Source organism: Phasianus colchicus, chromosome 13, assembly GCF_987193195.1.
Source record: "Phasianus colchicus chromosome 13, bPhaCol1.hap1.1, whole genome shotgun sequence".
Taxonomy (NCBI): domain Eukaryota; kingdom Metazoa; phylum Chordata; class Aves; order Galliformes; family Phasianidae; genus Phasianus; species Phasianus colchicus.
Window position 1 is genome coordinate 18,146,353 of NC_143448.1, and position 141,521 is coordinate 18,287,873.

General features: G+C 48.6%; 4 protein-coding genes, 1 long non-coding RNA gene and 1 other non-coding gene across 8 annotated transcripts in view; 2 read left to right on the forward strand and 4 right to left on the reverse strand.

Moving 5' to 3' along the window:
- Positions 1-1,544: 1,544 nt before the first annotated feature.
- On the reverse strand, positions 1,545-23,412 carry FBXO31 (F-box protein 31). Of its 2 annotated transcripts, XM_031615573.2 has the most exons (10): positions 23,013-23,412; positions 17,816-17,887; positions 15,742-15,828; positions 12,731-12,807; positions 11,314-11,481; positions 10,708-10,782; positions 9,005-9,114; positions 8,138-8,291; positions 7,199-7,563; positions 1,545-6,050 (listed from the first exon to the last, which is right to left on the reverse strand). In XM_031615573.2, exons 1-10 carry the CDS (start codon positions 23,398-23,400, stop codon positions 5,828-5,830), a joined length of 1,719 nt encoding a protein of 572 aa, XP_031471433.1. In that variant the 5' UTR covers positions 23,401-23,412; the 3' UTR covers positions 1,545-5,827. The 2 variants fall into 2 exon arrangements, with proteins under 2 accessions (XP_031471433.1, XP_031471434.1); XM_031615574.2 differs by lacking the exon at positions 15,742-15,828.
- Positions 23,413-23,770: 358 nt separating this feature from the next.
- On the reverse strand, positions 23,771-23,843 carry TRNAM-CAU (transfer RNA methionine (anticodon CAU)). Its single transcript has one exon. It is a non-coding gene; the product is annotated as a tRNA-Met (tRNA).
- Positions 23,844-30,709: 6,866 nt separating this feature from the next.
- On the forward strand, positions 30,710-39,633 carry MAP1LC3B (microtubule associated protein 1 light chain 3 beta). Its single transcript, XM_031615388.2, has 4 exons — positions 30,710-30,865; positions 32,720-32,775; positions 35,419-35,525; positions 37,869-39,633. Exons 1-4 carry the CDS (start codon positions 30,826-30,828, stop codon positions 38,041-38,043), a joined length of 378 nt encoding a protein of 125 aa, XP_031471248.1. The 5' UTR covers positions 30,710-30,825; the 3' UTR covers positions 38,044-39,633.
- A 208-nt stretch (positions 39,634-39,841) lies between these two features.
- ZCCHC14 (zinc finger CCHC-type containing 14) lies at positions 39,842-85,698 on the reverse strand. Its single transcript, XM_031615387.2, has 13 exons — positions 83,878-85,698; positions 72,377-72,500; positions 55,441-55,514; positions 52,554-52,625; positions 52,259-52,368; positions 51,222-51,316; positions 51,070-51,124; positions 49,742-50,012; positions 48,275-48,366; positions 46,792-46,919; positions 46,316-46,456; positions 44,757-46,229; positions 39,842-43,682 (listed from the first exon to the last, which is right to left on the reverse strand). The coding sequence occupies exons 1-13, from the start codon at positions 84,439-84,441 to the stop codon at positions 43,627-43,629; spliced, it is 3,255 nt and encodes a 1,084-aa protein (XP_031471247.2). The 5' UTR covers positions 84,442-85,698; the 3' UTR covers positions 39,842-43,626.
- A 15,251-nt stretch (positions 85,699-100,949) lies between these two features.
- Positions 100,950-141,521, forward strand: part of JPH3 (junctophilin 3) — a 44,103-nt gene continuing 3,531 nt past the window's right edge. The window contains exons 1-4 of the mRNA XM_031615425.2: positions 100,950-101,668; positions 113,585-114,362; positions 130,655-130,779; positions 134,341-135,251. Coding sequence (XP_031471285.1) covers positions 101,287-101,668; positions 113,585-114,362; positions 130,655-130,779; positions 134,341-135,251 — 2,196 coding nt within the window. The 5' untranslated portion in view covers positions 100,950-101,286. The remainder of the gene's footprint in view (positions 101,669-113,584; positions 114,363-130,654; positions 130,780-134,340; positions 135,252-141,521) is intronic.
- Positions 110,143-113,436, reverse strand: LOC116243963 (uncharacterized). Of its 2 annotated transcripts, none has more exons than XR_004170085.2 (3): positions 113,086-113,436; positions 112,454-112,602; positions 110,143-110,717 (listed from the first exon to the last, which is right to left on the reverse strand). It is a non-coding gene; the product is annotated as an uncharacterized LOC116243963 (long non-coding RNA). The 2 variants fall into 2 exon arrangements; XR_016470688.1 differs by having other exon boundaries at positions 110,143-110,811.

The following is a 141,521-nucleotide window of genomic DNA, read 5'->3' on the forward strand; positions in this document are numbered from 1 at the left end:
GCACGAATGTGTCAGCGGGGACGGCTGTGTGCGAGCAAAAGGCTGACAACTGCAAAGAGCCGAAGAGAGATGGCACGTGTCTTTAATTAGCCGTGTAGAGCTTGCTGCTAATTAACCTTTTGCATTAAGGATGAGGAGGGAAAAAAAAGAAAAAAGAAAAAAAAAAAAGCAAAGCCCTGCTGGGAAGCTGGGTGAGCAAACACGCAGTGAACTGCTCATCATCCTCCCAGCAGCAGGGAGTGACGCAGAGGAGAGGACAGATGAGTAATTCCCCATTCAGGTGACTCCAAACATGGGGAACCTGGACACAGCAGCCATTGGGATGAGGAGCAACGTGGGCACTGGTCCTCCCTTCTTCCCCAGCCCCCAAGGCAGCACACATCTCCCAGCAACCAGAAGAAAACAGGTCAGAAGCGTTGCATGGAAGAGGAATGGTGAGACCCAGTGTGTCCTTTGTGTCACAACCAACACATCTGACTCCTCAGCAAGGTAATAAAGCCTTAATGGTTTTTGAATCAAGCCAAGGAGGAAGAACAAGCATTGTCACAAAGGCAGAGCAAACAGCCCCAAGAGGAGAATGACAAAGACCAGCTGCAAACAGTGCCCACACCATTGTGGGCTGAGTGTCACAGCCCATTGCCAGCTCCCCCAGGGGCAGAGGACAGGAGCAGGGCTGGCCCTGCCTGCCCCAGCTGGGTGGAAGCTGCAAAGAGCTGGATTCTGCAGCACGAGGTGCTGAGCTGCCCAGCATCAAGCAATCCCTTCTTTGAGTTTCTTTGGAAGGATTGAAGTCAGCATTTGGGAGCTGCACGTGGCTGGCGTTCAGAAATCTTCCACTTAAGAAATCACATTTGTGATCCAAACATATGCTGGGAGTTACTGTGTGCTTGCTTAGAGTGTTTTACTACTTTTCTCTGCAAAGGGCTTAAAGGACTACAGGACCGTATACAGAACACTTCACATAAAGGATGGGGTCAGCTGTGCCTTTGGAGCATTAACAGATGGCATCAGAAGGGGTCACATTCACAGCTGATTGCACACAGGGACCCAGAACAACGCACCCCAGCCTGGACTGAACCAGTGGCACTAAGGATGCGGAGCCAACTCCAGATTAAAAGCTCATGTGTGAACTTTGAGAGCTGATAATTCAGTGCTCCGCTTCCAAGATTCGCGTTAAGGAACATCTGCCAAGAAAGTTCCTGGCAGAACGGAGTCGTGGAGCTGGAAGCACAACATCCACTCCAAAAAGCAGCTGACAGCAGCACTTGGGCCACTGACAGCAAGCTGGGGCTCCTCCCTTCAGCTGCACAGCCCTAAAGACCCGAGGTCCAAATCTTCAACATCATCGCTTTTTTTGGTAAAGCAGGAGCTGCGTGTGGCAGATGGAGGGGGAAAGAACAGAAAATGGGCTGCAAAGAGCTGGATTCTGCAGCACGAGGTGCACAATGCTCACCAAACACACAGCAGGGCGCTGCGCAGCTGAAAGGTGAGGCCCATCTCATGCTTTTCCCTGGAACAAAAAACAGAAGAAACGAACAGAAGTAAGTTGACAAAACCTCCTTTTTTTATTAGTTGAAATTGGAAAAGGCTCCTTGGGTAACAACAATCAGGTGTAAAAGTACCACGTGGATTCTGCTCAGCTTTCACATCGCTGGGATGAAGGAGGCAAAGAGTCGCAAAGTCACACCTGGGTTCTGCACAGCTCCTTCCTCTCCAACCCACAAAGCAAAGGACAGCAGAACCCCAACCCACAGCTGGGGATGCAGGCAGAGCAGCTGAGTCATTCAGACCTCAGTTATCACATTCACATGGCACGACAAGAGGTGCTGGATGTGCAGTGGCACTGTGGAAGAAAAGCTCACCTCGCCCCTCTGCACAGAGCTGGGTTCTGCTGCTTCACCTTCACTAAGAACAACTTCAGAGAGACATTCTGAGGCTCAGAGCCTGCTGAACGAAGCGGTGAGTGCAAAACACACAGGGTACTCCTGCTTGGGGGAAGTAGGAACACTAGGCAATGAAAGAAAGGGCAGGTTGCTTTAATTAAGCTAATGAGCTCAGCTGATCCGAGTGCTTCTTCTGTGAAAATCCAAAAGACTGCAATCCAAGTGAAAAGCTACGATCACACGTGTAAATTCAGCACAAAGTCAGCAGCACTCGCATGCTGGTAAGCTGTCTCTCACATCTCCAAAGTGTCACTGCCCAACTGCAAGCAATGCTGCCTGCCTGACCTGCAGTCCTTTGGCAGCTGAGCACAACAGCTTATCAGCCACACGAGCACCCAGCTACGAGACAGAGTTAATACATCATCATTCCCTAAACTAGCTAGCTGAGATAACACACCCCATGTCCACACGACACCCAACACTCCCATTAAGTTTCACTAGTTTTTTTTTTAATTAATAAAAAGCAATTAAAAGCCATCTTTTGAAAGCAAACACTGAGCCAGCTGCAGCCTCTTCCTGCTGTTTACACCTCCAAGCAAGCTTACACATCAATTTGCCCTCTCCCCAATACAACTTCCCTGTTTATTTGCCATCCATCCCACTGCACGGCTCAGTGTCGCCATGGAGGAAAACTGGCAGCCCAAGTTACAATTGGTTCCATCCTTTCTGCTCCTCCTGCTGCAAAAACAAACACCTGACGAGGCAGCACGGACTGAAATAGCACAACCACAGTGCTGTCACAGTGCATTTATAGCAGTGGTATCGGGCCCAACACAAACAAATGGGCTGGAGGAGGATCTCTGATGCTTCTGTTTTCCAGCTGGCCAAAGCCGTGTGTTTTGACAACACAAAGCACAACCCAGGAGCACAACACAGTCTGAGCACGTAAGTCATTTGCTTCAAGTTCCTAAATTAGAGTTAATTAGACGCTGTGGCTATTGGGGCAGTGCTGCTCTGCAATCTAATTGCAGGCGCCGTGTTTACTGCAGAACATTTCCTATCCAGGCAGGTTGTTTTCCATCTTTCTCAGCTTCTGGAGCCAAGAGGCAAAGGCATCCCTCCCTAAGTTCTTCTTGCACAGAGTGAATAGAACCAGGGTACAGCAGCCAGCAGTTTGTTACCACCCTGCCAAACACTGCCTCATCCCAACAGCCTGCCAAGCCTTGAGGATCAGAAGGTGAACAGAGAAGGGAAGGGAGGAGCATGGATACAGAACTCGCTGTTTTCACTGCCTCTGCTCTAGATAGAATAAAGCCCCAGCAGGTTTGCCTTTCATCAGGACCAGCACGCTCTGACACTTTGAGGCCAGGCAGGTACACCACAAACCCACAGAGGCAGAGCTGAGACGTGGAAGGCTCCTGCAGCACTTCCCAACACACAGCTCTCACCTCCAAAGGGGATGCACAAGCCATGCTGAGTGTCCTTGTGCAAGCAGCAAAACCTGCACCGAGCAAAGCTCTCCTGCCACCTGCTGCCCAAGGCAGGCTCTGGCAGCAAGGAGAAGTTGAGCTGCAGGTTACAACTTCTAAAAGCACTCTATGACACAGCAGTGAATCATATCTATGCTGCCTTTACGTATTCAGCTGAGCCAACACAGCAGGTTACAGGAGCAGACCTGCTGAAGTCAGTGTCTGTACTCACGAGATGGTGCTTCAGGTCCCAGGCCAAGCTTGCAGCACAACACAGGCTCATTTTCAATCTCAGAAAAGCAAAAGCTGTTAAGGCAGCTATGCAAAACTGCAGGGTTGTCTTATTTCTTTTCTTTGCCAGGTGAGTGGGGATGTTGTGGGAAGGAGGAATGCAGAAATCAGAACCACAGACACAGTGTGGATTGAAGCAGAGGTGGTTTTAGGGACAAGTGATTTTAAACCAGCTGCCCAAGGGGATTTGTCTCAGCCCTCCAGCTCAGCACTGCCTCCCTGCCTCTCTCCCAGCCCTGCACAGCACAGGGGTGAGACCACAGTCAGCCCTTCCTTCTGCCCCACACCAGCAGGCACACCTCAACCAGGCTGCTCAGAAACTCCTGTTCCAGTCTTATTCACCAGGATGGTAACAGCATTTCAGAGCCTCACCTCTAACACACAGCCAGCTTTTCCATTACTGATGAGGCAGTAGGAAGCAAAGAAAAAAAGCACCCCAAATCACCTTCACGTTCCCAGAGGGTTGTGAAACTCCACCCAAAGAGACAGGAGTTAATCCTGTGATGGATGTGACCTTCTGCTCTAAATCTCTGCTGGAGACTCAGTTCTCACACAGCCTGAGGGAACACTCCAGAGCCAGAAATGGCAAAAAGCCCTTCTGACAGGGAGGATGAAAAGCTGCTCAAAGTGCTCCCTAAGAGAGGGCTCAAATCCTTCCTGCACAACACATGCACAGACACATTTACAGACCAAAACCTGCAGAGTTTTGTTAGACAAACCAACCTCACCCCTGGGGAGGAACTGCAACAAAGGACGTGTTTCACTTACAACCAAGGCCTTCCTCACCAACTGCTCTCTTCTTTACACAAAGTTCCCAATTACCTCCTCCTACAGAGAGAGGATTAATAATGAAATGTGCTGGGATGGTTTGCAGCACAACTCACAATTTGTAGATTAGCTGGGCAGGATTTTCCTACGGTGCATTGCTGAGCAGAATTATGGCCTATGGGGAACCTGGCTCTCCCAACAGCATCCCACAGAGGCATCACGGAAAGAAATTGAGCCCAGGAGATTTCTGTGCAAGCAGCAATCATCTGGGATGAAACAAGTGTGCCTAGAAAGGGAACAGAAAGGCCTTGTGAGCAGAGCAGCAGCAACAACCTGTCAGAACCAACCATAAAGCAAGCCACAGAGACACCAGAACTCCTCACTGCTCCTTCAGCCTGCACAGGGCAACCTGATAACTGGAGTCACAGCAGTACTAATGACAGCATTCCTACTGCCCAGCACAGACAGGACTCAAAAGGCTGCACTGGGGCTTATTTCACCCTTGGTTTTTTTCCCCCTCTGTTAGATTTCAGGCCCAGCTTTCAGATACAAAAGCAGTTCTGAATGCACCAGCTTCTGCTATTCACGCCTGCTTGCAGTTCTGCACCCAGCTCCTGTGAGAAACAAGAACCCCCCCCCGTGCTGAGGGAAGCAGCCCTGAGCCCCAGGGGCAGCACAGCCATCGACCTTCAGAAGCCATTCACAGGGGAGCCCTCCCCTCCCTGCCCAACAGGGGATTTCTCACAAGGAAACGACCCACTCTAATTACTCAGCCAGAGATGCAGGTACATGACACACCAGCCCCTCTTGATGATGCAGCATCCAGAGAAAGGTTTCTGGAGAGGAGGACGTGCTTGCTCGGCGCCGATGCAATTAACATTAAGCAGCCAGCCAGTCTGCAGCAGGGGATTGAGCAGTTTGCAGGAGGGTAAAGCAGTTCTCCCAAGAGGACAGACAGGCCCGGAGCACAGCAAAGGCTTAAATGAATCCTCTCCCTGAAGGAGAGCTTGCTCCATGGGAAACTCCTAATGGCCACTGCAGAGGGTTCGTGTCCATCCAGATGTTCTGTGATCCAACTCTGAGCTTCAGTTATTTTTGTTCCAGTGCATTTTTTTTTTTTTTTTTTTTTGCAATAAGAAAGCTTTGTGTCCTCCTCTGCAGGATCCCTTCAGCTATTCAAAGCTATGCTACAGACCAGGTACCAAGGACTGCTAGGGGAGCAGTGAGGGGCAGCGGGGAGGAAAGGGCACTCATGGATATTTTAACAGGGGTGTGTACATCGGGGGATAAAAAGGCTTTATTAAAAGTGCATGCTTTCCTTCAGAGGTACGAAGAGCAAGGAATCCCCAGCATAATTCTGGTTGGGGAGTGCAACAGCCTTTGCAGCCCCTAGCCCTGTCCATCACAAATCACCCATCAAGTAGCCAACGACTGAATATTCTTCAGCATTTCATCAAAAGCCTCACGGGAAGGCGCTTCGGCGTTCTGGAAGGAGACTTTGATCCGACTGTACAGACTGAAGGACTTCAGCTCCAGCCAGATGAATCCAAAGCGATCGTCGTCAAAGAGAACAAAAACACCGGGCGTTCGCTCGGGGCTGGTGAAACCATGGCCAGCAATGAGCCCCGTCCCATAGAAACTGCAGGGAGAGAAGAGCAAAGAAAGGTTTGGGAACAGCCAAAATTACCCAGTAATTAACAGTAATGATAATAATAATACAAACAACCCAGTGCCAAACACGCTGCTTAGTGCTACAGAGCAGGGAGGAACCAATTCACTCGGTTCTCATCACAAAACACTGCTGATATCATTTGAAAAACAGACAACTATTCATTGCTATGTAATTTCTCTGAGCCCTCCTGGAAGCTTCTGGCTTCTAATTAACACCTGCAAAGCGAGAATGAGTTCTTCCGTAGCTCAGCCCAGTGATAAAACTGAGATTTATTTATTTCTGCAACTCAGAGATCAACCTAGGTGCAGACACAGCCCTCAAAGGAAAGAAAACACACGGGGAGAGGGCGACCAGAGAGGGAAACCTTGTGACAAACCCAGGGGAAAGGCAAGAAAGGAAAATCTTAATAGGAGCTGGGGAGGAGTAAAGGTCAGTTTAACCTCCAAGCAAGCAGCAGGTGGAGCAGGGTTTGATTCAAACACAGCTTGCGTGTGACAGCAGGGGCCTTCTGGGATTAACCAGCTATTGGTAAGCTTTTCCATGAGCACAGATGTTTGGCTGAAGGTCACCTACCTAAGCCTCAGCTTCTGGGCTCTGTTTCCACACCTCATTTAGCATGCTGCTTCACTGAGCCCAGGCCCCGCTCCACGAGGCTCTCTGTGTACCTGCACCTCCTGCTTATGGTGCTCAGCACCTTGCAGATTTGGTGCCAAGGCAGCAGATGCCAGGGAGAGGTGGGAGAGAGCACTGTGTTCCCACAGCCAAGGAACACAAATGACACACAGGAACAGGAAGCAGCTCAGATCTCCAAATACAGGAGCTGAGCAGCTCTTGGAGGGAATAAAAAGGCAAAATACAGAAAGGTGCTAGCTCAAGGAGCAACAGGATAAAAGAAAAATCTACAAAGGAAGCAGGATGGCAGCATGGGTAAGAAAGAAAAGGATCAAAAGAGAATAAGAATAGGGCAGCAGAGAAAGAAAGCCTGAGCACAAGGGGCTGGGAGATCCGTGTGCAGGTAAAGGGCAAACAAGCACAGCACGTGCTTCAAAGATTACTCTTTCAGTTCCAAGAAGCAAACAGCACAAGCAGGCTACAAAACAACTCATCCCCGTTACCAAATGCGGCAGGTCCGGGGGTAGTCCTCGTTCCTCGATATCACCCCCATGGGCAGCACGAAGGGCTGGGATGCTGTAGCCTTGTCCTGGGCTGTCTGCTCTGCCCCAGCTGAACTCTCTTCCTTTTCAGCACCTTCTCCTCCTCGGGGCTGTGCAGCAGGTGAGGAGGCAGCCTGCTGGAAGCGATCCTCATCCTCTCTGCACTGCTCCTCCTCCTGCTCCTCCCGCCGCACCTGCTCCTGCACCTCCAGGACGATGCGGGAGAGCTCACTGAAATCACGAAGGTTCTCGATGTCAGGTAGCTGCAGGGGACGAGCCAGGTCTATCTCCACAGTCTGCTGCCCAGCTGGGATGTTGGGATCTCCCTGGAGATGGGAAGAAAGAAAGCGGCTGCAGGGCAGGGTGCTGCATCTGGCTTCATCCTATTCTACACACATCAACAAAAGACATCAGGCTTTGTTCGTCGAATTCTCTGTGCCTGCCACAAATGAGAATGTTAGACCAAATGCTACAAGCTAGGTTGTACTTGCAAGGATGACAGAAAGCATCAGCACATCAACATTGTGTCAGAATCACTCCCTGCAGAGAGGAAGGAACTCACCAGCTTGGCACCAGCAAAGAGCTGCTGCTATTTGGTACCTGCTCCCCTGATGCACGATGATCTCCAATGATCTCCAATCATCTGCTACCAGTTGCTCACAGAAAGTAGCTCATAAAGACAGAAGAGGGAGGGAGAGCCAGGTAGCACCACGAAAAGCTTTGCAGAGCAAGTTCTAGCTACACTGGCACAGATTCAGACCCATTAATGCCACCAATACCCACAAGGAAATAAACATTGGGGTCGCAGCACCTGACTACCTTCTCCTTCCTCCTGTGGATCTATGGCATTAATGAAAGATTAATTTAACAAACAGGTGAGAGAAGGGAAAGCACACTCACAGTAATTTTAGTCCCCTTGGCTTTCCTTCCATGAAAGCTCAACATGACAATCTCCAGCCCATGGCTCCCATACGTCCCCTTAAAGAGACCTGGCTTAATGAGGTCATCAGGGCTGCTCGGAGGGAGGTAGATGCGTCGATATGTCAAGCAGTTGCTGTGCAAAAGGAAAGGACAGAGAAGCTAAGAGAGGACTCCCAGACATGAAGAACGTGTTTGCAGTCAGCTCCTTGAGATAGCTCTGGGTTGTCATCATGTCAGAGGCAGGACGTGTGCTCTCAGTGTTACAACAAGCTCCAGATTTTGTCTCATGCATGTGCAAACAAACCTCCCTCCACTTCCCTCTACCAGTCCCTGCTGGCACACCACGATGCTCCTGTTGCAAGGCCACAGAAGGCCTCAGAAACGCTCCCTGGCAGTGCTGGAGGACCAAAGGAGCAAAGTGTATCTCAATGTCTGCTATTAGAACTGTGGAGTGATAGTCAAGAAAAGTTCTTGAGGACTGTGTCACTTCTGCCTAGTGCACCACAAAGCATATTGTTTAGTAACAAGGCTACCAAGCAGAGTACCTCAGGATCACAGATATTCACTCTGTCTTCAAAATGAAGACTGTCAGATGGCTCAAATACCATACCTAGCTATTTTAGCAAATGTGTAATTGAAGCAGTAATAATAAACCTCCACCTCTCCCAGCAAACAGAAGGGACCACGCTGCCCCGGATCTTTGCACTGAGCCTGCAGAACCTAAACAAAATGACATTCCTCTGGCTGTGAGAAGTCATCACAAGCATCCCATTTTCAGAAGAAATGATCTAATGTGGTCTGGTAGTTGCAGCAGCCTTAATACCTAAAAAGAGCTGGTGCCCTTACTCATATTGGCTGGTGTAGATGAACTTCATCAAGATGAGCTCTTGCATGTGCTCATGGAAGATGTCCTCCAGTGTGCGACCCCACTCTTCCCGCAGCCATGTCCGGAATTCCTGGAGGAAGACAGAGATGTTTCATGTGCAACTGTGCCACATGGGTACAGTTCTCCATCTGAGCACAGAGAGGGCACACACTGACAGCTGTGTACAGGGGGGAGTTGGGAAAAAGCAAACATAGCTGCAGAGTACGCTTGGAAAATCGTTTAGCAGTCATCATGGTGACTGCACTACCAGCAAGGCTCTGCACCATAAAGACAGGCTTCCCTTCACATAAATCCTATGTGAACCAATGTGACTCCTCAGAACAAAAGCACAAGCGTGACCTGTTACTGCAAAACAGCTGATCTGCTGCTATGCCCTGATTTATCCTTCAGGAACCCATCAATGTACCCATAACAGCCCGCTCCTGTGCCCTACCCTAAACACAAAAGGGGAAGCTTCTGAAAAGCACCGAAGATTTAGGGGGGTTAAATCCTGCTCATATAATAGCGATGCATCTAAATCTGAAAAAAAATCTCTTGAAGTCCCTCCATACCAGCTCTGACAAGTTAATACCCTCAGATGAGTTAGCGTGCTAACAGCTTACATTGAGATAGCAGCCTACCCAGCAACATTCCCAACCTGCTTTATCTTCTAAAGCCAGATCCCCCAATTACCATAATGCCATGCATCCTTAACACGGTGCTTTGAAAGTATTAAAGCATTTCTCATCTGCTGCAGAAGCAGAAAACACTTAATGAAACCTCTCACCCAGCTGTTTCCCATTAGCAGGCAGACATCTTAAAGCACACGTCAGAAGCAAGAAAAGGATCAGGTCTGTCATGCTAAGTGAGCTGGGCTCCTGGCTGCAATGCCTGGAGCAGCTACGAGCTGAAGGCTTCCATCCTGACAGTTACATCTACAGCTTGGAGCAGGCTGAGGTAGGGATCTGCCTTGCTGGGTATGCCTTACACAGTCACGGGGTAAACAAATAAATGGAGCTTTAATCCCTCAACAAAGAAGACAAGCAGTAGAAAGGTGCCCCGCTGACAAGCCCATATTCAAATGCAGCTGGTGCTCAACATTAGGAAAGATCTTCATTATACAGACAGCAGTACTGCAGAGATCAATGACTGGAGAGCATAGCAGTGCATACTGCTGCCTTTCTTCAGACAGCTCTGCTAACAAAACAGGACCAGCACCACAGCACAGGTGCTCAGGATCCAACAGTAGTGGGGAAAACAGCACCTTGCTGGGAAACCATAACTCTAAACCTCTGCTATGTTCAGCTGGACGGACAGAGCAGCCTGCTCTCACACTGCTACACATTGAGGCAGGGCCAGGTGTCCACCCAGGTTCACTGTAAGCATAATGCTGAGCTGATCCCATCCACTGAATCCTTACATCAAACCTCAGTGCTTGCAGGAGCTCCCCAAGACCCTGCAGGTCTTTATGCGTGCCCACTTCAAGCTTTGATTCAAATGAGAATCAATTCCACACACTCAAGAAAAGATGAGAGCAAATCAGCCTCAGGCTACCAAGCTTGTGCTTTCAAGTATGTTCAGATACATGGATCTCAGTATTAGCTACAAGCTTAGATAAGACAGCAGTGCTTTATCTTCAGAGAAGGGACACAAACCAGCCTTAAACCTGGTACAGCACTCTTACCTCCTGCCTTCCCCCTGACATGCGGTGGTGATCTGTCTGGTTGCATTTGGTGGAGAACTCATCCTTCTTCACAATCTGTAGTTAGCATGGAGGAGAAACGAACAGGTTACAGACCTGATGAGAGATGCCTGGGATGACTTAACTATGACTGCTTAGAGGAAATGCTTTGCACAACAAATGTTTCTGAATTAGGCATGGGAGAGATCTCATTAAGAGATACTCAATGCATCAGCTATAGGATAGAGAACTAACAGCCGTAACAAACCCAATGCATTCTAATGAAAGATCTTACGTTGCTTCTCTGAGTTGTTTTTTATTTTAAGGACAAGGAAGCAGCCCCTCAAGAAGCTTTACAAAGCATTCAGCTGAATGGATGATGCTAAGTCGCCTTCCTACAGTCTCATTTAGCACTGGAAAACCAAGCAGGTCCACGTGGATGCACCCAGCAGCTGAACAAGGCCATTCTGTGCGTCCTTTATTTCAACATGTTACATCCCAGGACCATATCCTGCCTTTTGTTCAATCTGCTCCTACAGCCAAGGTGCATACATGCATACAGACACTGCCCCCAGGACTCATGTTGTTGCAAACGCTGGAGGAGCTCACCTGGATGTGGCCATTATGAGGTCCCTTATGGCCATACATACACTCAACTGTTGCAGATTTCCTCTCCATGAGATGGATTCTGAAGAGAGGTTTGAATCTCATCGGGTCGTCGACGTGAGGGTCGTGAGGTGGCAAGTACATCCATCCAATGATGAACAGACCATCCACCTGCAGAGGGATGGGAAACAACACACACAGCATCAGCCTTGCTCACGTCCTTTGGAGTTCAGAGCAAACAGCTCTGGCGCCTATTCTATAACAGGGCAAGAGCTGCAGAACAGCTTGCTGCATTTCCAAACTGCTTTCCAGCAATTAAACCAGACCATATGCACTCACAGCACACCCCTGGTGAAGAGGGAGAGGGTTTCTTTATGAGGTTTTTCTGCACCAATGGAAAAATCATCAGGCTTTTATTGTTGCAAAGGACTTTGTGACGGATGCTCGGTGCACAGGATCCGGAGGGAGAGACCACACAGCAAGTCAAGCTCTAATTAGTTTGAGAGCTCCTGCTGGCAGATTCTCAGAGTTCTGCTTCTCGTGATTATTTGCTCCTCTTGGATGAGAAATTTTTTGGCTCTATTATTCACGGGCAGCACAGGAAGCAACAATCCTCTCAGCAGAGAAGCACAAGCGCCAGCTCTCCTCCTGCAGGCCTAACAGAATCCTTCCCTTCCAGCCCCACAATTCCACAGAAAGGATATTTTCTGAGCAGAGATTTGAGAGGAAAGCAGAGCAGTGCCACGAGGGCACATCTGTTTTTGTAAGGTCACGACATCATGTAAGCACTTGGATGTATTCTTCTATCAGTTTATGAACATTGCAAAATCCTAAGGACAGAGCAGCAGTGGCCCTTTGTGGTTATTTGTTATGAGTCAGTCTGCCACCTACTGCACCCTTGTGCAAAGAGTAAGGGCTTCTGGCAATTTTCTTGCCCAGTCTCAGTAATACAGCATCAAGGTTGTTCATTAACTGCTCTCCCCAGCAGAGCTGGCAGGCTCCACCAGTCTTACATCAGTAAAGGATGGCAAAGTACAGAAAGGCGAGGTGCACAAACACAAGGCCAAAACCTTTTGCAAAATGTTCAGATGCAGGCAAAGGTTAAGCACGAAATAACAGGCCAGCACTGTTACAGCACAGAAGGCTATCAAAGCACTGGGCCAGACACCAGAATAACAGCATTAGACTCTAAAAGAAGCCTTGCCCTAAAATATTCCTCACATCTTCCTGTGTGTTCCTGCAGCTGAAAAACAAAAGGACCGCCTGGAAAAGGAGGTGATGGTGCAAAGATGCAAGGAGCAATCTGGGCACCAACCACGTGCTTGAGTGCCAGAGTTTAGAGTTCTCAACACCATGCAGATGGTGAAGGGGCATTCAAAAGGTTCAGCCCTCCACCACAGCCCCAGGATGAGGTACTCACCACCACGTTCAGCAGTCCCCCATAGGGCCCAATGTCCGGCTGCCACAACCCCAGGATGTGTCGGTATCGGTGCAGCACTGGGGGACAGGGAGACACTGATGTGAGCATTAATGAGCTAAGGGATGAGAATTTGGGGGGAAAAGAAATAAAGAGAGACTTAGCACCAAACTGCACACCACGCTGACCAATGCCACCCACAACAGCATTATAAGGAAGTGAATGCTGGTTGCACCCAACCGCAGCGAGGCAGTTCTGAACTGAGGCCACCCATGAGTTCACGAGGATTTCCTGTCCTCTAAGCCTTGCTGCACTGCAGGGGCAGGAGTTTGTTCCCAGGACCTTACACAAGCAGTGGGAGACCTCTGCAACACGGTCCTGTTGGTGCAAATCACATGACATATCCAGAGCTAAATACAAATCAAGTATCCACCACCTCCGGCTACCAAAAAATGCACCTGATGCCTCACACTGCAAAGCAACAGAAAATAAAGACACAGAGGCGGTAAGGAATAGGGAAACATGACTATTCTGAGTAGTTCCCCTCCTTGCAGGGTCAAACTTGCCTGCAGAGTTAAGCATCCTTCTTCAAAACAGCCAATAAACAGCGGGGCAAAGCGCGCACACCATGCCAGCTCAGGAGCTGCAGAACTCAAAGCAAGCTGCTATATGTCAGCAGTGCCCAGAAGCTGCTGCCCAGCCCCTCACACAGCCTGCTGCAGCACAGGAGGCTTCTGCTCCTCATCTCTGAGTTGGGTTCACTTTCAATCACGCCAAAATTAAAGGGCAAACAGGAAAACTTGTTTGATGTTTGATGATGCCTGCACAGAACCATCTTAAGGGAAGCTCGGAGATGCTCCTTGCCTCCTCTCCCAGCCTCACAGCAGTGCTTTTTGTTCATACAGTTTTATAACCTTCATGTGCAGGTGGCACACACAGTCTAGCACCTTGTGTGGGAACAACAGGACATAGGTTACCTCTAAGACCTCTGTCTCACAGGGATGCTCCTGGCCAACTCGGAAAGCCACAACTTACAAAAAAACAGCATGAATGAATAATGGTTTTTATTTTATGTCAATTCACAAAGGAAGAACTGAGTTTCAGTGCAGCTTTGTTCCTTTAAGTACCTGGAAGAGGGAAGACTGTAGGGGTGTTTTTATTACAGCAAAGCAGAGAACTTCCACGGTAGATGAGAACAGCAGGGAGGGTTATCCAGAGCTGAGCCAGCTGGCCCCAACAAGACTCAAAACCCTAACTCCCTTTTTCAGGCCTGAGGGAGATTGTTTTTCCCTTCTACAAAGTCTCAGGATTCCAGCCCTGGCTTCCCCATGGCAGGAGATAGATGGATCCAACAGCTGCTTCCCTCCCCGCTCCTCAGAACACAGCAGCACTTGGGCTGCTCTCCAAGGCCTGCTTTCCTCTGCTATGCACAAGACCTCCAAATTCTTCTCAGTCCTGAAGAAGTCTGTTGCCTATCCAAACTTTTGAGCCCATGTGCTACCAAGCAGAACAAGAAATACACGCCTGGGAAGCTTTAGCAGCACTCCCACCCAGGCAGGCTATTGCCCACATTGCCACACACAGCCCTGCTGCAAGCCCTTCAGATGGAAAAGCAGTTTGGGAAGGGCTGGGGTGAGCAGTGAATGCCTCAGCTCCCATCACAGGAGCTGCCTGGGCAAGGTTTGATGCCTGTGCTCTTCACCAGAGCCACAGGACAAGGAGTGAGACCGAGCAAATGCACAGCAATCCAAGCAGATACAGTGGAGCTGGCACATCAACAAACACCATCCATGTGGGAAGGCACTCACAACCCCAGAATGGGTTATTAAATCAGGAGCAGAGCAGATGCTTTCATACACCTCTGTTTTAGCTAAATCCCATTACGCTGCCTGTGTCTGCTTTGAGGACAAGGCAGAAATAAATGCAAAAACCCAACGAGGGATCAAAGCAAGATGTCTATAACCAAACTGAGCTGGAAGAATATAAGCAGCTCTCAGCCAGCAATAACTGCTCAGAGTGGAGTGAGCAAAGCATCACCAAGGAGTGCTGAAAACTTGGAGAAAGCAATCTGAGCTGAGCTGGCTCATGCTGTATTGTGGCCACAATCAACCTTGCTAAGGAAGGCTTAACAGCTGGGGGGTAAGGGGGGAAGGGGAAACAGGCAATGACATTCTAAACCACACTGGCTGTTCTCCAAGAGATATGAAATGCCTCTAAGAAAAGCACCTTGAGATGTTTGGGGCTGCAGCTGAGGGAACAGCACAAGATGCCATTCCAGAGCCACCACAACCAGCTTGTTCAGGGCAAGCACCCAGGCAGCAACCTATAAAAGCTAAAACTTTGCACTGATTCCTGCAGCAGAGCTGTGACTGCTTCTCTCCTGTGACCTGCATTAAAGACAACGTCAGCACGGCCTGCTGTACATCTTCTCTGAATGACCCACGCTCAGCTGTCTTCTTCAGCACAGGTAAGTGTGCAGCATTCATTCCTCCCATTAGCACGTGTGGAAGAACTCCATTCCCAAGCACTTGTGAATTAGTAGCCTGAGTTTGCAAAGTGATCTTATTCCCCTTCCCCTAAGGAGTTCAATACTCCTTCCAGACACCAAGCAGCACAGGCTTCCCTTGTTGATTTAATGAGATCAGCACTCCCCTCAACACCTGCAGAAGGCTGAGCAGCAGACTGAAGGGTCAGACTGCTCCACAAGAACTGGAACAGGTTGCCCAAGGAGGCTGTGGATGCCCCATCCCTGCAGGCATTCAAGGCCAGGCTGGATGTGGCTCTGGGCAGCCTGGTCTGCTGGTTGGCGACCTGCACACAGCAGGGGGTTGGAACTGGATGATCACTGTGGTCCTTTTCAATCCAGGCCATTCTATGATTCTCTGAACTGCTCATGAAACCCTCCACGCTATCCCAAGATCCACCCCAAAACAATTTGCTCAAAGCAACGTCACACTCCATGCAGCATGTCGTGTGTGCTCAGTGCAGGAAGCATCAACCAGCAGGGTACGTACGGCAGGTGTAAACATCTCTGTACTCCATGTGCTCGTAGTCGGGAAGGATTTTCATAAAACGCCCCGACTTCACCCGTGGGTTTATACCTGAACAGACACAGCAGGGTAAGTGCCAGAGAACTCAGCTCCACCATCACCTTATGATGAACCTGGACCAGCTCCCTTCTCGTTTCACTTCCAGCTGCGGTGCATCAATTAGTGGTTTCCAATTTGCTTCCTCGGGCACAGCCAGTTAGCAGGGTTACTGACATAGAATTTGGCATGTTTTACCCAAGGTAACATTTACAAATGACATCCAGGGAAGTAAAAGTGGTCCCCCCCAAAGCTCTGTGGTGTGACAGCAGTGAGCATCGCTGTCTGAGAAGTAACTGCACAGAGGGCAGCCCAGCTCTTGGGTTAGTGCTGCTCTCTAACACCGGGTCTCAGTTCCCTGTTTCCCACACTGTTTCCTGCAGAAGCACATTTAGTGCACAGAAAAGCTTAGGTGACATCCCCCAGTAGTTCCAAATTAACTCTTCTGCAATTAAGGAGGTTTACAGGACAGCAGAGAAAATGGGAGGGGGGGGTCACCACCAGGGAACTGTTCCAAACCCACTAACTGTTGGTTAAATCTGAGCAGGAGGGCTAGGACAGCACACCTTCTGAAGCCAGAGAAGGCTGCCAAGCACCCTGACCAGTTCTTGGCTAACCCTGGTTAGCAACCATACTGGTTAGGATTGCTGAACGGATAAGGGCACAGCACAGTCCTTCCCCAGGAACGCAGTACAGACTATTGCAGTCCTCATACATCCTGTGATGCTGTGGATGCAGAAACTACAGCAGTGGAAGGGAAGACTGGCAAAACAGTTGTCTGTTGAGGGCTATGAAACCAGCCTGTCCTACAAGTCTTATCAGACTCTGGAAATCTGCAGAATAGCAATAGGGCCTCCAGTGCTGACCATGTCTACACGGGCTGGCTCAGCATCACCCTCCCTCCCTCCCAGACAAGCTGAGCACTTTCATTTCATGTGCACAAACAGAGGCAGTGGGTGATAAAGTAGTTTTGCCTGAGGATGCTCAGCAAGTCTAATAGAGAAGATTAAAACCCAGAAGTTGTTCCTTTCCAGCATGAAGACCAGTGCTTGAAGTAGTCACTGCTTCAAGGCTCAGCAAATAAAACAGATGTAGAAGTTGAGCTGGTTTTTGGCTCTGCAAAGCCTATAGAGATCTCTCATGATTGCAACTTGGGACAGTTCCTGCTTTTGCTATATAAAACAGGGTCCTATCCGAACAGCCAGAAATCACAGGTTAAATCTTGTTCTTTATACTGAGGACTACAAACCCTTACAAAATATGTGGTGGTGGAACCAAGATAACACAGCCTGATAGTGCTGATATAGGATCTCCTGGAGGCTGAGCAAAGCTCTCAGAGCAACCCTGCAGCTTCTGACTGCAAAGGGCAAGATTTGGTGACAAGGAGACAGCCTCCAAGCCTATCCTGCTTTCTTCTCTCTGACAGCCCCCAGACCACAAGACAGCAGATGTGCCTTCTGCAAGGTAGGTGCACGCTGAATCTGAGGTCCCACTGCCACAGCCATCCCTAAAACAGTGGCACCTGAGCAGAGACCAGCCCTGCCATGTCCTCCCCCTCCAGGCACAGCCCAAAGGACTCCACCAACAGCTCTTTCCCACTGTCAGCATAGAATGGCATCCTTTCATTGGGACCAGCCTTAACTTAAGTCACACTGGGATACTGGCAGCCTCTAAATAGAGAAAATAGCAGTTAATTCCTCAGCAAGATCTGAACAAGGTAAAACAAATGGGAAACGATGAAAAACCTTCATTATGCTCCACAAGAAACTTAAATTCTGTGCCTTTTTCTACCAGAGGATTGGAGGACAGATGTCCCAGCTCTCACTATCTGCTTAGTATTAAATAAAATCCCAAACGTGTCAGCTTCACAGATGCCTTTGCCATTAGAAAGCAAGTCTGAATAACTCCCACTGTCAAAGCCTAATAAATATTCAACATGTATACGCTTTGCAAGTCGGTACTGAGCAAAGACATCCAGATCTGTAGCAGCTTCATCACTTACGTTTGGCATAAACATCCCTGCAGGACACGCCTGTGATCTCCAACTTGCGCAGGTTTTCACACACACCATACTCTGCAACGACACAGACAACAACGTCAGCTCTGGCATCAAGGCCTTTGCTGTGCAGGATTGGCAATGAGATGTGAGGTGCACTCTTGCAAGCTGGGCCATCAATCCGGGAATCTCATTGCTGTTCTGCGGGGAAAATGAAAAACTGGAGGTGATTGCATTGCAGTTTGGGAATCCAGCACTTTCCAAGAGATGCCTGCAACAAACACACAACACAGCAGAGTTACAGAGGCTGACATCTACACTGCAAGGGGTGTGAAATGTGAGAGACGTACTCATTACAGCTCCGAATGCGTGCCCATTTAGATCAAATCATGAAAGTGAGTAGTAATTATTTACTCCCACTGAGCCGCCCGAGAGAGAAAGCTGTTTATTAGGATCCAAAGAAAAGGTCACGGACTTAAAAAAGAATGAAATTGAGACATAAAACAGACATCAGCATGTACAAATATGGTTACACATGAAAGCGGATCAGATGGAGATGGGGCTGCCCAAATGCCTTTGATTGCTCACAGAACGCCCTGAAAACAAAGCAAGCCACAGACCTTAAAGGCTGCTTTGAAGCACAAAATGAGATCATCTCGTTTTGTTTGCTGGAAGTCAACACCAAACTTCTAAGAAATTCTAAGAAATAAAAGCAAGGACTGATATCTCACTGCAAGGAATCCTGAAGAAAGGAAGAGGGAGGAAATGAGAGGAGGGAGATCCCAAAAACCCATCAGCAGCAACAAGCACGCTGCTGCAGCACTCTGTTAGATCTCAGCGTGCAAAGCTATCTTCTCAGCATCAAAGACCTCCATGCTGCAGATCAAACACAGCTTCCCCCAGCAATGCCAAACACCAGGGCTGCCAAGCACTGCTGCAAACTCAGAATCCATTTTTCATACAGCAGGAAAGCAGAAGCGTCCCTGAATGAATCCAGCATCATTCAGTCTATAAATACAGCACTTGTGGCACACATGCATGATGATAAAGCAACCACAAAGCTTACTGTCAGCACGCCTATGGGGAATACACACTCTGCATTACATTGCTTTGGGTAAACAGCGAGTTCAGTCGAGGTAAGAGTGGGCAGGAGGTACAAAGGCATTGCCCTTCATTAAAAGATGCAGAAGCCCGTGGCAAAGCTCCTGCTGATTTCCACGGCAGAAGTCAGAGGAAGCTCAATGCATCAAACACAAGGCAGGCTGAGGAAGCACAATTAGGCAGAGAGCAGACAGACGATCTCGCAGGAAAGCTCACCCAGCCCAGCATAAACAAGCCACTTAGTGCTGGGCTGCAGCCAGCCAACCCTGCACAGCTCTCCTGCAGCTCTGTGAAAGCAGAGCTGAGCTGGAAGCTGCACACCCTGCACTCATCCCATGGTTGTCCCCCCCTGCCAGGCTCAGGGAGGCTCTCAGCTGCTGTCCACAAGTGGGTACGTGTGCCTAATAACTGCACCAAAGGGGCAGAGGGAACGGTATGTTTCCTCAGCTGATCAGAAAGTCACAGACCTTGTAAGCTGAGGGAAGCAGGGTGGTTACAGCCTGCTGTTTGTACACAGCCCATTCCTTCCACCTGGCCATGGAGCAGGACAGCTGCAGGACGCAGGCTTTGTGCAGCAGGCATTGCAGCTAGGTTACGTTCAGCCTCGTGGAAGATATTCATACTGCATCAGAAAGGGAGGAGACACACAGAGGATCCTGCCCAAATGGCACCTCTCCACACTGCCAACAGCAATGCCCACATAGAGCCTTCCTCCAGAAGCCCTCATTTCTCCCCATTTTGCCTCCTGCATCCGTAAACCACTCCAAGTGCAGCCCCAGAACAGGTAACTGCCAGCACATACCTGAACAACAGAGCGTGGTGGGACGAGGTTTGAGGTCAGAGCTCTATCCCAGTTTCATGCAAGTGTCCTTGACAACCTGCAGGGTAATTCTATGAAAGCAGAAACACTCCAAAAGCTGCAAAGCCCACTTCTCTGCAGGCAGGTTCCTTAAAACGGACTTATCTCAGTGCTGCAGCACACTGGGTCGAGTACCTCAAGGAGTTAACAGCCACAGAAATGGACACGGTTAGAAATAATCCTGCTTCAAAAGTAAGGATGGAAATTGATTTTGAAGCTCTTCCTTGACCAGCTGCAAAGTCTGTTTTATTAGGTTTCTAATGAGTGCTTGGAAAAAGTGCCAAACACGGTGACACGGTGCTGTTCCCATGGCCACATGCACTGGAATCAAAAAGACTTGGAAAGGTATAATGAATCCCACTAATACCTTCCTAAGTGTAACCTACTCTCTGCCCATGGCAAAAGGAGCCCTCCTTGCAGCTGTGACATAATCTTCTGGAAGCAGGGAGTGTTTCCACTGTATTACAAATAACAGAAAGATCACACCACTGCTTTTCTCTGTGCCTCTCTCAGCAGCTCCAAGCTCTGTATGTGGACACCTGAAGCTCAGAGGGAATTAGGATGCCTGGTAGAGCTTGACATCCTTACCACTGCTAAGGTTCAACAGTGCCTTGGCTAATCATGTCTTCTAATTAGTGCTGAATAAAGGCATGTTTGCAATGCCATGCACAGAACAGAAGGCATCGAAACTTATTGGATTATTTCAGACACCACAAACATGGGAGATTCTCAGGTCAGCACTTCTGAAGGACAAATTTGGAATTGCCTTCTTGTTTCCAAAGGTTTTCAAACACTCCTCCCAGTGGAAGGCTTGTAGTGACCAAAAGGAGGAGCTGTGATCTGCACTGAGTGAAGGCATTTGTGGAAACCCTGAAGCAAGAAGATGAGTGGCTTTAGACCTGCAAGCTACAAACACACCTGAGGAAGAACCTCTGAAGAATGGCCACTGCTGTGCACCTGCCACCAGCAGCGAGGAACAGCAAGCTATTGGCTTTCAGACAGCACCTGGACCTAGAACAAGGTGAGATATGAAAAGCACACCGCAGTTCACTAAAGACACACACTATGCAATTCTGTAACCTCACAAGTTAGGGCCTTGTGATATATTAAAACCACATTCTCACTTACTAAGGTGATGCACTACAGGAAATAGATCCCACTGTGGGAGCATGGATTCTCCAGAGCCCTGGAAGAGCTGAATTCCATCCAACAGCCCTCACTGAGCACACAGAGCAGACTTCCATGCTGCTCCCCAGGAACTCTGCAAGCCTTGCTCAAGCTAAGCATCTTTAATACATTGGCTGACACTTCTGCATGTCCAAAACTAATGAAGATTGTTGTTAAAACCCAAAGCCTTTTCAGGCATGTTCTAGAAGAGGTTACTCTAAACCACTGCTTTGTTTCTAAGCACTTTGCTGCTCCTATGCTGCTTTAAGGTAAAAGTTGTGGCCTACCAGGTGCTAATCAAGGTAGGTCAAGCCACGAGCAACGGTGCTTTAATTCAGCTGCCACTGCAGAGATCAGCAATCTCCTATTTATAGACAACACGAAAGCAACTGCAATCCTCTTCTTGCCAAAGAAGCAATTCAGAGACATTGTTTACCCCAAACAGTTGCAATGATAAAAGGACGACAGTCCTAAAAAGCCACAGCAGCAGGGTTACACAACAGCTTCTGGTTAATCCCTGCAGTCTCCCCATGGACAACCAGGAGAAGCCTCCCCTGCACTTTCAGGACAAGCCCTCTGGATGTATGGACCATTCACAACATGTTTTCAAGACTATTCTAAAAGTGAGCTTGCCCACAGCAGTACAAGAGGAAAACATCAGTTCTGAATGGGCAAAGCCAGGTGTTTCCCATGCCCAGCACTGCTGCTGCCCACCATGAAGGTACAAACTGGTTCACACAAAGCACTGCAACAACTCTCTGAGATTAACTGTTGCATTTCATTTCAGGATTGTTTTTCTTAGCTCAAATAGTTTTACACACAGGACTACCACAAAGTCAAAGTTGACCACTTAATTCCTTAAGAGTACAGCTCTGGGGGATCACCAGTAAGCTCCAGACTGAACAAGCCATCAATATAAGGGGTTTGATTGGAGGGGCACACATATTCTCACCCTATTCCTGGCACCTGCAGTTTTCACAGCAGGACACAAAGGCATGCATTCAATGCTGCAGTACCACCACGATGGCAATCACTTCATGCTTATGTGCAGAACTGTGCAAGTGAAAGTCCAAACTGAGAGCAGCTCAGATTGTGACTGATTAAAAGGCTGCACGAAGTCTCATAAATGCCCAGCTTTCAGCTAGGAAGCTGATGTTTATTTGGGCCTCACAGCTTGCACATCATGCCTTTGGTACAAGAATTACCTCCATCAAACCTGCAGACCACCAATATGGGCTCTGGCCACAGCTGGAGCTGATAAGAAACACAGTGTTGGGAAAGAACAGAAATTTGGTTTGAAGCACCTCTTACCTCGTAGCTAGAGCATAAGGAAAGAATGGATGTTATTTGATTAGCCTGTCACCAAGAAAGTGTTAAAGTTATTGGGATTGCTCCCTGCTGAGCAGAGAAATAAGAATGCCTTGGTGTATGTTTTTACAAGTGCAGCCTTTGTACTGTCCAAGGGTTCTCGGGTAGTGCTGATAAAGCACGAACTCATTCCTGTAAGTTTAATGCATCCTGCTGCCTATAGCAGACAGCCTTTCTGACACACCTACAGTTCTCATCCCTGCTACCAAAACCAGAAAAACAACAGTGAATGTAAAGGCCTTCACGAGCTGAAAGCACCTGGCAGGCCGGCATCATAGATGAGCACAGCAGGACAGCGCGTGGAGGGTGAACCAGCCGCTGCGTTAACAAACAGGGGACAGACAGACAGACACACGGACATCAGGCAAAGGCGAGGAGTGAAACTGCAGCACTGGGCCACAGCAACACAGCCCGAGGCGGTGCAGAACACGGCCCATTGTCTGCACTGCTGCGATGCACACGCCAACGCGGTGCTCGGTTTCCTCCAGACCCCCAGCGCTCCCAAATGAACACCCAAGGGCTCCTTCCTCCCCCAGCGCACTGACTGACCATCCCCCCTTCCCACCGCCCGAAATTCCCCTCCGCACGCCTTCCCAAGGAACCCCCTCCTCCCAAGGTTGCTCCCAGGTCCTCTCCCCGCACCCACCGGCCCCATCTCCCCCCCAGTCACCCCAATGCTCCCCATAACCCCCCCCCAACAGGCGGTACCTTCCCGGCAGCGCCGCCTCCAGATGGTGTCGGTGCGAAGGATGCGACGGAAGGTGGTGCAGACCCGGGCCAGGCTGGGCAGGTCGGTGCCGGGCAGCGAGCCGAAGATCTGCACCAGCAGCTCGGGGGGCAGCTCCAGGAGGGACATCGGTGCCCGCCCGTTCGGACCCACCTCGGCGGGGTGCGGCGCGGGCCTGGCGCACTCGATGCGCTCCGTCAATTCGTCGTCCTCCACGGAAGCGCCTCCGCCGCCTCCAGCCTCCTCGGGGTCCGTGTCGGTGTCGGGTTCGCTGTCCCCTCCGCCTCCCCGCCGCTGTTCCCGCGCCGCCCCGCGCCGCCGGCAGCCCCGCGCCGGGCCGACCCCGCACAGCCGTGCGCACACCGCCATGGCCGCCGCCGGTCTGCGCCGTGGGGCGTGGCGCGGCGCGGCGCGGCGCCGCAGGACCCGCCCACCGCCAGACGCGGCCAATCGGAGCCGCTCTCTCTGCTTGGCCACGCCCCCTCGCCGAGTAACGGACGCTCCGCCGCCGCTAGGCCCTCGGGCAGGGCTCGCCCGCCCCCTTGCGCGTGGGAGGAACGAGCCGCCCAGTCCCGCGCGGTGCCCTCCTGGGCACCACCACCCCACGGCACCGACGGTGTCTGTCACGGAGCTCCGTCGTTCCGCTCTGCTGCAGCGAGGAAATATTTCCTTCCCTCACAACGGGAAAGAAGAAGAAAAAAGAAAAAGAAAAAAAAAAAAAAAAGGAGGAAACCCAACTTGCCCCGTGTGAGGCTCGAACTCACGACCTTCAGATTATGAGACTGACGCGCTACCTACTGCGCTAACGAGGCTCCTCGAGAAAACCTTCTCTGCGAGAGTCTCTTGTACTGCTGCTTCCCGAGACCATTCCTAAGAGCTGCTCCTTTCTTGTAGGGGGAAGCTGGACATTTTTGTAAATGGTTCTGCTTTGCCAAGCTGTTCTGCAAGACAGCTGCATCCCGAACCCTTGGGTGTGCCTGAACATCCTGATGTGAGCAGTAATGGCTGTGAGGGCTGCACCAACAGACCTGCAAGGAACTTAAGCTGTTTCCAGATAATAACAAAAATTAAAGCAAAGCTTGCTTGCCTCTCTGCTCTGAAGAGTCTCTGTTCAGCTGGGATTTCTGCAATAAAGTGAGCTCCGCATTCAATGAAGCATTTGGCAGAAGAGGTCTCTGCAATGCCAGCAGAAGCGCTGCCCTGAATCCTAATAGCAGGGCCTCACCCCCTGTGAGAGGCTCAGAGCAGCTGTCACCATGACAGCCTGACTGCAGGTACTTCAGCTGAACAGAGATGGGAAAGCAGATATTTAATTGATGCCAAAAGTCTTCAAACGCTGCCCACGAGCACTGCTGCAGGGAGGCTGTCTGCCCGCAGTGTGGCACAAAAGAGGGAGGAACACTGGACATGAGGTGCTCTGAACAGATGAGATGAGATATGTGATTGCATTGGACAGCCAAAGGGTTCTGCTAAGGAGTCACTTGTCACTGGGACAATACCCTGATTTCCAAGAATCATGCATTCGGGTGCATCCATCAGATGACAGATAACAAGTGCAGGCTGCAAGGCTACGTGTGAACCAATTGCTACAGCACAGGATGAGTAAATGCACAGCTTCTCACAGCCCGAACCGCTGCATTCCTTCTTCCACTGCAGCTCACGTGCAGAATGAGGCTGTCATCTTTAAAAACGTGCCTTTGGGGCTTTGGTGATGGACAAGTTTGGTACCCACAGCTCTGATCGAATGAAGAAAAGCTGCATCAGGAGTCTACAATGAGGCACGTGGACAGTGAGTCACCTCAAAGAACAGACTGTTTGGAAACATGTCTGGAGCTGTTTTCCACCTGTATTGAATCACATGGATTTTCCCCCTTACTCAAACTTTCTGACGGGGCTCCAGAAGGCCCTGTCACATCTGTTTGCCAGGGAACTGAGGGATTCATGGCGAGGACAGCAGAAGTCCTGATGGTGAGCATTTAGGTGCAAACAAAACAAAAGGTGTCCCTAATGACATTGCCTGAAGCACAGACCCAGCAGCCTGCAGCAGAAGCAGCTTTCCTCCCTGCTTCTTTTCCTCTTTTGGATTTTCTATTTTTATCCGGAATGTATTCTCTCTCCTTTTCATCTCAATGTCCCCTCTGTGCCTCATTGCCTCCCCTCCCTTCCCCACACCTACACTGTACACCCATCCCACATCTCCATGGGTGCCTTCACCTCCATCCATCATAGATCACTTTCCCACTGGCCTGCTGACCTCTTTCCCATGGCAAATCCATGCTAGCTCCCATGGCACTCCATTGCCCACACCTATTCCCTCTGGATTTGGAGGGAGAAGCAGAGGTCTTCAAGGCAGAGAGATGCTGCAGAGTGGTTCTAACCAAACACAACTTAAAACTTCAGTATTTATCTCTGGTGCTTCTATGCCACCATTATCTGAACCCACCAGCTTTATTTGTTCCCGCAGAGAATATAGCAAAAGTGAGTTATCATCATCACACATCCGCTGGCACAACCAAACATCTGAGCACCCTTCTTTGTAAACAACACCAGAGTAAGAGCCCAGAGCTTTCCAGCACTGCTGCTTCAGGCAGGCAGCTTGCAGACCTCACCACTGGGCTCTCCAACAGGATGTACTGGGAGCGAAAACTCATTGTTCCATTTCTCTCCAGCAATTAAGGAGCTGATGCAGCTCTCTCTGCAGTCAATTAGAGCCTTCACGCTGGCTCTGAAGGGCTTTGGATTGGTCCCAGAGTCAGCATCCTCATTTTCTGTAATCCTGAAGCATTTGTGCCTTCCCAGCCTCCGAGCAGGATGTGCCAGCTGATGCCATACCCAGCCAATTATAACCTGATCAGCTAGGAGAGAATTATTTCTTTTCCATTTGGCAAGAAGGACAGAAAACTGTGGCAAGACAGGCCGAGACAGATGAACAAATCCTGTTTGCAACACAGAATAATTGCAGCATGTTTATTTGGCATAAGCCTGTAGTGGGATTTCTGCTTTGCAATAAGCATCCTTGGAGGCAGGACACCTGGAAGAGGACATATCTCAATGGAAAGACCAAAGAATTTTGCTTTATTTTTTTGTGATGTAAATATTTTTTTCATCCCAGACATTATTTCCTTGGTGTTTTAAGCTGGAAAATAGTTTTTCTTGTCCCGATTTCAGAATTTTCCAACTTCTCCCTTTCTGTCTGGGCTTTGATCTCACCAGATATGGCAGGACAAGCTGAACTACGGACAGACAGGGCTCATCTGGGAAGCCCCACGCACTGCAGAAAATGCTGATAGCAGTGACTCAGGGACTGCTTTGCATCCATCTGCTTTAGAGCTGAGAGCTGTGCCCTCTCTTCATGAAAGAAGGCATGGTATTTCTTCAGCAAGCTGTCCTTGTAACGAAGTATTATTCGATCTAATGCCCAGCTGTGGCCACGTGTGCCTGGGAACACCAAAAAATGCTGTGGCACTTTTACAAGGAGCAGTTGTTCTCTCTGCTTTGGCCACGGTCCAGCCTGAACAATATCGCTGTGCCCAACACCTCTGGCAGCTCCATTCTCAGAAGCATTATCTTAAGGACAGGTCACGGGACAGGCAGTCAGGTGTTCAAGATGCTATTACTAGGTCAGCTGCTGAGCAATGATTGTGCAATTGTTGGCAGCTGAACCTCTGCATGCTTCAGTTTCCCATGAGGTAAATAAGGAGGATGTTTACTGAAGCCATGGGCTATGTAGCACTCAATTGAAAATGCGTGAGATCCTTTAATCCTAGGTGTACTAAACAGCAGTGGAAGGTTTTGCTGCATGCTCTATCATTCTACAGTTCCCCAGCTATTCTTCCTGCCCTCACACTGCCATTTCTGCTTATCAGGTTATGGATATCTTTGAGTGAAAGGCAGTGCACAAACATAAGTTACTGTTGCTTCCACCAACTGATTTACTGTGTTCCCCTGTGAAACCAACAGCTTCCATTGAACAGTTGAGGCCAAGAAATATTTGCTGGAGCAGCAGCAGCAGCAGTACCTGATGTCAGGGTTATGGCATACAGCAATGACATCGTGGGCAATACTTACAGGGGAAATGCAATGAGTTTTCAGCCCTGCATTCCAAGAAAATGTTTTTGTAATGGCAATCCATATGTCTGTATATTTGTTTGGATTTACCTTCGAAAAGAAAAGCATCTGGTTAATAATCTCAGAAGTGCTGTATTCCAAAAGCCTTGTGAAATATGTGGCCAGATAGAAGAGAGAAACAACGTCAGTGCTCCCACTAAGGAATAGGCACATCTGCTTTTAAACCTCAAAGAAAAAACACACCGAAAAAATGGTCTGTGAGTGGTTTCTTCAGTTTCACATTTCTAAATTACATGCTTATGGCCCCACAAAGCAGAAATATTTTGTCATTCTCGTCGCTTCTTGCTTGAGTTCTTCTAAATTAGAAGCGGACTTTCATAGAGAAACTTGAAGGTTAGGGTTTTCTTCTTCATAGGATGGGCACCATCTTAGGAAAAAAATAAGATTCATACTTCTCAGAAGAGTTGTTTTAAGTCACTGCAAACAATTCACTTCAATCCGGGTCTGTCTGACAGCCTCCCATGGCAGCTGGGTAACGGTTGCACACTGTATTAAACAAAGTCCCGCACTAATCTTTAGCTCAGCTAGATCAATAAACACAATTAATGAGAAAATAACCAAGGGAAGGTATTTGGAGTCAGGTGAGAATTCAAGTTACTCTGATCATGGCATCTTTCCTTTTATTTTATGACTTATTTCTATCCATATGCTCAGTGAATTTAATACTTCTGACAGCTGCTGAGCTAATAGCCCTGGACATTCAAGTGCTGCCTTCCAGAAGGGTAAAGCACCGCAGGGAAATAGGTTCATCCACGCACTGTAACAAACCTTTTCAGTACAGATTTAGTAGACAAACAAGGGGACGTTTCCCAATTCTGATCGTCAATTCACAATTCACTTCGTCGTGAAGCACTAAAATGGAAACTCCATTTTCTCTGGGGCAAAGGGGATGTGGGAGTTTTTCCCCAGGGAAGCACTGTAAATATCAGCTGGGGTTCAGAGAGTGACTCACAGCTCATACAGGCTTTTCAGCAACAGGAAAAAAAAAGAAAAAAAGAAAAACAAACAAATAAGCAAATAGAAAAAGCCAACAGCCTGCTGGAGGAGATAACAGTTGGGAAACACTGACATCTTTAATTCAGACTGAAAATCTAGTGTAGCTTGCTGGATAGGGCACAGATAGGAGGATGAGAGCTAGAACTCATCCCACCTTGTGTTCTGACCTGCTTTGTAAGCAGGCAAATCACACCTCTGTCTTCATGAGAAAACAGCACTGACAGGTATTGTAAGAGATCATTTACTCCCTCCTTCTCCCCAGGATGAGATCAATTCTCCCTAAGCTCTTCAATACATGTTTTACTAATTTCTTTTTTCTTTTTCTTTTTCTTTTTTTTTTTTTTAATGTCTGATGCTGACTATCCCACTGCTTTCCTAGGCCATTCATTCTGATGCTCCACTATCCTTACCCCTGACCCCTTGTACAACTTGTATCGCCTTTTCCAAGACATAAGCTCATTATTTCTTGTCCCAGACTCACTGCATGCAGAGAACAGCTAATTCCCTTCTGCTTTGCAGCAACCTTTTGCATATCTGAAGACTAAATAATGTCTGCTTTCAGTTACATCTTCTCCTCTTCAGACTAAGTGCTTTGTCAAATGTTCTAAGACGATCATAAAAATGCTCTGCGAGCTACATTTTTCAAAGGGCTCTGTTCCAGTGCAGTCACCATATCTGAGGCAACTGCGGCTCAAAAGCAACATTTTCTCATTGTAAAATTGTGTTTCGGCAGCACCAGTCCCAAAGGCTACGTCCATGCTGTCACTCCAACTGCGCCTAACACCTTTCTCAAATCCAGACTTGCCAACTGTCTGTGCTGTTGAAATGCAGACATAGGCGAAGGCTGAGATGAAGAGGGAAAGGTCAAGCGAGTCACAGCGCGGATCTAAGTTTTCCTTCTCACAGTCTCTGCAGATTATTCATGAGCTGAACATGTGATAGCCCAGCCTGTCAGCGGATACTCTGATTGTGGCCCTCCCTAAGCACCATATGGATGCTTTCAGACTGAGCTGCAGCCCTACTAACAGTTGGTAGCACAGAGGAAAATTGCAGGACGTGTAGTGCTCAGTATTGTTCAAACTCACCTGGGCACTCAGCAAAAACAATGAGTGCTCTCATCGGTGCTTGTCTGCCTGTCTGCAGTCACAGAGTGCAGCATCCTGTGAGATGGGACAGCCCAGAGCATGGTGGGATGTCCTGAGCAAGAGAGTGGCTTTTTTTAAAGGCAGTGAGGAAGAATAAAATCAAGTTGAAAGAGAAGCTTGGGATGGTTAGCTTTAGCTGCATCAGATTTTTGATGATCACCCATCACCCATCACCTGCTGCGCTCTGGACACCAGTGTGAGCACTCATACACCTCAGGGCTGTTTTTTTCCCCCCTAATTAGTCACGTCCTTAATGATCCCATCCTATAATTAGCTTGACACCGGAAACGTTTGACCCTGAATCATAACATTAAGTAACAAACCCTCATTCCAGACTGAGAGCACAGCATCACTGTAACTTCAGTGTATTGTCACCCCTTGACAGCTGTAGAAAGCCTGACCAGCTCTAAGCAGGTGGGAAACCAGTTCTCCTCCCTGAAGGCTCATTTTGATAAGGGCACCGCTGGCTGCAACACCCTTCAGCAGCAGAAGCTGGGTTGTGCAGTGAGACCATGCAGTCCTATTGCTGCAAAATCACTCCTATATTTCGAAACACAGCGCCTCGAACATATGTGAGAGAAGGGGAAAGGGAGGCAGCTGAAAGTCTACAGCCAACAGCTTGTGTCAGAAAGCTGCTAAGGGAGGGAACAGTTGGGCATTTCTAATCGAGACAGAATGTCTGCAGGATGGATGCGAGTAAACTTGGCTGGAGACGAGCACTGTTTGCAATCCAATCGATGCCTGACAAACAGCACGTGACGGGGCAGCGGGACTGAAAGCCAAGCAAAGTCAAACACCTGCCTCTAAAATTTTGCTCTGAGGTTTTTACACCGAGTTTGCAATGCCTTCCTCACCCTGTTTAGCAGCTGTAACTGTGTGCAGGGCCCAGCAGAAGGGAGGTCGTGTTGGGGTGACAGAAAGACAGCGAGGATGGGGAGAGAGCAAAGCACTGAATGTCTGAATGTTTCAACTCTTTGAACGGGTAGATAACGGCAGGACAAGGGGAAACGGCTTTAAGTTGAGAGAGGGAAGATTGAGGTTGGATGTCAGGGGGAAGTCGTTTGCTGTGAGAGCGGTGAGGTGTTGGAACAGCTGCCCAGAGAGGCTGTGGATGCCCCGTGCATCCCTGGAGGTGTTCAGGGCCAGGTTGGATGGGGCCCTGGGCAGCCTGGGCTGCTGTGAAATGTGGAGGTTGGTGGCCCTGCGTGTGGCAGGGGGTTGGAGCTTTGTGATCCTTGAGGTCCCTTCCAACAATATAGCGGGAATCGTGGCTGCGTGTCGCCGTGGAGGACCATAGCGAGGCACCGGGAGCAGCGACGGCTCCTCCGCCTCACAGAGCAACACCGCGGGCGGCTCTGCGCGCCACACTCAAGATGGCGGCGGCGCAGCGCCCGCCCCGCCGTGACGCGCGCGTCAGCTGATGGCGCCGCGGCTGGGGGTGGCTGCGGGGGGGCGGACGCCGCCACTCGGGGTTGGGCGCAGCGCCGCGCACAGCGTCCGCCGGGCCTGAGGCCGAGCCGCCGCCATGCCCTCGGAAAAGAGCTTCAAGCAGCGCCGCACCTTCGGTGAGCTTCATGTGTGTGCGGGGAGGGGGGGGCACAGCGGCCGCCGGGCGTCGGCGCTGCGGCGGGGTGCGGAGGTTTGGGGGGGGGCTGGAAGGACGTCGGGCCTTCCCGAGCGCTCAGGCCGCCCCAACGCCGGCGGCTGCGGGGGGAGACGCGGCTCTGCCCGCCCCGTTGGGCCCTTGGCGCAAGGCCTTTCCGTACGCGCCGTTCGCCTCTCCGCCCGTCGGCGGGGGTTGAGTTCGGCCGGGGCGGCAGCCGAGCAGCTGCGGTCAGAGCGCGGCGCTGAGCGCGGTTCGTGTTTCCCACACGGCGGGGGGCTGCGCTGGGTGCCGTCGCCGCCGTCCAACCCGCTCGGCTTGAGGAATTGAGCCGGCTCCTCTGCGCCTCCGGCCGCTCCCCGCGCATCTGGGGCGGCTGGTTGTTGAGATCTTAAGGGAGCGTTTTAGCTAGGTGCTGTCACCGCTCTTTGAAGTACGAACGCTGCGCTGTGGAGAATCACAGAATGGTTGGGTTGGAAGGGACCTCAAGGATCACGAAGCTCCAACCCTCTGCATGCAGGGCTGCCAACCTCCGCATTTCACAGCAGCCCAGGCTGCCCAGGGCCCCATCCAACCTGGCCCTGAACACCTCCAGGGACGGACGGGGCATCCACAGCCTCTCTGGGCAGCTGTTCCAGCACCTCACCGCTCTCATAGCAAAGAACTTGAGAGAATGTGGCTTAGGCCTCGCAGGTTCCCAGCCCAGCAACCTGCTGAAGGCTTTGTATATTGAGCTGCCTTAGTTCTCTGCTTGATTCACATCCAGCCGTGATTCACGTGAGCTGCATTTCCTCGTTGGGCCCACAAAAGGCACACGGATGTGTTTGATGCACGTGGGCTTAATGTGGGTTAATGGAGAGCTGAGTGATGTTGCTCAGCAATGGACAGGTAATGCATGCTGTGCATTAGCATGCCAGCAAGGAGCTGACAGTGCTGATCTAAGCTCTTCTCCCCAGCTCAGTGCCTACTGAAGCTGTGGTCAGGCTGTGATGCAACACTCAGTCTTCACCCTCAGAAGTGTTTACAAGATGACGGCGGCCCGGAAAGCCCCAGCACACTGAGAAGAACCTTAGAGGTTAAAATTGAGTCCACTGAGTCTGCCAGTAGGCAGGGAAGGAGCAGATACAAGCACATCTAAAAGCAGCCGCGGCTGTTTACTTTGGCTCCAGGTTGCACTTTAGCCTGGCTCATAACATCTGTACTATTAATATTTATGTCTGAGGAGAGGTGAACTTTATCCTAAAAACTGGCACAGATAGCAGTGAAATATCTAAGTACCAGAATCTCTCAACTGCTTCTGCAACAATGCGTGCAGCAGAATCAAAATAGAAAACTGTAACTGGGTAATACAAGAATGTACAGTGTAAGCTGATGCTGCTGGGCCTCAGCTGGGCTTAGGTCTCACATTTTAATTGTTGGCAGCTTCCTCTTCAGGGGCCTCGCAGAAATAACATAGGGTGTTTAGCCTTGGTCTTTAGCTTGGGTGTTGTAATTTGGTGCTATACGTTTATGAGATGTCTGTTACAGTGGGCAGAAAATGAGGTGACTGTGGGGTCCATCTCCCTTTACATTTCCTACGAGTCCCAGCCAGTGTGTGTGAGTGCAGTAGTTGTCATCTGGGGCTAAAGAGCCAAGTACCACCTGTCAAAGGAGACTTCTTGCTTTTCATGGTGCTGTCCATTTAAAAACAGCTTTGTCTGAATTTACTTTTGTGGCTTTCACCAACCTGAAGGTCCTCCCTTCAGCGCAGGGGAAATGAAGTTACCACAGTGTTGAAGGCAGATCTTTGAACAGCAGTTCTTTTAATCTCTTGCAGAGCAAAGAGTTGAAGATGTACGACTGATCCGAGATCAGCATCCAACTAAAATACCGGTGAGTCTTATTCCTGTCACCCCAATTTCTGCTCATATTTGTTATTAAAAACCTGTAAGAGAGCTGTCCTCATGTGTCCATGTTACACTTTGGCTGTTCAGGGTCACTAAGCTTGGATTGCAGAAGCATTCTGCTAGTTGCCAGCAGGCAGCTGCCACAGCAAGGTGCTGGCTGGGGGCAGGGGAAGCAGAGCTTCCTGTGCTGCCTGTTGCAGCTTCAAAGCCACACCCAGGCTGAGCTTTGAGAGTCCCCAGAGCGTTCAGCTCTTCTTGTCTCAGAAGTGGACTTATTTTTCTTCCCTGAAAGAAGAATCCACAGAGGCTAATCAAGAAGAAAGCACAGTAATTTGGAGACAGACGTGGCTTTCATCACAAATCTGTACTGAGAAAGACAGAAAACCCTTGTCTGCAGAGAAATGGGTTGTGGCTCTGAGATCTCCAGGAACGTTACTTGTTGTCAAATCCTTCCATCTAGTGTTGGGTCACCTCAAAGAGGAGATCAGCCCTCCTTTTTCCACTTGCCTTTATCAAGTCAGCTCCAAATGCTGCTTAAACTTTTTTTTTTTTTTTAATGGCATCCTCAATGCAAATAAAGCATTCTAGGAAGCAAAAGGTGGGGAATGCAGAATCCCAGAATGGTTGAGGTTGGATGGGACCTCTGGAGGCTGTCAAGCCCAGGCCCTGCTCCAGCAGGGACACACAGAGTATGGTGCCCAGCACCATATCCAGGTGGCTATAGAAGATCTCCATGGGGAGTGTTGCAGTGTGTGCCTGTGCTCAGTCATCTGCACAGCACAGTGCTTCCTGGTGGTCAGAGGGGACATCCTGTGCTCTGATTTGTGCCCATTGCCTCTTGTCCCAGCACTGAGAAGAGCTGGCTCCGTCCTCTGCCTCCTCCCTTCAGACATTTATAGACATGGATGAGTTGAACTGGGAAGTTTTGCAGTGATGAGAAGTTAATCAGATGCCATAACTTTGGTTCTCAGCGATGAGTGCTGATGGCCACAGAAGAATTTGCTCTCAGGGAGAACAGGCTGCCTGCAAGCAGCAGTTGTGGTGCAAGCTTTTTAGCAGAAACAGTTGCTGTCTCTATGTGAAATAAACTGAAAGGTTTCCAGCTTCACTTTAGCATTAAGCTACTTCTTGAAGCCACTGCTGCTGTTTTAGCATGCTGCTTGGCGTGGGAACAAGTAATACTTTATAGCTGCAATTTTTGGACTTATCTGGAATCTGCACTTTTCCCAGAAGGCCCTTTCATAACAAATCTTTTCCCTCACAGAAGATTGCTTTTTCATCCACCTTTCACAGATCACTTAGCAGTAGTCCCCAAGCTCAGTGACCACAGATTGAAAACCACTGATTTACAGCAAAGCTCTCATTTTAAGTCGACCGTGGGGATATTACTGGGGAAAATTCAGAGGTACCTGAGCAACTCGTTAAAGATGCAGTGATACAGACTGGCAATGACAGCACAGGCATGCATGGGCTCCCTGGGGGCTTGCTCTGCTTGCCAGACCACGTTCTAGCTTGAGTCATTGCCTCATTATCATCATTAGCAGTTCTGGATGAGTTGAGATGGCAATGTCATGCTGATGGTGCATCGCTCCTGTATGGTTATCATCCTCTATTTCGCTGTTGGCAACATTATCCATTGCTTACAGTCTACCTCACTAAAAACAGTGCATTTTTTTCCCCCCTCCAGAATTACCCAGCATGTATTTTAACTGATGTAAGAAAGTTTCTCTCTGATGTCATTGAATTGGCTTAATATCCCTTCACCTGTGCAGCTTCTGAATATCAACACAGCCAGGCCCCGTGAGCATGGACACAATCCAAGTCCCTTCCAAGTGAATGGTGTCACGTAGCTACCGTTGATATTAAAAACAACAAAGCCTGTGTGGCTGTGGAAACGGGTACACGAATTCTGAGATCATTCCTTAAAAGCAGGAACTACATACAGTTGCTGGGCAGAGTGCTGCTTAAATTGGCAAACCTACAGTTTCCTCATGAGTTAAGTAGTTACTACATAACAACCTTGATGGAATTACTGGTTCCTAGGCATGCTGTCTTGAGATTAAGGAGGAAATTCTCTGCTTCAAGGCTTTAGATCCTTCAAAAGTCACTTTTTCTTATGCATGAGAGAAACCACAGCAGGAGAGCAGACTGGCATGCTAATCCAGAGCTGTAGTTCTTAGAGACAGCCTGTTAGTCAGGAGAAGCTGGAGAAATTGTGGTGAGAGCTGTGTGAGGCTGCAGACTTCCATAGCAGCCAATGCAGTGTGTTAGAGAGAAGCCTGCTGTACCTTTCCCTGGCTTCCTTGTTGCTGGGTAGTTCAGAGCTAGGTTAAAGGAGCCCAGTGAGTAAACCATTTTAAAACTGCACTGAAATTGCAGTTTTGTGTGTGCTGCTGAATGTGTTTGTTCCACCATCTTACAGGGACTCTTGTAAACAGAAGAGGCAGGTGAGAGTGACTGTAATGCAGATGTGACATTTACAAACCAGACTTCCACCTACAAATGAAGTGAAATGGAGTTTAGGCTGAATCCTCCTACCTTGCTGTGTTCAAAATGGAGGGGGGATGAGGGCTCTAGGCACTGTTTCTGCCTTTCACATCTTCTGCTGCTTTCTTTTGTTTCTCTTTAGGTGATCATTGAAAGGTACAAGGGGGAGAAGCAGCTTCCTGTTTTGGATAAGACCAAGTTCCTGGTGCCAGATCACGTCAACATGAGCGAGCTAATCAAAATTATCAGGTAGTATGCTGTGATTCCACACAGTGCACTGCGTCAACAGTGTACAGCCCACCCTGTGTATAGCTTTGAGAACCCTGTAAATGGAAAAGGCATCTAACAAATACTTCTGTCATCACTAGGATGGATTCACAAGAAGGCACATTTCCTTTGGCTCTGCTGGGAAAGACCTTTGAGAAGGGTTGAGCTCTCAATTTGCTTTTGAGAGAAGCAGATATGAAGAAGGGAGTCAGGCTGAGAATCCCTATCTGACATGGGTGCTTCTGGCCCAGGGCCCCAGTGCTTCCTGCCTGGTTATTTTGGGATGCCTTCTCAGTGTTCTGCCTGGGAGTCCCTCTCTGGAGTGCCTGCCTCCTCCCATTGCTGGAGGGGGAGCTGGGGTTCCTAGTCAGAGCTCCAAGCTGCTGCTTGGGGTTGACACTGGCATCCTTTGATCATGAAATGAGGTTACCCTCACTGACAGCACTGAGGCCTGAAAAACATACATTCAGATGAGTGCTGTCTTCACACAGCTATCTGCACAGGCTGTGGTTTGAGTGTTGCTCCTTGTTAGTGCTTGAGCTTTGCTTATTAGAAAAAGCCAAGGGAAAATAACCATGAAATGGGAATTGTGTGGCTTTAAACTGTGGTCAGAGCTCCTGCTCAAAGCACAGTTCTCTTGGCACAGTGTCAAGCAGGAATATTTGATTAGTAAGAGCTCTCAAGCAGTAAACTTGGAGGCTAGCAGCAAACCAGAATTTGTTTTTCATTGTCACTGTCATTTTCACTGGTCACTGTATGGCAGCAGAAGGCTGTGACAGTGCCCTCTAACGGGATACAGGCAGTACAGAACAATAGCAGGTAAAAAAAAAGAAGGAAAATTGACTCACCCCCTCCAATGACCAATGGTAGCTCAAGAAGAATGCAGTCTCTGTACAGAGAAATGCTGCTTCCTTGGCTGCTAGCCCTTAAATGAGGGTAAAGAGGGGTGGATCCCTTTCTGGTCACTCAGTTGCATGCCTTGCAGCTGAGCTCCCTGAGTTAGCCACACTTCCTCACCTGGTGCTCAGCTAAGGTTCAGGCTGTGACCCAGCAATTCTGCTGCAGTCATAGTGTAACACAGAGCTGGTTCTTGGAGGACACGAGCTGTAAAAGCTGGGTTTTGTCCCATGTGTCCAAACAACTCCGTGCCCTGGAGGCTTTGATAAAAGCCTTGAGCAAGTCCCAGCTCTGGCATGACTAAGAAAGTGAGATAGGGTTTCTGGAAGTAAGAACCTGATTCCCCAAGTGATCTAGGATTTCTAATGAAGGCCTCAGCAAGAAGTTTAACAGCAAGATGCAGGATTTTCCCCACCTCTTTTGTTTGGCTTTGCTAGTAGATAACTTAATACTGGCTGGACTTGGTCCTCAGCCAGCTCCTCTTGTGCACAGCAGAACCAGTGTGCAGTGCAGGCTGCCCCTGCCCAGCCTCAGAGATCTGCTGCCTTCTCTGCTGGCTCACTCTGGAGCCGTTAGTGCTCATTGTGGGAGGGCCCTTCCCAGGCTGTGACTGAGACTGAGGAAATGCTTGTTACCAGCTCAGCAGTGAGCAGAAGTGGCAGGGAAGCCTTTCTAATCCGTTGTTCTTTTCTCCTCGTTTGAACCTCCTCTTATCTGTGTTCCTCATGCTCACTTGGTTAGTTAGCCCTTCTTTGCAGACCTGCTTTCAGGAGGGAGTTTAGCAGCACTTTGTATTTTCCTGGCTCAGAAAAAAAGGTGATGCAGGGAACACACCCAGGGGAGGTGTTTGTTGTGCTACGCAGTCTGGAAATTCTGTTGCTCTCTGTCTTCCTGCGGTGCTTCTCATGGGAGAAAGATGAAAGGGAAAGGTTCAACACGGGCTGTGACAGTGCTGGTGTTAAAGTGAGTTTAATAGGAACGGAGCCCTCAGGTGGAAGCTGTGCCAGTCCTTCTTCCCCAGGTTTATATTTCCAGTGAAATGCTGTGGAGCTCAGCAGCAAGCCAAAGGTTCTGTGGGTCTTGAGTGTTTGCAGGTTGTGTGGGATGATCTGCTGCCCCAATGTCATCCTGGCAGGGAACATCTCTTCCTGTTCACTTCAGTTTAATGCTCTTTGGGAGTGCAGCCTGTGCTGTTCCTTTGAGATGGGGTTTTCTGCCAGTGGATGTGTCTGAGAGCACTTGGCAGATGATGAATTTCAGACAGCTATAGCGTGAGAACCAAATGCCTTCTGTAATGCAGGGCTGCTTTAGGTGGAGACATCCCACTGCTGTCACTGGTGGAGGACTTTGTTTTATCCCCCATCCTAAAGCCTTTGTTTGCACTGTCATCCCTGTGAACCTCCTTTCCTGCTTCCTGACTTCTCACAGGCGACGCCTGCAGCTGAACTCCAACCAGGCCTTCTTCCTCCTGGTGAACGGACACAGCATGGTGAGCGTCTCCACGCCCATCTCCGAGGTGTACGAGAGCGAGAAGGACGAGGACGGCTTCCTGTACATGGTGTATGCCTCTCAGGAGACTTTCGGAGTGCAATCTTCTGTCTAGGACACGCAGGTGGCTTCTAGCCTAGGATTTCGGTTTACCCTTGGCCATCACCCCCACTCTTCCCCACACGCACCCCAGGGAAAGAAACGGATGTCACCTACGCTCTCAGTACCTTAGCATAGTCTTGCTTTAGCAGGTGTTTTATCTTACCTTGCCTTGTTTGTGACTATTAAACAGTACAGACGAGCGCCTCCAGCTTTGAAACCTGCTGTAATATTCCACACAGGCACATTTACATGTCTGGACTTGACGAATGGAACCCAATTGTGCATGTGACGATTGCAAATAAAGGGACACTCGATTGACTTTAACGAGCAAACAGACACCAGTGAGGAGCTAAAGTGTTTCATGTGACAGTTTTCTGGAGAATTTCCCTATGATTCCTTAAAGCTTTTCTTTTTCTTTTTTTTTTTTTTTTTAACGGGAGGGCTTCTAATTGAGAGCAAATGTGTTTTAATGTTCCAAAGCAGAGCTTTGCCTTCTGCAGCTCGCTGAGATCTGTGTCAGTGCTGCAGCCGTTCAGGTGAGCGTTTGGGGTGAGCTGGGGGAGTGCAACTGCAGCTCTTCATCTCTTCTTTTGGCACTGCTGACATAGGGACAGTGCCATTTTCTGAAATAACTCATACCAAACACCACAGCTTTATTATAGTTTTAGGAAGCATTAACTGTAAGCACCTAGACAGGTAACACTGAAATAAACTCCAGTCTGTCGTGAATTTCCAATGCCTGCGTATTCAGTGAAACACTGTTGTTTATAGGGGTTTGCTTCCAAAAGATCTTCCCTCCAAGCTGCAGCCCTGGGAGGAGGTGAAGGGCATTGCTGCCAGCAGGGTTGGCTGTTGGAAAGCGAGCCGGTGTGTGTAAGCCCTGTGACATGAGCAGGTGAACAGCTTTGTTAATGCGCCTCCATCCTGACCATCGGGCTCAGACATGCTGCTGGCATTAAGACCCCATTCTGTCACTTGTTTTGCATGTTACTGCTGGTGGGGTCAGGCAGAACCGCTTTCTAACAGCTCCTCACGTCCAGGAGCTGCTGTTGGGATGTGATGAACAAAGTGTTTTTCCATCGCTGAAGCCTCCTGCATGGACCTGGAGCCTTGGTGTGACTGCTGGCCCGAGCAGGGAGCAGCCTGTGCAGGGGAAGGCTGTCTGCTAAGCCCCGTGTTTTTCCTCTAGACTCGTTGTCAAGTGAAGTGTAGCAGGATGAGATTCCTCTTGTATATTACGTGTCTGTGAACTAACTCCATCTGTTACTGGAAGCTAACTTACTATAATGGGGGGAGAAGAAGCAATACTACTGCGTCTTGGCTCAGTAAGGTGTACAGTTTGTACCTACCTACACCTCTTTGCATGCATCTCGTTCACAATGCTTACTTCATGATTTTTTAATGTTCTTTGTGTTTTTACTCCAGCGTAAACTTTTCGAAGCAGCTCGTTCTCCGTTTAGTTCCGTTTGTGTAAGGAATTGTTTAACTCATGACTGACAAACCAGACTTGTAATTACAACGTGATCGACTGATATTCCTGTACAAATGTTGCTTTTTTAAAATTAATACAGTGCTGGTAGGGGTGGATTTCATCCCAACTGAACGATGGCTCCTGTGGTTATTTGTGGGCAGCTTCCTCCCATGTCTGCCTGCAGGGAAGGGCTGATGGTGGGACATGTGCTGTGCTCTGATAGTTGTGATTCACATCCTGCATGGGGGGACGACAGCCAAATTAATAACAGGGATACAACCAGACCCTGGAAACCACCCCCAGAGAGGGGAAGTCCTTGAAAAAGCAAAAAAAAAAAAAAAAAAAAAAAGGGAGGGATTCTGTTTAACTCTTTATTTTCCATACATTAAATTTACTCAGATAAAAACATTCTAAAAATGTACAATTTTTTACTTTTTAACAAAGTATAATAAAACATAAAAATCCCAATACCAGAATACTTGACATTTACAGTTCAAAATCAAATTAGCTGAATATTAAATATTTACAAAACTATTTAAAATATTTATAAAGTTACATGCACAATTTGTAATACTAGAATTGACCGAAGTAAAAGAAATGGCTCAAATGGGAGCAGGAGTTTCCTTCATTCCTCATGGAAAGTTATGTCCAAGAGAAGCTGTTAATCTGCACTTGAAAACACGCAGGATTTGCTTTCTGCATCAGTACCAACACGTTCCTCATTTGTTTGAGAGCATCCAGGCATTTCCAAGGGGTTCTTACAACAGATGGAGGGCGGTGGGGGTGCTCAGGGTTCCCAGACTCTTTTGCTGGCGCTGTTACATCGGTTTCAGCCCAGATTTGCCTGCACACAGGCATTCCAGACTGCTCCAAATCCACAGCTCTGTGCATCCGTGACCTCCAACAAACCTTCCTGGATGTGATGATGCTACAGACAGACAGCTAACCCATACGCAGGGCTTTTGGGTGATGGCACGTTGTGGGGAGGAGTGCTGCTATGCCAAATACAGCACCAAGCAGCTCTGGGTCCCTTCCCCTCAAAGCCTGCCTGCCAGAAGCAGCGTGAAACCCAGTGTGGGGTAATGGTGAGAGCCTAGTGTTAAACCATCATTACTGGAAGTCTGTTGCTTAATGTGCTAAGATTTAAGGACCATGGTGTGCACGCTACTGAAAAGGCTTGACAAAAAGTAAAGCGTGACGTCATTTGAAGGAAAAAGATGAAGGAAACCTGTGATCAATACCTTGCTTGCTAAAATGGAGCCTTACTTGCTTGCTCTCCTACTGCTCAGCACCAAGCAAGGCATCTATTCATGCTTACCTCAGAGCCTGCAGGGTGAGGAGCTGGCTGGAAATCCCACCCTGCTTCTGGTATTCCCATCAAAAGGAAAACAGTCCTGGAAATGCATAATCAACCACACATCCAGCCTCCCTGCACCCCACAGGGCACAGCTTGGGGCTCCCCTCTGCCTCACACATCCAACTCATTTCTATTCCACAGTGAAATCCATGTTGAGAACTAATTCTTATTATACTTTCAGGACAAAGATAGGAATAAATAGCGTACTTTGAAATCTCTCAATGTACAAAAATAGGTTTGAAGAACTGGTTCTTTCAGCCAGTGAAGCTGGAACTACTATTCTAAAATGAGCTGCCTTACTTCTCAGGGGGTGGGGAGATGGGTTTGGGCCTTTGAAAAACAGACAAAGGGTTATTTTATGGAACTGAAGTGCTCTGCTCAGACTTACCAGCGTTGGCTGTTCTTGGTCCAAAGCGGACAGCGCTGATGAGCAGATCTGAAGCCACAGCTGGCTCTGGTGTAGGGAAGGCTCTATCACTGGTGCCGGTCCATCAGACACTTCTCTATCATGCTCACGTTGCTTTAAGGTACTCGAGACTTCTGAAATTGAACTTACTCTAAGATCAGACTTCACCATTTCAAAACGTTACCTAAAAGTACACGGAAGCCACTCGAAGAAACATCAGCCTTAACTTCACACAAAGGAAACAACCCCAACGAAAGCTCTGAAGGTAGGAATGAAACAGTTTGCGGGACAGGAGTTCAGTCCTACAGTCCTTTTGTTATGGTTTCGAGTTGGTGATGAGATCAGACAAGACTACATTCCCAGCCTTGGGCGTTAAAACAAAACACAACCAGTACAGAAAACAGATATTCTTCTCCTGTCGATTTTTGCTATTTTGAGAAGGTGTTTAACACTTGTATGGGTGTGGAGACAGTTTATTTAAACACGATTCCGGTTTAAAATACTGTTTAAAAAAAAAAAAGTGAAAAATAGGTTAAGGTTTGGCTTTCAGCACATGTTCCAGGCCACTGGAGAGACCCCCAAAGCTGTGAATAGTAAACATCGTCAGCAAAAACCGTTTCCTTCGGCGTAACGCGGTGCGGCAGATTGTTCCTACCATTGTCTCAAGCTCATTAAGGCAAAGTAAATTGCATTGTCAGTTTTCATCACTTTTAGTGTTGTAGGTCTGAAGGTTGTTAATTGAACGCAGGTGAGCTCAGAATGCAGGCAGAGCCAACAGGAGCGTTTCAGCGGCGAGAGCCGGGCTGAGAGCAACCCCTCTCATTAGTTGTCATTGCATAGGAAGAAGACATCACCTTTTCTTTTCTTTTGCAACCAAACGTTGATTGTGACCCCAGCCAAAGTCAGCTGCACCGCTACAACACGTCCTGGTGGGGTTGAAACGGGTGTGAGAAACGCCTCCAAGTGTAAACAAGGCTTTAAGATCTTCCAAATTACAGTGTGCAAACATCTCTGTCAGAAGCATCACCCACTGAACAGTGCCGAATTCCTGGGGTGAGCCACGAGGTTTGTACCTCCCTTCAGTGAGACAGGACCAAACTGTTTCAAATGAGCAGTTCAGGATTTGTTCGGCTTCCTCTCAAGCCCTAATTTAGATTTATCACCCACAAATTATGTACGCTAAGTAGTTAACACCAAAGCTAGTCATCTACAATCTATTGCAACGAAGGAGGCTGACAGTAAATCCTTCCAAGTCTTGAGAATAATGAAGTTTACTACCTCTTACATGTTTTGACTTCTACCACTTCTGAATCCTGTAGCAAAAGCCATGGGGTAGGAGTCAGAGGGTTGGGTGGTTGGGGTTTGTTTGTTTGTTTTTTAATATAAAGTAAAGCAAAAGCTTACAAACTCTGCTGCCAGAGTTCTTCTTTAGGATGGTTTAAAATTCATTTACAAAAGCAGAATAATAAGGTTTCTGTGAAAGAGACCTATGTACAGTAACAGGACGTAAAGGTTGTTTTGTGTACTACAGGAACATATCCTCGAAGCCTTTATGACTCTGCAGTCTCTGGGACTTGGACCCTTGGAAACTAAGCATATTCCATCGCTGGGAAACCAGCGCTAACAGGTAAGACAATGAAGCACAAGTTTGTTTCCAGAAGGAACTGAAACTGCTGCATGTGTTCTTTTGGAAGGGAAAGGAGAGACTGACTTAAGATTGTTATTGTGTCGTTAAGTCACGTAGCCTGCTGGTGCCAATTGGTAAAGGTCGCAACTTCTTTGCCTCTTGCACTGGTCTCAGAGTGACACCGTCTGCTAGAAGTGCAGAAAGCTCGAAGAGTTTTACATTCTTCTGTAGTGCAATCCTTAAAAATCCCAGAGATTAGTGCCTGATCACTTTTGAAAAAAAGTAGACATTTTACCTAGCCCAGGGGTGCCAAAGTCCTTCTGGCAAACGGCCGCTCCCACCTCCGCCTCCAGCTTCCACCTCACCGTGTAGCTGCCCTGGAGTCAGACCTTTACCTTCAAAAGTCCACGTATGGCAACATTCTCCAGCAAAAATAGTACGTAGGGTGTTGTACTTGCAACAGAAAATGCAGCTGGCCAGCTCCACCATCCATCCAGCACGCATCGTCCTATGACACGGGGTCAGAAGTTCCAACAGCAAGATCCAAGCTTGAATTTGGCAATCAAAAATGGGTTCGATGCACCCCTAAGCTAGATTTCCTACCTAGTCTAATAAAGTAAAGCACCTTTGGATTAAAAAATACATTAAGCTTAACAGCAACTGGACGTCTCAGTTTTGTAGTTCAGTCTCCTTCTATCTCCATGGCTTACAGTATTTTTCTTGCCAGGTAAAAGATCAGTCTGTGGAGTCAAGGCTTTCGGAGGGAGGAGCGTATTTCAGCCTAAAAGTACCTGGGGGAAAGGAAACAGAATTAGACAACACAAAGCTTTTCACAGTGCTTACACCTCAGAACTTTCCCAAACCACTTCTCCTGGGCCATCTAACACTGCACTGCAGCCTAACACAGCCCACTGCACTGCACTCCAGCTGCAGAAAAGCCTAACAAGCACGTGCCTATGGCTGACAGAGACCCAAACCAAAGCACGGCTTCACACAGTCTGACTCACTGCCTCAGATGTAGCTTTAGGGCTGGCAGATTAGATTGGGAGAGTTTCAGTGCATATCTGGTTAACGAAATTCAGCTTTGAAAGGCAGCAGACCACACTTCTGAATGAGCACTGCTGGAGCCAGCGCCACTTCTGTCCCATCAGCCACTACCAAAAGATGAAATGCAGGAACCCCACTCATTTACATCTCAGCGCTGCTGAAAATTGCTGCCTCAAAATCAGTCACTTGTTAATTAGCAAATATTCGAGGTCTCACTTGCGCTGTATGAAAACAAATGCAGGCACATGCTATAGGCAAGACAGGATATAAAACACAGCACTTCAGTGCTGCTTGCTCCAGTCACAAATCCTTATCAAATTTTTAAGCTCATGTCACATGCAGATGATTTCAAAACAACAAGCTGATCAAAAAAGAAAAACAAAGCAAAATGGGACTGCAGATTGTTCTTGGTTAAGTGACATTTCTCTTAGTTGTTTCCTGCCCAGAATTAAGGATTTCAGCCCTCTCCCAGAGCTGTACCATGTAAGCAATGTGTCCTACAGAATGAGCAAAGCAGCAAACTCCAACGTGGGACCTTCAAGAGGATTTGAACAGTAATCCTCCATTTATGTAACTGGTTTGGGAAGAAGGGAAGGAGGCAGCAGATTTAGAACTCAGACTTCCAGGGGAACCTATAGCCAGGATTACAGGGATAAGCAGCCACGTTCCTGCTGCAATCTGCCAACAGAACCTCCCTCCCCATTCGTGTGTTTCACCACTTCACACAGAGCTCAAAACCAACACCTTCCCTCTTTGTGGGACTCCTCTTAGCCCAGCCCAGAGCTCTGTGCTGAGCTGGGCCCCGCGCCCGCCGTTACCTTGTCGATTGAAATCCATTGGAGGCTGTTTGCAGTCCTGAGCTCTGTGCCCACTGGCCCCACAGTTGTAACAGGAGAGATTCCCATTTTTTTTGTGACTCGAACCATTGCCGTTTCCCATCATTCCCTGTGCCTGATAAACCCCTGCTGTCCCTGCCATAAAGTTCTGCATCGGCGGTACCGCAAACGTCGACTGCCCCGTCATCACAGAGTCCGGAGCGATGCCGCTGTTGTAGGCCGTGTGGACCACGGGGAAAGTGGTGCTGCTGTTGTACTGCTGCGTGTTGATGTAGCCGTTACTGCACAGGGGGTTGAAGGGCAGAAATGGGAAAGTAAACATTGAAGGTCCTGAAAACGGGTGCTGGAAATAGTTGGCGTAGCTGACGGTCATCCCGCTGGAGCCGCAGTTCCCGCTGCACCCGCAGGAGCTGCACACCATGCAGCCGGGAGGCTGCGGCTGCTGCTGCTGGTGGTGGTGGTGATGGTGGTTCTGATTGGGCACAGGGATGCTCCCCGCAGACCCGCTGCTGCTGCTACTGCTGCTACTGCTGCTGCTGCTGCTGTTGCTGTAGAAGTTGTTCTCGGCGACGGATGAGAGCGTGGGGCTGGAGCTGGGCGCGGGACAGCTGGGCAGGTTGGCCATGGTTGCAAAGGACGTGGAAGGGTGGCTGCTGGATGAGGCCGCGTTGCTGTTTGCGCAGAAGCTGCCTTGCATGGGTGCCACGGGCACGCTGCTCATTGCAGAAAAGGCAACTTTGGTGTTGGCTGTATACAGAGCAGTCCGGGGATTTATTATTGCAGGGGATACCGTTATTTGCATATTACTGGAGCAGGAAGTCTGTACAGCAATGGCAGGATCAGTAGGAACAGAGGATGATACCAGGAGCTTGATGGGTGGGCGAGCCACGTGGAAGACCGTGCTGGATGTGACAGTGGCAGCAGTACTCGTCTCTACTATCAGTCCTGGCTGCTGAGCTGTTTTCATCACTCTGTCCAGAGTTGAAGCGTGGACGACTTTGGTTCGAGGCCCAAAGTTAATAGTAGATGTGGGCGAGCTGTTCTCAGCAGCCCCCGAAAGCACTTGCAAGGGCTGATGGGGAGAAGGTGCAGACATGACATCCACTACTGTATTCCCAAAACTCTTTTCCATTTTTATGCTGCCTCTAGGTCCAGGAGAGACTTTATTTCTTTCTTCTAAAGATAAAAGTGAATGCATAGACGACGAAAGTAGCTTCATGTCTGCATTGCCACGCTCTGATTTATGCACTGAATTTAGCATCCGAATGGGGGTGATATGAGTAGAGGCCGCTGACATCATTTGCATTGGCAAAGTATGGTGGCCGGACGGATTGGAGCCTGCATCATTTTGCACTGGCAACACCTGAGCAGTGGGTCTGGCAGAGCTCGAAGTGAAATGGTTCAGTAACATCACCGGCTTCTCCTTTTCAGAACCGTCTAAGTGAATCTCCAAACCTAGGGACAGAAATATCCATAAGCACAACAGCTTCGTAAGACAGAGCAGCTCCACACCCGTCCCCTCCCTGGCTGTGTCTGCTTACGTCTCTCATTCTCCTCGGCGCTGTCTGAGCTCTCCTCCCTCGTCTGGATCCCCATGGGGCTGGAAGAAGAGCTGGAGTACTCGGAGGAGCTGCCCTCCCGGGGCAGAGGGTGGGCTGGCTGATCTACGTCCACCCGCAGCTCTGCAGATGACAGCAATGGTAGCACCTCATTGACACCAGCTCTTACAGCTGCCAAAAGCAGTTGACTTACAGCAATGCAATACAGAGCTTTACAGAGACAGGCACTGACTAAGCAGCAGCACTCTGGGGGCACAGCAGTTACTGACTAGAGCAGTTAGCCACGGAAGCTACAAAGAGGCAAACATTTTCTACTACACTCCATATACACAGGAATCAGACTGATTGCTTCCTGTTAAGCTGATGGCATTTTGGAAGATGAAGTTCATGACAGATTGGTGGAAAAGCAGTGAAAGAATGGACAGAGCACAGCACTGGCCTCTGCTCCTCTTTCTTACCTGCAGCATGGTTGCCACGAATACTCTGGAGAGGCCCCACATGTGTAGTAGGGGGAACCCTTGCCACACCACTGCTGGTAACTGAAGAAGGTGTTGTGGGGTTGAGGCACCGTTTTTCTGATTTTTCTCTATGGGATGATGGAGAAACATGTGAAGACACAAAAACTGGCTAAAGCACATCAACAGATAAATCAATTTCTGAATGAAACTGAAGCAGACAAAACTCGCTATAATCTGAGAAAGTTAGCCTCTTGCAAAGGGAAACATTTGGCAATGAATCAGCCCTGACCTCAGCTTCTCACCAGCACTTACTTCGTCCCTTCTGTCATCAGGATTGCATTTATTTGAGGAAAAAACAGGATAAAATGGTGACTACATTCTGTCACACCCTCTGTAGGCACAGCCCAAACACAGCCATGCACACCAACATCAAAGCAAAGCCAAATGAAATCTAAGGTGCTAAGTCCAAAAACTAAATGAGGACACTTCATGATGTCAGAAGCTACTTATTAAGAACAAACCCAAAAAGCATTGAAGGAAGGTTTATGTACCCAGTAAGCTTGTCTGTTTTCCTCACTAATATCAGCAGCCCAATAGAAGTGCCTCTCTCCCACACACAGCCTTTGTATGTACCATCATGGCTGCAGCACTAAGAATTATTTACACACAAATTACTTAATCTGACAAAACAAGAGCAAGTTTCATGGGCACAAAGGCTGGTTAATTACTCAGACAGCAAGATACGGCAGAGAAAGCAAACAATCAGGCAGAGAAACAGAAGGGAAGGGAAAGAAGCAGAACAGAAATACCACTGCTCTACGATTCTATGATATCCCTGCAGGTGAGAGGGTGTCTGCTTGATCAGTAATGCTGAGTTCAGCTGAGGCTATGCACAATCCTCCACCTTCCACTGAAATGGTTCTAAGATTGTCTAAGGCACAGTTCAAATGGAACTCGCCTAAATATAAAATGTACTTTGTACACCTGCTTTGCTGTATCTGTTATACAAATTAAAAAAAATCCCATGCATTAGTATGTGTCTTTTGTAAATTACTCCAGAAGTGTCCTCCTCCTCAGAAGAGCTGTCATGGCGCATTTATGCTGGGACTGGGTTGCTCACAGACCCTTTGCATGTGGTTATCCTCATACAACCCTGAGCAGGCAGCAGTAAAGCAGTATGCACAGAATGCTCTGCATCTTCAGAAGCTTTCCCAAGCAACTGACATTGCTGGAGAATGAGAGAGGTGAGTGTTATCCTTATCTACAGGTGGGAATCTGGTAGGCTTACTGTCTGAAAGAACAAACAAGGCCAGGCTGGATGTGGCTCTGGGCAGCCTGGTCTGGTGGTTGGCAACCCTACGCATAGCAGGGGGGTTGAAACTAGATGATCACTGTGGTCCTTTTCAACTCAGGCCATTCTACGATTCTATGAGCTTGCATTAAGTTCCTTAAAACCTTAATAAGAGCCTTCCCCTCCACTTACTTCTCCAGTTCCAGTTGGGTCTTGAGTTTCTTCTTTGCTCCCATGGTGAGGGATTCAAACTTATTCAGATCTTCCTCCGTTAGACTCAGGAACTTGTAAAGAGAAAACACAGGGGGAGTTTTACAGCTTTCAATGCTCTCATTTACATTTTCAGTTAAGATGCGTTCTCAAAGGTAACTTTAAAGTTGTTTTTTAACATATGTTAATTCAGAGAAATTCAAATCTGATCTTATTATAGAATCAGTGTCAAACAGAAGTGTGGGGGCCTTGAATGAAAGAACTGCTGTAGATTAAATTTAACTAGGTGTGTGCTTGTATTAACTATTCACAATAAAGACAAAGTGATCTCTGTAGTTATGAAAATAGAACTCTGTGCTATAAATGAGTTTCAGGATCGGGTTCTTGTAAAGAAAACCACTCCAGTTTTCCTGGTTATGTCATTTAATGCAGAAATCAACAAGCAGTCATCCCAGCAGTTGGCTTGAAAACACACTCTGCCATTAAATTGTCTAGTGAAATATATAGAATATAAACACAATAGTAAAATATTTATATCGTTTCTTAAATATTATTATAGTTTACATAGTTAAAATTAAAGCCCATAAAGCACGTATAGTTTCACATGCCTATTTTTAAAATGGGAAAATACCAACACATCAGAATATGCACAGTTTTGTTTCTTTATTAAAGGAAAAATCCATTCTATTTTCCTCTCCTGACAACGAACATCAAACCAGAAGACTGCTAACAGCTAAACATGTGTCCCATGTGTAACTATCACAAAACTCTCCTGCTTTAGACCTGACTCAACCAAAGCCCTTCGTCCACCAGAGGGCGTTCGAAGCTAAAATACAGCAACAGGACATGGATTTCATTTAACAGCTCTACAGATGGAGCTGGAGAAATGCTGTGGAAGTGCTGACATCTATTCAGTTAAAACGCCGCATGCGTCAGTATTATTTGTCTGCACACGGATTGGAAAAAGTCTCTGTGAATCTACTCTGACAAAAAGGGATAACCAAATATTTTGGGGAGAAAAATCAATCACAAAGCAGAAACAAAAAAATATATATATCCCACAGATGTGAGTTACTGAGCATGAAAGGGATGAGCAGGGGCCCAAAGCACAGCTCTCAAGTCAGCATGCAATCGGATCTCCAAGAATTCAGTAAGGAATCTGAAGCAGCAGCTGCCTCAAAGCCCTGGCCTGGGCACAAGGCAATTGAAAATAAGAAGGCTGGATGGGGCTGTAAGCAACCTGGCCTAGTGGGCAGTGTCCCTGCCTGCAGCAGGGGGGTTGGAACCAAAGGATCTTAAAGGTCCCTACCAACCCAAACCATTCTATGATTCTAAGGAGGATTTCATCAAAATATGACTGCTGAACCAGTGACTGCCACAATTCTAAACGCAGATGCGTGCAACTCCTCCCTCTGCAGACTCCATTCCCAACTCAGCACGCTGCCCTACCTTCTCCATGGTGAGTTGCTTGAAGACAGGATAGTATTTGTGCAACCGCAGTTTCCTGAGCCAGTCTAAGATCCCATTTTGCTCCTGTGTTTGAGGGGTCTGTGGGCTGGAAGACATCAACATGGGTGATGCAGCATCCATCTGGTTGCGGTAGGCCAGGGATGAACCGGTGCCTCCTGCATGGGAGCAGTGGGGCAGCGCTACAGGAGCAGCAGCTGAGTGCTGGACGTGGTTCTGAGAAGACTGAATGCCTGCCACTCCACATATAGGCCTGCAAAATAGAACAAGGGTTGAGTTAGCACAGCGAATCTATGTCGAGTTCTGCCACTGCAGTGATGTCAGTCTGTCACCTGTGGGATTGCTGGGGGAACCTGCACTGTTTGACCCAGCTTAGATGTCTGTATCCGTGCTGTTTCACTGTGCTGTTTAACAGTACAGCTTAGGGCAAATAAACTGTAACTTAAGAAGAGATTTCATAGAATCATACAATGGTCAGGGTTGGAAGGGACCTCAAGGATCATGAATCTCCAACCTCCCTGCCTCAGGCAGAGCCACTAACCTCTATATCTAATACTAGACCAGGCTGCCCAGGGCCCCATCCAACCTGGCCTTGAACACCTCCAGGGATGGAGCATCCACAACTTCTCTGGGCAGCTTTCCAGCACCTCACCACACTCATAGTAAAGAACTTCCCCCTGATTTCCTTCCATAGTCATAGACGATATATGTTCTACAACCTCTCTGTGACAAAACATACTTCAAAAAAAAAAAAAAAAAAAGCCTAAGTGAAAATGGCCATGGTTCAGTTTTGCATTATTAAAAATTGCCCCAGTGTAATTTGTGGAACTGATGGTTTTTGTACAGGTGGAAGTGGTAAAATAACCCACAACATTGGCTCCTCGAGGAGTTCTGAGAGAAAATGAAAACTGCCTCTTAAGAGAAAGGTTAGGGCTCTGAGTTTAAATCCTAACAAAAGGCAAGAGTATCTCCTCCCTTCTTTTTCCAAGGCTGACTGAAAGAGGTCACTTTTTTCCTTCCTCCCACTGGAAGGAAAACTGCAGTACAAGGAAACATTTAAGCATGCTGCAGAGACGTGTTTTCTAGAAGCACTTCAGAAATGAACAGACGACAGCACTAGAAATGCTAGTACCTTACTGACACTATCTGTTTTGGGCAGACCACACACTAAAGATAGAACTCCTTGCATTTTTCTCTTCCTTACAATTGAATATGAAAATATAGATTCAAATCTCCCAGGGAAGACAGACAGCTGCCTACAGAATGGGATTTTACAACCAAAACAGATGCAAACAAAATAAATACTTCACCTTCCAGATGTTCCCAGCGTAGTTCCTACTTTATAAAGGGAGGAGTTGCCAGGATCTGAAAACAAGGAATGGAAGTTGGAAATAGTATTGGGTTAAAAAATGCATATTGGTTACAAATTAAGTAAGTAATTTAAAACTTCTTTTAAACTTACTTGAACTCTGAAGTTGCTGTGAAGGGGATGAAGTGCTGAAGAACTTTCTAACGTGGTCATTTTTCACCACATGGGAAGGCAATGGTGCCAAATACCTGCAGGTTCAACAGAAACAAACAGAAGTCTTATTTGATTGTCACTAAGTTACAGCTGTCTGTCCGATTGTGATGGTAAACCCTACATGACATCTTGAAAGTGATACTAAGAAACATAAACACCCTTTCAAATTAACAACACCATGAAATTCTCAGTCAAAGGAGACCTGAAACACATTTAATCTTAACCTTAAAACTTCTTAACCTCATGTTACTGCCTTGTATTTTTTCACTCTGTTAAACGTTTCAGTCAAAGATGGAGAACTCAGGACTACATCGGACTTCTGGGGAGAAAATAAAGCAGTCTCCTAAAACTCTGTAACTGCAGTGTCTTCAGCCAGCAGCACCAGACTCTCCACTGTCACACAAGCTTAACTGTGTTTAGTCAAACCAAATCTTTTGTAGATTTGAAGATGTATAAAAAGTCATCAAAACAGAGATCATTTTGATCGTATCTTTGGTAATGGTCATTTTTCAAGTCTGTGAGTAGTAGATAAGTGCAGCTACACACAGATGTGTTTTCTGCCCTGAAAACCCCCAAATCGATTCTGCATTTGTCAAATACGTAGCACACAGAATAACAGTTATTTTCCTCTCCCATAGATACAGCCGTTGCTGTGTGAACACAAATTGCTGCTCTATTAACCTAGATTTGTGGAGACTGTTGCTAGCTAAACAGCAGCAGCAGCAGCAGCAGCATGCTTTCTCTCTTACCCTGCCGAATTCCTGTCGTTACGCTGTGATTCCCGAAGCACAGACAGGACTGCTCGAAATGTTAATGCTGTTTGCCATGAAAAATAATCTAGGCATGCACCTGCTGGCTCTGGCTATGGAAAAATATCCACCGTGGCTCTGTTAGTGGTAGATTTCAGTCTCAACTTTGGGAAAATAGAGTTTAACAGATGCTAAAGTTAAGGATCTAAGCAGAGCAAAGCAGCATACCTAAGGTCCGATTCCAGGTCCATGTGGTTCCGTTCTAGGTAAAATGAATCTGGACCAGCTAGGCAAGGAATGAATTTCTCCAAGTTTTCTTCTGGATACAGCTGAGACAGCTGGAGGTGGAGGATTACAAACAGGAATTGAAAAGAAGACTCGTTACTCATACGTAATTCAAGGCATGGTGAACTATGAGTTGAACATTTGAAGGAATTCAGTCTCTCTCTCATCTCAGAAAGGTCACTGAATGATATTACGTGAATGGACAACACATCTCACCCTTTTCAAAGGATGCCTTTACCTTTGAAATAAATTCAGTCACTTCCACGGAAGATTTAGTTACCAATGTCACTGAAGAATCAGACCACAGGACCTGCAGAAATAAAAGTCACCCAGTTCAGTAAGGAGCAGCCAGTTGTTTAACTCTGGTTTCAAAAACTCACTCACAGGTATCGAATGACTCCCATGGATTGCAAGAAACACTGCAATGCGTGACATCAAGAAGGAAAAACTTTCTGTGCCCAAATAACTCTTAGTCAGTCCTCCCTGCAGCCCCGCTCTGGCTGTTATTGTACTTAACAAGCACTCTGCATTCTTAAAAAAGCACTTCATGGTTTACACAGCCACGGCACGCTGCAGACAGAGAGACAGACTGCTAACAAATGGAAACTTTTTTTTCCTCATTATTGTTAAAGAAAACAGCTGGTTTGTAGAGCCTGATGTACAATACCAACAACTCATCACAGCCCACGAGTGCCTGTTTATAATTAATCAGCTCCACATGCCATGCAGAGATGGCAGTGAACCACTCCAACTGCCCCAAACCCAAAAACTGCCATGTTAGAAGTGTAGTTGAGGTTGCTGCTATCCCCTAGACCCCAGCATCTTATACATGCTCTAGAAAAGGGAACAGCTCACCATCTCTGCCTGTACGCCTTCTGCATTAAGTCATTACATTTTCACATACAGAGGTATTTATGGGATGGTGGATGATCAGTTAAACCGAGCCAAAAGTTGGGGGGGTTTTGGCTCAGAGAGGCTCAGATGTTGGCTAGCAGTGTTAGCAAATGGCAGGTCCCTTCTACTCAACGTGCCTGGCACTGGGGGAACCTTCAGCAGGGAAGAAGTTGGGTTTGTGGGGTTTCCAACCAGGAAGCCATCCTCTCACATGACACCAGTTTCAATGACAACTGAAAACATACACACAGTTTTTTCCAGCCACCCGAAGGCAGCCAAAGTGAGGGGAGAGGATTTCAAAACAGATGACATAATGGAGGAATTTCCTCTCAGTAGAGCTGTTACACAGACAAGTAAGGGGGGAGGAGGAAAAAAAAAGAAGAAAGAAAACTTACACAGTTTTTGGTCTTACAAAACCTTTTCTTTCTTCCTTCCCTTTTGAAATTCTGTAATAAATGATCACCTTTTGGGGGATTCGTGAGAAGTTTCAGCCTTCTCTTTCTTTCTAGATTTGCAGTGACCTGACATTTGTTATGGCATATGCTTTGCTAACATGTCATCATCCTCAGTACTTATAAAACAATAACATGAACCATAAATCTGGGGAAAACAGCAATGCCACACTGAAAACTGTTCTATCTATTGATCTGCTCTTTCCAAGCTGCCAAACTAAACATTTAACCGTGAGGTTTCTAACCAAGCAAGCAGCAATTTATGAGCTCAGCCCACCGATGGGTTGTTCCTTTTAGTTATAAGCTGTGAAGTGAAATGTTTTCACCGATAAAAGTAATTTTGTTGTATTTATGGAAGAATTTATACTAGAAAAAGATGCTTCACAAGAGGCTCATAAGTAAACTGCAGTTCAGACGACGGCATAGCTCATAAGGATTTAAGAAAACATCCATAACTTTTCTCATATTGATGATATTTAGAACCAAGATATAGAATCATGGAATGGCCTGGGTTGAAAAGGATCACAGTGATCATTGTGAACCCCCCAGCTGTGTGCAGGGTCACCAGCCACCAGACCAGGCTGCCCAGAGCCACATCCAGGCTGGATGACACGCAGAGGTTAATGCTGCCTACATCACAAGACGTTGGTGCTCACTCTCGGGTGGCAGTTATAAAGAAAACCTTTTCTTCTTTAGTACAAGTGGTAGATAATTGAAATTCTCCTGTCCGTTCTTTTTCAGGGTTTCCTTTTCTCACCAACTCTTTGGCTTCGCTGCCTCATTAAGTAAACCAAAGACATTTTCTGGGCTCTGCATTCTGAGGGTTGGAATACACCATCAGAACTGGATGGGAGAAAGGTACTCTGTCATTCCTCTCACCAGCTCCAGCATCCATCCCTGCTGCTCACGCTGAACAAAATCCCACGTCGGCAGCACAGTGAGCACTGAGCCTCCAAACTGGGCATCCAACTGGGGCAGCCTCCCCCCAGCAGCCTGTGGCTAACCACCCTCCTGCCAGCAGAACTGTTCTCATTTCCACTCTGTCTGGCTTCAATCTGCAGTCAACGGTTCCTGTTATGCTTTTTTTTTTCCTGCCATACTAGCGACTCCTTCACCAACAAATATTTTCTTCCCTTGGAAAACATTTTCTGAGGATGCTGGAGTCATCTTGCAGCAGAGCACTTTAAGTCTCCCACTGCATGGCATTTTCCTCAAGCCTTGAGTAATTTCCACAGCTATTTTCTGTACTCTTCAGCTCCCTTTTAAAACCAGCAACGCCAGAACCATATGCCACAGTCTCACACTCCCTCACTGCTGAGTACAGACGTAAAGGACCACAAATAGAGCAATAAATGACCATTCTGATCTTTTCCCATACACAGCACTGCCCTAAGAGTCCAAATTCACATTTGTCCACATTAAACCTCAAATTCTTTTTAACTTCTGCATTCCATTCATAGATACAATTTCCTGTAATTGTGGCATGATTCTTTTCCCCATGAACACCCGCTTTGCCACGACTGGCTGTGCTAGAATGACATCTTTTTGCCTGCGTCCCACTTAGCAGACAATCTCTGCATCATCTACATACATTAATCAACAGCAATTTAGGCTTATTTACAAATCATTGATTTTAAAAAACGACTAACATCTATCCCCAAGGAGCTCCGTGAGACCAATTCCTGGGACCTAACAATGCCAGCACATTTCTTTAACTCCTTCTCAAGTATTATCCTCCCTTCTTTCAAAGGAAAAAGCCACCCCAGCACCACTACTTACCTCAAAGGAATATTCAACGTTTCTTTCGTTCTTCTTGTGTGCCAGTCCCTTTAGTTCCACTTTTTCAACACTCACTGTAAGAAAGCAAAGAGATAAGAGGAATGAGGAAGATGTTCCTACATGCATGCAAAAGGGATTACTCCTTTACTCAGTGTGTGCCCCATGGCCATCAGCCACAGGAGCACCTTGCCACGCTTGGTGGGTGGGGAAGGGGATTTGTGCCCAGCTGGCAGCTGCTCCTCGTAGTTTTCCAGAATGGAAAGACTCCATCCCAACCATCCCTGGACAAGAGGCTAAATGCAAAGTTCTGTGTTTCTTCCTGGCCTTATCATGGCACCCATCAGCATAGTAAGAACTTTACACAAGCACACCAAGTCTACGGCCTGCAAAAAACCTCCACCTCTTTGGGATGTGCTTCTGAGAGGTGTTTGGTGCTTTGTCCTCACATCACGACTCCTCCTTGGCTGCAGGCTGATGGGAAACATCAACTTCGATGATTGCTATTTAGGTAAGCTGTAAGCAAACCCAAGATCTTGGGCTCAGTGATCCTTATGTGTCCTTTCCTCCTACGGGTATCTCACAGGGAAAGGGCTGACTAAGAGCAGACCACTGCCTCCATCTCTGCTGGTGATCTGCAGCCTTCGAGGACACAGTCTGACGCATCAGGCAGTCCAAATCCCACTCTCATTTCCCACATAGTTCAGAAATCCCACCATACTAAACTTCAGGATGACTATTTATTGACTTCCTATTTCTCCTGCAGTTTCTCCCACCTTTTGACTACACCCATGGGGATACACAGAATTTTGTCTATAAAACACCAGTTTGCACTGGCTTATAAACTCAAAGGCAATTATACTAAAAGAAAGCCACTGGAATTTGAGCAGCACACAACAGGTGCTTGGAGGGATGCTCACAGAGCAGCTCAAACAAGCAAAACCCAGAGCTCTGACGTTTGGATTCTGGGGAGCTGCACTTTGTGGGCATGGTGGTGATGGGCTGACAGTAGGACCCTATGATAGCGGTCTTTTCCAACCTTAATGACTCTGTGATTCTCAATGTTTTTACACATTTTCAAGACTATTTGTACGTTATACCACCTTGGTGCATTTATCACATACATCCTTCTCATTCCTGCTAACACAAGCTGCACAGCAGAACAGGGGCACAACCAAGTCCCGTAACATTCCATCAGACAGCCTGCTCCATCAGCCCCACAGCTCCCATTCCCCACAGCCAAAGCATCCTATCACCAGGACGGAGCTTGATTTTCCTCCACACAAAGCCACCATGACTTGAAGCCATTATCTTTTCCATTTTAATGGTTTTTGTTGTTGTTCCCTGTCACTTAAAACCACTACAGCCTAGGATTTGGCTGTTTTACAAAACCCCTCTTGGACTTGTATTTGTTTGCAGCCAACATTTTTAGAACTATCGAGTTTTAAATAGAGCTGTAGATATTTGTGCTAGCCATTAAAATACAGAATTAACATTCCCTTTATGATCCTCAACCCTTCAATCTTCACTCAGCCCCCAGTTACATAAATGCCTAGGCTCATCAGTAACGTCAATTCCCAACTTTCTGCTTCCTATCTCTTATCCTTGGAGCAGAGACTTGCTCCATTTCAAGCCTTCAGAGCACTCTCCTGCAATGTTCTGAAATGTCCTCAGTGCCACCACGCTGCGTGCTGAGCACCACAGGAAGAGCCCATCTGCATGCCAGATCTCAGCAAGCTATCCAACAGCATGGAGACTGAAGCATGCACATGGTTCAGAGGTTTTCCTGACAGTTTAAGAAAATAAGTGTACCTCAATATACTTATTTAAGAGAATTTCAGGACACCCTTAATTGTGCTCACAGTTGATAGGCAGCAAATATGACTGGAATACGTACTTGAGGATTAGAATTGGAAAGGACTGGTGGGATGGATGTAGTGCAGGGTATCACCATGCTGTGACACAGCCCAGCGAGGAGCAAATATGTAACCTGTGCAAACCAGGGCCAACTGCAGCTACACTGCTATTTAAGCAACACAGGATTAACCTATGAATATAAAAGAATGTTATTGCTGTTCTTATTTCTGCTGTACTACGTGGGTTAATAACCAACTTAAAACTACACAGGGATGTTGTTGTGCTGACAGTTACGTGACCTTTCCAGGCTAAAGATCTAGTCTGAGCTCACCTGGTTAATATAACCTGCTGCAGGGAGTTTATCCTCTGGAAAATGATTGTCATGAGCCAAGTGAACCATTAGGTATACAGTTCTGCACTGACCACAGTGATCCTGCATCAAATCTTTTAAGATCAAGTCTGTTCTACAGCACGAATGAAGTTCATTGGCTCTAGAAACATCATACAGCTCCACAATTATCCAGAGAATTCCTGATGATATGTAAAGTGACTCCATTTCTGCAATCAAGTTATCTAAGATGTTTACTGGGGGAAACATTTGCTTTATTTGCTGCCTTCCTTTAGACCAAATAAGGCATCTTCATGTACTTACTGACTGTGTCTGCATCAAGTATGGAAGCTCACATTTGAAGCACTATCAGACAGAGGTCAAAGCAAGTGTTGCTACATGATTAAATCCACATCCTTTACTGTTTGTTATAATACAAAAGGGATCACATTCCAAGATGTTCTGCCACTGTAGCTGTTAGCAGGCAGTAAGATCAGCAGCCTCTCAGGTCACGAGGGTTTGAGTGGTCACAGAACTTGAAACATAAGACACAAGGAGAAGTTCCATCTCCATCCTCCAGTTTCTACCCCATTACACATTACAAAGCCCTCTCTGCCACTATCTCGCATTAACAGTGATGTTTCCAGAATCCTGTGCATTTGCTCAATGCTGTATGGCACTGAGCATCAGGGCTAACAGAGCAGGTCACAGCAGCAGCACAGGAATCCTGGAACACAGCATTTTGGCATGTTTTGCTTTACATTCCAAAGCAGCCTCCAAGGTAAGTACACTCCCCTTCCCCCTCCAGCTTTGCTCAGCGAGCCCAGATCTGCTAGCTGGAGGCTTTCTCTGCCCATACAGTCTCCTCCTTTCCTTCCCATTATGTTCCAGGGCAACTTGCAGCATTGGGTCTCCATACTCCACCAGTTCTCAGGCTCTTAGTGTAGGCATATGTGCACCTGTATAGAAAGCTGATGTAAGAAAACAGACAAATGGAGTTAAATTAGAGGCTACTCTATAAGCTAGGCTCAACTTGGATCTTAGTGGAAGCTTCTTTAATGGCATGGTTTCAAAGCCATCTTCCCTCCTTCCTGTATGGTGCCTTTTTCCTTCTATTTCAAATGCTCCAGGTGAAACAGATTCAGCAAGTTGAAGCCACTTTAGTTACCTCTGTTCCAGCCCAAGGTTTTTACCCATTAGGCTGCTGTTCAGTGCATTTGTCACCTGATTGATTCATCGTTCCTGCGAAGGTAAAAAGCCAGACAGCTCCTTCCTGCTTCAGACAAGGTATGAAACCCTCTGGCCCTTCTGACAGATCCCCCACCAGCCTCTCCCTCTGCACCAAGGGATCTTGGACCTTCTCCTCCCTGACATCCGCAGCCACACCAAGTGATTCATGCCTCAGGATGAGCCAGCCACTCCTTGTGGGTCAAGGGCATTGTGCAACATGCAGCTATGTGGGCAACAGAGGAAAAGATTCATTTCAAAAGGCACCTTCATATGGCCCTGCAGGTGTTTTATCTGTAACACCTCTTCAACTTCTGGAGAAAGCCATTGTGGACTGGTAGAAGGACTAAAGGGATGAATGTCTCAATCCACATTAAGAACTTGTGTTCCTCTCCAAAGAACCAGAAAAAAAAAAATTCAGGACAACCACGTGTCGATTTACTTTTAATACTACCCAGTACTTCAGCACTAACACCAACTGCACAGAACTGAACCAAACACCTGCTCCATCCTTCAACAGTCTGTGTCAATATCATTTCTACCAACATTTTCCCTTTGGTTTCACAGACAGCCTCACAGAGTGCTCCCTTCAGCAGCTCCCCTCGCCAGAAGGAAACATGCACAGGTCTGTTACAGGTTGTTTTGTACCAAGGGATGAAAGCACAGGTGCTTCAAGGCAGCAGCACATCACAGAGCTGCATAACTGGGTTCAAGTGGAAGGCACTGCAACTTCCAGCAAGCCTACGTTGATGTCTGGAAGTGCTGCTCCATATGTGAACAGCTCTTTTCCTTCTCTTAGACCACTGAACGTGGCTCAGCTCACGTGGTGAGAAGATCAGTATTTTCTTTGGAATTCAGATGGTAAAAATGTGACTGTCAAGAGATTGGGCTGAGTCCAGGCAGCTCCTGACAGAAAGAAGGGTTACAATTTAAACAGAGAAAAAAAGACCCCACAAAAAACTACATTGTGTTATATAGGTGGCCAAGTGCAGAGCCCCAGCTGATGCTTCTACTTCTACAGATTTATTAATGAAGATCTACGGAAAGAAGCAAACAAACAGCAATTGGATTTTTGCTGAAAACATCCACCAAAAAGCAACTGGTAAAATACTTCCACATCCTTGTTTGGACAGAAGTGGCAACAAAAAACGTAGCGCTCTCGTTCCATCTCTTGTTTTTCTAAAGGAAAGCAATGTCTCAAAAGCCAGAGTTACTCAATTACTGCTGTCCATTAGACAAAAGGTAATCTCAAGTGACTCCACAAAACCTGAGCCATAAAGCTTCCCCACCCAACCCAAACCCATCAGGATTTACACTCAAACACAGGCAAAAAAAAAAAAAAAAAAAATCACAGGAGAAAAATAATTAATCTGGTAGTTTCAAAACAATTATAGCAGCAAAGCACAGGAAATTACAAGGTGACAAATAGCAACTGCTCAACTGAGTTGGAGCTGAGAAACTTTGAGGAGTTCTGTCTGTGTTGTGCTTTCACATATCTCATCTTTTGCAAAGCTTTTTATCTAAGCTGTGATGGAGAAAGAAGGAAGCAAGATGCATTGTCCCTCTCATAAGCAAATATATCCTCTTCTGCCACAAGCACACAAGAATGTGTTTGCTGACCACCTTCGCTCATTCCATCTCACCAGCTTCCCACCTCTCAGCACTTATTACTCATTAAGTGCAATGCTGGAGGCCCAGAGGGAACCTGCAGAGTTAAGCACCAGATTCTCAAAGCACAATGAGAAATGGTTGCCCATTCACCTGGAAGCAGTGGGAACAGAGCTCAGCATCTCTGGTATTGATCAGCATCCTTCAGGATGCTGAGAGCTTCATATCAGTACACCTGAGGACCTCAGACTGGATCAGACTTGTGTATTTCCTACAGCTCCTTCCAGCAAGTCACAGTACCACAATACATGCAACAGCTTTGCCATGAAAGCCAAGAAAAAGCTTGTGTCCCTGAGGCCTCACACCCACAAACCTGAGCTGAACTTGCAGTCCAGACCCAGCAGGCACCAAACCACCAGGCACTAACAGGACAACCCAGAAAGCATCCTGCTTGGATTTCCCTCTGTCCAACAGCCAGCAACAGCACACCTTGGAGTCATTCACGACACATTAACTAACCCCTGTAAGGTATCCAAGGCGTGTCAAAATATTGACAGGGCAGAGTACAAACAATAACTAGAGATGCTCTAGGAGTGCCTGTCCTTACAGACACTCTGCTTTCTGCACACAAAGAGGCCTGCTGTGTGTTATGTCCTTAACATGCAAATGTATTAAACAATTAAGAAGTGTCAGAGTTGAGTTTAGCCTAAGTGACAAGCACACATACAGCTACAAACTCATCTATTTATAGCTGTTCCAGAGGGGGAAAACTGCTCCATTCAAGAGCAATGAGAGCTGGGGTGAGGATTCTTTAGAAAAGAGGGAGGATGGATAAGGAAATGAGGGCTTCTTTCTGAAGAATGGTCTTGTTTTACTCTTTTTAGTTTCTTGTTTTACTATTTCTAAGGGAAAAAAAAAAAGAATCAAATCTGGAAGGGGATGAAGCAGCTCTCTCTGCAGTTAACTACATTGGTTTGTCATGTATGAAGGACCTGTCGTTACTGTATTAGCAACAAGGGAAACAGGGCATCTCATCCTCTGAACACGAGAGGGTGATTTAGGGAGAGGTTAACCTGTTCTCACATAGTACAGTGGTTATAGGCTAAGTAAATGTGTCAAGAGATAATCACTTAAGTGATCCCAAAGCCTTTATGCAAATATAAAGCTGCTTTTTGCCAAGAAATGTATAAACTGAGCCATAAGTTCCATAGAATTTATGTATTCTCCCCCCAAAAGAAGCACAAAGTTGTGGCTACTACCAAAATGCAGTGAGATCTTTCTCTGTTCTCCCTGTATTAGGTATCTTTAAACCACTCTGAGCTGTGCAGGAAACCACACTGTTCCAGCAGAAGATTTGCACATTTACAGTATCACTGACACTTAGCAACCACCACAGCAACACAAACATTGTTGAAACCCTCTTGAGAGTGACACATTTACCTGAGAACTCTATTTGAAGGCTTTTCCTGGTTATCGTTAACTGGGAGAACAACTTCAGCAGATAAATACAATACTTCCTTCAAGTGGAATTTGGAATAAACAGTTTCATCAAGAGCGTTTTATCTAAGCCATCGCACAGTAAGCTGATGAGCCTGAAGTGGCAACAGACATCCCTAGCTCACTTTATCTGATGATGTCTTGTGATTCTGTGCTTATTTCTTATCAGGACAAGCAGATATAAAGACCCCATTCCCCCAGAGCAGCAGGAACGAGCCTGGTTGGGATGATCTGAGTTTAAGGGCTCCAAAGAGAGTCCTCAGCACTCTGCACCGGGACAGACTTTGCTCTAATCATGGTCCCTGCTGCAAAGGAAACTCAGAACCATACAAAAATAGGCAGGAAAAGACTGGAACAAAGTTTGTTAGCAGCACCCATGTCACACAGGGAACATTAGCAGAAGAAGTGCCCTTAGAACTGTAAGAAACAAAGGATCTTCCAACATAGAGAACATCTGAAATCAAAAGCAACGTACTGAGTTTAGGCGAGGAGTTACTTTGCAGGCTGATGACTGGGAGCTGCAGTGTTCCACAGGAAATAATCACACAGCTTTTTTAGAAATCAAGAACATGAGCTTATACTTGGCAGCACTGAGGAAGCGTACTGCACTGGGATTGCATAGCTCACCCCTGACCAGTAGTTTTCATCTGCCTGCTATTTCCTCAGCTGGGCTTATCCAATTTACCAACTAAGTGACCTTATGTCCTCCAAAAAAGGGGAGAGATTAAGAAAAAATAAGTCTGTGCATCTCAGCTTTTAGAATTTTAGTTCAATTTGTGCATTGTTTTGGGTAGTGCTGAATGGTACCGTCAGCACTTCAGCCAACCACAAAAGCCAATCAACCTAAAGAACGCTTTCGTAACTTCACTGCATTCAAGGGCCTAAATAAAACAAAACGCTGTCTGCACCACAGCCTGAAGAGGACTTCCATCTGGACAGGAAGACACAAAGCCCAGAAGGATCAGCCAGCTGCTTTCAAAAGCAAGATACAGTCTCAAACACCAATCTGAAGGCTTTTCTTACCAAGTACTTCAAGCCAAATGTACTCACTTTTGCCCCCGCACCGCTCAACTGCCTTCCACAGCACTGAATAGACACCACTGCCTTACAAGTGGCCTTTCTTCTTTTCTAATGCCAGATAAAGCTTCTATAGAATGACTCAGGAAGGGCTGCTGGACATACTTGTGTAACAGCTCTGCTGTTCTGCTAAGCCTGAACACCAACGCACGGCACCAGGCAGGAGCTGTTCCTTGAAGCACACACTTACCAAGGATCTGCTGTTGAATTATATATAATAATGCTCAGGGCAGGAAGAGAACTACGATGCAATGCCAAGGTAGGCTGTAAAAGCAATGTTAATTAAGGGCAATTTTGCAACAGGTAAAACGTATACCATAACTCAGTTCTAATGAGCAGCTCCGAAAGCGAAGCTGCGTCTCCTGATTGATGCAGCTTTGTACTTCAGTTGCTTAAAGCCTGGCCCCGTGACTCGTCTTCCTTCTGTGATTTACTGAGAGCAGACAGAGGAACGTGCAGCTCATTCTGAGAAGAACATCTGCAAAAATGACCATAAGCACAAACACTGTTTGAAGGAAGCTTCGGTAACCACTAGCATATATCCTACCACAAGCAATTAAAATAAACAAGCTGTCCAGATCTAATTATGTCATCCACCCTAGTAAAAATATCTTTGCAATCAAGAGACATGTTCAGCTTGGTATATAAATATTTTTACTTACTGGATAAATAATCTGCAGTTGTATATTTAGTCTAGTTTTATCTGACTGAATGATTATTTTACTTACTGTTCCCAATAGATTGCTTTTAAACAAAATCTTGGCTTTGTTTCGTAGCTTTTAAGAGCAGTTTTACCCATCCTAGAGAATCATTGTGCTGGTTTGTTCTCCCCTAGAAAGGATTTTCTTCAGTTTCAGTGAGCTGAAGACAGATCAGGTAGCATTTTGAATCTGAATGTTATATTCGCCCATCAAACTGAAGGTGCAAAGTCTTTTTTTTTCCCCATGCAAAACATTTTTGGTAATGCAGATCCCTTTCCCTGCTCAGTTTTGTACCAAGTACCAAAATCCGTGCTTCAGCAGATCCCAGACATCGCCGGGGAAACAGCACCAGCACAGCCAAAGCCTGTGAAGTCCCTGTGCCTACATGGAACAGATACAGACCGAGATCTGGAAGAGAAAGGAAAGCAGATGGGGAGAACCATGACACATTCAGGTAGCCGACATGGCTGGGAACCTTTTGGAGCTGGCATTTGCTTTCAAGTGTGGAGGCAATGCCCTAAAACAGATAGACATATGGAGTGGGCCCAGCACAGCTCAGCCATTGAACCAACCCAAGAAGCCATCTGAGTGCAACTGAGCTAATGACAAATCTGTTGTTGGGGGTGGGGAGAATGGGAAAAAAAAATTATTGAAGAAAATTATATACATATAAAGATTTCCCTCCCCCTGCAGCACAGCTGAACACAGACTCTGTGGGCTGCAGCATGTAACCATATATCCAACAGAGATGGAGTGCAGTCAGTGAGATCCCAGCAGCAGCTGCTCAGCCAGCACGGCCTGGCATGAAGGGCAGCGTGGTGATAAAACAGCACCAAGATCAGATGGCTGCTGCTCCAACTCTGCCCAGTGATTTTGGCTGTGTGCACACTGCAGAAATGTGCGTTTCAAACTCGGGCAAATACATGCAGCATATCTTATGTGAAGCAGCTGTTCCACACCGCACAGCTCAGTGCTCATGCACATAAGCACGTGCTCTCTTCTGCATTTCTGAAGGCAGTATCAGCATCTTGAAGCTCATGACTAAGGCTGCAATGAGAAGAAAGTGTGAGCAGCATTTGGTATCAGCTTCAATTTTTTCCAATGAATTATAGTATGAAAACTTAATGGCAAAAAAATACCACAAGCATGCTACGTACAAACATCAGACCCAGGGACTAATCTGGAACAGGCAAAGCCTTCAGTACAAACAGTCTTGCCAAGAGCCACAGATGCATTCAAGTGCTCAGCTCAGTGAGAAACAAACTCTCCCCTGCACAGCCACCTTTGTGAGGGGCTCCTTTTGTTGGCAATTACATCCTTGTACGTTTTCAGGTCTCTGCTCTTAGGCTTTAATATTCTGCTTCCCTTCCACGCTTCTGTATGAAACATTGTTCCTTTGCTTTGGACCCCAGACAAGATTTGACCAGTAATTCAAAGAAACAGAATAAAGTTCTCATTCAGGGCTTAAGCTTATTTTGAGATACCATACAACTATTACACAATTGTTTCTGTAACACATCCATGAAGCAAATACAAAAGGGAAGGGAAGACCAAAGCACATTTCACTAGCATTTGCCAAACCAGTGAGAACACATGGGAACTGAAAGAACAAGAAAACCCAAGTCTCTCAATCACTAAAACCTCAACATCTTGAAGCTCTGCTTCTCCACACTGGCCACTGCACTCTCCCATGTGCAGCACAGTGGGTTTTGTCTCCTTCTGTACAGCTGCCTCTTGTCCTTTGCGACAGCAGGATATCTAGCAAGCTGCTCAATTATCTCATAGCAGAAAAAGGAAAAAGGACAAACTTGCAGCAATCCAAGCCACTCGTACCTGCATCATGCCTATGTTTTTGCAGGTAATTTCCTTACTACTCTTCCATAGGATTGTTTATAAGAAGAACTCTGCTTGCTTTGCAAGCACGGCAGCCCAACTGCATCTCTGCTTGAATGATGCACATTGAATAATTCATCCACAGGAGTGGAAAACACAATAGAGAACCTTCCAAGGCACTGTTGTGCCATTTCCTTTCAGCTGTGTATATTAATGATGTAATTTTAGCAGGGCTACCCCCTTTGAGTTACTGTTAAAAATAGCATCTGCACCATCCGCTGATGAAATGCATCCACTCCAGGCAGTGAAGTAATGCACCAAGCCCACTGCTTCTCTTCCAGGGAGATAAAAGAATAAGTCAGGAAGAAAATGAAGCATCAACCTTTTAGCTGTGTTCCCTCATATCTGAGAAAGCACACTGACTTTAAGCAAAATCACTGCTTTGAGTAGTTACAACCTGTGATTTTCCTGCATGAAACAAGAAAAATGAAATCAGAAGTGAAGCCTGACAAAGCATCTCAATAATGCCAATGCTGACCATTTGTCTCCTCCACTCCTCGTGTGGCACAGAAAACAGATACATCACAGGGATCAGAGCCACAGCTCCTCCCATTCCAGGAACGCAGCTTGCAGTGCTAGCACCATTTGGTGTTCAAGGGAAGTGCAGGACACAGGCTCAGGATGCTGTGACTCCTGGAAGTTGCCCCAATTTCCACCATCTACAATCCCTACACAAGATGTTATTCTCAAGTTACCTCTCAGCATCCACCCCCAAATGACTCTAGATGCTGCCCTCAGCCATTCAGCTGTCAAATCTCTTAATCCAGGTCTCAATATCTGGCTCTGTCCTGGCATTTTTCAACAGATGTAAGATGTGCATTGTGTCTGCATTAAACTGAAGAAACTCAGCTTTCTTTAGACAACCCCAATGCACTTGATTTCCCTTTGATTATTCTCAGCTTTGTTTCTATGAACCACCACCCAAATGTTAACGTCACAGTTTTCTCGTGTATTTATCAGCAAAAGGAAGATACGAGTTGGAGGCACACTTAAGAAAGGAATATTTAAGTACTGAAGCAAAACAAAGGGGAGAACATGTTTCTGCACATAAAACACATCCCAAAGAAGTTTTTGGATTGCTCACCAGGAAAACCCCGAACATTGTGACAAAGCCAAGCAATATTTCCCAAAGCTGGACAAGCACTAAGCCAGTCCTGATGTGAAACAAGGATCACCCCAGTTTGATAGATAGGTAAACAAGACCAAGGAAAATCACCAGCAAAGCTGTATTTGCAGCACAAGGACTCACAGCCCTCGCACAGGGTCCCCCAAAGCCCCAAACCACCAGCTTCTCCCTGGTCTGAGAGCCCCCCACTGCCTTCTGACCTATGAATCAGGGCTGGCATCAGCTGGTAGGCAAAGTGCAGAACACACTTAAAAAAAAAAAATACTGCCAATTTCCTCCCCCTCACTGCACATGGATGTCCTTCAGTCAGAATAATGAGCTACTATTTGCAAAAGGTCTCTCACCAGTCTAAGTGTTATTCCATTTGCTGTTTCTTTTCTGTAGTCCATCTGTTCCCTTCAAGCCAAGCACCGAACGTGAGAAATCATCATCACTCCCATGGAAATCAAGTGTTGTCATTTACAAAATAAGGTCACTTTCGTATTAGAAAGAAGGGAAGCAGAGCAGAGAAATATTTGCAGTAATAGCAGGGAAGCAGAGAAAATTGCTGGCAAGGTAAACTATTTTGTGACATCTTCTCATTCTTCCTCTCCGCCTGCCTCCTCATTTTCAAAGCAGACCAGTGCCACATGGGTGCTCTGTGCTGATGTACCCAGGAAGCACAGCAGGCTGTCCCCAGGAGCTGCCACGGAGTGAGCTCTGCAACTCAGCCTCTGCTTTGAGGACACAGCATGGCTCTGTGTCCCTCCCTAGACGAGGCAGAATACAACCAGTATAACCTAGAGTATTGCTATTAAAAATTCAAACATTAATGTTTTCTTTATTGCAAAGTCAGACCTCTAACCTTAACTGAACGCCAGCAGCAGAAGCGCAGGCTCCATGATTTAAGCAGCATGCAGGCTTCAAGACCTTCTTAATATGCAGTCATCTTCAGGCAATGAGGAAAATATGCAACATCAAAACATCTTTTTTTTTTTTTTTTTTTTAAAGTACACTAATCCTTGGATTTGATTGCTGGAATTAACTCCAAATAGCTGATGCTCACAAACTTGTGTATTAGAGACAGTAAGTCGGGTATGCAATGCCTTGTGTGATTGAACACTTAAATTTAACACTTAAACAACACTGCTGGGCTTTAGAAATAGAGTTCATTCTGCTTCAGAGCTCATAGAGCTGAGACATACACAAACAGCTGAAAAATCACATACAGTTGGTACAGGGAGATTTTTCCTAAAGGATTACCATAGCCTAAATATTTCTTTAAGCCCTACCCGAACAGTGGTTGACCCAATATTGTGGGAGATGATGTATTCACCCAAAAATAGAACAACCCAGCTACAGAACGGGGTGCTGTGAAGTCTGGACCTGAGCACGAAGGATCTCAAGGGTGAGTCTGAGCAAAACTAATTGGGAGGCAAATCAGAGGTTAGAAACTGTGGGCTGCTTGCACCTCTGCCAACTTTCAGCTTTACCTCCCTGCAATCTGAACCTTACCTGAGGTCAGTGGGACCACAGCCAACAAGTGTGTCCTTCACATCCTAGCACTTACCCAAAATTAAATCAATACATTACTGAGATAAGCCTTCTCTCAAGTTTTCCCTCATGCCCACAGATTGTGGCTCCTTTTGTCCTTACAATCATGTGCTGCTCTGTGATTATTCCAGCCTGGGTCACGCTGAGGATCCACAGGATCCCTTATGGGGACTGAGAGTGTAACTTCAATTAAGCCACAAGTTTTTTACAGTGCTCAGCAGAACTACTAAATGGAGTACAGATGGTGGAATGAGGCCTACTGTACTCATCTGACATCTAAAAGCTCTGTTCCTCTGTCCACAGAAAACTGTTTGTGCCTATCATTAGATGCATGTGTTGCAGGAATTTTGATTCAGCTTCACTGCATGAGGATCACATTTCAACAGTTGCTTCATCTGAAAACAGCCCAGCTTGGAGGCAGCTCTGAGGTTTTGTGTGGCAACAGCAGAAAGGAAAGATGATTTAAGTACACAGGAAGCAAGGCTAGGGGAATTTTGGTCACTTTGCAGGAAGTTGGACCATCTTCCAGACTGCTTTGTGGAAGAAAACAGTGCTAAGTACCACCTGCAAAGCCTCATAATAGTAACGAGCATCTTACAGACACCAACACTGAACTTTCACTGCAGAAAATTTAGAACAGACTGTGACCAAACAAAATTTCACTGAGTGTTAGGAGGAACTGCATCCTTAGATAGCAATCATCATACTGTAACGTTCTGCAGTCTCCACTGCCTTATTATAAAGATTCTTTTGTTCTGCACTTCAACATCTGGCATGATGTACTTTATTCCACTGTGCTTTTGGAAAATATGCTGTGGTCACTGACCACGTTTAATACATGGCTGAAATGTCACATGCACCAAGCATTGCTTGCCTACAGTGCTATCCATGTAACGGCCCAATCATCCTCCTTGGAACGTTACAGTAAGTAATTAATAACATCTCTGGTGTACAGGAAATCACTATCTTGTGTCTGTTGGTCGTTTTGGTTTTTTTTCCCCCGAGTTGAATTTTCCATTCAGATTTGATTACAGTAACTACTCTCTTGTGGGAATGGCCACAGAAAGAACAACTCAAGCTCCGTCAGCTTGTTACTAATTAACTTTGTGAATGGGACTTCCCATAGGTCGAACAGCTTCTTCTGGACTTTGGCATAAAGACTGAAATTCCCTAAGCTACCACAGCAGGATTGGCTGCAAAGCAAAAGCTGCTGGTTAGTATACTGTATTTAACCAGTGAGCTTCTTAAATCAAGTTTTGGTACCTTCATCAGAACTCCTCCAAGTGAAATTGCTTACTGCACAGCACTGTGCTCACAAACACAGACCTGTCTATAGCAGGAACCATCGCCACGCTGCTGCTGGAAGTATTTCCCTACCAGGCATTCCATTCCAAGCACAAAATTGCACCTTTGAAATTGGAATCTACCAGACATTGACACCTACTGCAGTTACATTTGTGGTGCTTCAATTCTTTTTCTAGTAGAAAAAAGCCCAGAGTAACACGAGGAGGAAGGACAGCACTGCATTACTCTCCTAGTAAGCTGAAAATACAAGTTGAGCTTTTTGAATTGGGTTGCTTTGTTTGGATCAGTGCTAAAGGCATATTAAAAATCATACTGCACTCTAGAAACAGCAGAAAAGAAACCAAGATCTAGTAGCACATCCCTGCTGAAATTCCAGTTACACAGAACACAAGAATCTGGCCTATTTGTCTTCGTTCTCCTTCACCAGTGAGATCTGTCAATACCTTGAAGCCTGTGACTCAGCCTGCCTGCAAGCATAACTGCCCCTGAGAGGGCAGGATCCACTTTCCAAAGTTACCTCCATTTAAGACAACCTCCATGTCTGTGAAAACAAATCTGAAATAACTGACAAAAGCAAGAGCAAGAAAAGCACAATTTTACTTCTGCATGTTACAGCTATTGGACTTCCTAGGAGATCTGCATGCCAAAGGCCATCTGCATTTTTCCTATACTTGCATACAGGCCTAAAACAGCTCACTGGAATATAAATTCCACTGTTTTCAGCTATCTCTCATAGCAAAACATGAAATATTTGAAGCTAACAAGTTGTTCCAAACTGTGGATTAGGGGGAATACAGCCACAAAGAGCTCTCATAACCCAGCCCACTACAAATCCAGCCACTGTTCCACCACACATCACGCACTACTACTGACATTTTTACAAGTCAGAGGTAAAACACATCAGATTAATACACACTGCCTCTAATCCAACTAAACACAAAGGATACCACATCTTCAGTGAGACCTCTCATTTTTCTTCCATTTCAGCTACAGTCTTTTTGAACTGAGGCCCTTCCAGCTCTAGTCCTTTGCCAAGAGAAACATGCAAACTTGAGCAGCTCAATACTTCTGACCACAAACAAGAAGTTGTCCTCTCAAGATGTGCTGATTTTCTCTAGCAAGTCTTGTGTCAGACAAGAATTACACAATGGGTCGAGCAACTCATCCATCCTCTGCTCCTGAAACTGAATTTCATGCACTCTACATTAAAAAGTTAGCATATCTTCCTGAATTAAGAGAGGAGTGTTTGCTAAGAGAGACAAAAATATGCAGAGTGTGGTATTGGTCCAAGGCTGGCCAATAACCAATTGTACTTCAACCTTAGAAGGAAGAACTCCCTACCACAGAGGGTATCACAGAGAAAGGAGAACTCAGTGTAATTTTTGCTGCTGGTGAACCAAAAAGCAGAGTATCAGTTAGTAAAAAAACAACTGTATTTGTCCCATGACTCCTTTCAACCAACCTTTCAAAGAAAGCTCTAAATTAAAAAGCTACTCTCTTTGAAAACTAAGCAGGTATCCTATAAGGAAGAACAGATCAGAGGAAGACAATTTTCACACTGTACCATGACTAATCTTGGCATATATGGTACTGGAACAGCAGTCACCAAGTACAAATGAAAGCAGCATTGAACCCTGGCCTATTTATATCAGATGAAAGCCACAAACCTAGCCATGCTTCTGCTTAGTGCTGCATTTTTTTCCTATCCTGATAGCTTTTACAGCTGGAGAAACAGCTACTTACAGCACGATTCTGCTGTACAAAATGATTGCTACTTACAGCTATTGGGATTATAGTTGAGTATGTCACAGAAAAGGAGGGTCAGTGGAGGCAAACTAACAGCTCCTGGGGATGGTTAACTACTGCCAGGCTGCATCAGATCCTTTCCTTCCACACAAAGTGGAAGACTTGCTTGGAAACCCTTGATCTCAACTTATGCTGTACTAAACTATATTTAAGGACCCCATAAAAAGTTCACAAAAGCTGTTCTACGTGAACAGCAGCTCATGGTTCAAAGATCTTCCTCACTTAACAGTGCCTTTTGTGTGCATTAAACAAGAATACTCTCAAGTCACACTTTAACCTAGATGTTTTAGTACTTATAATCACAGCCCTGAGTGCGCAAACCGAATACATTAAGTGCAATTCATCAAGCCCAGTTTTTAGCCAGGCCAGCATACAATAACACTTGTTTTGTAGCAATATTTGGTGTTTTGAGGTTGGAGCTAAGGCATTCAAGTGCTAAGAAAGTTGCAACTCCTTCTCCCATGCTCCCCTCTTCTTCCACCTATTTCTTAAGCATTCTCGGGAAATGAAAGTGGAAGCAAGCAGCAGTTGCTTGTTATGGATGTGTTCTCCTCAGTGAAGTAACACTCGTCACCATATACTTCATTCAAGATATGAATCTCAAACGATGTGAATCTCTGTGATGATTCTGATCATAGAGTTGATGAATCTACATCATCTCTATTATGAGAATGAGAGGTGGAGTATCAGATTCACTCACTAGTATATCTAGTGAGAGCTCTGTGGGTCTTTCAATTCCTAGAAAACATTCTCACTTCCCAACAGAATAACCATATTTATCTCTTGCTGACCACGCTTCACTGATAAAATAACACTTCCTAAAAAAAAAAAAAAAGCCCCTCTATGACTTCCTGTGCTCATCCCAACCCTGAACTGAAGTGGCACAACTCCAGTCTCCAATGGATTAAAATTATGCCAATTGCCATAGAGATACAAGTGTTCTTTCCCCCACTGGAAGTAGGCATGCAGAAAAGGACACACCTTTGGAGTGTTTCCCTGAAGGCCTCTTGGGTAATGACTCCTCAATGGAATGTGTTGATGTATGTAGGACATTTTCCAAACTGTTACTGACACTGTTTATGGGGGTCTCGGACCTTGCAGTGACCTGGAAAGAAAAACACAAAAATCTGATGTAATAAACTCGGGTGCTCAAACACCACACCTTGCTCCAGCTTTGAAGGCAGGTAGGAGGTGGATGCTTCCAAAACCCAGCAGCAATGCCATCAATATTCCACAAGCAACAGCCCAGGGACGTTGTTGTAGTCAGCAGCTATTCATAAATCTAGATTAGCCAAGATAATCTATAAAGCTACTTAGAGTATAATTCTTTTTTAAAGAATAGTCACACAGCAGTCAATCGTAGAGATATTAAGCTCTCCACACTGCAGTCCTTAACTTTTCAGTGAGAGAACACAGAGAGAGAAAGGGTTCCTGGAAAACATCAGTCACTTTATGCTATGTCACCTACCCATGCAGAGGCAGACTTGAAGGCATTTCCAAGTATTTCCACATGGACTACAAGGAACAAAATCCACTTTAGGGAAAAACTAATCATTCTCTCTGCTGTTTGGAAGCCCACTTCAATGAAAAACAACATGCTGAGAATGCCCAAGCAAAAGACTGCATCATCATCAGAACCAACTTCATGCCTTAACGTGCACCTTCTCTATTGCATTTAGCATGAGAAACCAATTTCCACCGTCACTTAAAATTACAGAAGCAAACATAAATTATTAGAAAAAGCAGAACCAAACACTGCCCACTTCAGTTGCTGTCCACAGGACCATTCACAATTACGTAGCAAAACAAAAACATCTATTACTTGTGGCAAAACAGTCAACGCCTGCCTCATAAGCAAGGCAATTACTCTCTTGTTCTGTAGGTAATGAGAAGCAGAAGTGGACGAACAGTTACATTAGCAGCACTGAACACAAAGATGTAAGTATCTCAAAGAGGAAAATGTGTTTTGAAGAGGTAGTGAAGGCTAACAAAAGCACTCCTAATAATGCACTACTTCCATTGCAATTCCACGTCTTGAGTTCACGTGAAACCCTGCAGTAGGCAGAGCTGGAATTAGAACTGAACATCAATTTTAGTCTTTGATGAATCAAAGCAGAAAACGCTCGTCTCAACATTAGCTTCCCTCAGCTCAGGGTAACCAGTAGCACAGAGCAGCTCCCTGCAGCAAGGCTCCCTCACACCCTGCATACATCAGAGTGCCACGAGCTGGGACAGCTTGCACTGAGATCCAGACAATGCAAGTCAAAGCCAGCACAAAGCTCTGTACAGTTAGCTAGTGCAGATCCCATCTACTACTGACATTTAGACACATTTTAAGGCAGTAACACAAGTGGAAGACTTGCTATGGCTGCAGACACAGAAAAACTTACATGTGCGAAGAAACCAACCCAGAAAGGCAGAGGAATGTCACAAGAAAGCAGGATTGCAAGTCCCTGCCTTCCTCCTAAGACCAGCGCTCTGCTTCCAGATTGAAAAGTTTACTTCTCTCCCTCCCCAGCACAGCTTTTCACCAATAAGAAAAACGTAGCGTCAAGCTCTCGCACTGACAATACGAGCCATTAAACTAAGCCTGAAGGAAGGAGGAGATGATTCAGATCCCCCTGCCAAAGGCAGCCTTCCCCAGTGAGCTTCCCTCGCGCTGTGCCTCTCCTGGAGCTCATTAAGCTCTCGCTGCTCTGGGCTGAGCAACCCCAGCAGCCTGCTGCCAGGGGAAGGACTCCCAAGGGCAGCTAAATAACACAGTAAGCTACAGCATTACATTCAGGGCAAAACCACCTTACCCAAAACAGCCAGGTTCCAAAGATTGAGATCAGCAAATAAAAATAAGACTTGAAAGTGAATAAGAGCACAGGCACACGGATTCAAAAAAATCCCCAAGCAAGCAGTCTGCATCACAATGTGTTAGCTCCTATCTCGTACTCCCTTCTGTCCAGTATTCCTGCTTTAAGCGTGACGTGCAATTTAAAATTTGCATTTTCTTTATAAATAACCTCCAGCTCCTTCCATAAAGATTTAATTTTTATATGCTCAGTAAAGAATAACCTAGCCCATATGTCCTGACTGCCTGAGCTCATGCGCAACCTGATTCAGCCACACATCAAAGCAAAGCAGCTTCAGATGGGCTCAGAACAATCACAGAGCCCTGATGACTTCCAAATGGGGCTCTTCATTAGTGAGAGCTGATTGGTGTTAGAACCACTGAATCTCTGCCTGCTCAAAACTTTTGTCCCAAACTTCAGATCAGTTTTTCCACTCACTTAAACATACCGATATCGCAAAGGCTCGGATGTGGTTCCAAAAAAGTAGAATAAGGAAAAACATTTCATGGATCAGTTTTATTTCCAAAGATGTAGCAGTATTTTTCCAAAATTATTTGAGGCTGAGCAAAACCAGAGCAATAGTCCATCAGCTCTGAGCTGCAGAGGATACTGTCCTTGGAGGGTGGGGAGAAGCTGGGAAGAGATCAACTGTAGCTTCTCAGTGAGGACTTGGCTGAAGCAAACTGCAGGAACAACTGGCAAAGGTTGGCTTTCTGAAGCAGTAAGAGTCTGCAGCAAAGGTGGTAACCTTACAAAGACAACAGAAACAGCCAGGCTATGTATCACAACAGGCTGCAGAAGTGACATTTTATGCGTGCTTTATGCACGCAGAAAGAAAAATCACAGATCATTCAAGGCCTAAGAGGGCACAGAATGAGACTGAGGGGCTGGATTTCCAAATAACGTTATTTTTGAGATCACCAGCAGAAAGAGTTCTAAAAAAACTAACCAAATACAGTAGTAATCCTAGAGAGATAGAACACTAAAGGATTCTTCACTGTACCTCGCTCCATCCTTGGCAAGGCATTCCATTGAGGGCCAGAGACCAGGAGAGCCCTGTGATGCACCATCCATTGCTGCATTCAGATACTGGCAGTGTAACACCAGCGCTGGCTCACAGAAGATGCACACACACAAGGGTGCAGAAGAGATGGTTAAATCGCTTTTATTTTAAATTTGTGCCCACTCCCCTCCATACCAAAGCAGCTGGCTCACAGCTACACTTCGGGTCTTCCAAATGAAAAGCAGGCTTGTCTCTTGAACCTCCAAGTTAAAGCAGTTGCCATAATCAAGAGCAAAAAATTCACTGTAACTAGTGACGGGTTGAGATTCTGCTTGAATTCTCCTTTGCCTGTTCTCCGTGGTAGCAATGCCATTCCATCCTTTCCAAGGGGTCCCTGGGTGACACCAGTCTGCAGCCCCCAGCCCTGCAGCTGGCTGAGAAAAAGCCCTGCTGCTGCCTGCAGGCATCAAATGCATCAAGGTACATGATGAAGCTACTGCCAGAACTTCAGCCATTATCACATCTTTCCCTCTTTAACTGCCAGCAAGCATCTTTTTGTTCAGCAGAACACAATTATTTCCTTCTCAGTATCAGCTGTACCAACAGGCATAGATTTTATTTTACTCTTTTTAGGATTTTGCAGTGCTTTCTTGACTTTATCCATCAGGAAGCACACCACAAACTCACCAAGAGCAGTTCACCCCAACAGGTGCTGCTTCCTCCAACAGCTGCTGCCCAGCACAGCTCTGCCACCAGGCAGGACAGCTGAAGGCAGAGCAAAATGTGACAAATCCATGGTGCCAGATGCAGGAACTGTTTGCTGCACTCCCCAGGGACAGCATCAATTTCATGCAGGAAAGCCTTTCAGAAAAATAACAGGACTGATAGAGGTCAAACAATGTGGTAAGAATTGTTATTTTTCTTTTATAAGTGAAAACAACAATCATGCATTCCCTTAAGAATAACTAAACAGAACAGGGAAAATATATGGCTCAATAACAAAGTATTTGCTGATTTAGCTTGAAATGGAGCCAATGCTAACAAATCAACAGGCTTGCTACCTAAAATGTAGCACGGCCTATAATTCAAGGAAACAACGATATAAGATTTAAAGGAAGAACTTCTCAAAAAAAATATATATCAAGAGGGATAAAATGTTGTTTTCTATCCCTATTAAGGCATGCATTACACAGGAAAAAAGTGAGCACAATCTAAGAATGGAGTCAGCTAAGTGAGATACTATGGCTGCAGCTGAAAGGAGCTGATATTGCAGAAAAGCCCAACAGAAGAACTTCTGCTATTACTCGCCTTCAGAAGTCCCCTTTCCAAAAGGTTTGTCATAGTTTTAAGCTGACCTGTGTTAAGACCAATGCAGATAACACATAACAGAGCACTCAGGAATCAAAACACTGAAGTCCAGGGGAAAAAAAAACAGTCAACTCCATTCACTCCTGCCAGTTTCATATTAGTGAGCATTAACAGCAGCTTATTTTGAGGTTAACACCAAGGTCTTTAACACAGTGCAATTCTGTTTGCAGAAGTGCTGCAGCTTGATGGCACTGATACAGCCCCTGCATGCTTAGGCAGATAAGCTGCTATTTGCCAACAGATAGCTAGCTCAGGTTCCCAAATCTTTTAGAAGAAATGCATTGCTAACACTCCTTTGTCAGCCTGCTGATGCATGACGTTGCTCAATAGGTAAAGTCTGAACCAGAAAGAACAGCAAGAAAGGAAAGCCCAAAAGCTCGTAGGACTGGAAACCCATAAGGAACAGGATGGGGCAGCAGCAAGCCACCACCAGAACCACAGCCTCAGAACCAGCCTGCTTTCACTTCCAGATGCAAATACCTCTAAGTCCCAATGTCTAAAATTACTCCTTTGGCAGATTAAAGGTTTTACTGATCTTCCCCCCGAATGCTTAAGGAGCACCCACAGACACATCCAACTTCTCTCATAGCCACTGAAACCTTCAGCACTGCTCCACACTTACTTTAAATGCACCTAGAGGCTTTGTTGGAGCTAAATGTAGCTGAAGGTGCTACTGGCCAGAAACTCACTGTAATTCCAACACTCAGTGCCCATCAAAAAAGCTGCACCAGACACAAGTGGGATGCGTCCATGTTTTTCAACAGCGACTCTTGTAGGAAGATGGTGAGAAGGCAATTCACAGTAAAGCAGGATAATAGATTGGTTGCTTTTGTCCTGTGAGACCATTACTGGGATGAAATGAGGCATGCAGTACTTAAATACTTCAGGATAATCACCCGCTTGCTACAAGGCTCCACCACTAATTCACTGGAACAGACAGACCAAAGAAGGCTGGATTGTACTAAGTTCCACTAAACATCTTCTAAAGAATTTCAGATACCTCATTAATACTAGGAATATACACCAACTGCAGAGAAACGGGGCTTTTATTGCATTGTGCTGTGTATGAATGCCAATTGCAAGACCTGGTGACCGTTTAGTGCAAAGATGTGCACTTATCCCATAATCCAAAACAAAAAAAGCCCTCAATACCAAAACACAGCTCCTTATAACCAGCCTTTAGGATCATTCCTGCTCTCCATCCCAGCTCTGAGGCCTGTGTCCTTGTTTGTGTATTGGAATACACCCAACCACAAAGACATCAGAAGGGAAGAGGACCTTCAGCTTCTCAAGCATTCAAAGCACAACATGACCCACTCTGCTCCAGAAGCCTTCTGTCCTTAATAACACCTGTCTTTAAAACATGAACACTACACTGACTTTAGAGCTACAGTATTTACATTGCCATTGTATGCATACGAAACCACCACCACATGTATGTGTTTGGGAGGTAAAAGAATGGTCAGGTCCAGATCTGAAGTCTGCTAACGTAATCCAAGCCATGAGACCCTAAGCATTTCCCTAATGGAAAGGTTAATTGGCACTCCAGTCTCTCCTGTACCATTGCATATTTAAGAGAAGACCAAAGAGGAAATTAGTGCTCCAGCCCGCCAGCAAGCAGTGCCTGCACCTAATCACAGAAGAATGACAGGATCTCAGTTTTAGCAATTCAAACACACCAACACTAAACCAAATGGCTAAACGCTTCCAAACAAGGATGCTGTTCAGTACCTTTGAAGTCAGACACTGGAATGCTTGTTAGGTGTGGTTACCTACTGCTGGCTCTGCTCTTCAAGTGGGCTCTGCACACAAACCTGGTACAGCTCACGATGTACAGCACCTCGTGGTAAGCATTCCATTCCAAAAGAGAGGAGGTCTTCAATATCTTATGCTTAGTAGATCATCGGTAGATAAAAGAGTAAATAAAGTGGAATGCATCCCTAAAATGAAGCTTCAATCAGCCAGCACAAAAATAAAGGGAAGACAGCTCGTGGAACAAACAAGTTCAACACAACTGTCTTTTTGGCTGCTCTCCCCCCAGTGTTTGGAGGTACAGCCCATTTTTCGAGCAAACTGATTTAGGTTCTTAAAATCAAGTTCATTGTGTAGCAGCATCCAATATGCAGAAGTGAATTTGGTGGTGATGAACACTGTTACTGCATAAAATCACTGCCTTCCAAGGATTCCTTTGTGTTTTAAGCTCATTTCTGAGAACATCACAGGTGCAAGACTGAACCATTTGATTACAGCTGGACAAAAGTTTCCAAACAAGAGCACTGGCAAGAAATTCACCAGAATTGGAAGCTCAACACTTCTTAACCAGAACTCCAGCAGGTGTGTGCAAGCCACACTGCCTCAGGCACCCAGAGGAGAGGCACACAGCCCCAGCTGGGAGCCAAAGCCCTGCCCCACTGCTCAGCATGGCGTGGTTTTGGAAATGAGATCATTCCTGAGATAGTAATTACTGATCTACTGATATCCATAAATAAGCACCTGATTCTAGCCAGCAATTGCTATTAACATCACGAACTACTAAAACTATAAAATACCTTTTATTACACTGTATGGGAAGTTAATTCTTAGTTCTCCCCACAGTCTTTTCTATTTCTACAAAGCTACAAAAGCCCTAACAGCACTTGACAGGTCACAGCTAGGTTGCTTACTCTGGGGTTCTGTTTCAACCTACCAAGCAGGTGACTTCTCCAGCTCATCATTCCACAGCTGGAATATAAAATAGGAACATTTCTGAAGACAGGGTATGCACTTTGAATCACCTGCAGCAAATGCTGCAGAAACTAAGACAGAAGGTACTGAAGGAGACCTCTCAGAATATCAGCTCTACACAATTCCAGTAGCCTTCAGTTATTTCTAAGTTTTAGCTAAGCCTATGGAATTAGCACAGCTGAAAAATAGCACCTTATGCTATAAACTAGAAATAGATATTGGTGCTGTATTTGGAAGCTGACTGGGCAGCAGCTCTTTCCCCATTCACAAGCTATCAACCTGGAACAGCCACAGAATTGCACTGTCACCAACTGATTTCCATTCAGCTGCAAACAACCAGTGCTCAGACCTATTTCTGACCCTGCTTCTGCAGCTGAAGTCCCAGCCAGATTGCTGCCCTGGAGAGCTCTCATCACAGCCAGCAGGCAGAGTAGGTGCTAAGCAGCCAAAGCATCAACTTACTTCCCTTGTTTCACAGAATGATCTTAGTGAGTTAATTAAGCAACTTTCAGAAATACAAGGTGGCAGAAGCACACGCAACTTCCCTTCTTGTTCTAGGAGTCACATTCTCAGTGCTTATGATATAAGACTTCGTAGAAAACATTAGTCTGTGCAGTGACTGACATTACACCTAGACAAGTTCTGGTGTCTGAGTAAGCCCCTATATTCATTATGTACAAGACATAAGTATAAAGGGTTCTGTAAGGACAGCATCCCTAAAGCTCCCCCAAAACAATCAAGAATGAATGAAAAGCACTCCATTTTCACCTGCAGTTAAGAAGTGGTGTTCATTGATGCAAGTTACACCGATTAGACATCTGCATGGCACCTGGAGACAGCTTTGAGATGCTTTTTTTCCCTGGGAGTCACACATTCAGCCATGGTTTTGCTGTGTCCTGATGCTTCTAGCTGCTGTGCTACGAGGACAGCCACAGCCTCAGTTCTCAGCACAGCAAGGAGCCTTCAGGTACCATCCTGCTTCCTTCATGGCAAAGGTAAAAAAAGACAGCAGGATAAAGACAGCCTAAGGTACAGAAACGGCCTGAAAACTCTGGTGCATCACTTTCATCTAAAAATACAAGCCCTGCAGGAACAGAAATTTTAAAAGGCAAGGCTCTAAGTAGATGCCTGGGCTTCAGCTGAAGACAATTTATGCTGCTTCAACTTCTAAAAACCACCCAACCTTTGATTGCACGCCTACAAACAAGAAGTTTGTAGAACCCACACTTCAAGTCCTGCAAGCATTAACACTGCACCAAAGCAGCAGAGAAAGCAGGACAGCAGAAATTACTTACAGACTAAAACTACAGCCTGCTCCACAGAGGAGGACAGTCTTCCCTACTGAGGGCAAGAAAACTCAACGTTCACTTTGTATTATCAATCAGAAACAACATATCTGATAATTACTGACCTACTTAGAGCCAGCCACAGCCACCTTCTCAGGCTGGATGTGGCTCTGGGCAGCCTGGTCTGGTGATTGGAGACCCTGCCCATGGCAGGGGGGTTGAAACTAGATGGTCTTTGAGGTCCTTTTCAACCCAGGCCATTCTATGAGTCTATGATTCTCCTCTGCATCTTGTTAAGATGGATATAAACCAGTAATCCTGAAGCACAAAACTCAAAGCAAAAAGTTATCAGCAGCTGTTCTGTGTCTCCTTGCAGTCAGCAACTGCAGCAACTACAAAAGCAGTGACCTGCATGGCTAGCCAGGCTTACATGGGATTACCCACCCCAAAGCTACTCCAAGAATCATGATTTCTACTGTAATTTTCTATCATCTGTTCACACCATTGACCGTATTGCATGCAACCTTTTCGGAGCTGTTTCACTGTGAGAGTTGAAAGAGATGGGAAAGAAATGGGAAATGGATTGCAAGTTCCAAGCCTTTGGAAAAATGGTTGTAGTTGGTATCAAGCTGGGCCATATTTCAATAGAACCGACTGCAAAAAGTGCTGTCCAACAGCCTAACCTTCCTTCTTACATCTCCCTGAAAAAGTGGTGTGCAGATCATCAGGGATCTGAGCAGACCTCTCACTGCACAGAGAAAGGTAATCACACAGCACTGTCTCCAAGCACCAGCTTAGTGTCACTCGGGCTGTAGTAAAGCAGCAGTGATGAGAAGTGCTGGCTCTGGGGAAGGAATTCTCCTCCAGGTCTGAAGAGGATGAGCAGCAGCAGCCCAGGGCAGCTCACTTTCTCTTGTTGGTTTTTTTTTTTCCTAGGTGATGTTACAACACAAGTATTGTCACAACATAGCTTGGTAACATCACAAGATTCAAGTCTGCAGTGCTGGAATTTATTTGTGCATATTTAAACGGGGCTGAATGGAGAAAGGCATTTTTTTTCCACTTACTTCATCCAACTGTTGTTCTAAGCCAACTACTCACTCTAAAAGTAGCAAAATGACCGAGCTATCAACATCCAAAGAGCACAAGGATCTTAAAAAAGGAAATCTGTGTCTGTTCAAGCAAAACACGCATTTCAGAGACTGCAGAAGTGACAGCACCTCAGTGCTGGCAGGAAGAATGGGGATGGATCCTCCGTCCATCTTAAATCGACTTAAATAGCAGTGGAGCTTTTCACCTATGTGAAATCTGCACTATTCCTGAAGCTCTGAAGGCACAGACTGAGAAAAACATCCCTGCCTATGTAATTACATCCTTTTTTGCTCGTCTTGTTTTGGGAAAACTCGTGGTTGATTTGCAATCTTTCAATCTCAGGGTCCACACATCTTTTGAATAAGGGAAGGTGTGAGTAGCTCAGTGTCTGTCAGGAAGCTCATCCTGGTTTCTATTATACCCTTCTATGTGAAATATTCTTTCCACGTCTGTTTTATTCACATACAGGTTCAAAGTTAATAGAGGCAATGCCTTACTCTGCTCCTTCCCCCTCAAATAAAACATCAGGGATAAGCACTGTTTAGACACAGAAAGGGAAGATAAAGAAAAATCAGTTTCAGAACTCTCAACAGAAGTTGAAAAAAAAAAAAAAAAAAGCAGCAGTATCCAAAACCAACACAAAATTAGAAAGCAATTTGCATTCAGCAGAAGAGTAAGCACACACTTCTGTCTCAGATTTGAGATTCAGTGCTTAACTTCAATGGAATCCGTGCTGAGCCCTCAGCAACAGCTTTATTCCGGATACTATTCCAATGCAGAGATTTCTGTAGCCCTCAGGTATACACAGTCTCTCCCAGCAGAAAGGTAAGGTGGTTATTTGCTGGCTGAGTCAGTGCAGCCTCGGGAGCTGCAGGCTGTTAACTGCTCACACACCCACTTCCCTGCTACTCGGGTTGAACTTCCAAGCAGGTTACAGGCAGTCAATGGGGCAGCCTGACTCCCGAGCTGGAGGCAGCTGGGAGCACTTTGCTGCTCACTGATAGATCTCGTTACCAGCAGCACGCTTTCAAACGATACTGCCTAGCTTAATTGCTGCCAAGCTGCAAAGAAAGTTAATGATGGTGAACCTCTGACACCAGGATCAACACCCAGGTGGTTCAGGGTGATGCACAACCACATCTCTTTAACATCAGCAACTCCAAACGTTTGCCTGCCCCAAACCCAAACTCACCACAATGCCTTTGCCACTGAGCAGCTACTCCCCAAGCTGCTTCCATTGTCTTCCAGGAAAACACTTTCAGACAGATGTTTGTCCCCACATCTAAAGATACAACACACACTCCCCCTACAAAATCACAGGGCTTCCACGCACCAGGCAGAAGCAGGGAAGCAGAAGCACTCCCAGGAACAACCAGCTGAAGTTCACATTGATGCCTCTTCATCAGCTTGTGAACTCCTTCTCATGGAGTGAGACAAGAGCTCCTTACACCCCCTCTTTTCACCCCAAGCATCAACCAGGGAAATGACCTGTCAAGCCCGCAGGCTGCCATTTACTTCTAGAAAACCTGCAGTAAGAGAAAGAAGGGGTTGAAAGAAGAGAGGTTCTGGAAGGAAGCTTGTAAACAGGTGGAGGAGCAACTTTTTGCACAGTCTAATAGTGATAGAACAAGTGGGAATAGAGAGAGTGGTGAGGTGGTGGAAAAGGCTGCCCAGTGAGGTTGTGGATGCCCCGTCCATCCCTGGAGGTGTTCAAAGCCAGACTGGATGAGGCCAGATTGGATGGGGCAGCCTGGTCTAGTATTAAATGTGGAGGTTGGTGGCCCTGCATGTGGCAAGGGGTTGGAGATTCGTGATCCTTGAGGACCCTTCCAACCCAGGCCATTCTGTAAACACTACTGCTCTACCTGAGGGCATATTGATCTATAGAGCCCAATATTATTGAATAGCTCTAAACTAAAAAGGGGGAAATACGGGTTACTCAGAGAGTGGTGAGGAACTCAAACAGGCTGTCCAGACAACTTGGGGGTGCCTCATCCCTGGAGGTGCCCAAGGACAGGGTGGACGTGGATCTGGACAGCCTGATCTGGTGGGTGGCAGCCAACCCACGGCAGGAGGTTGGAGCTCAATGATCTTTAAGCTCCCTCCCAAGCTAAGCCATTCAACGATCCTAGGCTGAAAGTCACAGCACGGTGCCCCGCAGTGACCCACCTTATGGCAGCCCGGATAAGTCGCCATGGAGTTGAGAGCAGAGCTGCTGGGATTCTTGCTGGTGCTGGCCATGATGTTCTGGATCTGGGTGAGCTCCTGCCTCAACACCTGCTTCTGGTGGAAGCTGAAAGCGGGGTGGTTGGACGCCATGGTGAAAAGCAACAGGAATTCATCCCCGGTGCGGCCCTCGTTGAGCTGCAGCCCGTAGTTGTTGATGACGGAATCGATGTGGGTGAGGGTCCGGAAAAGGACCCCGGCGGCCTCGCGGTGAGCAGAACCCAGCAAGGCGAGAGAAACCAGCAGTTTGCTGCGCACCACCTCGTCCGTCAGGTTGGTGAGGCTGCCCAGATCGGCGGGGTTGTTGGCTTTGATTTCGGAATCTCTCAACGAATGATAATCCTTCCGAGCCAGATCTTCCAAACAGGCTCCCAGGAAACGCAGCTCCAGCGGGATGCACAGATCCAGCAGGCCGCACAAAAACTCCACTCTCTGAGGCGAGGGCAGTTCCGAAAACCACCGGTACACCCCGTCCCGCTGCAACCGCGGGCAGCGCTTCTCCACCATGGTGCTCCGCCGACCCCCGGCCCTCAGGGAACGCGCCTGGGCACCCCTCGCACCGCCCCCTCCGCGCTGCCGGCCGCTCCCCCGGGGGCCGAGGGGAACCGGCGTTACGGAGCAGCCCCCCGCGGCGGGCAGGGCCCGGCCGAGGCCCCCCGAGGGCGGCCGCCGGGGGCGCAGGCCCGAGCGCTGAGGCGCGGCCTGGCCGCGGGGTCCCCGCCCGGCAGGCCCCGAGCAGGCCTGGGCGCTCCCTCACGGGTCGGCTCTTTCTTTCAGCCGTTCCATCCTCCGTCCCGGAGCGCCGGGCCTCCTCCGGAGCGGTTCCGACGTACGCAGCCGAGGGAAAGAATCCCTCGTCGAAGGCGGCGCGGAGGCGGACGGCCCGCGGCGGAGGGATCCCGCGGTGAGGCGTCCCAGCCGGCACGGAGCGGGGAGGGGGAGAGAGAGAAAAGAAGGAGCGACCGAGCGCCTCCACTCCCGGCCTGACCCCGCGGCGAGGCCCCGCCCACCGCCCTGCCCATTGGCCCGGCCGGCTACTCGCGGCTGGTGATTGGCCGTTGGCGCGCTGCACCCGCCTCCCTCCCTGTGTCAATCGGTACCGTTAACCGCCCGCTTAGCCCCGCCCCCTTCCGCTGATTGAAAAGGGGAGGGGCGGGAGCGGGCGGCTTTTGTGTGGGGCCGCGGGCGGGCGGGCAGGTTGGGGGGGTTTTGTCCGCCCTGAGGGGCCGTGGTGGTGGCGACGGGGTTGTCTGCAACCGGAGTCGCTTTGGCAGTTGACTTCGGGTTGTCAAAAATTCCAAATACTGCTCGTCTATCCCTTTTTTCGTTTCCCTCTGGAATATCGCAGCCTATCGAACTGCGTTCGTTGAGGTCCCGTTGAAACGCAAGGGCGAGCAGCCGGCAGAGGCTCACTGGGGTTGCATAATGTCCCACATCGTGCAGCTGCACAACTCCGTTTCCGTGCGGCTCCCGCTGTGAGAGGGTCCTTGAGAAGCCCAAAGCCTCTGAGCGTGCTTTGCTCGCAAGCAATCCATCGTGCAATGGAAACCAGATGGACTTCCTTTTCCTGCCATGCCCAGTATTGTCCATTGGAGGAAGGGAGATGCAGAGGAAGCTCTCTCAGCCCCTTAGGAGAGGCTTACATTGCGCTGAGTTGGGGGCCAGGCAGCCTGCAGGAAGACACCAAGTTCTGCTGGCTTCGTTGCCTGCTTTGGTGTCTTTAACTCAGCATTAATCCGTGCTGAAAGCACCGTGCTGAGCAAGGCAGTCTCCAACCCGAAGTGCAGCGTGTGAACTGGGGGCCTTTGATCAGAAACAGCTCTGCAAACCAAAGCCAGGAACCACCCTCAGCAAAATAAATCAGCTTTGTGGCAGCTCGTGTTACTCCTTGCTCCAGGAGTGAAGGTCGTGCTGGGGTGCAGCCACGTGCCTGAAGGAGAGCAGCTTTTTGGACACCAAAACCATCCCTCCATCGTCTCTCTTTGTATAAATTCCCCTTCTGCACACTTGAGATGAACAGCTGAGGAACGTTCCTTGCTGGAATAAGCGGTAAATACTAACTGAGAGTGCAGTTATTTTCCTCTTCTCATACTTTCAGCACATGGAGAAGCTGTTACTGAACGTGCTGACCCATTTTTTTATTTCCAATGCTGGACACATCCACTTCAGTTCTCACTCATCAGCTGAAAGGTCTGGGCTGTTGTTCTCACATTGCCTTGATGCTGCATCACAAGGAGCAGAGCTGAAGTGCTTCTTCTCCCTTAAGCAGGGCAACAAAGCAACCTCAGCCACATCCCCCTCTATAATTTCATCTTTGTGTGCGTTGGACTCAACACAACGTTGCTGGGATGTCGAAAGGCGTATGAAAATTGGTTTGTGTGAAGTGGGTAACTGGGTGCTACGGAAGAGGAGCTGTTTCGGAATATAATCCATCCACGGGGTGAAAAGGAGATGAGAATCTCTACCTGTCGAAACGAGAAGGAGAATTCCATGTAAGCTGCTGGCTAAAGGCCTGTTGAATTGCCCAGCTCTACCTTGTGCCCAGATCTTCCAGCCTGCAAGTCTCCTCATAGGGGTTCTTCCCAGAGCTCTCCATAGTTCTCTGCTTCTTTTCAGAAGCTCTTCAACATCTGTCATTAAGCAGGCAGAATTATTTACCCATTTGGCACTTCTGGGCATCCTAGGCATGGCTCAGTGCAGTCCCCTCCTGGCTGTCCTCTTCCAAAAGCTCACTCCCCATTCCCAAAAGCAAAACCGCTCACTTCTGACCAGCCCAATGTCCACTTTTCCCATTCTCCCAACCCCACAGGGCTGCAGTTTTCTGATCTTTGCTGTCAGGACACAACAAACAATGGGCTTGCGTGCCATCTATGTGATTATACAGTGGGGAAAGATAAATATTGCCACAGCATGAGCATTCGAGTACTTCTGTGCACACAGGTTATTTCCTGTAAGGTTTCTCACAGATGCTGGGATTGGAACTCTTGCTTTTGAAAAAACAAACAAACCCCGGCTTTGAAGAGCGTAGAAAAACATCACGTGAGAAAAAGTAATGGGAAAAAAAAAAAAAAAGAAGAAGCAGCCAGATGTCGGGCCGGCAGCATCCCTTGTCTTTCACATCATAAAAGGAGCGTGTGCGGCTGGGATGGGGCTCGGAGGCGGCTGCAGATGGCAGCGATGTGCCGGGTGGGTGGCACTGCCCTCTGCCGGGCACACACAACCCGACATCGGGGTTTGTCGGGGTGCTTTTCCTGCTGGAGGCATCACCGATAAGGCTGCACACCCCCCAGATAAAGCTGCCCCTGGGTTGCGGTTGCTCGGCCCCGGGAGATGCTCAGAGCCTTCTGGCTTCGCCTGGTTCCCCACAGGGTTTGTCTCAGCATGAAAACCCACAGCCCAAGGCTGCCAAAACGCTGCCCCCGGCTTCCTTCCTCCTTGCATTCATCCCTGAAACCGCTGCAAAATAAACATCCTTGGTTTTCCCTGCCTCCCCCTTCCCACCATCCCAATCACAGCCCTGCTGTTCCCCTTTCACTCCCTTTCATCTCCTCCCCCACCCCAAAGTCTCATTTGGGTGATTCCATTTTTCCTTGTCCTAGAGCTGGCACAGCTCCTTGCCACGGATCCAACCCCCCCCCCCCCCGGTTGCCCTCCCAGCAGCCCAGGATGGGTGCACAGCTCTCAGGGTGCACTTGGTGTCCCACATCTGATGCTGGAATCAGCCGTTCTACAGCATTAATTTGGTCTTTGCTGCAGCCACATCTGGAAAATAAAGTCTGGAAGTGTTTACTTGAATATTCCAGTGACATTCCTTGGGGTGTTTTCATATCACATCCCTCCCTTTTTGGCTTTGAGTTGGAACTGCACTTACCAGCTCGATCTGTTCAAGGAGAAAGCACAAAGAAGAAAGAAACATGCACAAATACTTACAAATATATATATTTTTCTTCGCATGTTTAGGACCCATGCTACACTTGCTAGCTCCAGAACTATCAACTCAGTGAGATAAAATGCCACGTGCCCTCCCTGCTACCTGCCCTTCAAACACTTCTGTGCAAGTATCAAATATTGGCACACAGATGTGCACTGCAATGGCACACTGGGGGTTATTTCCTGAAGAAACCCACAAATAACTTCTGAACCACAACCAGAATGAGAGAATTGGGGTTGGTTCATGGGCAATTCATGAATAGGAAAAAAAAAAAAAAAGATGAAATTAGCTGAATGAACTACTCGTTATGCATTATTCAGCCAGCTGTACTAATTAGTGCCTTAAGGACTGATCCTGTTCCCACTGCAGCCAACTCCAAAACTCCTTTTGATTTCAGTGGGAGTGGGACAGAGCCCTCAGAGAATGGGCATGATGCCTGCTTCCTCTGCAATGCCTCTTGTTTTTCAGTATTACTTATTGATTCCAACTTTTTTTGTGTGTCTTACATTAGAAGGGCTACTTTTACACCCTGTGATGATTGGTTAGTTACAGGAAAAGAGAAGCACCAGCTGACCCCTAGCTTGTGCCTTGGAAGGAGCCTTTAAAAGCCATCTGGTCCAACTCTCCAGCATTGAACAAAGACACCTGCAGCTCCATCAGTTGCCCAGAGCCCCACCTACTTGACCTCCATTGAGCCATTGACCACCACTCGCTGGGCATGATCTCACCACCAGTTCTTCATCCACCAAACAATTCTACCCATCAAATCCATATCTTTCCAATTTGGAGAGAAGGATGTTAGGGGGGATTGTCCCCACTAAAGTCCAGATAGACGTCATTGGTGGCTCTTCCCTTGTCCACTGACATAGTTAAGCCATTGTAGAATGACACTGGGTTGGTCATGGCTTGGTTATCCCATATCACCCACCTCTCTTCCACATGTAGAACTTCCAGGAGGATCTGCTCCATGATCTTTCCAGGCACAGAGTAGAGGCTGACAGATCAGCAGCCCCATATCAGCATTACATGGGTTTTACCAAAGCCCACCTCTGTGCCAACAGACCTTATCTTCCCATCTCTCTGCCAGGGGAGCAGCAGCAGCAGCTACTACCAGTGGGTTCCATCACTGCAGGGGCTGCAGCACAGCTCAGCCTGGAGGAATCTCCCCAGCCCCACTCCTTGGGCTTCTCTCCACAGACTGCCTAAAATGGGTATAAAAGAGCCTTCCAGTGGAATTTATTTTCTCCTTAAGACCATCCTTAAAATAACAAACAGAAGAAAACTGGTGACACGCAGTACATCTGTTTGAATAACACGGACCTTCTGTCTGCAACAGAGGAAACTCCAAATAACTCTTTGATTTGTGTTTCCTTTCTTCTCCTTCCTCATCTCCTCCTCCTCACTACTGTATACAAATCTGTTCTGCGAGCTCCAAGCCTCCAATTCCCTCTCCCTGACAAGCTTGTTTGTATGCCATGTGATAGCTATTTAATTTCCTCCCTGCTCCTGACACAGCTCCTATTTACCCTTCCTTCTGGGACTGCAGCTCTGCTTATGAGATGATGTGGAGAGGTGAGGGCAGCTCTCCTTTAGGTCCTGCACACCAAATTCCTGCCTTCTGACTGTGACCCACAGCAATCCCACTCCAGGGAAGCAATTAGGATTGAGACCTGTGCTTCAAGTCAGCACACATAAAGCCCTTCCCTAAATAAGGATGGCACACACAGCAGAGCCATGGGGTCACTGTATGGCAGCAGTGTGCTATGAGAATGGGGTTATGAGGCTCTGCCCCAGCCTTGGGTGCTTCACCGCTTCCCCAGAAGGATTGGGGCTGTGAAACAGCAGCTGAAGGCCACCTCTTGTTTGTCAGAAATCCATTGGAAAGCAGGGCTGTGTCAAGCAGAGACTGCGGGGCACCATTTCCAACCATCCTACAGACATCAATGCCACCCTGATAAGGCAGGACCTTACCAGGTGCTGCGCTTGGTGGCTTCCAACAAAGGAAAGCCACAGTCCAAACCGAGCTGGGAACCATCATTTCCTCATTATACACATTTCCTTTCAACACCGAGCCTTTCACTTCGTCACCACATGCGATTCCTCAAAGCCCTCATAGCTAATATCACAACTATAGATCCAAGGTTTATTTATAGCCCCAAACTCCGCAGAGAGCTGTGTGTCTTGTTGCTGTGGAAACCCTGAGTCTAAAAGTAAAAGAATTTGAACGGGATTTTAGAAGCAATCTGCCCAATTCCGGCAGCAGCCTTTGCTTCCAGAGCTCTGCCTTAAACTTCCCAACAAAACGCATCCCCTGTGCTCAGCAATCCCAAGGGACAGCAGTCCTCCGTGGGTTCCTGGCACTTGGCAGCCCCAGTTTTGTTCTGTCAGCAATGGCACCTCGGCCAAACTCAGGGCGCTTTGCTGTTTTCTTCTGCTGTCATTGCTTTCCAAGAGCTTTTTCCCAAAGAGAAACACCACCTTTGCTCAGTTCACGGGCAGAAGCAAACCCAGAGCTTTGGGACTGGCATGGATGTGTCAGGTCCCACCTACAGCTTGCATCCTCCCCTAGCAAGGCAGTGTCTGTGTCAGGGCAGCACGTGGGACAGACCCCTAGGAACTGCTGTCCCTACAGGGCCCAACTTGGAAAGCCCTGTAGCCAAAATCCTGATCCCCAAACCCCAAAGTTCTTCCACTGAGGATGCAGGAATACCACCTACGTGGCCTTTTCCACGCCTCTAAATGGCCAGCAAGACTTCTGCCAAAGGGCTGCATATGGGACTTCAGCTACCTGTGTCACAAAGCACAGAGCTTTTTCAAAAAAAATAAATAAAATAAGCAACATATGATCCAAGCAGTAATTCTGTTCAGCTCCAGAGCCCACTAGCAAAGATTCAGCTGCCAAGCTTAGAAAAATAACCCCCAAAATGCCACTAAGGGAAGGACCAGCCTTATAGCACTGCTAGCCCAACAGCACGTGTCTTAAATTCACAACCTGTCTTAAATTCACAACCAAGGCACAAATGTCAGAACTGATTAGCTCTTGCCTCTCATTTCCATAAGTAAAGCAGCAATTCTGGGCTCGGGGCTGTCACTCCTTCCCTGCACAGCCCTGACATTTGCTCAGCTCATGCTGTGGGTCTGCACTGGTGTGAGCTGTATCTTGCCCAGCTGGGAGCGATTACTGGGATATTAAATTAAAAATAGAAAGGCAGGCTGGCAGAACAGCAAGTCAGTGACTTGTCTTTTCCATTAGAGGGTGCCAGGAACCTACTGTTGCTGCAGACCCCAGAAATTATGGGAGATGTGACTCTATCCTGTACATTTTGGGACAGGCCAAATCCATATCCTTTTCGGGATCCAGTCCTCAGACTGTCCAACCACACCAACCTGATGGGCACAGTGAAATGCAGCTGGGGAAAGGCTGATGTGGCAGCTGTGATTTGGATCATTGATCTCCAGGAAAGGAGGATTCCAGCCCAGCCCAGCTGCTGGGAAGTACCAGGGGTCTCTCCTGCATCCCATGTAAAGATGTGCTTTGAAGCAACTCAACCAGACATGGGCTTTCCACACTGTCTAGGATTCCAAGTGCTGTTTGAACATCAAGGAAAAACAATCATTAAGAAAAATATAGCATTAAACACAAAAAGCAGGGGGAAAAAAATGGGTATAGTCTTAGTAGGTGATGCTCCAGGAAAACTGTTACATGGCTATCACTGGTTACGTTTGGATCCCAAACAACTGAGAGATCATGGTCTTCTCCTCTCAACAAAGATGTTGCTAAATTATTAGCACTGACCATAAGGCTGAGCTCCAGGAGCAGGCTGATCTGATCCTCCTGGTGCATCCCATGCCAAGAATCATGTCTATTTGACACATGATGCAATAGGTCACAGAAGAGCAAGTGAGACAGTCTGGGACAGCAGCCCTGCAATAAAAGCACACTTGGCCAAGGGCTGCATTTCACTGAGGCCATCATTCTGGTCACAGTATTACAAGGATGGGAACCATTTGGCTGGGGTCCATGGGGAACTTTCACTGCTCTCTTCCTGCTGTGCTCAGGGCCCCTTCCACACCCCTGCAATGCTCCTATTTCATGGGACTGGAATAGCAAGTTGCTGGGCTGCAATTCATAGGAATGGCAACTCGTGGAAATAAGCACACGAGGATAGGTGTCATCTTATGCTGTAGGGACATCTTCCTTCCCAAAGTGATCCCAAAGCGTTTTGTGGAGTAAATATAAACCAGGGGTATTTAGGGAGGAGTGTGGGGTGCGTGGCTCAGTGCATCATTTTGGGGCAGGAGAGGAAAAGCCCCACAGCAGTGGAATGGAAGCATGTGCTGCATAGCAATGGGCAAATCCAGGGCTTGGTCAGAAAAGCAAACAGAGGAAATACTCAAGGTGGGAATAAACCCTGGGCTGTGCACAGCTGCCTGATCTGCTTTGCAGAGGGCTTTTTGGGACACTAGGACCCATCACAGGCACAGCAAGAGCAAGATCCCAGTGCAAACCCATCGTTTCAGATGGTTCCAATTATTCCCAGATGTGATTTTTCCTGTCTGGGACACATCCCACTGCTACCCTCCTTGAATGTTATTGCAGCACTGGAGATTCGTGCACAGATGTAGGGATGAGTCCTGTTGGGACAGAACATAGCAGGGGGAGCAGATGATGCTCCACTGCATTCAGTGCTGGGTGTGGAGTGATGGGACAGTAAATCCAGAGCTGAAGATTCAAACTGAAAGCTCAGTAGCACTGGTAATCAACTGAGTGCCTGCAGCTGACCTTAAAGAAATCACCTGGAAGCTTTCTCTCTAGTTAAGCTTGAGCCATTCTGTAATACTAAGGAAACACAGCAGTGACAGCATAGCAGCAAAGTCCCAGGCTGCAGCTGCTGAGAATGTGCTCAAATGCAACAGCTACAGAAATAAAGGAAAGAACTCACTTACTTTCAGAAGGTCTCAGGATCACAGAAATCTCCAACAAGATGCCCTCACCTCCACTGCCAGCTCTTAAATGAGGGCTGGGAAGGGGTGGATCCTGGCCCCTGCCCTTCCATCACTCAGGCACACTGCACACACCTGAGCTCCCCTGGGCTGGCCCTGCCTTCCCACCAGGTGCTCAATCACTGCTTCAAACTGTGAGTTAGCATTTCCACTACACCCTTACTTTCAAAACCCAGTCCTCAGTGTGCTGCTCAGCTCACTATGGAAGGTGCCTGGTTGGGACACTGGAGATAAGAAAGAAACTGAAGCTAATATTCATTTGGTGCTATAATTCTGTGAATCCTCAGCTCCACAGCTTTTTTCAGGGAGCTCCCCACCTCCCCTTGTGTCTGCAATTGGCAAAGCCACGTTTGCCCCCATGCCAGAGGATTTCCCAGTGCCAGTACTGATGGGATGCTGTGTTGGCAGGACCAAAGGATGCATTCCATCACAGTGAAAACTGAAACATCCTTTTCTGCTCCATCCCTGCTGCCTCCTTTGTACCATGACAGTGATGGCTGGGCTAATCTGCTGCTTTCAGATTCTCAAGCCTTGATTTCTGTGTGTCTCACCATCCTAGGGCGACGTTCCTTTATCCCTCACTCTTTCATTCCTGGATTATCCCATGTTAGTAGGTGCCACGTAATACTGCTTGTTGTTAACCACTCCTGAGTGCTGCTCACTGATTCCTTAAGCAGATCTTGAAACCCCATGAATCCAATTTTTTGAGTTTCCTGGAAGTTCATTGTTTTGCACCAAGCGTGTAGGATTGCTTTCCACTCCAGCTTTTGGGCAGCAAAGGAGTTCTGTGTGTTCAGGCACTCTAGATATGCTATTCCAGATTGCAAAGTGCTTAAATGGTCCTAAAAAATGGGATTTAAAAAAGAAATCTGTTTTGAAAACCTACACAAATACGGGCTAAATCCCAATGTAGCTGTTTGTCTGCTCAGAAAAAAAAATATCCTCACTGTTGCATGACTGTATTTCATAAGAATAGAGGAAGAGTAACGTCAACTCTTTTACACTGCTGTGTCTTCTTGCTTCAATGAAAGACATTTCTTCTTTGTTATGAATTATAAATCTCTATTGCTACAGTCCAAACAATTCTGGGAAACTACTGCCACTGGCTTTCTGAGCACAGTAAAATACACTGTCCTTACAATTTGCAGTGCTCAAAGCGTTTCCAAACATTCATTATTCACATAGAAATAAGTACATCAGCATCTCCATTAAACTGAAAACATAATCCCGTCTGTCTAATCTGGTGCCAAACTACCTCACAGCTCAGTTGGTTGCTGGGTGGCCATAGTTTGGTTCATGTTGGGCTTTGCTGAGGATGGCAAGCGGTGAGGAGGAGAACCTGCCCCAAAATCGGACAATCCGTGTGCTGACAGATGCTGAAGGGGCAGTGCAGGTGATGGAGAGCAAAACGTCGTGGAATTCATGAGAGCTGCCAGAATTAAAATAAAAATAATAATAAAAAAAAAGACTTTTTGTGTCCATTTTTTCTAGAAAACAGAACCCAAGCAACAGCAAAAATTCCCCAAATTGTGTATTTTTTTAATATCTCAGGCAGGTCAAAGCCCATCTCAGGACTGGTGGGTATGGTTTTCCCATCAGATTTGGGTTCCCCAGCCTTTCCACAGAGCAGCCAGGGCACAGTGTGGCAATGGAGGTGGAAACCAGCATGCTGAATGTCTTCCCAAAGCAGGTTTCTTCTCATCACATTATGTCAGCTGCATTTCCTGACAAAACCAGCAGGAAAACACGGGTGACAGATGTCCCATAATTATCGGCAGCGTTCCCACTCCTTGGTCTCAGACAGAGAATTCAAAGGTTTGAAACAAAGGGCTGGGCTTCGTTGGGTTAAGGCTGGCTGCTTTGGTTGTGTTTATGAGCAGCTTTCAGCTATAGAAAATTGGTCAGCTTGGGTTTTGGTCAGCCTGGGTTTTGTGCTGTGCCAAGATGGACACCAGGCAGAGTAGTGGGGTGGAAATCTAAAGTAGGGTTTGAATTTGGGGTGGTGTGGAGCTGGGGGCTGGCCTCAATGAGCTTTGTGGGTTTCTTCCAAACTCTGAAAATAGGGAGGGGTGTGAGTGGCTGGGATGCTGAGTCCCTTTGGGTAGGTGCTGCTGCTATGTCACCGATGGCAGAGGTTTGCCCCCTGGGATGAGGAGGGCAAGGCAAAGGGCTGGGTTTTATGGTGAGCGAGCAGCTCACACCCATTTACAGTGATCTGGTAGAATAAAAGAGCAAGTGAGACTTTGGGGTTTGAAGACATACCACAGTGTCTTCCATTGGGTTTATTTTCAGCTTCCAAGATTGCAGTGCCATCCAAGATGGCAAGATCCATCTCCATCCTTCAGCACAGCATTGCACTCAAATCAGGGATCTGCTCCTGCAAGCAAAACACCAGCATGAGGAGAAGCTGTGGCCACAGCTCCCCCAGCTCCTTCCGTGGGTGATGCAGGAGGATGTCAGCCCCAGGAAGGATGTCAACACATCAGGCACCCAGGGAGAAGGCATGGCACCGCGCTCCGTGCTGCCGGCACTCAGGTTCTCTCCTCCCATGTGCTCATTGATCAGGATCAGCTTCTTTGCTGCTGTTTTTGTGCCTCTTGATTTCCACACGGAAACTGGCTCTATTTTTACCCGGCTAAAGCTGATTAGATTTGCAGTAATTGGCAGGATAAACAGCCACATACTGTATGCAGCAGGTTAATGCGATACATTCGGTGACCAGTAAATGCACTCAGGCCATGGCCGGCACAAAGAAGACAATCAAGGTAATTTATTGCCCACATGCCTGTAACATGCCCATTAGCCATCTCTGTCCTTCCTCTCTCTGCAAACCAATTTCCCCTGTGAGACAGTGAGCACAGTTATTGCAGGACGCAAAACCTTCCGTCATTTTCTCCTAAGCTCTTTGCGAACCGGTATTAAACCCAAGGACACTCAGGAGTTTCTCTTTCTGGTTCACCCAGGTCTTGACTTTTGTTGACCTGCTGGAGATTATTAGCACTGAAGCAGCCACATGTTAAAAAAGAGAAATGCTACTTACAACTCGAAGGCTGACCTCCTTCAAGTAATGTAATTTCCAACCGTTTCAATCACTTTCATAAGCTGCAATCTACCGGAAGATTAGCAGCAGTCCTGCTTGCTGCAACATCATTCTGGTCTGTAATTGGTTCGGGGGGTAATTTAGCTAGAGACCAAACAGATAGGAGAAAACCTGGGGACAACATCAAGTGGTGGTTTACTCCTGGAGTTCAATTAACAGGAGGAGGAAATGAGCAGGAAGCAAAACTGAAAATCAAGCAGATATCCAAGGCTGTGTGTTCCAACCCAATGGAAATGGAGGCACTGCTCGGTGTCGGCAAGGAGCCATCCGTGTGACCACCAATATTCCAGTCATCAGCAAGCTGAAAGCATTGCACCAGTACAGCTGTATCTCCCTGACAAACCTGTAACTCCTCAGTTAGTTTACCACCATTGTTTTTCCCTGTGCTGCTGTTCACCATTCATTGCATTACCCTCCATTCATTCTTGACCCATCAGGTTGGGTGTCGGGTCACATCACTTCTCAGGGATCCCTCCCAGGATAAAAGCCTTTGGTGCCCATTCTGACCCCATCCTTGGTGGGCGCAGTGCTGACCTTCTCCCAGCACTCTGCTGCTCCTGGTGACTGTTCCAAGACCTGCTGGAAATCCCCATTCATTCTTTAGACGGCTCTTCTTGACCACCACCCATACAACTCGTGCAGGTTATTTAGATCCACAGGTTCACAGATCTCATCGTGCCTCCTCTGTGCCCTTGGGAAGCCGTTTGTCAGCACCTTGTCTTTTCTCAACCAGAAACTTGCACTGAGCATTTCTACATCACTGATAAATCCCCCATTTCTGTAGTATTGGCCCAACATTAATGTGAGGTTCTTGAAAATCTTGGAAATTTTCCTTCTGCCTTTAATTTCCTCCTGCATCTGAGGTCTATTAATTACTAACAGTTTCCCTTTCCTTCTTTTTCTCTGTTTATATTTTATGTGTTGGTCTTGGCGGCTCTTTCACTTCCTTTCCAAGCCATGCTGTGTTTCCTAACAAGGATTTCTGTCTGCATTACTGCTTTGGGGGTTAAATACTCTTAAAGGCTTCTCCCTTTCCAGCACATTTTTCATCTAAATTCTTTCCCCACATTGATTTGACTTGTAATTATTTTCTGCTTTGTGAAACGGGACCTTTTAAAGTGCCAACTATACATAAATATATATATATGTATATAAAACTGCTTTGAAGCTTTACTTCATTTGCACATAACAAATGGAATCAAGCTGCGATTGCTCAAGCCTAATTCAGGGAGAAATCCATCTTCACGTGTCGGGGCGAGGTATAAAGGGGAATTCCCTCAGGTTGGAGGCAATATTTTGTCGTTAGGAAATTCTTTTCTTTCTTTCTTTCTTTTTTTTTTCTTCCAGAAATTCTGAGGGCATTTTAATATTGGCAGCTTAAGACCCCCAGTGTGCATCGCTCGGCCCATGGTGCTCACAGGGACTTCATTACATATCATGGATGTGACTGCTGAGAGAAGCAGATGATGCTGAGCCCCTGCAGCAGCACGGTGGTCTGTTGGAGATCTCATCATTATTTGCTGGGATATTCACCCAGAAACACTGTGCACCATTTTTTTTTCTGTGTTACCAATGAGTTGAAGCCACCTTTGGGTGCTGCATCTGGGTCTGGCATGGAGCATCTCTCCCAGCTCACAGGATGGCAAGGCATGGAGATATCCTCGGAGATCTTTACATCCTTCCAATTAAATTTCTGAAATTTAATTGATTTCCAGCGAATGTGAACCATTCCCTTTGTTCCTCCCCTATGTGTTGTCAGGCCCCCATGAGTTTTCCCTTTGAGGAGGTCAGCTCAGCTCCATGGCTGGACGCATCCAGGCTCAGTGGGGATGGCAGTGATGGGCTGGGGTTGGACTCAATGATCTTAGTGGTCTTTTCCAATCATAATGATTCTACAACTCCATGAAAGCACAAACCTGCTGAGATGGCATTCCTGAGAAGGCTGACTCTCGCTGATGTTCTATATTTGATTTATGATCCAAAATGCTTTTCCTTCACAGGAGAGCTCCCCCCAGAGCTACACCTTCCCACCAGCACCTTGTCTGCAGGAGCTGCAGCTGCTAATTTCATTCTCTGCATTTTTCATCCTTCCCAATGCCCGTTTTCTCTTCTCCCTCCTCTACGCTCCGTTCCTTGATCTGATGGGTTCTTACCATTACCATAAGCTGATTTGCTTTTTATTGTATTTTTTTTCCAACCTTATTCTTTTATTCCAAACATCGTATCACTCTCCTCGTGCGCAAATGCACTCGATTATTTTAAAAAGCTTGGCAGTTCTACTTAATGCTGTCTGTGCCCTTCGGGGAAATGTCTGCAAAGTTCAGCAGAGGTGCTGGAGAATTCCTTCTGCAGCCTGGCCTCTTGAATTTCACCTCAGCAGCAACCAGGAGATACTAACTGGTCTGGAAAGGAGCTCCCAGGTCTGGAAAACTGTGGATAATGGAGCGGGGATGCATTGGCACAGGATGTCCATGGAAGTGATGGAGTCACCGTCCCTGGAGGTGTTCCAGAACCATGGAGATATGGTACTGCAGGACATGGTGAGTGGGCATGGTGGGATGGGGTGGGGTTGGTGATCATGGAGATCGTTTCCAACCTATGATGCTATAGTTTTACTATTCTAAATCCTGGCCTTTGGGTAAAGTCTGGGAAAAACTGATTGATTTGGGGTGTAAGAAGGGTTGGAGGCAGCAGCATGGCTGTATTGCACTTGGCCTCCCCACCCTGATGGCCCCAGCATTCCCAATCACCCAACCAGACATCCCCACTCTTGACTGCCAACGTGCCATTGGCCATTACTTGAGCATCCTGAAGCTCATCACAAACTCTTTAATAACAACCACATCCCTCCCCAGCCAACTCTCCCTCCAGCCACAGGGCAGTGGGACGCACAACAGGCACACTGCAAAACCAGAACCCACTCACGGACAGAAAAAGATGCAACACATGGTTGTATTTTTAGCATAGAAACTGCCCACGCTTCAGACACAGATGTGCTGTTCCTAAATTAAGGCTTCTTTCAGAATCACAGAATCACTAAGGTGGGAAAAGACCTCGAAGACCATCAAGTCCAACCCCAACCCATCCCATTGTGCCCATGAGGTCCCTCAGTGCCACATCTTCATGGTTCTGGAACACCTTCAGGGATGGTGACTTCACCACCTCCCTGAGCACTTTGAGTGCCTGACTGCTCTTTGGGAGAAGAAATTATTCCTAATATCCAACCAGAATAAAAACCAGGAACCACTCTGGTAGACCTGCAGTACCCTAGAAGCCAATCTTGTATTTAAACACTTTATTGGTTGTGTTTTCCTTGGAAAGTTTGGAGGTTTCCACTCAAAGGCTTTCTCTTTCATGAAAAAAAGAAAGGGGAGTTGGCAGCTGCCGAAATCTGCAGTACCTGTAGTGTGGGATTTTGGGGGGAAAAAAGCATAAAGAGTGCAGTTATCACATTAAGGACTCAGTGTGGCTTGAAAATACATTTTCCACTGAAAAAAAAAAAAAAAAGCTTAAGTGGGAGAGTTCCCACCCACTCTGGTTGCTTCTCTTCCCTCCAGCTCCTGCAAGGAAGAAGACTTCCTCCAGATGAGGGTGGTTTTGTACACCAGAAAATACACTGAGAGAGAAGGAGAGCGGGGAGCACAGCCCCAAAGCTCCCATTGGGTGGAGGTGGAGGCAGGAGGGACTCAGGGGGACACAGCTGGGATGCTGGGACTGAAATCCTGTGGTTGGAAGGGACTGGGAGAAGGGTGGAATTGCAGAGTTGAATGATCAGAGTTGGAAAAGAGCTCTGCGATCATCTAATCCAACCACCACGCTGTGTTTGGTAGCATGAGGGAACGGCCTCACGTTGTGCCAGGGGAAGGCCAGGTGGGATATCAGGAGCAATTTCTTCTCCTGAAGAGTGGTGATGCATTGGCACGGGCTGCGCAGGGAGAGGTGGAGTCACCATCCCTGCTGGGGGTGCTCCAGAACCGTGGGGACATGGCACTGTGGGACGCGGTGGGATGGGTTGGGTTTGGACCTGAGGATCTTGGGGATCTTTTCCAACCTGAGGGATTCTGTGATTCTGCTTTCACGCAGCTCCCAGATTTTACTCTGTGAGCACCTTTCTCATTATTTTTCTCAGCAGAGCTCCCCTTCGACCCTCATTCGCTTGCCTGTGAAAGCAAACACAGCGGGCACACGGATGCTGCCAACACCTGGCACTTGCATTGCAGGATGGGGACACTGTGTGCTCCTGGATGATCCCACATCTCCCACCATCCATCCTGCAACCCCCCCCCCACCCCGGGCCCGGCAGCCCAGGCCCCGCACACCATTCTGAGCACCCCGGGATGCCGAAGGGAGGGGACGCAGCCTGGAGCGACGCGAATCAATAAGCGGGGTTGCGGCGTGCAGGATCCCAAACGGAAGGAGCGGGGAGGGATGGAGAGAGACGCGAGATAAATCCAACCCCGGCAGCATCCTTCTGGAGGGAGGGAGGGAAAGAGGGAGGGAAGGAGGGAAGAAGGGAGGGAGGGAGGGGGCAGCCGCAGCCGCTGTCTCTTTAAATCCACCCGGAGCTGAGGCAGAGCAGCAGCCCAGGATCCTTGCTCGTTGATAAGCAGGATTTAGCCCCGTGGGAAGGAGGGGGAGCGAGGGTCGGGCCGCGCTCCCCCCTCCTCGGGGCCTGGCGGAGAGCAGCATGCGGGCACGGGCGGCCCCAGCGAGCGGCTCCCGCGGCGGGCAGAGCTGCGGGGGAGCGGCGGCTGCGGGAGAGGCTTTTTAGGACGTGCGTAGGGCGAGGCCGGGAGGCGGTGGGGGAACCGCATTGCTGCTGAGCCATGCGCCGGGGCCGGGCGGCCTGAGCCGGGAGCGGGGGGGCCCTCCCTCCCAGCCCCGTTATTTCCATCCTCTTGGCGTTTGGCCTCTTTTTTTTTTTTTTTTTTTTTTCTATTCCCCCCCTCTCTTCCCCCCCCCCCCCCCTTTCTCTCTCTCCCCCTCCACCCCCGTTTTCTGCCGTGGATGGTTTTTAGGTGGAGTCGTTTGCACCAAAACCCAATAGCTGCCGCTGTTCTTGCTGCTATTTTTTTTTTTTTTAATGATACTGTTTCCACAGCAGGGGAAGAGCCAACCGATCCCGAACACACTCCCAGAGAATGAATAATCACGAGGAACTGGCTTGAGCAGCGCCTGGATCTGGTGCATGATTGCAACCTGATTTTTCTATCATTTTTTTTTTTTCCAAGTCATCGTTCTCCTTTTCTCTCCCGCATCATTTTTTTTTTTTTTTTTCTTTTCACCTTTTGGGGGATTTGCAAACCGAATTACATGCATGTCCAGTGGGGGAAGGTTTAATTTTGACGATGGAGGGTCGTACTGTGGAGGCTGGGAGGACGGAAAGGCTCATGGCCACGGAATCTGTACTGGCCCCAAGGGTCAAGGTGAATATTCGGGCTCCTGGAGTCACGGCTTTGAGGTGTTGGGGGTCTACACTTGGCCCAGCGGCAACACTTACCAGGGCACCTGGGCGCAGGGCAAGCGCCATGGCATTGGCATGGAGAGCAAGGGGAAGTGGGTGTACAAAGGAGAGTGGACCCACGGATTTAAGGGACGGTACGGGGTCCGAGAATGCACTGGAAATGGGGCCAAGTATGAAGGCACCTGGAGCAATGGATTACAGGATGGCTACGGGACTGAGACCTACTCGGATGGAGGTAGGTGATGTCTTGATATCTCCCAAGCTGGGGCAGGAAGTGGTGTGTGGGTACCAGCGATGGGTGTGTGGGTACCAGTGAGGGATGTCTGGGTATCAACGATGTGTGGGTACCAGAGATGGATGCGTGGGTACCAGTGATGTATGGGCACCACTGAGGGATGTGTGGGTACCAGTGATGTGTGGGTACCACTGATGGATGTATAGGTACCAGCAATGTGTGTGTACCAGTGAGGAATGTATGGGTACCAATGATGGATGTATGGGTACCAGTGATGAATATATGGGCACCAACAATCTGCGGGTACCAATGAGGGATGCATGGGAACCAATGAGGGATATATGGGTACCAGTGATGGATATATGGGCACCAACAATCTGTGGGTACCAGTGAGGGATATATGGGCACCAACAATCTGTGGGTACCAGTGAGGGATGCACGGGTACCAATGAGGGATATATGGGTACCAACAATCTGTGGGTACCAGTGAGAAATATTTGGTACCAGCAATGTGTGAGTACCACTGATGGATGTGTGGGTAGCAGTGAGCTATGGGTCTAGCCCCCAGGCTTGGGCTTAAGTCTGGGACATAGCAACCTGCTTGCTTGGAGTGAGGGCTGCTCACTGCCCCACAGGAGATAAGGCAGCATCCAGCATGGCACCAGGCCACCTCTTTGCCACAGATAGCCCCCTATGTTCAGCTGGTCACAGCACCAGGCCTTTACCCAGAAAGGCTTTTTTGGGAGAGGGGATGAGATGCTGGCATCTGAGCAATGGAGGACGAAGCAGGAGGACGGGGTGGGCCAAGCTGGTGGGAGCAGCCCGAGTTGCACATGGGACAAGGCAGTTCTGCACCACTGTAACCTGTAGGATTTGCATGGAGTGGATGCAGCAAAGCAGGGCAGAGGGGAGCGGAGCATGCAGGGATGTGAGGCAGATCCACACAGCTCTATTGCAGCAAACCCTTTATATGAAGGGCCGAGGGCTTCGTGCACACCCTGCCTTCAGCCCCACACTTAATGAATAATGCCCAGGCAAAAGAATTTAATTCAGACAAGAGTCTTACATTCCTAGTTTACGGCTTAATGCTTAGCGTAGGGGCTCAGAGGGATCACAGAAGCTATTCTCTGCCGTCAACGCGGCTTAGCGAGATGTGGAGGGGAAACCAGGATTAAACAGGAAAAAAAAAAAAAAGAAAACCAACAAGAAAACCCAATTGGAGTGATCAGCAATCGCCGGGCTAACGAGCTTTAGGGCCAAACTAGGGAAAACAGCTGGTGCTCTCCTTAAGTGGCTGTATCATCCTCCGTAGCGTTTCGGGGTCCTTCCATCTGAATTGCCACCATGATAAGAGCCTGGCCTACCTCTCTGCAGCAGGGTTTTGGTTTTCTGCTGGATGTGCACACCCCAAGCAGGTTCCTTATATTTTATGGCATTATGGTTTACCAGGATGGCCACGATCAGGGGACTGCAGGAACTGAGCTCCGTCGCAGCCTTCCTGACAGGTGCTGTGAGAGCTTTCTCCAGCAAGCCTGGTGCTGCCCTATGATCAGACGTGGTACCTGCAGCTCTTTGTGCTCTCTGAGGGAGAGGGGGAAGAGATTGCTTTATTTTTAAAGATAATTTGCGCAGGGGGGGCTTTCTCTGAGAGGAAAATACGGCTGCACCTTTTGTTTCAGATGTCTGGAATAATGCTGGGATTGGTTGGGTTTGGGAGTGATCCCTACATCTGACATCCTTCTGCTGGGAATAAAACTCAGGCAGTGCTCATAGTGAGGGGTCAGGAGGGGGTGGGGGTGGTGTTCTGCATGCTCTGAACTCCGGTGCTGCCCTCGTGCCAACCCCCCCCAGCATTCCAACCCCACTGGGGGCATTTGTATGGAGAGCCCATGGTGCTGGGGACTGCTCTGACCCCACACCTCTGTTGCCCCCCACCCCATGCAGGACAGCACAGGGTGCATGCCAAGGCCAGGCTGCGTGCTGCTCACTGCTCTGAGAAGCTACCAGAAGCCAAGAGCTGCTGCTTCCATCTTGTTGGGCCAGCCCAGCTTCCCTGTGCTCAGGACCAAAAGCCTCTCCATGCACATCTTTGGTTTTAGGAGGAGGTGTGAGATGGGTGGGGGAAGAGGTTCGGAACAAAAACGCTGTCCCCTAGGGACTGTACACAGTGCTGGGAGAAGGGAATGGCTGCTTGGGGCCATACAGAGCTCATGGCCAGCTGCTGGGAATGGGGATATCCCATGCACACCCCAATGCCCACGCTCTCCGATCCCATTTTGGCACAGCCAAGGATGCACTTTACTGAACTCAGCTGCCAGCAGCCAGGGAGTCTTTCCCAATCCCACATCCCCACTTTGGGTGGATTTGGATACCTTCAGACCTTCGGACACCAAATCTTGGTGAACTCTGTGCTCTTGGGTGCAAGAAGGCAATGCTTGCACCAAGGGCACAGTGTAGCTGTGGTACAGGGGAGGCAGCTCTGGGGAAGGATGTTTCTCATTAATCTATTCAAGTTATTACCTCCATCAAACTGAAGTATCCTAGAATCCTCGCCCCAGCATCTGTCACTTGCCACCCACAGATAAATATTCATCCCCTACATGCTATTTTTTATAGCACATCAACCAGGGCTAGGGGATGGGCCCCTAAAAGCACAGCCAGGCTGAGGAAGCAAGATGCCACCAAATCCCTGCCTTTCACTCCAATTTCTCCTTGTGCAATAGCGTGAGGGACCAACCCCAAAACTCCCCCAGCCATTACCAGCACTACAAGGGATGCAATACCTTGCCATGCACACATCCATCGATGCATTCAGCTCAGGCATGGCAAATGATGTCTCCCTGCTCAGCACCCCCAGCTCACAGCCCCAGGCTCTGTCCCCCCACGTCGGGTGCTGCCAACCCCCACACCAGCTGCCCCCACACGCAGCTTGCAGAGCTCACACCTCCCACACTGCCACGCTCAGCACCATGCACACACGCCTCTGCTCCCCACGCCGCTTCCCCACTCCAAGCACAGACCCCCACTCACATGCTCTGCCCCCCCACTCTTTGCCCATGCAAAACTTGCTTCCCTAAGCCATGTGGTTGCATGCACAGTGATGCAAACATACTGCATGGGGCACCAATAAGCAAACACAGCCCCCTCAGGGAGACCACTTTGTGCTGAGGCTCCCTGGCATCGCTGCACACTCAACCTATATCTGTGCATCTGTGGCACACGTGTGCACCATCTTTTCCCAGCCGTGCATCCTTATCCCACTGCCCAAATTGCTCGATGCCTCCTGTCCCATCCAGCAGCAGGCTAATATTATGTAAAACAAGAGCTGAGAATTGCTTTTGTTGAATGCTGGGGTTGTAGAGCACATTTGCTGGGCCTGGTTCAGCCCAGCTGGTAGCAGGTTGAGTAGCAGGATCTGGGCAGAAGGGGCTGCATGCATCAGGGTGAGCACCCATTGGGATGAGCACCCAGTGGGGTGAGCATCTATCAAGGTAAGCATGCATTGGGGTGAGCAGCAATGTCATCCAGGGCCATTGCATCACCTTTGCTGGAGCAGCCTGGGTCCATTCCAGCCCTGGCAAAGCCATTCTCCCCTCCATGTTTGCCCCAGTAGGACAGGGGTTGGATGGGGGAACCTCTCTCTGAGGTCTCCGTAGCCCATCCAGCCCTTGGGCACCAGGTTCCCATCCCCGTGGCTGTTCCCCATCCCTCTAATTGTCTCCCCCAGCCCAACCTGTGTGATCCATGCACATTTATTGAGAGGGCCACCCCAAAGGGATGGGCAGTCGCACCTCAGTGCTCATCTTGTGTAATGCTCCGTGCCCACTCACCTCCTTGAATCATCCCTTTGATAGATAAGTGAAATATAATTAGTGTTTTCATTGTTAGTGCCGTGTGAGTAGGCAAGTGGGATTTCTTGGCCCGGGCTGCTACATTTTCCTGCTATGCACTGCGATGCAATGGGGTGGGAGCAGCCTCTCCATGTCCCATGTCACAGCTCCATGTCCATCTCATCCCTGCAGTGGTATTGGAGACACTTCCAGGTGCTCTCAGCACATGCATTGGGAACTTTCCCATGGATGAAATTGGGAATTACTGTGCAAAAGCAAAAAGAGGCCTGTAGGGACCATGGAGATGGAGTGCAGATGCTGCAGGACCAGGGAGAGGACGCAGCCCTCAGCCCAGAGCTCATTCTGGTTTGCAAAGCGTCCTGCAACCTGGGTTTGGCTCTGAGGGTGCCTGCAAAGGAACACAATGGTGACAATAGGAGAGCAGTGATTGAATTGCTAGGATGTAAAAAAAATGAATCAAAATACAAAATGAAGATTCTGACCAGCTTCGTTAAAAATAAATGAGTCGGGCTGATGGTAATTACTGCTCTCATTGGAACGCGCTGCTTAGTTTCAGGTACTGCTCAGGATAGAAGAAGGATTTTGGCCCCAGGGCAAAGTACAGGACACAGAAACCAGCAGACAGCTCTGGTGCCTTGTCTGGCCTGCAGTGCCCCAGGGGAAAACATGGGACCCCCCAGATCAATCTGCCCCACAGCACATCTCCCCATGACCACTAATAGGGACTCCTCCAGTTCTGATGCACACTGCTGCTGCCCTTTCACCACTTCATCTTCATCATCTCCATTAACTCACGGCCATATGAACACTCACTGCCCTTTTCATTGGGATCAGCCTATAGGAGCAACATGGACAGTTCTCCATCTGAGCGTTTGAGGCTGGGACGCATCGTCCTGCAATCATACAAACAGATCACACAGAGCTGGAAGGGATCCATGAGCATCACTGAGTCCAGCTCCTCTCTCCACAGCAGACCACTCCAAAACACGAGGACCGTTTGCTTTATGGTGATTCAGGGTCCCATCCTGCAACAGCGAGGTCTGCAGAAGGATGTAGAAGTGGGACAGAGCAGCACTGTGGGGTCATTAGGATGGGGTGTGTTGGGTTTTCTCATAGTTTTTAAGGCAAAATATTTGCATGTGCCAAGAGGGAGCGGATCTGGTGTCCCATGGGGCTGTGTGACATCTGCTCCTGGAGCAGAACATTCTCTCTAGAAGCTCCAGCTTGTGGAATCATGTGATTTTTGTAAGATTTTTCGGCTTCATTTTTGAAGCAAGGTTCCCACCCAGACTATTGCAGAAAAGTCATTCTTACAGGCTTGGAAACCAGCAGCTGAGAGCTAAAAATGCCTTCTGTTGGAGAGAAAAAAAAAGAAAGGAAAAAAAAAGCTGTGGCTTTAAAATTAACCTGATTAAACTTGAATGTCTTGAATCAGGGAATGCTGATGTAGATGGATGACCTGCATTACTATGGACACTACCTGATGATGTAGAAGCCAGGCAGGACAGCCTTGCTGACAATCCCATAGGGGACAATGCTGGGTTGGGATGTATCTTGTGAGACAGTTGAATAACTATCAGTTGTAACCAACAGATGGATGGAAAATATTTATATCTGGGGGGTTGATATTGGTGCTGAGCAATTGATTGATTATCCAAAGGGATGGGAGATACCAAAGACCCTCATTGTGCTCTGAATTGCACAGTGATAAGTGGAATAATCTGGGGATCTGAGGGGCTGATAGTGCATGTAGTGCTGCCAAACCCTCTTGGGTTCACCCAGACCCCATCCCACAGTGCCCATCGTGGAACAGTCAGCTGTGAGTCCAGTGAGCCCTGCAGAGAAATGGGGTGAGAACAGAGAGTTTGCATGGAGGATTACGTGATGGGGGATTAGCAGCCTTAGCATTTAGCCCAGTTTCACTCTGCTTTGTGTGAGGAGCACGTTAGCCATAATAAAGGTGCTGAGCTATATGGTAATGTGTTTCCCACCCTTCCTGCTAATGTCGCCCTGCCTCAGGCCTCCTTCAAATTATTGTATAGCGACAGCTGGGGTTGGGTGCTGCTGCTTTGCTTGTTCTCCAAGGCTGATGACCATGCTCTTAGGACAACTGGAAATGTATTTTTTGGGTTCTCCACTCCTTTAAAGCTATATTTCACCTGGCTGCAGGACCTGCTGCTTTAAGAAAGGTGGTGGCTGTCACACGTAGCACAGTGAGCTCCATCAGCACTGGCGATGTCAGGTTTGGTCTTAGTTCCAACAGTTTGAAGCATTTCTCCCTTCCCTTCCCATCCCATCTCTCCCCTCTCCCCCCCGTGCCCATCCTGCACGCCTGTATCCAGCCTCACATTAAGCAATGACTAACATCTGTCACGTGTTTGTGCCTGCAGATCATATTTACATACTCAAAAATCCATACCTTCTATCCTCCTCTGTATAAGCACTTACCCATGCAGCAAACAACCCACCAGGCTGCCATAGCAGAAGCATTTCCATGCTTTTATTGTGGCAAAAGACCTCTGAGATCCCCAAGTCCAACCCCAACCCACCCCCACCATGCTCACTAACCACGTCCCTCACATCCGTGGTTTTTGGACATCCCTGGGGATTATTCCTACCCTCTTTTCTCCTCTCCACCTCCTCTGTGTTGGAATTCAAGAGATCGGCCTAATTATTGCCGTCGGATGTCTTTAATTAATACTTGGTGTTATTCAGCGATAAGAGAGGAGGTGAGCATCCCAGGAAGGATCCTTCACGAGATAAACCAGCAAATTTACAATTCCTAATTGCTTCTGCTGGGTTGTGAAATAGCAGACAGGCGCTTCGGACAGCTCAGACCACAGTTCAGAGTTACACCGAGTTGCAGAAACAGGCTGGGAGGTTTGGATGACAGCCTTCATCCAACACAGCCACCAACCCAAGTGGCTCTGGCCATGCTTTGGGGATGGTCCCATGTTGTATGGCAGCCCAGGCAGTTAAGCTCACCTAGAAATCCCTCAGACTGACCCGCAGTGTTGGGCTATTTGTATTTCTCAGTGCAAGAAAGTGAAGCAGAGCAAGGCAGGGCAGATCCACACAAAGCTCCCCTGTGCTTTGCCCCTGCCAAGGCTTTGTCCTGATGACACCGAGCTGGCGGGCTTGGTTTGGGGGAAGCAAGTGAGCAGCCTGCAATCCCTAAAGCTCGTACTTAATGATTTTCCTGGAGCAGAGCCAAAGGACTGAGCAGCCTGCAACATGGCAACTCCTCGAGTATGGGGGAGGGAGGAAAGAAAATGCAGCCGTTGCAGCCCCATAAGTCTTGATGTCTTGTCCCCTTCCAACACCACTGTGGTCAGACCAGGTTTGTGGTCAAGCAGGCAGTTCCACCTTTGGCCCAGGGGAGCCCCATGAACACTACTGGGATGCAGACAGCCCATCTTACCCCTGGCATCCTCCATCATTTGATGGTTGTTCAGATGGATCCTAAGGAAATCTCAGATTTGTCTGAATGTTGCTTATTTGTCTGAAGTCTGGGATACTGCTGCTGGCCTTCACAAGGTATTGATGGCCTTCCTCAGCAACAAGATGAGGTTGTGGGTCACAAGTGGCCCCCTGGCCTGGGGCAGCAGGCAGCAATACAGGCTCTCCTCATACAGGAGGGATGGTTCCTTGCCATCACCTGTTGTATCATAGGTTGTATCTGGGTAAGAAAGGCCAACTGGGGGCATTTCAGCTCTCCTTTCCCTCTGATATTATCTAGCCAACTTGCACTGATGAAGTGAGGTTTCTGGTGGCATTCTCTGTATGGCAAGACCAGGCCATGTGTCTGTTGCCACTTCCAATGAGACAGGTCTTCTCCTTTGGCCAAAACCCCCAGAACTCTTTGGCAGAGATGAAGAAGCAAATAGAGACACATCATTCTTCCTGGTGTCTGCAGTGCCTCAGCTCCTTCCAGAGCATTTTGCAAAAAAAAAAAAAAAGCCATCAAATTGGTCTTCCCTCTTCCCATCCACATTGCAGGAGTGCTGCTGCACAATCCCATTTGCAGCAGGGAACGTGAGGGCTTTGCTCTGGGTTTCTGTTTCTGGAAGGTGCAAGGTTCCCTGCCCTGCTGTAGGGCCAACCCCAGTGCCTGGTGGCTCTATGGGGACAATAGGAGCCGCCTGCAGGCTCCTGCACTCTTCCCAGAATGAATTTTCACTTCCTGAGCCAAATGCTGAGAAAGCGCTGAATAACTGCAACAAATTAGATTACTCTTTGGTGCTTGTCATTTCTCAACAACATCCAAGCTGCTCGAGACTCAGCAACAGGACTTTTTCCTTGTGGCTCCATACGGTCCTGAGGGCGATGGAAATTCCCATGGGAGCTTGAAAAGCCATTTGCAAAGCAGCCAGCCTTCCTCCAAGGGGAGCGAGCCAAGAATCCGCCAGACTCCAAACCACACGTGGCAATGGGCAACGACAGCAGCACCCATCTTCCACGTTCCCATCCCCTCCCAACTTCCCCCATCTTCCCTGTGATCCTGTTTCCTTTCTCACGACCCAGCTGCTCTTCCTGGTGGAGGAATATTCTCGCTGAGCCATCATTTGGGATGACTTCATTTATTTTCTTCTAGCCTCAGGTTATCCCCTCAGGACATGTTCATGTGCGTGCCTGCAGCCCCAGTCTTCTTGGCATCACCTGGTTCTTGGCCAAGTCCTGCCACAGTAATTGCTCTGAGAGTCAAGAAGTCCTCCCTGGGGTAAATCCACTGCAAGTCAGCGCACAACTCTCTGCTTATCCCCATGGGCCATTATTTTGCTGCCATTATGATAAATTATGGCAAAATTCTCACTTGCAGGGCAGGATCCATCCCTCTTTTCATCAGGGCAGTGGTGGCTGAGATGTTGTGCATCTGCTCTTATCCATGCCTTGCACCCAGCCCTCAGGATGCTGCATTTCCCCCATGTAATCACCCCATTAATCTCATGCAATTCGTGCTTCAGGAAGCACTTTGCAAGAGCTGATAGCAAGGAAAGAGCTACAGAAATGGATGTGACTTTGGTTGTGTTAGCACAGAAAGCAGTAGATGCTTTGCCTCCTCTGCAATCCTTGAGGATGGAGGTGCTCTGCAGCTCAGGCTGGGTCCCTTTTCCATCAGAAGTGCTCATCCTGCTGCATCCTTAGTCCCACTGCATTTTGCAGCACCCCGGCTCCAAAACAGCCATAGCTGGTCCATCCTGGCACAGAAAGTGAAAAGCAATAAAATCCTATTTCCTCTGCAGGGAAAAAGAGTCTCCCAGCTCCTTGCGAGATTAAGCTTTGTGCACATATCTGCAAATGTGAGAGGGCAGAGGTTAAGCCGGGTGGTGCAAGGGGAGGAGGTGACAGTGCTTAGCAATGCAGATCAGATGGCTCTGAGAGCTTCCAGCCTTCGTGGCCAAATCCTGGGATATTGAGGGGTTTAAGAGGTAATAAAGTCAGAAGGGGGAGGAGGGAGGGAACTCAGCTCCATGATCTGGAGGTGTCCATGAAGGTATGCAGATGTCCCAGGGGCTGTCAGGGAGGCAATCCCCATTGGCAGTGAGGGAAGCAGATGTGAGGTTTGGGTTTTGCTGTGCTGGGAGCAGCTCTGTGATGCTGGCAGTGCAGTAGCAGGATGGGCTGGCCGATGGGGCAGCTCTGCTCAAATTCCTGCATCCTCTGCTTAGAAAACTTAACCTTGCCAAGCAGATGCAGTGATTGCTCCTGGCAGTCGTGCAGCTTTAGGAGTAGGTTTTAAGGCCATGCAGAGATGACAGCTTCCTGGGCACCTCTGCCTTGCTGCAGCTGGAACCTGCTGTGACCAATTTGCTGCCTCTGCTCCAGCTGAGATGCGCTGTCACGCCTGCTCCAAGCCTGCTTTGTTCTGCTCCTTGCCACCGTCTCTGGTTTTCAGCAAAGGGCCTTGCTTGCTCTATAATGCTTCATTTTAACCTGGTTTTTCAGCCATGGGTTTGCAAAGAGAGGGGGAAATCTTGGGAGCTTCCTGGGGCTGGGGACCAGGTTGAAGGCTCTGATAGATGATATGCAAGGACTTTTCTCCCTGTCCCTTACCCACATGCTCAAATGCAACCAGAGGACATGTCTGCTGTCCATCCTGCTGTCCGTCTTGCTGTCTGTCCCTTGTCTGCCCTGTGGCCAAGCACTGCTCCTCACCCTGCCCTGCAGGTGCCAGCCCTATAATCCCAGCACTCTGCCTCCCTCCCAGCACTAATCCTATAAATCCAGAGCAAATCCTCCCAGTGTCCCTTCTCCAAGGCAGTCTTGGCTTGGAGCAAGCATTTTTTGGGGGGTACACAGGGAACCACAGCCAGTGCTGGGGAAAGACAGCAGCCTTAACCACTTCCTGCTTTTCCCTGTGTATAAAATGCCTTTAAACCCACAGAAGGATGGTGCAAATTGTCATTCAGATGAGAAAGGCAAGCAACTGCCCTGCCCAGCTCAGGAGGATCCAACGGGTGTTGATGGCTAAGGGCAAAGAGCATTTTGTGCAGAGCAGGGATGGAAAGCCTCTATCAGTCTGAGCCGAGGGTATCTGCTGGGCTGTTGTTATCAGGGCTGTTTCAAATACTGGGCACTATTAAGACTATTTAAGTCTCCCTTGCCCCGATACCACACAGTGCTGGACCCTGCTTTGGCATTGCCCTAGGCTGGGCTCAGCAGCGCTGGCTGGGCACAGAGCCTGCCCAAGGCTTGCAAATCCACCCAGCAAGGGCTTAGCCAGGTGGTGAATCACTGCATTGTGAGACAGCCCCAAAAAGATTAAAGCTGACCTAAGAATAAAAACAAGCTCTGCAGTTCAACCGATAGGGATAACATGACAAAGCGTGCCAACGGAATGGGATTGCAACCCCAGGGCAGGAAAGCAGCAGATTATCACTACACATTGCAGTATACAAGGCATGCTGATTGTGCTTGGGTGGTGTTTTCCTACCTGGATTGGTTTCCTGTGGCTCCATTTTCCAGCACGAATAGCTTTAACCCGAGGCACAGCAAGATGCAGCGTGCACCCCAGCAAACTGCCAGTTAGGTAACTCCAGCAAGTGCCCACGCAAATGGAGGAGTTCAAGCAGGGGCACGTTTCTAAGGATAATAACCACACAGATATATCCCCATGAGGCTTTTATTTCTATAGAGCCTCTCCCTTCCGCTGCACGCAGGATGAAAGCATGATGTACAGAAAAAAATACATGGTAATACACCAACTGCTTTCACCACTGCCGGCAGCAGACGGGATGGAGTCTGCTCCTGGATGACAACCCCAGTCTCCCTGCACTTTCCTTTTCCAAATTCAGGCTAGATCTAAAGGGCAGCCCATGGGGAGAAGGCTCCATTTGCCCCTGTGTCTCATCTGGTTCCTAACAGCTAAAGTGCACATCTGCAAATTGACCCAGATACTTTACTTTCTTCCTGCATTGGGATACTATGATTGTAGAGATGGGGTTGGGATCTGGAGCTGCACCTTGCTGCTGGGAGCCTGTAATAGGTGGCAAAGGCTTTGGCAAACAAAAATGAGCCCAAATGCAGCAGCCATGGATACAGAAATGGAGAAAAAGAGCTGCTTACCTTCAGAAGGCCTCAAGTAGGCAGGATCTCCAGCAAGAGATGCCCTCACTTCCACTGCCAACCCTTAAATGAGTTCTGGGAAGGGGTGGATCCTGGTTTCAGCCTTTCCAATCATTCAGGTACATTGCTTACACCTGAGTTGCCCTGAGTTGGCCCTGCCTTCCTATCAGGTGCTCCATCACTGCTTCGGACTGTGACTTAGCATTTCCAATACAGAGTCCAAACGTTCCCAATAATAACAGATCCCAACAATAACAGCCCAAGCAGGCTGACGCTACTCCTTTCCCACAGGATGCATCACAGAATCATTCAGGTTGAAAAAGACCAATAAGGTCACCAAATCCATCCTGCCATACCCACTGACCGTGTCCCACAGTGCCACATCTCCACGGTTCCGCAACACCTCCAGGCACAGTGACTCCACCACCTCCCTGGGCCGGTGTGTCACCACTCTTTTGGAGAAGAAATTTGAACCCGCTCTTTTCTTTTACCTCCCCAGGGACGTACCAGGGCCAGTGGGTCGGAGGGATGCGCCAGGGGTACGGCGTCCGTCAGAGCGTTCCCTACGGCATGGCTGCGGTCATCAGGTCACCCCTGAGGACGTCCATCAACTCCCTGCGCAGCGAGCACACCAATGGCACGGCCCTGCACCCCGACTCCTCGCCGGCGGTGGCCGGCAGCCCCGCCGTGTCCCGAGGTGGCTTTGTCCTCATGGCCCACAGCGATGCTGAGATCCTCAAGAGCAAGAAGAAAGGCATCTTCCGCCGGTCGCTGCTGAGCGGGCTCAAGCTGCGTAAGTCCGAGTCCAAGAGCTCCTTGGCCAGCCAGCGGAGCAAGCAGAGCTCCTTCCGCAGCGAGGCCGGGATGAGCACCGTCAGCTCCACCGCCAGCGACATCAACTCCACCATCAGCTTGGGCGAAGGCGAGGCTGAGCTGTCTGTCATTGAAGACGACATTGATGCCACCACTACTGAGATCTACGTTGGAGAGTGGAAGAACGACAAGCGGTCGGGTTTTGGGGTGAGCCAGCGCTCCGACGGCCTGAAGTACGAGGGCGAGTGGGCCAACAACAAGCGTCACGGCTACGGCTGCATGACCTTCCCTGATGGCACCAAGGAGGAGGGCAAGTACAAGCAGAACGTCCTGGTCAGTGGCAAGAGGAAGAACCTCATCCCGCTGCGGGCCAGCAAGATCCGCGAGAAGGTGGATCGGGCTGTGGAGGCGGCCGAGAGAGCGGCCACCATCGCCAAGCAGAAAGCGGAGATCGCGGCCTCCAGGTAGGGATTGGGGCAGCTCAGCCCCAGGGGCAGCGGGGGGACGTGGGAGGAGGTTTGTGTCTTATAGAGGCTAAGGGCTGTTGCTTCGGGGAGGTGTTGTGGTGCTGGAGGCTCAGGGGATGTTGAGGTGGGTGTTGGTTGATGGTGCAGCCTTGGCTGCATCTGTAGGCTTGCTTCTTGGGTTTGTGCAAAGCCAAGCCTTTGTGCTCACCCATGGGTAAACTTCTCAAAAACGGGATGGATTCAGGCTGAATTGCCCCTCGTGCTCACTGTAAGCAGGTTGAGGGTGCGCAACTATCTCATAACAGCAATAGAGGGTCAACCAGAGCAGTGCACTCACTGAGAGCCACGTGAGGGTGGCTGCAGCATGGTAGAATTGGGATTCTGAGTCCTGGGTGGGACAGGCAGCTGTCACTTGGGAAGTCCTGGGCTATTTTCCCCATTTCTCCCCAGCCTAATAGGAGAAGGGCTCCTGCAGTGCCTTTTCCCCAAATCTTCTCTGTGACACAGCTCAGAGAAACCACCCTAAGGATGGTCTGTGCCATTTCAGGGATCAGATATGGCTGAAAAACAGCAGAAGAGGAGGAAAGAAAAAACAACAGGGTGATATCTAGTTTAGCTTAAAACTGTGTCCAACTCAAGTGCCTTGTAGCCAGCTCCCAAAATGTGCATAGAGCATGGTGAGCTGCGGTGAGCAACCAGAAGAGAGCTGAGCTGAAGGGAAAAGGCTCTTCTGCTAAGATCAGGGATCTCTGCAGCACTTTGGGAAGTGGTTTATGAAAGCACGGGTTTTTCTTTCTGTTTTCTGACCAAGTGCTACACGTAGAACCCAGGGCTGTGGTTAGGCAAAAAAAATCAGGCAGCTCCTCAGTCTCCTGGATTAATTGTTGGGTCTGGATCATTTGTATTCAGTGTCACACTTGAAATCTTTATCAGCACGTCTGCTGATGACTGATCTGCAATGTGAATGAGACTCCCAGGCCTGCTTGGGGAGCATATTTGGACTTGATGTTTTCTAGCTGATGTTGGACCAAGCTGTTGTCAAAGCTTTAAAAAAAAAAAATCCCACTCGAATGCCAGGTAGGGAACAGACTGCAGAGCAGAGGAAAGACCAGATCTTTCCGTGTGATGAGAGGATGTGAATGTCTTGAGACAGTGGGCTGAACCCTGGAAATGAAGATCTTTTCTAAGAGCCTGAGCATCCCCAGGTGGTCCCAGTTCTGGAACGCAATGAGTGCAGGAGCTGGGAAAGATGTGACCCCCACAAGCTGGAAATGCTTTAATGAGTTGTTGGCATGTAAGGCTCCACCTCCAATTATGGGAGAGGAGCAGGAGGAAAAACAATCAAATCCATCTGGGGCACAAACACCTTCTCCCCCCATATCAGATGGGGAGCATGCAGCCCATGGCCACGTGTGCATGCAGAGAAAGGACAAATTGGATTTAGGGCCACTCAACAGACCCCGTTAGTCATTAGTAAAGCTGCAAAGAAATAAATGAATGGGAGTGCTTCAAGGATAACCCAGCAGAGATGCAGCCCAGGTTTGGCATCGCTCACGAGCATCGTGACCCCTTCATCCCACACTGCCACCTCCCAGCTTTACCCTTCCTGCTCCAGAACAGACACAAGAAAGCGTGGCCACACCAGGATTTACTCTTCTGATGGCACAAACATTGCCTCCGGTGTGTGGGGGAGCTGAAAAGCTCTGTATTGATTCTGCCGTGCAGCACACGGGGATGGGGATGGGCAGATTCCAACGTGACTTGTGCTTTGCATTAGTGCTGGGGTAGCGTCTGCGCATGACGCCCATCCTTCCACCTGCATTAATGGCTTATGTCAAAGCCCCAAAACTTAGCAGCAAAGAGCCAAGCTGTCTGGCTGCATTCAAGCACGCCTGCGGGGCTTTAGGGTTTGCTGGAGGCACAGAGGATGTGGGACTCAGTGTTGTGCAGACTCAAGTTGTTGGGGACTCTCTGGTGTTTGCAATTTCCCAAATGGAAGTGGGAAGCAGGAAAACTGTTTTGTCTGAAATGCGCAGGCTTTCTTTTTCAGCTCTTTTCCATTGTAATAGTTTTTGCACGGATGCTCTCGGCTGCATCCCAGCATGCAGAAGCAGAAGACAGCAAGGTTTTACGACCAGCTAGAAAGGCTTTCACGTAATTAATATGATTCATTTTCGAAGCTTCTAAATGTATCAAAGCTCCCCTGCAGTGCCCACACCAAATTGCATCGTCCGAACTGAAATACAAGCACAAAATAGGCAGTGGGTACATTGGCAAAGGGTTGTTTCTGGGTCTTTGGGGCTCACGGGTGCAATATCCCACATGTAAAACCAATGGCTTACCGTCAACCTTCAGGACAGCCTTTGTATGCGTGTGTGCACGTGAATGTGTATTCTCTTCTGTCTAATAATGTGGCTGAGCTCACTGCGCAGCCTTTCCCTTGGTGGGGGAAAAAATATGTGCCCACCCACGGATTTCATTAAATTTGTGAGGATTCAGTATTTTTGAAAACTCAACGGCTCTGTCAGATTTGGTTGGAATTGGCCAACACGTTCAAAAGTTATTAGTGTGGGAGTGATGGCATATAGATATATAAACAGCACAATCGCATAAGTAAGCCCCATTTCCTGAGGAAAGTAGGCTAAAAACATAGTGTACTGAAGACAAGTAAATTGGATTCTTCAAGTTGTTTCATTCTGCACAAAGCACAATGTGATCTGCGACACAGAAAAGTAAGCTCATTTAAGGAGCAGTTTGCAGGTTGCAGATGATTCTCCTAAATTTTCCCTAACGCAATTAAAAAGGAAAGAACATTTTCTTTCCTCCTGCCGAAATAGCTCCTGTAAAGTCAGTGGGTGAGAAGAGTCAGCGTTCGGGGCTGGAAAACAAATGTTGATGTGAGCTATTGGTTTTTCCATACTGGGGAGCCCCGTTTTGCCCCGTTAAAATGAATGTGTCGGGTGTCCACTTTGTGCTTCATCCCCACCCCATCAGGCATGAGCCCACTTGGAAGGGGAAGGATGCACTGAAGACACCAGACCCCATCTCTCCAGTAATGCACTGATACCCACCATGTCCATAGGCACTGATGTGCCATGAGCAGCTAAAACACAATATCCAGCTGTTGAGCCAGCAGGCTCTTCCATTTCAGAGTTTTGGAGGAAGAGGTTGGACTTCCATCAGAGAAATGGCCATTGGTGTGATGGGCAGCACTGGGACACGCTCAGCTCCGCACTCACGGTCCCATAGCACTGGAGGGGATGCTGCTCTTGGGTTAGTCCTAAATAACGTGCTTCCAGGCATAATTATAGCCTAGCCATTTGCTAACGATGAGAAAAATATAATTAAGCTCAACATCCTCAGGAGGAATGGGGCTGCAAATTAGCGTGGTGTCATTCAACTTCAGAAAGTAAAAGCGGGTGGGAAAAAAGAACAAAGAAGTGAATGAAGCCAGGAAGGATGGGTAAAGGAGGATGCTGGGGCTCTGTGTGTGCCCCACACCTGGCACACAGAGGGGAGCAGCAAGGCAAGAAGAGCCCCAGAGTGCTGAGCAGCAAAGTGCAGGAGGTTGTCTGAGCCAAGCAGGTGTTTTCTTTAGAAAATGGAAATGCAGCCCAGGCAAAAGCCACAGAAAAGAATAGACGCGGCAGTTCCGATCCCAAACATTTCAAGTTGCAGTAATGTCACCCCCGGCAGAACGCCGAGCCGTAACGGTGCTGCTTAATGCTCTCTCAGCTCTGTGCCTGCAGCTTTGCAATTGTGCTTGGCTGTGTTTGATCCCAGGATTGTGCTGGCCCTCCTGCTGCCGCGGGGGTGGCCGTGGGGCTCCCGCCTCTGTCTCACTGCAGATAGAGCCTGGGAGGATGTGGGGTGCAAACCCAAAGGGTTGTGTGTGCCCCCTTCCTCTGGCTGGGATGGTGGGACGAGCTGGCAGCTGGAATGGGAAAAGCTGAACTGGGAGAAAGCATCACCACTGCCCCTTCGTTGGGACCAGTGGGGCCACTGATGGTGCTGTGTGGTACCCATTGGGGACCCTCCATCCCTGACCACATTCCCCATCCTTTCCTTGAGGACAGAGGACAGGGGTTAAAGCAGAGGGGATGGACGGAGGTGACCTTTCAGGCAGGGGTAATTCCCTTTGCAGCAGTCTGTTCTCTTCCTGCCTTCCTCCTCCCCAAACACCCCCAGGGCATTGCATCCTTACCCTCTGCAGCTCTTGCAGCCCCTACTGTCCACACTGTGACTGCCTAAGTCCTCCTGCAGTGCAATTTAATAACTTCCTGCTCAGACAGGACTTAGGGCATTAAACCTTTCTGCAGCTATGTCAGAAGTCAGGAGCAGACAGCATGCTCACACAGGGCCAGGCAGTGTGTCCCCAGCTGCCACCACGCTGGGTGCTGCACCCACTATACGAATGGGGGGAGCTAGCTACCTTTTGGGTGAGCAGTGCTTTGCAAAGTAATCCCTCTTAAATAAGCAAACAAACAAACCCTCATTTGCTCTCCTTTGCTGCTCTTCAGCCATGACCCAGCTCCCTTCTTCACCATTCCTACCGCTTTCTCTTCTCACTGAGCTGAATCAACCCAAATCCAAGATGCAGGTGTGTGGCATGGATATGTGTAACCCTTTCCAACTTTGCCAGGTGGTGATGGAATAGCATAGGAAGGGCGAGGATGGAGCCACGATCCTGGTAAAGTGCAGCTGGAGGGGCTGCCATAGCAGCAGTGGAGCAGGAATGGCTTTGGGGGGATGCAGGATGAAGGAGTGACTCAGGATGGGAGAACTGGCTACACTTTGCCGTGGGACCACATGGAGAGGGGGAGAGATGAAGGATTAAGAGTGCGGTGATCCCAAGAAGCAGCCATGGGGGCTCAATCAGTGCCTGCCTTCTCCTCCTCTTCTTTTTCCTCTCTCTCTTCCTCTGTGCACAGCAGCCCATCAAGCACCCAGATCACCTGCCTGCTTCTTAATCCAAGACTTCTACCAGCTTAGTACATGGGCTGAGCTGTGGGGCAGAATGAGCCCAGTGCAGGATGATTGCAGCCATTCAGTCCATGTGGATCCCCGCTGACATGGGGCATAGGGCAGGCAGGGCAGGGCATTGCCTCTGCTGTGCAGGGTGAGGGAAGGAAGTGAGGAGGAGGAGGGTGGGGAAGGCTCTTCGTGCTGATGGCAGCAGGAAGGGAGCAGGGTGCTGCCACCCCATAGTTTCAGGTAGAGCAGCATTACTTCATAAGAGAGGGGAGAAAGAAAGCCAGTGAGGCCCAAAAACCATCCCCTGCTTTTCCTTTCTGCTGCTGTTCAATAAGAAAAAAACTGCAGGGTTGCTTTTCTCAGCTATCTCTGGGAGGAACCTCCCTCCTCCCCCAGCCCTGCGCAGCTGCCTGGCTCTCAGCCCCCGAGCCTTCCTCCCTCCTCATCCTCACCGCAGCAGCTGGCAGGGCCACAGGACATCCTGCAGCAGGCTCAAGTGTGGCGTATAGCTGTGGCATCCCACCACGTCCCACCTTCCTTACCCCCCCATCCACAGGAGCTGCTGTATGGTGCACCCCAGTGATGCCACACACGCAGGCTATAGGGTGTGTCTGTGCTGCAGCAAGCCCCACTGCTCTCTTCCCATCCTGTGAGAGAGGCCTGCTTGCTTTTCCTCTCCCAGCTCTCATTTTTGGCTCCCTGGCACACATCCCTGCTGGCTGTGCTGCTCCCACCCCAGCCTCCCACCCTGTGCATCCCTGCAGCAACCACCCCACAACCCCCATGCTCCCCAGCCCCCCCCAGCCCTGAGCCCTATTTCCTCTCTGGAGTGAGGCAAAAGCAATATCAGGAGTGCAGCTGAGATGAAAACGCAGAGCCGGGCAAAAATATTGAATATTTTCCTTGTGGGTGTTGTTGAGCATCACTCTCCCCACTGGCAGAGATTTGAAGACGTGAATTCGGGAGGAGCAGGGGGACCATTCCCCATGTCTGGAAATCCTAGAGGAATCCTAGAGGTTTGTGTCGCCTTGTCCATGCAGGACAAACAGCAAACCATCCTGCCTCCCTAATCCAGGAAATTAAAGGATTGAACTACAGACCTCACTAAGTGAATTTCCCCCCTTGGAAATCCCTGGCAGATTTAACCCACGGATCCAACCGATTATCCCCTTAAAGTTGTGACTAAGCAAGGTCCCAATTCTTCAGGGTGCTGAGCACCCTAAAATCCCCTTTTAGTGATGACGCAGCCTCCTCAATCAGCTCCTTTTACCCACCTTGGGCTCCAAGCAGCGTCTGCCTCCTGGGGATGCTCCAGCCCTGGAAGGCACTTTTTCCAATGGGAGAGGCTTGGGGCAGGGATCTGCAACTCACCTGGATCCTAGAAATGCTTTCTCTGCTATCTGCCTGTGTCTGTCTGCTCTGTCTCTCATCACCATAGCACAAAGGTGAAGCATCAATAATTAAAAGCCCAGATTCTCTCCTGAGCTCTGAATCCCTTCCCCTGTTGTATGTCAGTTGCTTAAGTGGAAATTTTCACAGACTCTGCCTTAGGGGAAGAGCAGATCTGGGGCTGTCTGCCATCCTCAGGGTGTGATGAGGGGCTGCATCCCAACCAGAGGATGCTGTGGGATGCTTGGGGTGCACGTCTGTGGAGTAAAGCATCTCCTGGGTGGGCTCTGAAGTTTGAGGCAGGCAGGAGCTGCTCGTTGCTGTGGCAACACAGAAGATGTGTATTTTTTTTATTTTTTTTTCCTCCAACAGCCATTGGGGCTGCAGCCGGCAGCGCTCACACTGCAGCGGGGTCTGGGCGGCCCCAAAGCAGCTGCACAGAGCTGAGCATGGGTCCTTCTCCTTCCTGCCTGTCCTATCCGGGCTGTGGGAACCCACAAGGATGGGTTAGCTTCAGGCAGCACTTAAAAGATGGGAAATATCACCCAAAACCCTTATCCCTCCTCCCATCCCCAAAGGGAACGGAGCTGTGGGGACTGCTGGCAGCATCCTGATGCAACATATTTTGCAGTGTTTTAGTGTCTGGTGTTGCATTCAGTAGGGCTGTGTGCATCTGTGTTCAACATAACCCTGTGCAGGGCTCAGCTGTGCTGGAGGGTGTTGGAAACCTGTCCCTGTCCCCTTGGGTACCTTCCAGGGTGGCATTAAGTGGGGTTAATGGGATGCTGTTCTGGGGGGGAGGGGAATCCTGTGTGCTATACAGTCAGCAATGCAGGAGGTGGCTGTGGAGATGGAGATGATGCTGTCATGTTCCTCACAGGGCTGTCTGGCTTCCCATTACCACCAGCTCCATCCCAGTGAGGCACCAGGAGCTGTGCCCATCACAGCTTGTTTGGTTTCTGAGCATCACTTACAGCCCTAGTGGTGGAAATGCATTCTTCCATCACTCAAAGTACTGGACCATCTCAGTCCATCCCTCAGTCCCCTGCCCTGTCGCACAGAAAGGAGCGCTCTCCCCACCCCACAGACCTGGAGGCAGCAGAGAAATCCCAGAGAGTGAGACTGGATATCTCACACCACTCCTCCGACAGCTGGAGAGCATCCGTCAGCACTCCCAAGGCCGTGTCAGCTCCATGTCCTGGCCCAGCTCCAGCCTGTGCTGGAACTAAAATATGAAGTTCAGTGATACAAGTCTGTTGCTGGCTCTGGACAAGCTTTATTGCAGTTTGCTTTGCGGTGTGTGTGGGGGGTTCTGCTGAGTGTTGGCTGGTTGCAATGCTGTGTAGCCAGAGGCACATCACAGAGCATCCCTCTCCATCACATCCTACAGGCAGAGGATGGCTCCTGAGCCCAACATTGTGCTGTTTCTTTCAGGTTTCTGGAGCTCCCCCGGAAAAAAAAAATATATATATATATATATATATATATATATATATATATATATATATATACACATAAACATAAAATAAATAAAAAAAATTCCCTGGGAATCTTGTTTGCCAAATGTCTGTTTTGCTTGAGGAGACCAAAACTTGTGAAACTGCCAAAGCAATTCAGCCAAAACCCGAAAGGGGTAAAAGGGTTAGGGAAAGAAAAAAAGGCTTTTTCCTTGTGGTTCTGTTGCTGTGCTTCAGAATTTGGGTTGACTCATTCTTTTCTAGGCATCAAAATGAAACTGAAATTAAACGGGTGGATCTGCTTTTCCTGTCTGTAAGTTTTTCCTTCACCTGGAACTTTTGCTGGACTTCCCCACGTTCTCTTCTTCCAAGTGCTTTTCCTTCAGCTATTGGGAAAGTCTCTAACATGTCCCAAAGGGCCGGGCTGTGCCGATGGCTCATGGATGGGCTTTGGGGCTCTCCTGGAGCCCAATCAGGGGCTCCCCCAGCTCCCTGTGCCCATGCTGTGGTTGAGTTCCTCTCTCTATGCTGCCCTTTCCATCTCTGGCATTGGAGTTTCTACCCCACTCTTCATCCCATGTGTGGCATCAGCCAGCTGAGGAGGTCAGTGTGGAAGATGGGGAGGAATGGGCTGTTTTAGGGAGCCTTCTCGTGAGGAATGCTGAGGGTCCACCAAATCCTTTCAACCTGCAGCATGGGGCAGCCATCCTCCAGGTCCCACTAAGCCAGGATTTTCTACCAACGCTCATCCATCTCAAGAAGGTTGGCTTTAACTATTGGCTGGGGTGATTCAGTCCTGATCCCACCTCTGCAGGGCATGACCAGCTGCAGGTGGATGGTTGGCATCACACCAAGCCCCCCTATCCACACCCTGCACGTCCCCACCGTGGTCATGCCTTAGGGGCACGGTTAACGGACATAGTGGGGTGGGTCAGTGGTTGGCCTAGATGATCTTGATGGTCTTTTCCAACCTCAGTGACTCTATGATTCTGTGATTCTATGATTCTCTGCCACCTGTCAAACCCGTGGTGGCTCCCAAAATAAGCAGCTGCCCCTATGCACAGGGATGGAGGAGGCCCCAAGCGGTGCCATGTTGGAGCCAGCCCGCCTGGAGACAGAGAGATGCGATGGGAATGCAGGATCCAGCCTGGAGTCATTACAGTCAGCAGCATGCACAGCCAAACTAAATGCTACACGTGTCCAAGCGGGCTGAGTTATGGCTGCTCTGGGAGCTCTAACTTGGCCTGTTGTGCATTTAAAAATCTCCACCCAAATGCGGCATTGATGTAGGGCTTTTCTGCTGCTCTGTTTTTGCATTTAATACAGACAGTATAGATCTGCAGCGTGCAGAGGATCCAGCAGAGCCCAGGTTCCTCTGAGATTTTGTGCCTTCGTTTGCTTTTTCTTGGTTCTTTCTTCTTCTCTTTCTTGCCAAGGGTTGTTAGTGATTTCTTCCAACCTGTTTTGCCTCCTGCCTGGAAGTGGCAGGATCGTTTGTAACGTGCTATTTTTGCACAGGGTTAGAGGAGTGTTTGTGCCTTTGGGATGTGTGCGTGGACGGCTGTCTGCAGGCACTCGACAAGAGCAGGGACCAGAGGGAGCTCAGTGTTTCTCATTTCCCCTTTCATCATTCAAATGGGCCTTTTCCATGATGTACCTGGGTAGTCATAAAAAAATAACAACACATGGCAACCTGCCCCATCCAACCCACGGTGATTGGAAGAAGAGAACATCTCTACATCTCTTCTGCCCATTTCTTCCCTTTCCTTGAAGCCTACTCTTCCCACACCCTGCTCCAAGTGCGTTCCTGCAGGTCTTGCATCACTTGTCATCATTTTCCAGCAGCTGATGAACCTCCCAGCATTGCTGCAAGCAGAGAATCACAGAACGGTTGGGTTGGAAGGGACATCAAAAGTGATCCAGTTCCAACTCCCTGCCATGGGTTGGTTGCCAACTACTAAACCAGGCACCAGGTCAGGTTGCCCATAGCTCCATCCACCCGGCCTTGGGCATCTCCAGGGATGGAGCTTATAAGAAAACGGGAAACTCCATACCTGGAGCAGGAGTTTGTTCCCACCTGTCTCCATTTGGACTTCATCATCATTGTCCTTCCTTCAAGGCAAAGCTCCACTCCTGCACGCAGCTCTGGGCCAGTAGGACCGAAGCACCAGGACAGGCAGGTGCTGCCCAGCTTCATCACTCACCCACATCCTCTGTAGCTTCATTACAAGTGACAGATGGCAGGAGATGAGCCTCACTCTCCAGATGTTAATTATCTCAGGAGCTGTAAATAACGTCTCACAGCAGCTTGCACACAGTTTTGGGTGTGAAAGATCCTCCACTTTGCCCTTGCCAGGGGCAAAAAGGAAAAAAAGGAAATCTACCAGGGGAGAGATCCATGGGTCAGCAGAGCATCCTGGCCAGCAGTGGTAAATTTGCTATTGGGTACCAGAGCTGTCCACCCACCCCATATGGGTTGATGGTTGGACTAGATGATCTTAGTGGCCTTTCCAACCTTAATGATTATATGATTCCATATGCCCCAGCCCTCTGAAATCTATTTGGCTGTGCCAGGCTGGCACTTATTGTTTAGCACTAATAGAGATAACAAAAAAAAAAATACAAGCATCCCCGTGACTGAGTTGGGATGGTGACAATAAGGTGAGCTGGAGGGGATGGAGGCATTAAGCCTTTTTAAGTCCTGCCCTGAAGAGGACCTGGCTCAGGATCCAGGGGGCTGCACAGCCAGCTTTGGTGGGTTCATCCTTCATCTGTAAGCTTGAAAAGCACAGAGGTGGAGTAGAACTGGCACAGGAGCCTGGAGCAAAGGAGCTCCATGGAAACTGGCCCCATTGCCACGTTTCCATGAATTTAGGAGAGCCTCAAGCTGGAACACGGGTGTCTGCTGCCTGCAGTGCTTAGGAATGGCACAGGGAAAATCAGACTTGGGCTTTCGACCAAGGTATTTTCCACATTTCTCCATATTTCTTGGGCAACATCGAATAGCTCCACAGAAGGAAGCTTCTGGTAATGGGAATTTCCCTGCTTCACCCCCGCATGGAAGCAGCACAGCTCCCCATCACTGGGAATGCCCCATGCACAGCTCAGGCTTGGGGGATGGGGATTCAATCCCCTACCCCAGATCTCCACCCTGGGGCTGGAGCTGGGCAGCCAGGTGCTCTCCTTGCTATGCACAGCACCTGCTTTCTGCCTGGCTACAGAAAGCTTTTGGCTGCATTACGTCATGTCAGGGGTCACATTAGCTGCTTTTTGCTCCTTGATTAAGCATTCCAGCAACAGGGGAGGGATGGTAAAGGAAAAAGTAGATGGAGGAAGTGGGCAAGGCATATATGTTTGTGATAAGCAGGTAAATGGGAATTTATGTGCAGATAGCTAATTGGTGAGTCTAATATTCCACCCCCTGAACACCAACACTGTATTACTGCCTTCACAAATCACTCAAGGCAAGCCTAGTGCAATAACAACCCAACCAGGAGAGCTGTGAAAAGAGTCAAGCTGGAATTAAGAGTGGGTTTTATCGGGGCAATAAATGCCAGATAGTGAAAATAACAAACAGGTTGTTAATTGCTGCCATCTCTCAACTCCCTGAAGGAAGCGTCTAGACAGAGCCCAGCCCTGGGTCGCAGCCACCCCGGCTATGGGGCTGGTCTTATAGGGCCAGCGGGGTGCTGGATGTGGGATGGGAAAGGATGCTGAGCCAGAGCCCTGTGGGCACAGGCACACAAGATGGGTTTGAAGCCCTCCCCAGCAGCACCACATGGCCACGCTCTGCCCTAAATCAGCCGTGCTCCCACAGAGGTAGAAGCCAGACAGTCTGCAGCAGCTATTAATAATTCAGTCCCCATTTGTCCCATGGAGGAGAGTGGGAATTGTGGCCAAGCGTCGGGGTTTGAGACAGCCCTGGGGTGCTGGCAGATCCCATGCAGGGTGGGGTTGCTGTTGGGTTGCCCTGACTGGGGCTGCATTGGTGTTCACCCTCTTCCCCTCAGCTCTAGGGTTGGTTTACTGGCATCGATCACTCAGGGGCTTTTGCTTCACAGCTCTCAGTGCATCTCAGCTTGCTGCAATTAGGGCCAGATCCTGCTTTCAGCTGTGCCAATGGCAGTGTGAAACAACCCCAGCCAACTCAATGCAGCTGAGCATGCTGCAGCCAAGCAAGCTTTGTGCACGTGGGTGGTTGGCCCCAAGGCAGCCACCAAACAGGGAAGCAGAGCCCTGAGACTTCTGTGCCCCGAGAAACGCTCTCGCTGAATTTTTCCCAAAGTATTTTCTAGCAGCTACTGTGTGTTAATTGAATTTTGCCATTTGAAAAATGCATGACCCTCTGTAATGGAGGGAGAAAGCGTTCCTCCTATAGGAAGATAAAGATGCATTTGGAGGGGGGGGGGTGGGGAAGCAAAACACAAAAGCTGGCTGATTATATATTGACCTGAGAGACAAAGTGAATCCAATGGAGCCAGCTTGCTCCCTTAGGAAAACTTGAGGCTGCTCATTATGGCCTGGGATGAGCTCACTGCCGGCGTAACTCCATCCACACTGCCTGTGTGTGCCTATGGGCAAGCAGTGCTCCTCATCAGGACCCCAAAACACTGTACGGGAGAGGGCCTTAGAAATAGTTCTAATCATCAGCTGAACGCTGTCAGATATTGCAACACAGTTTTGCTGTAGGATCGGGCAGTTCGAGGGGCAGTGATGGAGATGCCAATGGGAGCCAAGCTTTCTGCTATGGGGGAGTTGCTGGCCGTCTCCACCCCAACACACAAAAGCAGCACAGCAGGAGTTTTGTAATTCCCTGGCATGCCTGGATCCCACTGAGCAAAGGACGGCTTTGTTAGCTAAGGAAATGGAATTCCCCAGCATGAGTTGCCATATGAATTTTGGGAAAGAGCCCTCCTTGCCCAGAAATGTTGCCCATATGATTCTTCGTCACATTTAAGCCACAAACAATGCAAATTTCCCAGTTTCCACACAACTGCCTTTGGCCCCAGACAGGTTTTTCTCAGAAAGTCTGTTACTTATTTTTTTCTCAGAAGAAAGTCTGTTTTCCTTACAGGAACACCAGGGAAAAAGGAGCACGGAGGATGGCTCTCTCATCAGCCCACGCTTTGATGAACCCGAGCATCACCTTTACCACTCCTGAGCAAACTCCGTTCCAGAAATATTTCCAATGGTCCACAAATTTCCAGCCTAAATTTGTTCTCCTGCCAGAGCTCTCTGTTAGCACAGATACCACTCAAGCCTTGCCTGGTCTTATCTTTCCTTTGTTTCTTCCCGAGAAAAGCTCACTCCTTTATGGCTAACCCAGCCCTGAGCATTGGTTTTGCAGCAAAAGCCCTTTCAGCTCTTAGTGCATACAGAGCCGAGCAGGAGTTACTGTTGGCATTCCTGAAAAGCCACATTCTTCCTTTCAGATCAGTTTATTCCAGCTTCTTATAGATTAGCCGGAGCCGATAAACTTGGCATTACGAGGCGCTCGCAGGTATTATCCTTTCCCCTGTCACTTCTGGCCAAATCGCAAGAGATCTGCAAAGATTTGCAGCAATGTTTGGTTGCTGTTCCCCCTGCCTCCTGCCAGTGCCTCCTGCCAGTTTGACCACGTGCCCGGTCTAAGAGAGCAGTGAGTCAGCTTGGCAAAACCCAATAAATGCAACAGCCCAAAGCCACTCATGGATCAGAACGGACCCATGGGTCTCAGGAGCTCCAATCCACCCCAGCATCCCCTTCTGGCTCTTCCCAGCCCTATCCGTGCTGCAACACCTCTGACACCATTCTGTTTGGATGCTCTGTGGGCTAAGATGAGACTTAGAAACTGTAGCCATCTTCCAAAGCCCCTTTGCATTCGTGTGCATCGATGTTGAGGCGCTCTGCCCATTTCCATTACCTTGGGATGTGTTGCTTCTTCTCCCACACTCATCCATCAGTGGCAGAGGAAACCCAATGGAGCATCTTCCAGCAGAGGCACTACTTCTAGACAGCTGAGGTGAGGTGCAAGGGGCATCACGTCCTTGCAAACAACAGCATTAGTCCAGTGTGGTCATTGCAGGATTAGGCAACAAAGGGACAAATTCAAGCTTATTTTGACCGTGGTTTCTAGGATTTAGCCCCTCTGACCCACTGTCCAGTTTCAGAGTTGGGCAACATCCCCACCTGCGACTGAGAAAGGTGAGTAGATCAGTGCCTGTGGAGAAAGAACTGCTTTACATGGAGAGAAAGTCAATTAGCTGGGGAATTAAGATTTAGTGCACGCCACGAGCAGCAGGCATGTATAAAGGAGACAGCTGTTAAATTTAGTATGTGACAAAGTCATGCGAGCACTAACTGGATTACTTGCATTTATTTGGGAATACTTATGTATTTTATTATGCAACGTATAGATCATCATAATTCTGCTTTTCACTCCAATGCCGTCTCTCCTGCAAGCATCTTAGAGAGCATTACAAACAATTAAGCCTGCCTGTGCCTCTGTGCAGCACTCAGCGCTCTATCTGCTTTGTGGGCATTGCAAATATTTTAGATTGGAGATGACTTAATTAATGTCATTGATTTTAACTCTGCCCGGGTTGAACCCCCAAGCAGCTGCTGTTCCTGGGCTGATCTGATGGGGATGAACTGGTCCAGAAGCTGCTGGAGTAAGTTTTCCAGGGGTGGAAAGCCATCAACCCAAAGGGGTGGAAAATCATCACCCCAAAGGGATGGAAAGCCATCAATTCAAGGGGATGAAAAGCCATTAACGTCAAAGGGTTGGAAAGATACCCATCCCAGGGGGATGGAAAGCCATCCACCCAAAGGGGTGGAAAGTCAACAACACCAAAGGGAAGGGAAAGCCAACAAGCCAAAGGGATGAAAAGTCATCCACGCCAAGGGGATGGATGTTTTGAACCATTTCAGTGAAGAAATGGGAGCCAATGAGTCCGTGAGAGAGGAGCGTGGCACAGATGCTCCCTGCAGGCTCCTCCAGCATGCCCTTCCATTCTGCAGACAGCTTTGTCTGTCCCCAGGACTGCTCGTGAGAGGCACAAGCTGCTCCCAGCCTCCTTTGCTGGCACAGTGCTGGAAGAAGTGACAGATAGCTCCAGCTATCTGCCTCCAGCTGCCTCTCCAGGGAGCAGATCTGGCGGCAGTGTGTAATCCTGCCTGCTGAGTGCGGTCCAGACACCACCAGCCGTTATTAATCCTTTGTACCAGGCCTGCGGGGACTGGCAGCATACTGTCTGAGAGCACTGCAGCACGGTAGCCTCCTTCTCCAGGCTATTCCTGGGTCAAGGAGGTGGAGGAGGCAGAGGAGGATGGAGGAGCACCGGGAGCTGATAGGTGGACCGCTGAGAAGTCCCCATAGGACAAGCAGAATCCTAAGCCTCAGCTGGTGCTGTTTGTAGATACCCCGCCCCTGGAGGTGCCCAAGGCCAGGCTGGATGGGGCTCTGAGCAAACAATCTGGTGGGCAGCAGCTCTGCCCATGGTAGGCAGGTTGGAACTGTAGCCAAGCCATTCTATGATACTATAATTACTGTAGAGCAATCGGTCTGTATTAAAAAAAAAAAAAAAAAAAAAAAAAAAAGCACTGATTAGAGCAAAGACAACTCTCTGGCACTTAACAACAAAGGACAAAGGGGGCAGGGGATGCTCACATCCTGCCTGGGCTTAGAGAGGTGATGGGGCACAGCTGCGCTCCCACTCGCACCGCGTGGCACGGAGCGAGGCACGTTGCTGGCCCTGTTTTCCATTTATAGGAGCCTGTCAGAAATGGCACTCCTCTCCAAGCAGATGTCGAAAAATTAGAGGGAATTCAGAGAGCAGCAGGGAAAGAAAAAAAAAAAAAAAAAAAAAAAAAAGTGATTAAAGGAGATGGAGGGCCTGCTTTTGGAGGGAAAAGAAATCAGCGGAGCTATTTATATCGCTGCCTGCACCGGGGCGGGGAGGAACAGGAGGATTTTTAAAGTGCCTCGAGAGCTTCGCTAAGGGGAAGGGACACCTCTGGAGGATGCAATAGGGTGTGGATGCTGATCCATCTGACGCGGTGTTGGCTGAGTGCAGGGCAGCCCCAGGATCTCCATCGTGTCCCTTAGGGTTTGCTGGGTGCTCTCTGGGTTTCTCCCTGCCGTGCTTTGGCTGCTTTCCTTGCCTTCAGTCTGCAGGGTTTGCTTTAGGGCTCAGCCTGGAGATGCGGGACGGAGATTTTGGCAGGCGGTACGCAGGAGTGGGGATGCTTTGCAGATCAAAGCCTTCACCGTGCCTTTAACACAGCCCTTTTTGCAGCACTGAGTCCCCACTGAAGATCACCGCTTGGAAGCAACCGCTTGGAGCTGAGATCGCAAAGTGGCAACGCATTAACGCCACCGGGCACAGCTCTGCCCAAACCCTTTGGGTTGGGTTTTGGGGGGACGAAAGGAAACCCCAAGCAATGCTGTGGCCCTCTGCTCACATCCGTGTCTTTCTGCTTGCCTTGCAGGACCTCCCATTCCCGGGCCAAGGCAGAGGCAGCTATGACAGCGGCGCAGAAAGCCCAGGAGGAAGCGCGCATCGCCAGGATCACTGCCAAAGAGTTTTCGCCTTCCTTCCAGCACAGGGAAAACGGTCAGTTTGTGATGCCCCACTGGACGGCCCCACATTGCACGTCTCCCGTATCAGGGTTCGCAAATAGAACTGGCATAAATGAGCCCTGCACACCCTCTGTGTGTCTGCAGCTCCCTGGCACCATTGGGTGCCCATAGCATCAGCTTGTGGAGCCTTATTTTTCCATATGCAGCACAACACTCTACCCCGTGCAGCCCTATCATTGTAGACTTTGGCTTCTTGCATTGAAACAATTCCATTTTTTAACACATAGTCTCCAATGGTTGCCCAGAAAACAAAAACTGATGGCTCCAAAAGCAACACGCAAATTCAGAGGATCCCAAAGGTACCCACTGTTTTACCCCCATGGCTTCGAGAGCTTGGTTTTTTGTTTCTCTGGAATGTTTGGGCTTTGTAAGTGTGAGTTATGTGCTCCTTCAGTGCAAAGGAATCAAGAAACACGCACTCAGGGTTTGCCCAATGGCTTTGTATGTGTTTATATGTGCACAGAGCCAGGCTTCCCTCTGGCATTTCCAGCTTTCCTCAATGGTTTCTACCAGGTTTTGCCCATCAAGGGCTGAGGTTTGCTTCAGCTGTGGGGGAGCAGGCAGTGCCCAGCTGAGCAGTTTGCTCTCAGGAAGGGTTCTGGGAGGAGGAAGCCAAGGATGCTCAGCCCACGGGGGGATTCGTCCCACCACGGCTGCGCGTAGATGGGTGGGAGGGAGCTATCCAACTCCCCGCAGCAATAATTAACATAGTAATTAATGTATGTGAATGGCTTTATTCAAAACTTTTCCTGCACCAAACCCTCATTAGGAGGCGTCTGTCATTATTTTCTCCCCTCTCCAGCTCTTTAACTGGAGATTACTCATTCCCCTTAATTGCTCGAGGGCTGGTGCCGGTGACTCACGTCGGGGTGCTGCTCGCCAGGCAGAGGGGATCTCTCAACCCCACCATCCCATGCAGTGGGTATGCTGCAGAGCCTCACACAGCCCCATTTTTGCTGGTAGAAAGCACAGCCCTGCTCAAACACCCCTCAGCTCTCCTCCACCTGCAGACCTCCAATTTGTCTGTCGGATATCAGAGCATTTTTTTCTCAGGGCTGTGTGGTCCCTGGGGCTTCCTCAGCCCTGAGATATTCCTCATCTCCATTTCCTCTTGGCTGTTTTAAAACACCTCTTGGAAAGATGCTTTTAGGTAATACATTTTTTACTAGCTGCTGGATGGGGACGCAGTGCACAGCTGGTGGTGGGACTCGTGCTTCTGGCGCTCACCCCTTGGTGGGTCATGCATGAGGGAAGGGGGGCAGGAGCTTCCATTTAGAGCACATTAAAAAACAAACACACCACCCAAGACGCGGGGAACCCTGGGGCACGTGCTCTCCTTGAAGATGCCATGGCCAGGCAGAGCTGCCTTAATTCTCCTGCTGGAAATCCAGATTTGGTGCTCCGCATCCTCCGTAGCGCTCTCACAACGGTTCTTCCAGGAACATCACGTGCTTGCCAGCTAATTTTAGAGCAGAATAATTGTTGAACATCCTTTGGTACCGAAAGCCGGCAGGATGGCACCATGCATCTGTCGTGTTCCTCTGCAGAGAGCAGCCTGCAGCCCTGCATCGCTGCCCGACCCCCAGCCCCAGCCAGGGCTGCACAGTGCACGGGGTTAAAACACAGAGGGAAGGAGAAGCAGAAATAGTTCAGCCGTTACAGGTCTGGGTGGGGAAGATTTGAGATGGAGTGAGGATGCAGGGACTTGCTTAGTGGGCATGGTGGGGGTGGGTCAGCAGTTGGACTTGATGGTCACAGTGGTCTTTTCCAACCTTAATGATTCTGTGATCCTAGGGTGAGGATGCAGGAGCATGGTAGGGCTTTCTCACCTCTATCACAGGGCTCGGGGTGGCTGTGAGAACCTTGGGATGATGTGAAGGGGATGGAGCAGAGTTGTGAGCAGACTGAGGCTGGCTTTGGGGTGGTAGGAGCTGGTGGGAAACCTTCCAGTCCTTGCACCTCCATGGAAAACCTTGGAGACCTGAACAGGGGAAGAGTGCTCAAAACTTGAGACAAGCAGGGATGCTCAAGAGGACAGGAGAAAATGGCCTTACGTTGCACCAGGGAAGGTTCAGTTTGGATATCAGGAACAATTTCTTCCTCTGCATGAGCAGTCAGGCTCTGTCATAGGCTGAGCAGGGAGTGGTGGGGTCACTGTCCTTGGGGGTGATCCAGAACCGTGGAGAAATGGCACTGAGGAACGTGGTCACTGGGCATGGTGAGGTTGGTCATGTTGGATTTGGTTGTCTTAGTGGTCTTTTCCAACCTGAATGATTCTACAGTCCTTAATATCAGGTGAGCCCACACCAACAGCTGGCTGCATCTGAGCCACACAAGCAGCTTTCCCATACGTAGCTGTTTATTCCCTCCCCACCTCAGTTTCCCATGTGTGAGCCAGGAAGACGTGAATTGGGAACATCTCCCCAGCAGCCAGCAGCCCACTTACCTGTATTTTCCCCAGAAAGCTCTCGGGGAGTTTTTCTGCACAAAAACAGAGCAGTGAGCTCTACCTTTCTCCTTCATTCCAGTTCCCAGCAGTACCAGAATCGCCCGGGGACCCCAGATAAACCCTGGGAAACCCATTCTCCCACAGATTCACAGGGAACCAACTAAGACCAAGCTGTTTGAGTACTGTCCCAAAACACAAACAGAATTTCCTGTGGCAAACAACACAGAAAAGAAAACATACTAGGAGCCCAACTTCCCATTGAGAAATTACTTCAGCAGGAAAATCCCAAGCTCCTGCTGGCCTCCCCTGCAAGTCCTCCAGTGGGGACATCTGTCAGCATCTCCCATACGTATCCAGATCACATCATGGGGTGCACAGGGACGGCTCCCCAAGAAGTCACACGAGAGCAAATGGCTCAGAGAAAGCATAGAGATTAGAGCAGACGCTTCCGAGCATTTATTTTTAAACCATGGTAAGAAATTGAGTTCTTCTTTTTGAGACTCATTTCTTGTCTAGCCATAGCAATTGCAATTAGATGCATTTCAGGGGCATTAGGCAGTTAATATATTTATCAAATTATTCATGTAATTTAGCACGGCTTTAGCTGAGTACAGCTATGCGGGTAAAATGAGACTTAACCACTGGTGGCGTGCAACCCTCCGAAATAATTTAGTGTCTCACGAAGCATTAATACCACTCAGAGTTTTTAGTTGTTCGGAGGTGAGTTCTTCTCACCGGCCACCTGCAGAAGACGCTCAGCTGCTCCTGAGCTGCCCATCCCCAGGGAGAAGCCACCTGGTGTCCCTTGGGCTCAATGCGTGATGGCTTTGCTCTCAGTCTCCACGTGATGCCTTGGGCTCAATGCGTGATGCCTTCGCTCTTGGTCTCCGCATGATGCCTTGGGCTCAATGCGTGATGCACAACTTGGCATGAGTTGTGCATGGCTCCTCTCTGCTGCAGTCCTGACCCTACAGCTTCCGGGCCACCCAACGCTCATCTCTCCTCTTTGTCATTAAAAAACGAGCAGAAATAACCCAGTCTCCTTTCCTCCCTCTCTCTTTTCCCCTTCAACCACTCCCTGAAAAGGGCTCGAATGCCAGAGACCCAAACGCCAGAACTCGAGCGACGACATTGAGGTCCTCTCCACCGGCACGCCGCTGCAGCAGGAGAGCCCCGAGCTCTACAGGAAAGGGACGACGCCGTCCGACCTGACCCCCGAGGACAGTCCTCTGCAGAGCTTCCCCGCCAGCCCCTCCTCCACGCCGCCGCTGGGTCCTTCCTGCAGGAACAAAAGCGCTCACTTCTCCAGGCAGGTCTCGGTGGACGAAGAGAGGGGTGGGGAGATCCAGATGTTGCTGGAGGGGCGCGGCGGGGATTACCTGCGACCCAACAGTTGGAGCGAAGAGAAGGCGGGCGGGACGCGCGGCGTGCGAAGCGGGACGCTGCGCAGCGGGTCGGCCAACGTCCCCGAAGACTACCGAGGGCGGAGCGGAGGGCACAAACACTCGGCCTCCAACCACAAGCAAAGAGAGAGGTGGACAGATTCCCCAGCCACGGTTTCTTGGACTTCCCACCACAGGTCCCACAACCACAGCTCAGGGAGCTCCAAGCTGCTTGAGCTAGACGAGGAGAAGATGAGTAATTACGAGATGGAGATGAAGCCCCTCATGAGGATGGATTCTTATATGCAAGAGATTCACACCCAAAAAAGACACTACGGCAAAGGGGGAGCCTGCAGGAGCATGGCTGACGACCACCGCGGGGAAGAGCGGGGCTTCGGGGTTCAGAGACTGAGGTCTAAGTCCCAGAACAAAGAGAATTTCAGGCCAGCTTCCTCTGCCGAGCCTACGGTTCAGAAACTGGAAAACCTGAGATTTGGGGACAAAGCTGAGCCCCGGCTACTAAGGTGGGACTTAACCTTCTCCCCGCCACAGAAATCCTTACCTGTTGCACTAGAATCTGAAGAGGACAGTGGGGATGCGCTCAAATCCAGTACGGTAAGTAGGCAACGCTGTGCGTTCAGATCTGGCTGAGAAAGCTGGTACAGAGCTCTCGTGGGACTGCAGTGAGCTCTGCATTGCTACGGGTCTGTGTCTGGAATCTCCCCTCTCTTCTCCCTTGCTGCATGAGAGCACCTGCTGGAAGGGGATGCAGGGTTTCCTCTGCAGATTCTCTTGGTGGGAACAGTGGTTTTATCACTGGAGGATGCAAGCAGGGAAGTCTGAGCTTCGTAACCTGCCCCTGGGGACCAGCAATAAGAACATGCGAGCTGGTGGGCATGAAGCATTCACCTGGGGGAAAGGTGCAGGGGCGGGTGGGGTTTTGGTGACGCTTCCCTGTTGTGTTTTAGCAACAGAACTTCATGCTGGCTCAGGTTGTGACATGACCCAAGGAAGTGACATTGACCCAGTGGTGTGACATGACCCTAGAGCATGATGTGACCCAAGGGTGATGCATAACTCTAGATTGCAACATGACCCAAGAGTGTGATATGACCCAGGAGCATGATATGACCCAAGAGTGTGACGTGACATTCCTGCTCAATTTGTGGTGGTTGGGCATTGCATTGACCTGCAGCACCTCTCCACTGCTGTGTGATGCCAAAACAGTGTCTTTGTCACCATGTTGTACCAGGGACCTGAACCAGGTGGAGCAGGGCATGTCACAAATGAGTTGGGCTCAGTCCGTGCAGGCAGGTGGGTGCAATTCAGACAGGGAAAGCAATGGGCAACTACAGTGAGGGTGATGGGCTAGTCAGGAGCTCTTCAAGTCAGGGAGAAGAGCATGATCATGCTTCCAGCAGGAGTGCAGCCTGTGGGATTTGGATAACAGCCCATGGGACACCTGTGGGTTCCTCATTTCGGGATGACAGGGGCTCGTTGGAGATGGCTGCTGGGAAGAGCTGGAGTTGTTCAGGCTAGAGAAGAGGAGACAAAGCAATCTTCAAGCGTATAACAGCTGCTCCAATGTAGAAAGCAATAATCTGTTCTTGAACAGAATTAATGGGCTTAAATTCGAGCAGAAGAGGCAGGGGTGAGCCATTAGCAACTGCTGGTGAGTTGAGAGCTGGGATCGATTCCCTGGTGGCTGGGAGGGAGGAGGTGGTGGTGTGAGAGCAACTTGGGCATCTGCGGCTTGGGTACAGCTTGGATGAAGCTGAGCTCTGCGATTTCTCGGGTCCTTCCCAGCCATTGTGTTTGGTGATTGCAGAACTCACACTGAGAGCAGCTGCCTCCCTTCCCCCCTGTGTTTTGCAGTGCTGGGTGAAGTGCTGGTGGTCTGATGGGGGCGGTGGGGAAGTCAGCACCACTCCAAGCATCCCCTCGTTGAGTCGGGCAGGGCTGGATGGTCCTGTGCTGCCAGAGGATGGGAGCAAATGGGTGGGAGAAGGAAACAGTGGCATCTCAGCCCGTGAGCAGCCAGGATGCTGCAGGTCTGCCGTGATAAATCACCCCCACACGCAGCCCTGTAGCTTTCTGCCTTCCTATCCATCCTGCAAGCTTCAGCGCAGGCTCCAAAGCACCCACACAGCATTTCAGAGGAGCTGAAGGCAGCGTGTCTGCTGGTGGACTGCAGGATGCAGCTTGCCAGGCCGGCAAAACCAGTGCTCCCAGTATGAGCACGCACTGCTGAGCTGCAGCTTTGGGTGCACAGATCCCAAGGCAGCATCACAGCGATGGCAATTCGGGGTGAATGCAGGGCAGTGCCCAGAACAGCCATTAGGCTGCACATCGTCCTTTGAAGTGCTGTAGCTGCGAAGCAGCATGTTCAGTTTTCTCACATTCATAACCGAGGGTGGAACAGATGGCGGAGGTTTGGGAGGAAGCTAATGTAATACAGAGGAAGGGATAATATGCAGATTTAAATAACCCACAATGCCAGCAACAATTTGTTCTAGCGGGAACAGCAGTGTGCTAGCAGGGGCGGCTGCAGCGGCCGGGCAGCAGTGAGGGGTGGGCAGCAGGAGCAGCCATGTGCCACCCCCATGTCCCACCCCCATGTCCCATCCCACCAGCACTGCTGTGACCTCGCCTGCCCCTTCCTCTCAGCCTTCAGGGCTGGGGTTCCCTTGGTTTCCCTTCTCCTGTAAGGCCGTTCCCTGAGGCCGCTGCTCCATGCTTGGTGCTCTGCTGTCAGGGGGTCACAGCAAAAAATTATGCTTGGAGCTGCCTGATCTGTGTGAGTGCATACAGAGTGAGCCCATGTCAGTCATCACCTGGATGAAAGCATAAAGCAATGTGTTGGGGCCAGCGCTGTCGGGTTAAGGGACTTGTATAGACATCACTGTCCATTCCGGCCCTGAGAAACACAAGGCACAGAGCTCAAGGCTGTGTCAGAGCGGGTTCCTGGAGCCTTTGAGATGGCCTAAAACAGGAAAGGAGGAAGGGAATTGCTGAGCTGCTGGAAGGGGAAAGGTTTCTAAGACGCCAGCAGCTCCTTTTATCCATGAACATGCTGTATTTTTAGGACTGAGGGGGAAAGAAAAGAAGAACATAACCCTTTTCTGCAGGTGCTGAACATCTGCAGCCCCCAAAAAGGAAAACTTCAGGCCGTGGGTCCCCAGCACAGCTGTGGGAAGGAGCCCCCATCTGCCTGTCCCCATTCGGGGGCAGAAGGCAGCGGCATGCGAGCAGGCTGGGTGCTTGGCCCTTTAAAATCCCCCCACTGAGAAAGCCTGATAGTGGGGCAGGAGCCAAAAAAAAAAAAAAAGCCCCATCCGCTCCTGACATCCCGATCCATTGTCAGATGCGATCTCCGCGGTCGCAGCCCGTGCTGATGGCATTGCTGCTCATCGCAAAGGGCGAGCAGCCCCCGGGGGGGGAGCGGACACGAAGTCTGCGAACCGTCTGCAGGGTTACGGATGGCACAAACCCCCCCCCCTCCCCCGTGCCAGGCAGGAGGACGCAGGAGCTGCAGCATCCCCCCGCCCGCTGCCTGCGCATTTCCCACCCATGTATTCCGAGCAGGTTTCCCTGTCGCTGGGGAGAGCAGGGAGGAGGCAGCCAATGTGCAGCCGGCTTTGCCGGAGCCGCACCGCGGCGGCGTGGGGAAGGCAGATCGTATGGACCCCCCCCTTTACTCCCCCCCCAACCCCCAGCCCTGCATTTTGGTTAAAGCAGCAGATGGCAAAGCTCTGCCTGCATCTCTGGGTGCTGCAAAAAGCACCCGGGGATGCTTTTGGTTGGCATCGCTAGGGCTGAGCGCTGCATCCTCTCCGCTTTCCATCTCAGATTTTTCCTTCTTTCCTTTCTCTCTTCCTTTCTTTCCTCCCCTTCCCACCAGGATCCCCACCTCTCCTAACGTGATCATCTTTGAGATTTTCTTGCTTCCCTCACCTCATCTAAACAAACTCCCCGCAGGTTTGCAACCCAACCCCAGCTGGGCACAGCCCAGCACACGCACACACACCTGCAAACAATCACGAGCTGTAATTGCAGGGCAGGAGGAGGAGCACCGCCCTGCCCGCACCTGGTGGCTGTCACCCTTGGGGGGCAGCTGCTGGCATAGGGATGGACTGCAGTGCGTGCTGCTGCCTGCACCAAGTTTGGGTTTCTTGCTTCTTAAATCTGTTCTTCCTCTGATCTCTTCCACATGCAGACATCCTTTACTTATACAGAACACAAATAACGTTCAGAGAACAATGCGATGCTGAACCCAGCAGTGTCCCTTTCCCACCCATTCTGTCTCATGGCCCTCAGATGGAGCTGAGGAGTGCAGCTCTTTTTGCCATCCCCCACCCTGCTGTCAGCCCACTCTGCACCCCTTTCAGCTCTGAGAAAGCTGAGACCAAATGCCACCTCCTGACCAAAATCCTGAACCCACCACCCCCTTACCAAAGCCAGCCCCCCTTCTCCCCTTGCTGAGCACTCCTGTGCTGTGTCACAGCATCCCATGCCTGGCAATTAGGTGACAATTCAGCACTAATGTCACCCGGCCGTGAAGTTTTCAGCATTTCTTGTAGTGCTGAGGCTGGAAAACAATGCCCGTATGCTTTTTGCTGATCCAAGTCCTTAGTAATTACACCTAATAGATCCCAAAGGGATTCCTAGGTAACCTGCATGATGGTTTCCATGGCAGAGATGAAGCTCGTGCCCCTGCGATAACTGATAATAATGGATTGTTAATACTTAAATACGGTTGTGACATAATTAATTTGTAAACCAGCTGTCCCATGTGTTCCCGGTAAGACTCAAGTTGCTACAGAACAGTTAAAGGAGAAAAAACACACCAGAACACACAAACAAAGCAATGGGGGAGGAGTGGTGGTGATAAACGCCAAAAGATGCCCCGAAGTGATGGAAGCATTCATAGGGATCACTGCTGAGCACTGCTGTGCCATAAGGAGGGGTTGTTCACTTTTTGGCATTTCCAAGGCTTGGGATCTGTGTTTTGGCTTGTTCAACTCAGGAGGAAAGCCTGGAGTTTCCAGAGCTGACCCCTGCATTTGCAGGAGCCCCAGCACCTGCTGGTACCCACACACCTCACCCACCCTTGGCAGGGGTTTTCCTTCTCCCACAAAGGAGCCCAGGGATCTTATTATAAAGCTGTGCCCCAGAGCTGCAGTGCTGATGAAATTTGCCCAACATCCTGGGATGGAAAAAAGGAATCATGGCTTAGAAGCAGATGAGACATCCCTCAGAACACCTCTGCCATCCAAAGGGAGAAGAGTGAGTGCTTGCTCTGAACAGAGGCAAAGGCACAAAGACTTCACGAGTCAGAAATAAGCCAGATGTAAGCATTGAGAAGTGCAGCAGGATTTGTAATTGGAGCTAAAACAGAAGCTTTAGTGTCCCAAAGCTGCTTATGTGGGCAGCTGCTGCAGGCAGGGCTCCAGCCCCTGCCAGGGGATGCACTGTGAGGCCAGTGGGTACCAGCCCTGGGAGAACTGCTGGGAGGGGAGGAGAGCCTGGAAAAAGGAGACAGAACCTGCAGCTGAGGGACTGCTGGCTTTGAGCTGTGACAGCCTGCAAGGCCCTCCCTCCTGCTCATCCCATTTCTGAGCTTTGCTTTTGCTAGCAAACGTAGAAGAGTCCAGCTATACAGTAGCAAAGCGAGTGTAGGCTCTTGGCTCTGCACTGAAATGCAAGATGCAAATGGGTGCAGATTGGAGCAGAACATTCATATAAGGGCACCCAGGTGTTGCTGGTGCCAGCAGGTGGGTGCTTGGCTGGTTGACTCTTGCATTTCTCTGGCTGAGGGCACACCCAGATAAATCCCTCCCCAGCCTCAGCCCCCAGGTACCAAAGTGCTGTAATCTGAGCCGGAGCACTGGGTCTACCCCCAGGTGAGGATAAAGCTCAGATATCAGGGAATTAGGAATCCTATGCATGCCCTTAGCTGGGAGGAGAGCGCATCCAGAGCAGCGCGGGCTCACGGCACTGCTGGATAAGTTTGCATCCTATATGTGTGTGTCATCGAGGTGATCCCACAGGCAGAGCAGGGCAGAAATGGTCACTGCCCTTTGGCAGGGACACGGAGCTGTGTGTGGACCACAGCTGATGTCAGTGTGCCAGGGAGCAGCCCTGGCTGTGAGGTGGAGGAAACCAAACGCCTTTTTGTGTCTCAACGCTGCTCTGCCAACAGAAACAACAGCAGCGATCATCGCTCACAATCTGTTATTGCATTGACACGAGCTCAAAAAATCACAAAACCCAATAATCTTCTGCAATAGAGCTAAAACCCCAGAAGTAAATTGTGCACTGCAGCACCTGGCAGCAGCAGAAGGGCTGGGTTGTGGCTCCCAAGCTCAGGCAGTGCAGGTGGAGGTGGCTGGGAGCAGCCAGGGGGGGTACCTGGCTGCCAACAGCTGCTCTCTGCCATCCCTCCCTCTGCTCAGCTCCCTCTGACCCTGTTGCTAAGCTACAGCTATGCCTTTCCAGCAAGCTCCAGCAAGCTCCAGCATCCTCACTCCCACCCACTCCCAATGCAAACTGAATCAGATTGCTCAGAGAAGGGAGCCGCTGGGTCCAGCATGGAGCGTTTCTTCCAGCAGCCCTGGTACAAGGATTTCCTCACAGTGTGCCCAACCCTGCCCCGTGCCACCTGGATGGGCACAGGGGCTCTGTTAGAGCATAGAGGAACCATCTGCACCATTGCAGGCTGTTCGAGCTAGCATAGCTCTGCAGCAGTGAGAATAGATGAGGATGCAGCGACACCAAGAAATAGCTGCCACCTACCTGCATACATGCCTGCTCTCCCTGCTATCACTTTAGGACAGGGAATGTTGTGCAGTCCCTTCCCGTTGCCCCATTGGGGTCCAGCAGACA

What these genes read in the sequence shown, in the direction of transcription:
- MAP1LC3B (XM_031615388.2), top strand. Translation starts at nt 30,826, where the DNA reads ATGCCCTCGGAAAAGAGCTTCAAGCAGCGCCGCACCTTCG. An exon ending in CAAGCAGCGCCGCACCTTCG is followed by an intron (nt 30,866 to 32,719) that starts GTGAGCTTCATG and finishes AATCTCTTGCAG; the next exon opens with AGCAAAGAGTTGAAGATGTA. An exon ending in GAGCTAATCAAAATTATCAG is followed by an intron (nt 35,526 to 37,868) that starts GTAGTATGCTGT and finishes GACTTCTCACAG; the next exon opens with GCGACGCCTGCAGCTGAACT.
- FBXO31 (XM_031615573.2), bottom strand. Translation starts at nt 23,400, where the DNA reads ATGGCGGTGTGCGCACGGCTGTGCGGGGTCGGCCCGGCGCGGGGCTGC. An exon ending in TGTCAGGGGGAAGGCAGGAG is followed by an intron (nt 9,115 to 10,707) that starts GTAAGAGTGCTG and finishes GTCTTCCTCCAG; the next exon opens with GAATTCCGGACATGGCTGCG. An exon ending in CCAAGGGGACTAAAATTACT is followed by an intron (nt 7,564 to 8,137) that starts GTGAGTGTGCTT and finishes TCCCATCTCCAG; the next exon opens with GGAGATCCCAACATCCCAGC.
- ZCCHC14 (XM_031615387.2), bottom strand. Translation starts at nt 84,441, where the DNA reads ATGGTGGAGAAGCGCTGCCCGCGGTTGCAGCGGGACGGGGTGTACCGG. An exon ending in ACAGCAACTTCAGAGTTCAA is followed by an intron (nt 51,125 to 51,221) that starts GTAAGTTTAAAA and finishes CCTTGTTTTCAG; the next exon opens with ATCCTGGCAACTCCTCCCTT. An exon ending in TCGTGGCAACCATGCTGCAG is followed by an intron (nt 46,457 to 46,791) that starts GTAAGAAAGAGG and finishes TGTCATCTGCAG; the next exon opens with AGCTGCGGGTGGACGTAGAT.